The sequence below is a fragment of the Lagenorhynchus albirostris genome, chromosome 8, assembly GCF_949774975.1.
Source record: "Lagenorhynchus albirostris chromosome 8, mLagAlb1.1, whole genome shotgun sequence".
NCBI classification, from domain to species: Eukaryota; Metazoa; Chordata; class Mammalia; order Artiodactyla; family Delphinidae; genus Lagenorhynchus; species Lagenorhynchus albirostris.
In genome coordinates this window covers 89,350,548-89,494,726 of record NC_083102.1, presented here as the reverse complement: position 1 = coordinate 89,494,726, position 144,179 = coordinate 89,350,548, and the positions used below count along the sequence as shown (strand labels likewise).

The window sequence follows — 144,179 nt, the reverse complement described above, 5'->3', positions numbered from 1 at the left end:
TTATAGTCTTTGTTGCTGCTTCCAAAGTGGGTGACTCATGCCTATCTGAGTAGAACTGAGTGGAAGAAAATGGACCCTAGGGGTTCACATGAGTAGGTAAAAAGGTTAAAGAAACACACAGGAAATATACAGATTCATAGTCCAAGACAGTCCGCAACAGATTGGAAATTATTTGCTCTAAGACCTTTGAGAGCATAGCTCCATTGCTTTCCAGCACCCACTGTTACTAATAAGAAATCAGATGCTAGTTTGGCTTATTCTTTTGTGGCTGACTTGTTTTTACTTTCTGGAAGATTTGAAGATGTTCTCTTTATGCTTGGTGTTCTGAAATTTCATAGTAGCATGTTTGGGAATAAGTATTTTTAAATTCTTGAATTAGGTATTTAATAGATCTTTTCAACTGGAAGATTTGTGACCACATGGCTTTAAAAGATTTTCATTATTTCTTTGCTAATTTCGTCTTCTTCATGGTCTCTGTGCTCTCTTGAAAGTTGATTTGTTGAATACTAGACTTGCTGAATTAGTCGTCTCAACTTTTTTTAAATTTTTTATCGTGGCAAAATATACAAAACATCAACTTTTATCTCATTTTAAGATTTCTGTCTTTTTGTTCTAAGGTTTGAGCAATGTCCTTGAATTTTCCATTCTTCTATTACATTTTGAAAAATATTAGTAATTAATCATTTCTAATGGTTCATTCTGTTTTTTGATTGCTCCTTATTTATAGTATCTTCACCTTGGTTTAAGGATAGCTAATCTCTCTGAGGATTTTCATTAAAATTGCTTTGTTTCCTGAATTATTTCTGTTTTTCCAATTACTTATCTTGGTCTCACTTTCTTGTTGCTGGTTTTCTTCTTATGCCTGATAATCCTAAGTTGTCTGTTCATACAGAAGAAGGAGAGACTGAGTAGCTAGTGTGGCTTTCTTCTGCTGTAATGTAAGAAGGACTCTTCAAGGTGACACTCTGCATGGGGTGACACTGAGCAGGCAGGGCTGTGGCTCATAGTCTTTGCTCTCAGGTGAGCAGGGTAGGGGCTGCCCATCAGGCTGGGGATCCTCCCAAGCAGCTGAATGAAAAGGGTTTCACCCACAGACACCATCATCCACTCTAGAAACCATAGCTTCTGTCATTTAGTTCATGTGGAGCTAGACAGCTCAAATGGTTTAAGTTTGAAAATACAGTACAGATCTTCCTGGACTTATGAGGGGGTTACATCCTGATAAACCCATAGTAAGTTGAAACTATCAGAAGTCAAAAATGCATTTAATACCCCTAACCAACTAAACATCATAGCTTAGCGTAGCCTGAACATGCTCAAAGCACTTACATTAGCCTACAGTTGCACAAAATCATCTAACACAAAGCCTATTTTGTAATAAAGTGTTGAACATTTCATGTCATTTATTGAATAGTGTACTGAAATCGAAAAACTGAACAATTGTCTGGATAGAGTGGTTGTATCAGTTGTTTACCTTCATGACTGGGAGCTGTGTTCCTGCCCTCACCAGCATCATTAGAGAGTTTTGCACTGCATATTGCTAGCCCAGGAAAAGATCACAATTCGAAATTCAAAGTATGGTTCCTACTGAATGTGTATTGCTTTCACACCATTGTAAAGTAAAAAAATCCTAAATTGGGGACTGTCTTTGTAAACTGATGGAATTTTCCAGTGTAGATGCTTTGTTTTAAATTAGTGAGTTTTAAACCATTTTTATTCTTTTAATTGGACTGAAGACAGTTTTAAAATTTTGAATATGAATTTACTTGCAATAGGAAATATTGCAGAACTAGAGTGTGTAGATGTATGAATGGTTTTAATGCCATAACTGATTTCTTTACAGAAGGACTCACCTGTGTAATGGGCTACTACAGCTTTTCAAGTAGACATTTTCTTTTTTTTTTTTTCTTTTTTTTTTTTAACATCTTTATTGGGGTATAATTGCTTTACAATGGTGTGTTAGTTTCTGCTTTATAACAAAGTGAATCAGTTATACATGTACATATGTTCCCATATCTCTTCCCTCTTGCGAGTAGACATTTTCTTAGTAATTGAACTCAAATTCTGGAGTTCTTACCCCCTTTCACTTTTATTTGGATGTTGTTTCATGGTATATGCCTAGCTTTTTTATATCTCCAAATTAAAACATTACATATATATTTATACTATACATATATAGATATAGATATATACACACACACACATTTATATGTGTATATATATACTATCACCAATTAGTCAATGTAGACTTGGGTAGTTCCAATGGTTCTGCTTAAAAAAGAAATAAAACTCTGGTACCTCCAAATGAGAAAACATTTCCCAGTCTCTCCACTTTTCCTTTCCTCCTCCTTCCTTCCTACATAGAAGTTTAATAACGGTTCAGAAAATGTCTATTGAATCAACTCTTTTTAACATCCATTACAGGAATCCTGAATCCTATCCAACGTTATCTTGTTTCTAAATTGCAAAATTTAAGGCGCTAGGATCTTTGTGGCCTAAAATTGGTAAACTGTCCTTTTGCCTATCTATCTGGGTTGCCTCAACTTAAGTCCTAGGTTTTAACTTTGGGTAGATCCCGGGGCATATCTCATCTTTTCCTTCCCGGGGTTACTCTGGAACCTGAAGAGTAGCCCCCACTAGCTCCATAGAGGAACCTGTTGTTGTCTCCTTCGGGATCAGCCTGGACCAGCACGACTCTCAATACAGCGAGTGAAGTTAAACAACCTCAGACTCTTCCAGCAGAATCTTAAGACTCTCCTCGTTCAGGTGAGATCCCCAGTTTTCTGGAGATGGCAGAAACCCAGGCTGGGATTCTGCATGCCTTCAGATTGCTGCAGAGCCCCACAAATGCCCCACGAAGGCCACTCCAGGAGTCTGCTGTCTCTCCAGGGTGGAGGCTGAATGCTGAGCTCACACTTTCCATGCAGAAACCCTAACGGTGCCCCGGAAGCCAAGAGCTAGCGGCCTCTGCTTCAGCCCAGGAGACCCACAAGCTCGAAGTAGAGTTAAGGGTCCAAGGGCAGGGGAAGGTGATGCCTGGACCTCTCAAAGAGGCTCCCACCCCTTGATGCCCTCACCGCACACATCTCTTACGGAATCTACGCATTTGTCACCGGAAAAGCCCACTGGAGTCCCTGGGAAAAATAAAATGGAACCTAGGTGAGAAGGCCTAACCTCCTCTTTTGGGCTTCGTGTAGTTTCACTTGCCTTAGGGGTCCGCGTGCAGAGGCCTTGCATCTAACAAGGATTAGAGTTCCCAACGCAGAACCGCAGCGCCTGACACCTCGACTCCCACGGGCCGCGTGGAAAAGCGCTGCCTAGGCCACTGCTATGCAACACGGGCGGCGCGCCCTGCGCAGAGACCTGCACGGCGCACTTCCGTCTGGAGCCTGTGAGCAACACGCATGCTCTAGACCCAGGAGAACTCCGCCCCCTCCCCATCCCCCAAATGAGATCCTATAAAGCAGCCCCGCCCACGGCCTGTCCCAAACGGAGCTGGGTCTTCTACTGGCTGGAATGGCAGGGGGCAGCAGAAGGACCCTTGTAGGGGACAGGTTAGGGAGGGTCGGTAACAGGCTGCGTGGTCCTGTTTATCTGTTTTTTTGTTTTTTGGGGTTTTTTTACATTCTGTTTTGTTGCCCTGCCCTGATCCTTCCTTTCCGGATGGTAGTTTCATTCCAGGCTAAAGCTTTCAGAACTCGAGTCCCCAGCTCCTTTACCCTAGTAACCTAAAGAGGACAACCGGCCTCTAGGGGTTATATTAAGTGCTTGTTCCCTCTTTCCTGCCGTTTACTAGAATTTACCCAAATACCAGTAAGTTAGGTGCAAAATCAGGTACCTTCATGCAATAGATGTTCAGTTCAACAAATATAAACATTTTAATAGAACAAATTGAGATAAATTCTCTAACTGGTCTCTGTGCTGTGCCTCCAAAGAGTGGCCCGGTGGACCTATGTCCCCATCTGCATGTCCCTGCTCAGCCTCTGCTTTACCCTCCTAACCCCCCAGCTGCCCCTAGCCCTTCCTCTCAGTCTAGGATACAAGCATTCACCTAATGGGTGACTGGTGATGGACACATGGTAACCAGGGGAGAAGACAGACAAGGACAAGAAGGAGGGTGGCAACTCTAAAGCAACCGACGATACCCCTGTAATGACGTTTGAAAGTGGCTCAGCCCAGCTCACGATCAGAACCACGCCAAGGAAGAGATGGGTTGTGAATTTATTACTGTCTTCTCAAATACAAGCTGGGATAGCTTGAAAATCTGAAGAAATGTAAGTGTACTCGGATATGTTGCCCACCTATTGGGAGTGTCAGAGAGGTTGCTCTTAAGAAATTGAAATAAGGTAGCTGGCACAGAGTTAAACTATAAGATCAACACAGCACAGAATACAGAACCTGGAATATGCAAAGCCTTTCAAAAGACAATGCCTCCGCCACCCCCAGGCCCAGTCCACAGAGACAGTAACCTGACTGATGTTAAGCTGAATCAAAGAAATAATATGAAAATCAGGAACATGGTGATCAGCTTGGGAGCATAGGAAATTGAGTGACCAGGAACAGTTAGCAAGGGCCTCCAAAACATTGTCCAGGGCAGAGGGAATAATCCCCTCCCACTGGCCGGACCAATCACATCTTGTAGGTGGAAGCATCAGGCTATGTCAGCCTAATGCTTTTAAGCGCTGAAGAACTCTTTGTTCTGATTTCCTGCTCTCTAGGCGATCTCTGATTATTATCTGACTTCCTCTCTGGTTCTGCTTACAGAAATGAGTCTGTTATGAGGGATTTTAGTATCCTATTCCTTATAACGTTATTTATTTTTTCTGATTGTAAATGAACAAAACAGCATTTTGACCACTATATTATTTGGCTTACCCTGTGTTGACCAACCGGGGAAGAAAGGACTGGTTATACAATATATGTGTTCCTGTCCCTGTGAGAGGTACTTCTCATTGTCAGTGAACGATCTGACATTCCGTTTGGGGGGATTCATGGATGTGAGTCTGCCCCTGAGGAGATGAATGTACTCCAGGAGCATTTGGGTTTCGGAGCCTGGAAGGGGGAAGGCCTGATTCTGGAATGAGGAGAGTTCCCTTGGTGAGGACATAGCCACTGGAGCCTTGTTTCCTGTGTGATAGCATATGATAAACCCATATGCTTGTAGCTGCTGTCATTTTACCATTTTTAGGCAAAGATAAAATGTTCAATTCATAATGTAAGATACAGAGCTGACTGTGCATGGCATGCCCAACATTAACATCTGGTTTCTAGAACAAAAGTGTGGCATTGTTTCCCCTCATATTCATCCTTTTAAAATTTCTCCTTCACTCAGTGTAAAAATAAACAATGTTTTAAAATTTCAACTTAATTAAAATCCTGGTGCAGATGCATTTATAATTAGGCCTACCGATTAAGAAGGGAAAGGAGAAAGGCAAATGAATTATTTCAATCCTAAACTCACCCTCTCCTATTCCCCTACAAGCCAGAGGCAAGATGAGATTTGTGCCAAGACATGAGAAGAATTTCCATCCTGTTTGGATTATGCTGAGATGATTTTGGAAGATGCGTAAGAGAAGAAAACAGAGAGACAGGAAAGCACAATTCCCTATTTACTTCTTTTTTGGATACACATTTATAAACCCTCAGCACCATGCCCCAAGAAGGCAGGATTTCCAATCTGAAGCAAGCAGAAGCAGTAGCTTTTAAAATAGAACAGCGGGATTGCCTGGGAGGGCATCCTAGCTAGCGATAATGGCTGCCGTTTCCATGGCAATTGCAAGCACAAGTCAGATTCACCTGCAGCACCGTCGTCTCTGCTCCTTTTGTTCAGGGCAAACTACCGTTTAGCAGCAGACTGCACTGTTAGCAAGACAGACATTTAAGTGAATTGGATGCCACCTTTCTGTGTACAGATCCTTTGTCCTCTACTGAATCTGCAGCTCCTGTTCACATAGTAACAGGAGGGGGCTTAAAAAAATACTGTTCTGAAAATGTTTGTAGTCTCACCTGGGCCAAATTTTTCTAAGAGTTTGTCTTTAATTCTCAAGTCCCAAAGCCTACCATTTCTCAGAATCCCCTAAATCTGCAAAATGCAAATTCCCAGGTACCACCGCCCAGAAAATCTGATTTAGTAAGTCTGAGATGGGGCCCAGGACTCTGAATTCTTAATAGGTTCCCTAGCTGATTCAGATACAGATGGTCCCAACTCCACTTCTAAGAAGCCCTATTTCGGATATCTGAGGATACCGTTCCCTTCATGGAAAATCATGAGTTGAATCTCAGGGGGTTTTCTCCACAAGGAGTCTATTTTGAATGTATTCAGGCCACGTGGCTTTAGTCAGGCAGCAAAGTGGCTTTAGGGTAGTCCTGGGCTTTACACCATTTGCCTTGGGGGCTTGGTTCATTACAACTCGGTGGCAGGGCTCCCTCAGAGGGTACCCTATGCCTGCTGTTTCCATCCAGAGAAGAGACAAGGTGCACTCTTCTGCAGCACCTGGCCAGCCAGCTTCAGAGAACAGGCAGGGGGAACTGTTATTTGCAAGTTCAAGGCAAAGAGATGAAGTTCTAATCGCGTTCCGCCCTCCTCATAACAGTCAGTGTGGGCTTCATCTTTAGGAAGGCCACAGCTTCACAGCTTTACGAAGGGAGAAAGTGTCCCTTTGATTCCCCGTCCTTGCCGATGCTAGGTCCCCACACCTTGGAGAAGTCTTCCTGTAGCAACCTCTTCCTTTATCCTTCTAGTTTTCTAGCCTCTAGGCTTTAGATGTGCTGAGACAGTCTCTCCCCATTGCTTTCTTTCAGTATCTAGGTTGCCCTACATCCTTCTTTGAACCATATTCTGTTTGTTAAATAGATAAAGGATCTCCACAAGCACCCGCCTCCAGGGACAGCCTCGGAAAAGAGTCTGGCATCGCTGGGCAGCCTTTCTGCAGAGCCGGCACTGAAGGTAGACAGGAGTCACAGGCAGTGGCTCAGGTTGAAATTCAGACCATCCCAAGTGAAACTTTGCAGGGAGATGCTTCCCTTGCCCCAAGCCCGCAGTCCTCAGTTTCAGAAATAACTTCATGTGCACGTGCCGAAGCGCTGCAGGTGGTACTGTTGCTTTTATTCAAATGCAGTTTCTCTTTGAAGGAGAACAAAGTAGATGTGAATAAAAGTCCTGTTTTGGGAAAGGAGAAGTAAGGGATGCTCTGATAGAAGTGATGCAATGATAGATGCCTTGATGCACTGATAGATTTTTGGAATGTGAGAACTCTTTCCTAAGGCTTTATCCTCAAGGACTTAACTTTTCTTACAGCAGGAGGAGCCCAAATCACAGAGAGGACCTGGCGACCGCTTTGTCACTGACACTTTGTGGCTTTTCTCGTTTTCAGAAAATGGGAACAGCAGGACTGGTTTCCAATGCAATGAAAATTCAAAATAAAATGTCACGTAGGCAGTTGTTGACAACTACTTTATTTTTTAATCTACTAATTTTGTGAACTGGAACCTCCCTTGCCAATAAGTGCAGGGCCAGCTTTGTAGACAAGTCACAGTTGAGGTCAGAGCACGGGGTGCTGGGCTATTATCCTTGTCAAGGGAACTCCGTGGAGTTCTACTAAGAAGGTGACGGTAGCAGGAAGCAGTAAGATGTGGTGGTTAAGCCTGCAAAGCTTTGACACCAGGCTGCCTGAGTACTAATCCATACTCCCCACATACTCAACAGACTCCTTGTCTGTAAACTGGGAATCGTAAGAGCTACATCCTGTGATTATGGTGAGAGGCAGACAAGGGGATACATGTTAAGTCTCTAGCAGAGGGTGGGCACTTTGCCAAGTTTGCTATCCTGAATGTGGAGAATCAAATGTGTGCATTTGATATCACTTCATGGAATGCTTGAATGTATTTGGAAGATCAGGGAGACAGAGCTATCACCACTTAGACTGGAAGAGTTAGCTCTCTGGTTGCCATCTCTGTCTGTGGGATGGGGCCTGCAATTAGCCACCATGAATCCCTTAATCAAGCAAATAGGAGAGAGCATGTCAATAGCCTTGGACTTGGCTCTGATCATTCCTGTTTCCGGTGGCCCAGGACTCCTCTTGTATCCACACCCAACTTTCATTATCAGATTCTCTTTAGCAGATCTTGTGCCTCATCCCTTTAATATCCAAAAGTCCTATTTCTTCTCAAGGTCTGCTCACTGCGTCTGAGGTAGAAAGAGGGTACGCTATGCCTCAGTGGAGCCGTTTCCTCCTGTGCAGCTGAATGAGGTGGAGAGCTTTGAGTAGACAAGGACAAGTCCAGCTCTCCCTGATGCTTCAGCTCTTCATCTCTCTCCCTCTGCCTCAGGTTGCTTGAGTGCTGTCCTGCATGCTCAGTGCAACACGGTGGTGAGGAAGACAGGTACAGTCCCCGTCCTCGTGGAGCTTACAATCTAGAGGGAGAATGATCACAAACAGGTAAAGGACAAATAAATAATTTCATGTTGTTGAAAATAGTCCCATGAAACATACAATTACCTTCTGGCTCTAGAATTGCTCCTCATACTTTCTGGACTACAGAATAAATATGGGCTATTTTAAAATAGAACATTATCATTTCCTTATAGATAATCTATTTTTATTTCTCTAATTACCATGTAAATTACCATCTCTAAGACTTTGAGCTACACAAACGAATATGAAAGATTTAATAAACTCTCAACAGTTGAAAAAAGCTTAAAATATGTATCACAACAGAAAAGGAAAGTTATATTATCCAATAACAGATATACATTATTTAGCATAGGCAATCATTAAAGATACAGATGAAACTGTAATTTTTTTTTTTTTTTCTCTTGCGGTACACGGGCCTCTCACCGTTGTGGCCTCTCCCGTTGCGGAGCACAGGCTCCTGAGGCGCAGGCTCAGCGGCCATGGCTCACGGGCCCAGCCGCTCCGCGGCATGTGGGATCTTCCCGGCATGAACCCGCGTCCCCTGCATCGGCAGGCGGACTCTCAACCACTGCGCCACCAGGGAATCCCTGCAACTGTAATTTTAACCTTTTAAGTGGACAAGTGGAATCATTGTGTGATTGTCAACATCAGTTGCTACACTATTCAGCAGCAGCAAGGATAAAGTATTTTATCTCATTGCTAATGTTTATATTATTGCAGAAAAATGCTAAACATGATAATATTACAATTATCACTAAAGAAAAGAATTATTGCAACAAAAGATGAATATCTATTTAAATTAATATGTATATTAATTGTAAAATGTAGAGATATGGGGTAATTTTTAAATTATTATAAGACTAAAATATTCCATTAATATGTTTTAGTTAAAAATAATAATTCAGGGCTTCCCTGGTGGCGCAGTGGTTGGGAGTCCGCCTGCCGATGCGGGGGACACGGGTTCGTGCCCCGGTCAGGGAAGATCCCACATGCCGTGGGGCGGCTGGGCCCGTGAGACATGGCCGCTGAGCCTGCGCGTCCGGAGCCTGGGCTCCGCAGCGGGAGAGGCCGCAGCAGTGAGAGGCGCGCGTACCACACACACACAAAAAATAATAATAATAATTCATGTTGTAACCAGAGCTTCAAAGGAGAGGTATTGGGATCATGCAAAGACCTTGTTCCCTCTGTGGCTCTGAGCTCCCCTGAACCCTGGTCCATAGCAGCACCACTGGGCTCCCCCAACCTCCCAAAGGGTGGCTCAGGCCCACGGTGCCCGTCCTCTTTTACTCCTGTGGCGTCCTAACCCGGACACCAACTCCTTGGGGCAGAGGGCCTGCGTGAGATGTTAGGAGGAGAGCAGCTGGCCTGAGCTAAGGAGCATTGCTGCTGAGTTAGAGGACTGACTGAACTTGACCTTGGACAGAAGAAAAGCAGGCTAAGTCGGACAAACTTTGGCTTACGCTTTGCCTTTGCCACTTGTTAGCTGAGAGACCTTGTACAGGGGATTCTCAGGCTCCCCTGAAAGCCTCAGGGAACCCTAGGCACCTTTCAGATTTTGAAGCCCATCACCCTTGGATTCTTTTTTGTTTTTTTAGATATAATTCACATACCATGAAAAGTGTACAATTCAGGGGCTCTTAATAAATGTACTAGGTTGTGCAACCATCACCACTATCTAATTCCAGAACGTTTTTCTCACCCCCAAAAAGAGCCCCGTACCTATTAGCATTCACACAGCATTCCTCCCCACCCCACCCCTGGCCCCAGCCATAGCCCCCAGGAATCTACCTTCTGTCTCCACGGACTTGCCTATTGCAGACATTTCATATAAATGGCGTCCTACAATATGTGGTCCTTTCGGACTGGCTTTTTTCCCTTAGCATAATGTTTACAAGGGTCATCATGTTGTAACATGACTCAGTACTTCATTCTTTTTATGGAATAATATTCTCCCTTGGGTTGAGTTAGCACCAGGGGTTGGCGAATTTCTATAGCGCCTACTTCTCTGCACAGATTTGCTATTGACGAGCAGTCAATGCCCACCTTCCCCTGAACCTGAGGCCTGTGTACGAACGCTTTTGCTTTTAGTGACTCCTAGGTTCTAGAGATGTGTCTTTCTTGGGCTTCTGTCGAGATGTAAAACAGAGATCATAGTTATTATCTCACAGGTTATTGTTAGGATAATTGAAACAGGTGATAGGAGCATCTACCCTCTCCCTTTGTATTGCCTGTGCCGCATAGAGAACCCTCTGTTCCCACATTAAATAAGACCCATCTAGCCTCCCTGCTCCTGTGACCTGGTCTGGGCACGGGGCTCTCTGAGGTGGTGGGACTTATGATTAAGCTGCGTCCTAGGTTCTGGGGGTGCTTCTGACTCTGGTGATATATATATATATATATATAGATATATATATATAGTGCTACTTGCTGTAGCTCCAGGGAGGCAGTAAGCAGTGGGTGTCTGGGAGAAGCTTGGTTCAGACAGTTTGTTCGATAAATGCCTGAAAGGCAAGCTAGTGAGTGTAAGTGACTCTGTCTGGCCCCTCAGTCTCCACTGAAAGTGCTGAGTGGTAGCTGGTATCTCTGTGCAGACAGTTCCTCGTCTTATGCTGCGGGTCCTTGGCCAGCCAGTCACCCTTCTCCTTGGCACTCTTTTCCATCAGGGAGTGACACTTTGGAATTGTCTTTAGAATAGATGGGGGACACTTCTTGGGCACTGAGACTCCTGGCTGGGCATTGGGATTTGGCAGAAAGTTAGAGCCTTGAACAAACCAGCACTGCAGGACTCAGAAATTCAAGTTAAAAGGGAATGGTTTGGGGAAAGAGTAGAGAGGTGACAATTTTGGGGTACCCCTCTTCTGTGAGCCACCCTTCTCATCATCCCACTTATCAGCCTCACTCATTCTTATCACCTGGAGCAGCGATTCTACATCATCCCTGTGCAGCAGAATGACCTGGGGAGATTTAAATCACCTGGGGACCAGACAATCAGTAGGTCTAACAAGGCTTCCAGGTGGTTCTAGTGAGGCCCACGTTGAGAGGCACGGAGTTGGAGTTTCTCCTCACTCACGTCCAAGGAAGCCTCCTACAGGCTGCCATTCCACAGGCAGCAAGAAGCAGTCTCCTGTACATTTGGGAGAAAGCCAGCTCCAGGAGCAGAAGGGAACTCTGACCAAGCAGGCCTTCATCGGGGGCGTTCGTGGGACTCCATTCTCACTCTTTCGGTCCCTGTTACTGCTCACCCGGCTCTGCGGCTACGGGCAGCCTCTCCTGGGGCAGGAGAGCCTTTACCCCAGAGCTATCCTCGGTTCCAGTACTCGTGGAGGGCAAGTAGTCAGAAGCAGAGGACTTAGGATCCAGGACCATCTCTAATCAGCTCAGATGTTTGATGGGCAAGTTATGTGACCTTTGTGAGGTCCACATTTCTAATCTGAACAACCTCCCTTCTGTAGCTGTTGTGAGGCTCCAACAAAATAATGTAGTCACGAAAGGACATTGTAAACTGTGAAGTACAATAAAAGTTCATTCTTATCTCGGACCTCCAAGCCCCCTTCCCCTCTCAAGTGCTTCAACATCTCGCCAGTGGATCGAAACTCATCTCTGTCCCTGGAGTTGGGGGTTCAAACAACAAGGAGTTGGGAGCAAACCTGTTGGTGAGTAAACCTTGCTAAACAACGTACCGCCAAACTGGATGGTGGGCACAGAGGTTTTGTTGTTGTTTTTCTGACAAAGGGGAAAAGGAAAGAAAACACAGTGAGCTCTGTGTGACTGAATTTGTCAGAGTCCTCGGTTCCAATTTGGGTTGAAAAGATGGGAGAGCAGGAAACCAGGAAAAGGTGGAGACAGCAGGGGGGATGGGCCAGTGCATTGGGGCCCATGGAGGCAAGGGCCTGGGGAGGGCCCTTCCAGGGTTGGGCCGGGTGGCAGTGCGGTGCCGGGGGGCTGCAGCCTGAGTGCATGGAGAGGGAATGAAGCCAGGACCACAGCCTCCTCTGAGACCCTCCATAACCCCCCAGCTGCCTCAGTGCCCCTAAGGGAGCTCCAAGAGGGCCCCCAACATTCCCTCTGGGCCTGGGGTGCCGGTGTAGCCCATCACAGGAAATCCCCACTGCTCTCCCTTCACCCTCCTGGCCAAGGCAAACACGATTCCCACGCTGGCAGGAGAAAGGGGCATCTTTTGTTGCATCAAAGGTAGAGGCAATTGGAGGGTGCAGTGGACCCGGCAGGAGGCCTGGTCCTCGTGAGTAATGCCCTTGATGGGGAAGTGGGGAGATGAGGAATCCAAGCAGGGGGAAGTGGGTGGGGAGTGCGGGAGTCTGGAGGGCTTGTAGTTCGCTGTTGCTGGGCAGGGCTCTGAAGAAAGAGAGGAGGGAGAGAGAAGAGAGCCCCGGGCAGCATTACTGCAGCCTCCACGGCTGCTGCTGTGCCACAGCTCCAGCTTGCCCGAAAGCAAGTGGCAGTCCTCAGAATGAACATTGCTGAGGCCCCCAGAGAGCTTGTACGTAAGCTCGCGTGTGCGCAAGTCCCAGGGATGCGGCTCTGCGGAAATACCTGTATCCAACCCCACTCGTGTGTGATTCCTTCCCATTTACGAAATGCTTCCTCTTATAACTTTCCGATTCTCACAACAATCCTGGAAGGCCAGTGAAGCCACTTTTATCAACCCATTTTATAGAGGAGAAAACCGGGGTCCTGAAATGTGTAGTAAATTATCGCCGAGTCCGGATTTGGAAGTGGTAGAGCTGGGAATGCAGCACGCGTGTGCTGACCTGGAGTTGTTTGTCTCGTGCACTTTTTGGTTTTGCGTCTGCAGTGATTTGGAGGTGGCCTTACCGAGTGCGTGATGCTGCCAGGCCCTCTGGTGCGGCATCCCTTCATCCCGCCCTGCTGGGCAGGTGCTCCGCCCGACCACTTTTGTGTCTTGGCTGCTCTGGTGAGAGACTGTGGTTTGGCTGATGTGTGAACTTGAGCTCCTGCTTTTGCTCTAGGCATTGTGTGTATTTAATCATGTTTGACCGAATTTACTTTAGTCCAAGTTCAGGCCGTTCGCTTTCTTCCTCTCATTGTTGCTTTCATTTTTACTCACGCTCCGGGCCAGTGATTTGTCTTCTCTTAGACCTCAAGTACACACTTCCCTCCCCTTGTTACCGAGTCCAAGATTGAGCGCTGGCCTCACGACAGGCCGATAAATCGAGAGATGAGCTGTTGAGGCAAGGAATAGCGACTTTATTTGGAAAGCCAGCACACCGAGAAGATGGTGGACTAGTGTCCCAAAAAACCATTTTACCCAAGTTTGGACGCTAGTTTCTTTTCTAGAACAAAAAGGAGGAGGTGAGGACGTAAAGTAAAAAGGCAATAAGTGGTCGTAAATATTTTTGGGTTCCGGCCAGACTCTGTAGGGGCTGTGTTAATTTTTTCTTTCCTGCAGCCTTTCACAGGTGGGCCTGGTCAGGATGTTTCCCCTGTGCTAAACAAAGGGATTTTAGCTTAACACGCAGGCATGGGAGATGGGGTTCCTGGAGATGCGCTACTGTGCATACTTGAAGCTATAGGCACCATCCCTTTAGTGAATAACTTGCAGCAAAAGCAATAGAATACAAAAGTTAAAGAAAAAGAAACAGATCCAGTATGGAGTCAGATTTGTTCTTCCTGATTACACCCTCACCAACCCCGACAGCCAGAGAAGATGCTCTCCCTCTTCCCCTTGGAAGGGCCTTTGCTTGTACGACAGACTGTTGCCTTGGGAAAAGAAGCCAGAGTTCTCTTAGCTTCTTGACTCTTTTTCTTCTTTAACCTGAAATTTGTTTTACTCTTCCTTTCTCTGGCTCAGGTTTTCCAAGGTTCCCTCCTGGACTGTCTTGAGACTTCCCTGGTATAGACTGCCTGAAGTTTTCCTGCTGCCTCTGGACACTTTCCCATTTAATTATTTAAACTAAGAATTATCATAACTGCTTGTTCTGGGTAAAAAAGGAAACTAGGAGCTAACATTCATAACGTGCAGCTCCTTTCTGAGCTCAAGAGGTTGCCGGGGGCCGGACTGTGTGATGCTTGCATTTCCTGGTGCGTCCAGGTTTGCTGAGTGTTCGCATGATTGCCACACCAATGGTGTGAAGCTGGCAGAGAAGGAACTATCATACCTGTTTTACAGAGGAGGAGACAGAGGCTAACAGAGTCAAGTGTCATCTGACTTCATGTTTTGGCCTTAAACCTATGTATCTGAATTTTGCATAAGAAAACCCATTGTTTCAGAGTAGAGTATAAAAGTTCAAATATAAAAGTTCAAATATAGAGCCCAGGTTAATACTGGGTGTTGTCTCAGTCTGCTTGGGCTACCATAACAAAATAGCACAGACTGGGTGGCTTAAACAACAGAAATTCTAGGGAATAATTAAACTCAAGTTGTGGTCTTGAGAGCTCAAGGTATTAGGAGACTAAGGTGGTTTATGTATGGTCTTCTGCAAAGTGCTCCAGAAAGAAGTGGTGACACAAGTGACTGAGTTTGAGGTGAATGTGTAGTGAGGTCAGAGTCAAGAATGACAATGAGAGACTAAAGGCAGTATTAAAATTTGGAAGTGGAAATGGTAGGATTCTGCACACAAGCGGACCTTGAAAATACAGCACAGCTTCTACCCCAGATGACTGCAGAAAAGTGGGAGCCTCTGCGAGAGTGGAGAGCAGAGTTTCCTTCTCTGCAAGGATAGCAGAGGACCTAGAGTGTGGGGAATATCTTTGAATAATAAAAGTGTTTGTTTACCATCAAACAAGGAATGACAGCCAACAGTAGGTCTTAAGAAGGAGGCGAATAGTGGGAACTTGGGCTTGAGGAGGAGAGTGGGGAAAGGGATAGATGATTAGAGGGTTTTGCAATGCTGATAATATCCAAGGATGGTAGTGGGGTGGCTGGAACTCGGATGCAAGTTGGGTTAACGTTGGTGCCGCGAACCTGGCTGTTCTCCATGCATAGGGCCCTTTGCAGTTCTTTGTCCTTCTGTGGGCAAAAGTGAAGTCGACGGGGACACAGGGAACTCTGGGACTTTTGTTCCCTCCTAAGGGAGTAATTTTCCACTCTAATCTAAAGAAGCAACTCTCCTGATAGGAATATCCACTGAGGGATTAAGTGTTAATCTGAAATTTTAATGCCATAAATACTTTAAACATTAAGCATTTCTCAACTGTTTGCCTTTGCTACACTCTATAAACTGAGGTCAGATAAAAATGTGCATCTGTGAAAATGGTTTTCTGAAGAGTGTTTATCAATTATAATTTAAATTTATATAATGAAACTTTTCCCCTGAAAATATACATATTGTGGTTTTGTAACAAGGAGGAAGAATTCTGTCGGTGTGAATAGAGGGCCTATTTGGTCTAAGTTGGCAAAGCAGAAAGGAACATTCTTCTTTGCTAAAGGATTAGGGAAGACTTAAAATAGTCATCAAAATTGTCAGATCAGGAATGTTTTTTGTTTTTGTTTTGCTTTTTTTGCGATACACGGGCCCCTCACTGCCGTGGCCTCTCCCGCCGTGGAGCACAGGCTCCTGGACGCACAGGCCCAGCAGCCACGGCCCATGGGCCCAGCCGCTCCGCGGCATGCAGGGTCTTCCCGGACCGGGGCTCAAACCCGCATCCCCCGCATCAGTAATTGGACTCTCAACCACTGCGCCACCAGGGAAGCCCCTGATCAGCAATGTTTTTCTGCAATATACAAAACATTCATTAGCTTACTCACCATGATTTTGACATTGTCTTCTCTCTGTCATTCAGACCTACTCCTATATCACCAGGTGATGATGAGCAAGAAATTATTTGGGGAAAGCCCCAATTCTCTCACAACTGATAAGTGATTACTCTCCAGGGAAACAGAGCTGAGGGTTCTTGAGCTAATGATCAAACCCCTGAGTCCACATCTAGTTTGTTCATTCTGACCCCTGGGGGTCGGCTTCTGCAAATGCATCTACACGCTGGGACAGTATACACGTGACTACACTTCGGTCGGCACTGCCTTTAAAAAGAACTTTCATTGAACTGGAGCAAGAATATGGAGCCATTTATTACCAACCTGTAGAGAAAACAGGTATTAAAAGGCACCTAAATGCAAAAGTGAGCTCATTGAAAAAATAAAACCAAACAAAGGACTCTGGAATTTACTGGCAATTATGATTCCCCAGAAAAGGATGTATTAATTTATAGGGTGGTTAGGGAAGGCTCTATGATGAGGTGACTACATCTCAGCTTTTCAAAACAGAAAAAAATGATAACCCAATGGCCAGTAAGGTGTTACCTGATTGGCCTAAGATGTCACCTGTCACTAGAGTATTTTATTCAATACTTGACACAAAGTGCAGTGGGATAATCCATTTGCTCTCTACATGTGGCTGGAAAGCAGGCAGGGGGTGAATATGTGTGAGACGTAGAGGAGGATTCTTGGAGAAGACGGGCTTTGAGCTGAGCTTTAGGGAATGAGTAAGGTTTTGACAGAAAGACAAGGGAAAGAATGACATTCCAGGCTGAGGGAAAGACTTGAACAAAAGCCCAGAGGTACTGGAGTACTTACTGTGCTTATTGCAGTTAGGTACAACAGACTGTGTTAGTTTTTTATTACCGTGGGAAGAGGGAATAGGGCATCGTTCTCAGTCCGGAAAACACACAGCACCTGAGTTATCTCAAAAGGAGAAAATTTAATGCAGAAAATTGGTTCCATGGCCAATGGAAGAGCTAAGAAGTCCAACAGAGGTGGTGAGACAGCTCTAAGTTTATCAACAGCAGGAAGCTGCTACCTCCAATCGGGCTGGAGGGACAAAGAGTGATGTTATCAGACCCTGGGATCTGGTACCATCTTGTGGGAGCAGCAACCAGAGTAGACCTGCCTACAGATGCTAGGTCCATGGAAGACCATGTCCCACGGCAGCTGGCGATACAGTCAGATGATGATCTGAGCCGAGAGAGAGGGAGAGATACCCTGGCTTCTTCCCAGCTCCTGCCAGGACTCCTGCTGGCCAACTCAACCGGAAGCTGAAGGGCAAGGGAGCTTGGGAAATGTAGTTTCCTGTGACAGAGCAAAGGGAGAAGGGCAGGGAGTGGATCTGAGAGCGGACAGGCAAATTATCCCCAAGGGGTGAGGGGAGCAAAAGAGGAAGGGCAAGGCAGTTCTGATTATAGGAGATTATAGGCTGAAAGGGAGGGGCGGATAAGAAACAAATCATGGCAGCCTTTGGTGGGCTAAGGAGTTCGGGCTTTATTTTTTTCTCCAAAAGGAGCCACAGCAGGATTAAAAAAATGAATTTCTTTGAGTTTTTAAAATTATAAAAATAATATACATTCATTATAAAAATATTCTAACAGCACAGGAATGTGTAATATAAGAGTAAAACGTAAAGGTTCTTGAGTTCCTTTCTGAGTGCCTTGCTTCCCACCCACCACCCCACTCCCCAGAGGTTAGGAGTTGGGGATACTACACAGACACTCTTGGAGTGTATACAAATACTACCGCCACACACACACCACTACTACTAGTACTACTGCTACTTATAGATATAGGCATAATGTGCCTCATTCATGTATTTTAATATGTATGTATTTTATGTACATATGAATACATAAATGGAGCATATTTATATGCAATATTATAATGCATGTTTATATTGATATTGAAATGCTTAAATGGACTCATATTCAACATTCTCTTCTGTCATTTTGTTTTTTCCACTAAAAATAAATCTTGGGCATTTTCTGTGTCAGTAAAGGCAATATATACATCTACCCTTGGTTTTATTAATGACTGTATAGTATTCTACAGCATGGAATTTATTTAACCAGTGCCTTATTAACAGGCATTTAGACTGTTTCCAGTATTTTGTTCTTAACAACAATGTTGCAATGAACATCTTTATACATACTCTTGTATTTTTCTCCAAGTCTGTAGAAATACAATTGCTGGATAAAGGGGAAGGTACATTTCTAATTGAAAATATATGATCAAATTATCCCCACTAGCAGTGAATCAAAGAGTTTCTCCCACCTTCTCAATGCTGATTGTTATAAATGAAGTCTTAGCTGATCTGATAACTTATGTTGATATTTAATTTTGTTTAAAATTTATATTTATTGAATTATAAAGAAATTAAATACTTTCCCTATATTTATTAGTCATTTGAATGCCCTTAGTGCATTTTTCTATTGAAAGGTCAACTCCTTTCTTACTGATTTTTAAGAGCTTTTTGTATTTTATAGAAATTAGGCCTTAGACTTTCACTTGTGTTGCAAATATTTCTATTTGTCTGTTGACTTCATGATTTTTCCACCAAACATTTGCTTCTAACTTTCCCCACATTTGCTTTTAATTATAGTCAGTAGTTTTTTAATGCCGTCAGAATTTTTTTCATCCTAGAAAAGCGTCTCCCAGTACTGTAAAAATATTCATCCATATTTCTTTCTATTACTTTCATTTTTTATATTTAAATCGCTGACCTATCTAGAATCTATTTTGATATAAGGAGTGAGTTACAGATTTTATTTTACTTTTTTCCACATAGCTGCTGAATTGTTCTAAAAATAGTTATTAATAATAACATTTTTTCCTAACTAATTTGAAATGCCACCTTTATCATACACTAAATTTCCATATATATTTGGGTCAATTTCAGGAAAAATTTTTCTCTGCCTCTTTCTACATGAATCCCATATTTTACTTAAAGTAGCTTTATTTTTTTTAAATTTTCGTATCTGGTAGGGCTAGTCATCCCTCATTCCTTTCATTTTTTCAGCTTATTACACACGTATTGTTACATATGCGTTCTCATGCAAGGTTTTCTGAATAGAAGACAGCCACTCATGATGATGATGATGATGATGATGACAGTGCATTTATTGCATGCTTATTAAGTGCCAGGTCTTGTTCCAAGTGCTTTACTATTATTGATTAATCTCTGCTATGTTGTGAATACTAATATTATTATCATTTCCATTATGGACATGAGAAACCGAGAGGGTGAGGCCCTTATACCCTCCTCAGTATTTCTTAGTTTAAAAATTTCAAGACAAGGATTCATCTTCATCAACTTTCCGTGCCAGGATACCTCATGTGTCATTAGCCAAGCTATGGACTGGCTCATATTCAACCATCTTCGGGTGAGGTCACAGTCTCTTGGAGCAAAGCAGAGCTCCTTAGCTTGGACTGTGGTGGGACAGGCATCATGGCTGATATATTTGGTACATCCTCTGAATTACATCATTTGGGGAGTGCTTTCTCTTTTTGTTTGTTTGCTTGTTTTGATTTTATTTGTATTTTATTGTCTGCTCTTGGAAAAGAAATCCATGTCTACTTAGGGATTTTGAATATGAGCAAATAAACTTCAATAAAACTTCTTGGGGGCAGAATCAACCTGCCTTATAGGAGACATAGGTGAATTCATATGGGATCAGGGTGTTTTGCCATGGCACAACTATTTAACAGGTTCACTAGAACTGCTGGGCAGTCAAACTTATTAGCGAGCTTTATCTGGTTGGCCTATCCAAGACTAAACTCTCAGGTTTAATAGTGGATATGATATTAGGTTGCAGCATTAGTAGTTGAAGCATTAGAGGAAAATGAGAAAATATAATGGATATGACACATGCTACAAATAGATGGCATTCACACGCAGAGTATTAAGAGCCTTTATAACCGTCGTCTAAAAGAAAAGGTTTTTCTATAATTCTGCCAGAGAGAAACCTCACTGTTTGCTTTGAGAGAACATTCCATTAATTCTGTGGTGCATAAAGGGAGTTGGAGTTTTGCGTTTGTGAAAGTCTCAAATATTTATGCATGACATTGGTGGATATTAAGGTGTTAGTATTACCTGTGTTTTTACAGAAGCTATCTAAAGAACGATCCAAGTGTTGAGGGAATCTAAAAACACCTGGATCTTTTAAGCTCACAGAGAGTTAAACAGTTTTCTACTAGAGTCTCTGGCTTACTTTTGAAAGCTTCCTCTGCTCTTCTGACTTATCGTGGTTTGTTCTTTTAGAGGATGCAAATCTCCCCATGAAAAGAGATCAAAGTGCTGGAGTACCAGAGGGCTTGAGTGTTGTTTTTAACCAGGACAGCAAACTGGAGAAAATGATGTATAATAGTGTGTAGAAGATCTCATATTGGGATGATTGTTTAATATTTGCATTTTATTCAAATTCTTAGCAGCTGCGGGAATTAAACACGGAAGGAAAGCTGTAGGAAAATCATCAACTGAATACCCATGCTGATGGCTGACACTTGTCATGCTCTGCCTTGTGTCCAAGTTATTTGTGCCCTTTATCCCCTCATTAGACTCTAAAAAGATCCTCGAGAGTTGTATCTAAGTCATCTTCTTAACCCCCCCAGCGACATAATGTATTCACTAATCATTGTGCCGAAATGGAATTTCATTTAAAGACAAAAGTTTCACAATTTTAAGGAAACTAGGATTCCATGAGCATAAGCATCTGAAAAAAAGCACAAATTAAGGACAACATTATCTGGAGAAAGGGCTATCTTTTTTTCATGTGGGATCTTCCCGGACCGGGGCACGAACCCGCGTTCCCTGCATCGGCAGGCAGACTCTCAACCACTGCACCACCAGGGAAGCCTGAGAAATGGCTATCTTAGTGTGGCAAGCTCTTACTGCATTAAAATGAATTATAGTTATTCCATGATGAAACTTTTCTAGATGAGGAATGCCTCAGCCAAAACACTCTAGGACAGCTTTGGAGACAATGAATATGAAGTATAACCTGAGGGCAGGCTACCATCTAAATATGCTGGGTAGAAGGAAAACTGATGGAACCTCAAATTAAAAGTCTCATATTGCTTTTTATCCGCCACTCTTCTCTTTCTCTTTTCTAAATTCTTAGAGAACTCGCCTCCCGCAGGAAAAGTTATTTTTTCAGCCCCTTTCCTCACACTCGCCAGTCACTGGTTTCAGATTTTCGGAAGACTGTGGTGTCTTAAAACCTGCTGATACTAAAGGCATCTGGCAAAGAGAAGTTAATAACGTTAAATTAAGGCACTTAAAAGCACCCATGGAAAGAAGAAAAGGACCTTTTGAGTTTGGCAAAGCTGTAAAATAGTAATCAATATATCATTTTTTAAGATGACGCTGTTTCTAGTAGGTGATAATTTTCCTTTTGTTTGCAGTTCGTTTGCCACAGTATCCCTTGAAATTGATAGGGTCAGATCATCTCGTTTTAGAAATAACAGGGAGAAGTGAAAGCAGAGAGCAAGTAACTCATTTGTACAGCATCACTCTTGTCCTAAATTATCAATAAGATGTGAGGCTTTTGCTCAGACTTTGCAGTAAAGAACCAAGCCCAAGATGAGACCAACAGAACAGAAGCATAATATGTTAGTACCAGAGTCGTCGTTCTAGAATAGAAAGAGATTAATGTTAGTCTAAAATCTAATGTGAGGTTGGCCTTAGGGAAGACTCTGTTGGTTCCTGGAGTTGCTGTCAGAACTGGAGTGGTTTATTGAGGCACCTTGTGTGTGCTTTTTTTCTTAAGGGCCAGTAAACAGAACAGATTTTCATCTAGTGTCATTACACAGAGGTCACACCTGAAAACAAGATAGGTAAGCTGACTTAGTAAATTGTTGACTCTTCTGATCTTAAGTTTCAATGATAGGAGCATTGATTTTCCTGGTATTATCTCCAATTTGCATTTATCTATCTATCTATCTATTTTTATTGAAGTATAGTTGATTTCCAATGTTGTACCGTCTCTGCTGTACAGCAAAGTGTCTCAGTTATACACATACAAACATTCTCTTTGATTTACCATTTTTAAATATAAAAGTTTTATTGAGATATAATTTACATACCATACAATTCACCCATTTAAAGTATAGCAACAGAGTTGTGTAACCATCATTGCAACCAATTTTAGTACATTTTCATCGCCTCAAAAAGAAACCCCATAACCACAGATAGTCACTCCCCTACCACGCCCTGCCCCAGGCCTGGGTAACCACCAATCTACTTTCTGTCTATAGATTTGCCAAATCTGGACATTTAACATAAACGAAATCATACAATATGTGCCTTTTGTGACTGGCTTGTTTCACATAAACTTGGTATGATGTTTTCAAGGTTCATCCATGCTGTAGCATAAGAGTACTTTATTCTTTTCGTTGCTGAATAGTATTCAGTTGTACACCACGTTTTAATCCATTCATCAAGTGGTGAATTCTGTGTTTCTAATTTTTGCCTGTTATGAATAATGCTGTTATGAACATTTTGTACTAGTTTTTATGTGGACATAGTTTTCATTCCTCTTGATATATAACTAAGAGTGGAATTGCTGGGTCATATAGGAACTTGATGTTTAATCTTTTGAGGAACCATCAGACTGTTTTGCAAAGCAGCTGTGCCATTTTACATTCCCACCAGTAGTGTATGAGGGTTTCAATTCCTCCACATCCTCAGCAACGCTCATTATTCTCTCTTTTTGTTTTTTTTGCGGTACGCAGGCCTCTCACTGTTGTGGCCTCTCCCGTTGCGGAGCACAGGCTCCGGACGCGCAGGCTCAGCGGCCATGGCTCACGGGCCCCGCCGCTCCGCGGCATGTGGGATCTTCCCGGACCGGGGCACGAACCGTGTCCCCTGCATCGGCAGGCGGACTCCCAACCACTGCGCCACCAGGGAAGCCCTCATTATTTTCTTTTTGATTAACTGTCCTAGTGGGTAGGAAATGGTATTTCATTGAGTGTTTGATTTACATTTCCCTGATGGCTAATGATGTTGAGCATCTTTTCATGTGCTTATTGACTATTTCATATTTTCTTTAGAGAACTATCTATTCATATCCTTTGCTCATTCTTAAATTGGACTCTTAATTCTAGTCCGTTGATCTATGTGACTATTCTTATGTCAGTATCACATGGTATTGATTACCGTACCTCTGTAGTTAAGTTTTGAAATTGAGAAATGTTAAGTCTTCCAGCCTTGTTTTTCTCTTTTGGAATTGTTTTAGCTATTCTGAATCCCTTGCATTTCCATAATTAGAATTAGCTTGTCAATTTCTACAACAGAGCCAGCTGGGATTTTCCTGAACATTGTCTTGATTCTGTAGAACAGTTTGGGGAGTATTGCCACCTTAACAATGTTATCTTCTGATCCATGAGTGTGGATGCTTCTCCATTTATTTAGGTATTCTTTAATTTCTTTTAATAATTTTTTTTTTTTTTTTTTTTTTTTTTTTGCGGTACACGGGCCTCTCACTGTTGTGGCCTCTCCCGTTGCGGAGCACAGGCGCCGGACGCACAGGCTCAGTGGCCGTGGCTCACGGACCCAGCCGCTCCACGGCATGTGGGATCCTCCCGGACCGGGGCACGAACCCATGTCCCCTGCATCGGCAGGCGGACTCTCAATCACTACGCCACCAGGGAAGCCCTTAATAATGTTTTTATAGTTTTCAGAGTATAAGTTTTGCACTCCTTGTTAAATTTATTCCTAAGTGCTTTATTCCTTTGGATGTTATTATAAATCAAATTTTTTCTTTATTTCTTTTTCAGGTTGTTTATTGCAAATGTATAGAAATACATTTGAATTTTGTACATTTAATTTACTTTTGCTGTAAGGTAAACTTATGCTGGTAGCACAAATAGCTGCAAGATTTATTTTTTGTTCTAAGTAGACTGTGCTAATGAAATAACACATTATAGCCCAAGCAGTGTCTTTGTTTTATCCTAACGACTGAAATATGTCATCAAAAAGCAGATGCACAATGCAGTCATTTAAACATATCGTATTCATCCCATAGATGGTTTCTGACGCTCAAGTACCCCTGGAATAGGTGAATGGCATCATCTATTTCTACAGGTACTTAATTTTCTCCAGCAACAGCTGATAATTAACTAAGGGCTGGCGTCCTAATTCTCTTACTTCAAGTCTTGACTCTGATGTTAATTCCCCACAAGGCCCTTCCTGACCCATCTATATATGGTTGTCCTGCTGCATTTACTTGGTAACAAATCACCTTGTTTATTTCCTTAATGACACATTACAATCTGTAATTACCTCATTCGTTTACTTTTTATCTCTACCATACCATGCAGGTCCATGAGAACAGGGACTTGCCCTGTATTTGTTCACTGCAGAATCCCCAATGACTAACTCATACTAATTTTTGTTGCACACGTGAATAAATGGACTTTAAAAGCATAACACAGACAACTGTAAATGGACTGTAAAAGCATAACACAGACAACTACTAAACACACAAAGCAACAAACAAGTGACGCTACATCACACTTGTATACGCTTTTGATGGACACCCAAAAGGATTGTAGAGATGTGGATGTGATGGGTCAGAAAGACTCGCTCATGAGCTGAATGCCTCGCCTCCTTATATGAGCCTCACAGCTTGGGTTCAAAGTTGCTTTCCTACAAAAAAAAGAAATCAGTTAATACATACCATAGATCTTTAGAGTTACCCATCAGTAATTGAACTCATGGATGTTAGATCTGCTGGTGTCTGTGATGTATTTTGTGGTTGTCTAAGGAAAGTTCATGAGATAATTTTTTAAAATCTGAATACATTTAGATCCTAGTAATTCTAGTTGTCACAATATCAGCCGTTTGATTATTTAGTCCAATTAATTAGACATTCTGAAATCTTTGATTCTGTTCTGCAGTTTTTCTATCCAAAACTGTGTAAATTCAAAGTATTCTCGAGTCAATTGACATACTTGGTAAAGGCAAAATATTCCAAAAATTCAAAATATGCCCTACATATTTCACTGAGATAAATATAAAATTTTAAGAGAGTTCCAGGAAATCTGAGAAAAAGGGAATGCAGCTTTTAGTTATGAATCAATAGCATATTTCACTTGTGATTCGCAGAAACAGAGGATTGAACTTAGAGGGCAGGGCTGCTAAGAAAATGATGAGCCTTTATTGAATTTTGCAGGTGAGCTGATGGTGGCTCTTGCTTGCACAAATCCTATGTTAATTTGGGTTGCTGGCTCTATTTTCCTTCTAAGAAGAGCAAAGGCTGGGAAGGGTAACAATCATTCATCAGTGATAAACATTTGAAGAACTTGAGCTCTTGTGTTTTAGAATATTTGAAAAGCCAAGTTGCTGCAAGAAAGTTTTTCCTACATACTACTTTATCCAGATTCATTAGGTGATGTGATTTTTTTCCTAGATGTGAGCCAGGAAAAGATACAGGCAGGAGACCTAATTACTCTGTCTCTGAAGGAATTGTCTGTTATTAATTCTGAATTCCGAAGATTTTCCATGGATCCTGGCACATACGTGTTTGATAATCACGTTGAAAGAGAAAAGGACATTATCGTGAAAGTCAATTGGATACATTCAGCCTTAACCTCATGGCATCCTGAGTGGTGAGGATGACTTCAGGTGGAAATGGGGCTATTGTTTTCGAGGCCTTGCTTAATAAGGGGTCTGGAGTAAGTGCTGTTCTGGCTAACAATTCTTCCTCTTGTCTCTCCACAACTAGTCACTGTTATAGTTGTACTCCTGACCTATTAGAGTCATGCAGTCTCTTCCATATCTTAGAATGATACCCTCTTTCCCTGTGTGATTTGCTTGCTTTTCATTTGTTCTGTTGATGTTGGACATGGGGGAGGACCCTGAAACCAAGATACTGAGCTGATGCCTTAAGATGTCAAAAGTTCCCAAAGAAGAAATAACATGGACCTCCCAAGATAAGCATCCCTAAATTAGAGGAAAAGGTTAAAGAGGCAGGCTGATTTCTTCCAGATAACAGCCCTGGTTGTTATGAAGGTGGGAAGGGGAGGAAACAGGAAGAGGACGGTGAAGTGCTACAGTGGGAGGACTTACTTATGTAAGTCTCCTGGTTCACATTATATCCCTTCGAGCCAAGTAGGAATCGTCCTCAACCTTGCTCCTGTGGCACTTTGGGAATCAACGTATCAATAATTTCCTAAAATTATGCAAGATCTGATAGGTTGGGTTTGTTTGTCTTTGTAACTCTACCCAAGAGCTCTATAAGATCATAGCTATTGAAAAAGGTCCTGGAACTGACACCAAATATGCATGGCTCTTTTCCAGGCCATTTTTATCTAATCTGAACATGAGAGCATTGGGAATTTGAATTCAAATAACTAATGATAATCAGTGAGCTATCTCCTCCTGTTGCCTGAGGAATCCCCACCGCCCATTCTGATATACACTATAGGACTTCTTCCACTTCCCTTTGGTAAGCCAGAACTGGCAAATGCTTCAAAAGATGCCGAAAGCTACCTGGGAGAATCTTTCTCATAGAACCAGCCGGTAAAGAAAGTCTTGATACTACATAACCTTAAGCAAATAAGCCCAGTCACTGCTCCTAGAGCTACAGCTGAGAAGCCCTGGACTTGACCCTTTAATAGATGGCGTGGGCAAGGGGTCAGGGGGAGAATTCCCAGGCTGCAGCACCTGCTTCTTGAGAAGGTGCATGTGCAAGTTTATTTAGAAAAGGTTTCCAGGGAAACAATATAACTTCCATTCTTTTTTTCTTAAATATACTGAGCACTAAACGTGCTTGCTGGTGCTTGGAGTTCTCGTTTGAAGTCAGAAGCTGCCGAAGAAGAGTGTTTGCATGAAACACACCCACATAGTCAGAAATCGTTCTTTATGCTTCCTTCACTAAATGTCAGCTGCATACTTAGCTGGAGAGAAGTAAATGACCTGGGTTCATCTGTGCGGTGAAAGATAAAGAAGATTAACTTGACTTGGTTGAATTGCCTTTCTTCCCTGTTATTGTGATGGCTACTAATTAATGATAGTGATGTTTGCATTCAGCAGTTGTGTCCTACCAGTTAGATCCTATATTAGGCTATGTAGAAAATGTGAATACAATAGAATGTCTTTATGTATGTTTTTTAATATGCAAAGATATATTCAAGCAAGAAAATCAGAAAACTTGACCAAAATGTTTCTATACCTACATATCTCCATTCATGGCCAAAGACTTTCAGAAACTTAGCCTGTTACCCTGCCCTTGTTTCCAGTGTAGTAGGGATAAATCTTGGCATCCACGTTTTCACCATGTCACCCCCACATCCCTAATCATAACTGATTGGCCCTGAGGTGGACACCTGACCAAAGCTGAGCCAGTCGCAACGTTTTTGTTTTTGTTTTTGTTTTTTGCGGTACGCGGGCCTCTCACTGTTGTGGCCTCTCCCGTTGCGGAGCACAGGTTCCAGATGCGCAGGCCCCGCGGCCATGGGTCACAGGCCCAGCCGCTCCACGGCATGTGGGATCCTCCTGGACCGGGGCACGAACCCGTGTCCCCTGCATCGGCAGGCGGACTCAACCACTGCACCACCAGGGAAGCCCCAGTCGTAACCTTTAATGCAATTTAATTGGACCTCAAAGATGCTGGAGGTTTAAACTAGACCATCAAACCAGAGGAGAGCTGAGAGGCAGCCCTGCTTAGTTACTGCTCAACCAACCGGAGGAAAGCTGGTTTGCAGGGAGAGAGAGTTTTGTGGGTTTTTTTGGCTCTAGAGTGAACTTCAAAATCGGTCCAGAAAGTGAGCCTTCCTAAATTATATTTTATTAGGCAATATAGATAAATCTCAAAAGCATTATGCTATGTGGAAGAAGCCAGGCACAGAAGACCACATACTCTATGTTTCCATTTATATGAAATTCTAGAAAGACGAAACTAGTGATAGAAACATTTCAGTGGAGAGATGGGAGGGTATTGACTACGAAGAAGCATGAGAGAACATTCGAATGATGGAACGGTTCTGTATTTTGATTGTGGTGGTAGATACATGGGTATATACATTTGTCAAAACTCATCAAATTGCACATTTAACGTGGTAAATTTTATTTTATGTAAATTAATCTTCAATAAAGCTGGTGGAAAAAGGTAAATAGGAATTAGTAGCCTTGCCAGTTGATTCCAGTTGGTCTGACTCGCTTTAGGCTCAGAAGAACCCAGGGACTAAGTTCCATTGATTAGAATAACTCATCAGAGAAAGATGCTATTTAGATTTCCTTGGTATCTGATGTTGGCATAGAATAGAAATTATTTCTCCTTTGAAGTCCTACTCGGAAGACACCATACTTAGAAAGTTGTTAAGATTTCCATCACTGTAAATACTCCTGAGGAGTATTTACTCCAAGGATGATGCCAATTGAACTTTTCATTTCGATTTCTCAAGATTCTTCAGCCTTCCTTGAAAAGGAGCAGAGAAAGGGCAGCTTTCATTTATTGAGCAATAACAATAATGTAGAGCCAGACACTCTACTTAATGCTTCACTTTCATTATTTCATTTCATCTGCACAGTAATCCTGCAAATGAGGTACTGCTGTCCTCCCAGTTTACAGAGGAGAGGGCTGACATTTAGAGAGATTAGACAGTTTTTTCAAGTGACAATCAGTGCTTGAATTTGGAATGGTCTAATGCCAAAGCCACTTAACTACTCTCTTTACTGCCGCACCTACTCCAGACTTCTCCTGCAACATGTGGCACAGACTCTCGAAAGGATTACCGCCAAGGTACTGGCTAATCGTCCAGCATTTCCACTAGGAGCTCTCAAGGCTCAGACTCCTTTCAGTCTCCATAGATTAAAGGAGTCAAAAACATCTACCCAACGAAACCTGCAGAATATTCTCTGTCACCGTGAAGAATGATTGCCTAGGGCTTCCCTGGTGGCGCAGTGGTTGGTAGTCGGCCTGCCAGTGCAGGGGACACGTGCCCCGGTCCGGGAGGATCCCACATGCCGCGGAGCAGCTGGGCTTGTGGGCCATGGCCGCTGAGTCTGCGCGTCCGGAGCCTGTGCTCCGCAACGGGAGAGGCCACGACGGTGAGAGGCCCACGTACCGCAAAAAAAAAAAAAAAAAAAAAAAAAGAATGATTGTCTAAGCAAGGAGGTGCTTCCAATAATTATCTTCTCTGGTTTCCAGAACTATGAGTTGGAGAGAGGTCAGGGGTTTGGCAGTGGTTTGTGGACATGGGATTTCCCCAGTGGAAGCCCTCAGTAGCCACAGGCCGGTTGTTCTGTAGCACAGGTGCTTGGTGATGATGCAAAGGCAAGCTGCTGGGTGGGAGGCCCGACTGGTCCCTAACAGCTGGTGTTATACATCTGGCAATGGGAGGTGCTGTTCAGCCACAGACCTTGCACGTGGCTGGAAACGGTGGAGGTAATGGTGGGTGCATCTCTGCAGACAGTAGGGACCTATTTTACCTCTTCAGTGTAATCAAAAGAATTCTGAGTTTCATTCTCTGAGTATAAAACTTCTCTGATGACTGGCCATCTGCTGTGAAACACAGAGGAGTGCTTCTGAGGTGCTGCAAGGGGATTTTATGTTCCTTGGCAGGTCCCCATCCCCATTACATCCTCCAAGTTAGATCAACCTGTGCATGATGAACTCAGACTCAGAGCCCAGCTCCCAGAAGAGAAAATTCTTACCAAAGCAGCAGGTAGTGAGATTTAAGCTGCACTAATAAGCAAACATGTAGGAAAAAAAAATCTGACATTCATGAGAAGTGAAAATGAGGCAGTTTGCACCTCCAAGGGGAGCCTTAACCATGAGCTAGAGAGCTCAGCATGGCCACACGGGCTGCACAGGTTTGAAGAGCTGAGAAGAACTGAGCCGGGCAAAGCATTGCTTAATGATTGAAGAGAGCAGCGCTGGAGGCCCCCCTCCAAAAGTACTGACACTTTAGGGGAAGGATGGGGCCAGCCTTAGCGTAAACAGATCACAATCAGGCAGGGTCCTGTAAGACAGGAGACTTCGCCATTGTCGTCTTGATGCCAAGAAATTCCAACAACAGCTTTGATGTCAGTGCTTGATAATTATTGACTTTACGTGATTATTTTCCCTCTGAGAAACAAAATTTTCTGAGCTTTTAATGAGGCTCCATGAAAGCTAAAGGATAAGATTATCATGCAGACTGCATTTTTCCCAAAACTGAAAGACTTAATTTTTTATCCCTTGTTAAGAAATTCAACTAATAGAAAGTCAAATTCCCCAAAATCCAAGAGAAAAAATGAATGCAAGGTAAAAAAAAAAAATCTATACTAACCGTTTGGTGTGAGTATATCCCCCAGCCTTTAATGCATGTGCAAACCTACATGTTAGCTTGAACGTAACTTTGATGTAACACTGTCCTGTAACCACCTTGTTTCACTCCTCAGCAGGTCATAGATGTACCTGGATGTCAATAGATTTTGATCTGCCTTTTCAAGGGCTTCATTGCAGTCCAGCATATGGATATGATTTAATCAGTCTGCTATTGAGGAGGGGCTTTTCAGTTGTTTCCAATTTTTGGTTATTACAAAGAGTGCAGGCAACTGTTTTTATCCATAAGTCTTTGCGTACTTGTCCAAGAATTTCTGAAGGATAAATTCTTGGATGTGGACTTGCTGGCTCAGAGAATAGATACCTTCTTCATTTTCTAAATTTTGACAAAATACCAGGCATGAATTTACCAACATACTCTGCTTTCAACAGTGTGATAGACTGCTCTTTCAAAGTATCACGAACTCTGGGCATTACCAATATTTGCTTATCTAATGGGGAAGAGGAACTTAGGTTTTAATTTGCATTTGTTTAATCAACAGTGATTTGGGGTCTGCTGTCATACGCTTAATGGCCACAATGCATTTTCTGTGTGTGAATTGAATATTTTCCAATGAGGTATTTATCTTTTACTTACTGAATTATTATAAATTTTTAATATATTAAGAATATTAGCACTCTGTTATGTATTTTGCTCACAATTCAATCTTGTTGGTAACAGCAGAAAATATCAAACAGTTTTACTTACCTAAACTGTGTGATCCCCTAACCCCCAAAAAACCCCCACAAAAATTTTCATTATTGACACTGTATTAGTTTTCTAGGGATACCATAACAAAGAATCACCAACTGAGTGGCTTAAAACAATAGATATGTATTCTCTCACAGCTCTGGAGGCTAGAAAGTTTGAAACCAAGGCATTGGCAGGGCCATGCTCCCTTGGAAGCTTCTAGGGGAGGAGGCTTCCTTTCCTATTCTACCTTCTGGTAGCCCCAGGAGTTCCTGGGGCTTGTAGACACATGATTATAATCTCTACCTCCGTCACAAGGCATTCTTCCTTCCCTTCTGTTAAGTATACCACTCATAATAGATTAGGGCCCACCTCATCTTTTTTTTATTTTCTTTGCAGTACACGGGCCTCTCACTGCTGTGGCCTCTGCCGTTGCGGAGCACAGGCTCCGGACGCGCAGGCTCAGCGGCCATGGCTCACGGGCCCAGCCACTCTGCGGCATGTGGAATCTTCCTGAACTGGGGCACGAACCTGTGTCCCCTGCCTCGGCAGGCGGACTCACAACGACTGTGCCACCAGGGAAGCCCCCACCTCATCTTTTTTATTTTTATTTAAAAAATTTTTACATTCTTTTTTTTATATTCTTTTCCATTATGGTTTATCACAGGATACTGAATATAGTTCCCTGTGCTATACAGTAGGACCTTGTTGTTTATCCATTCTATATATAATAGTTTGCATCTGCTAATCCCAAATTTCCAGTCCACCCCTCCCCTGCCCCCCTCCCCCTTGGCAACCACAAGTCTGTTCTCTATGTCTGTGAGTCTTTTTCATAGGTAAGTTCATTTGTGTCATGTTTTAGGTCCCACATATAAGTGATATAATACAGTATTTGTCTTTCTCTGTCTGACTTACTTCGCTTAGTATGAGAATCTCTAGTTGCAGCCATGTTGCTGCAAATGGCCTTATCTTTTTTTGTGGCTGAGTAGTATTCCATTGTATACATGTGCCATATCTTTTTTATCCATTCATCTGTCGATGGACATTTAGGTTGTTTCCATGTTTTGGCTATTGTAAACAGTGCTGATATGGACATAGGGGTTCATGTATCTTTTTGAATTACAGTTTTGTCCAGGTATATGTAAGGCCCACTTCATCTTAATTTGATTACATCTGTAGACCTTATTTCCAAACAAGGTCACATTCACAGATACCAGGGGTTAGGACTTCAACATATGTTTTGGGGGGATGCAATGTAACCCACAGCAACCCCCATCATGAAGTGTCTACTCTCACCAGCAAATTATAAACTTTTTAAGGACTGGGACTGGGTTGGTCTAGTATTGGATATCGTTGGTCATATCCAATACATCACACAGTGTCTAGTAAGTAGTGGGCACTCAGTAAAGATTCCTTGAAAGAAAATTTGAATTTTAGGAATATCTGAACCTTCAGACATTGAAAAATGTATGCAGAGAACACACAATATCAGATTCCTTCTTTTATTTAAATTTACATTTAACAATTTGCAATGAAAATATAAATGCAAGTGGGGAGGATGAGACTGTCCGGAAGAGGGAGTGGCTAGCTCTCTGGGCTCACTTAAGCTAAGATGTGTGCTTTAGTTCCCCAGCATCTGTCCTGAAGATGAGTTTTTGGCAAATGCAGACAAGCACCCAGACTAGAACCAGATTTCATGACCGGAATTATTCGGTTGGATTAAACAGAAAATAACACAGCAGAAACTTTAAAAATCCAAATTTCTTTTTTCTTTACATAGTAAAATATAATTGACAATTTATTTCACAAGTCAAAGAGAGCCTCACTTACCACATAAAGGCCAGGATTTGCTGCAGAAACTTACTTTCTAAATTATATTTCAGACTCATTTCCAAAAATAACTAATTTCCATTTATATAGCACTAACAGCCTCCAAATTGTGCAGAATTCCGACATCTAACCTTTCTTTAAAAAATAATTCGACTCTTGTAAACGATATATTTAACAAAGTTAATTTTTTAAAATTAAGAGTTTGCTCTAGGAGTTGATATATTTTATTGCAGTTTCCACTTCCCCCTACTCTCACCAAAGAATCACCAAAGCCAGTCAAAGGCAGTCATGTGGGACTAGGGCTACAGTATCCCCTTTGCTTTCCTTTAGTGGCCATAGTTCCAGTTCCAAAGCCATGGGCCTGTGTTTTAGGACTTCACATACAGCCGTAGAGATGAGGTATTTCAATTAGAGCAGAAGCAACATTTTGATCTGGAACGTTAACCTGCACTCACACAGGCGTGGTCTAAATGTAAGCTGAGCACCAAAGCCATCGTTCACACGTGTCCAGTGTCAGCTCCATGGGCTTGTGAGCTGGGTAGTGACGCACGCTCAGAAGGTTTAGTGCTCTGCTGTTGCTGTCTTGAATTTTGTAATGATTTGTGAACCACGGCCCCTGTGTTTTCATTTTGCCCTGGGTTTGCAAATTATGTAACCCATCCTGGATACACATATAAGCTGCTTTGACCTGAACCATCTGACTTGTGATCTCTGTTTTCATCTGGCACTGAAGATAGAGTAGGCGCAGTTCCCCAACATCTCCTCCCGATAGCAAGATGACCCAGGTTCTAGCACATTTTCAAAGATACAGAAGTTGTGGGTCATTGGGGATGATGAAGGAAGCACACAAAGGGGATTTTTGTTTATTTGTATGTCTACAGAGTTAAAATTGTACCTTCACTGGAATAGGGAAGAATCAACCCCAATGTGACACATATATATACAAAACAGCGTAACAAAATAACTTGTTCTTTGGAAGAGCAAATTTGTACACACATGCACCAATAGGTTAAATATAAATACAATCTTCTGTCATTCTTCTGTCATTGAGATGATTTCTTGAGCAACTCAAATAACAAGTGGAATTCGTGCAAGGTCTGAGCTTGACTGTGCTATATAAGAACAAAGAAACATCCTCTTCTGAATGAGAAAGCATCATTCCTTTTGTTCTTCAAAAGAATGGTGGGGGGCTTCCCTGGTGGCACAGTGGTTGAGAGTCTGCCTGCCGATGCAGGGGACACGGGTTCGTGCCCCAGTCCGGGAAGATCCCATATGCCGTGGAGCGGCTGGGCCCGTGAGCCATGGCCGCTGAGCCTGCGCGTCCGGAGCCTGTGCTCCGCAACGGGAGAGGCCACAGCAGTGAGAGGCCCAGTGTACCGCAAAAAAAAAAAAAAAAAAAAAAAAAAAAAAAAAAGAATGGTGGGGAATAGTTGGTTTAAAAATGCTACAAAATGTCTATTCTCCATTAACACAGAGGAATAAATATTTCATTACAGGCATGGTCCTCTGTACAGAGTGATAAGTGTGATTTTAAAAGGATGAGTTGTCAAGGAAGAGGAGCTTTTTCTGGATACCTTAGGAGCTGGGAAAAGGATCAGTAGAAAAGGAAGCAGTGTCACCTGCACCTTCAAGGGTCGTGCAGGGCTTTTGAACCCTGCTTGCATATTAGAATCGCCTGGAGTACTTAGGCAAACACTGATGTCTGGGCCTCATCCCAAACTAATGGATTACAAGCCGAGGTGGGTGCTCAGGCAGGGTACATTTTTAAAGTAACCCTGGTGATTCTGATTTGCAGCCAGAGTTAAGAACCACTGGGCTTTTGCATACTCAAAAGGCAAGGTTTGGGCTACACCAAAGTCCAACAGGTATCTATTTAGAAAACTTAAAAATTAAATACGTATTTATATCTCATTAAACTTAAAACATAGACACCATTAACAGAGTTATTTCTAGGTCAAGTATGAACTATAGGTCATTTTAAGATATTTTATAAATAATTTAATGATCTTTCTCTGTTAACACTTCCAATAAATAGAAAATATTTAAGAGATGAAAATAGATTTTAAAGAAGACATTTGAATTATTTTTAGAAAATGTGAAGAATGTGTTGGAGTGTAGAAGTCCTTTAAACTGCAAGATGCTTAGGGCAAGTAGTGTTCTTCCTAACTTGGAGAACTGTTTTAGGTATTAAATATCTTCTTCCATTAAAAAAGAAAGAAAAAACTGCTGAGACCAAAATTTGAAATGAAGGCATTTGGAAACATCCATAATTTCAGGAATGTCTCCTTTAATAATGTACTTTTTAAAAACTCCAGCAAACATCTTTACAAATAAGTACCTAAAATTCTAGTATCCCTAGAGGAGAAATTCTTTTCAACTAATTTTGAGTTCTAGGGTAAAGGTATTCTTGAAGCTTTCACAACTCTGCATAAAGAGCTGTGAGAATGTGGAAAGTGAAGAAGAAGAGAGGCGGTGTGGGGGGGGAAATATAAAGGCCCCAAATGAGTCCCTTTAGTTATTTCCTGTTTCTATGCTAAGAAGGCTATCATAATTGCACTTGAAAGTTTGCTCTGTGGGCAGAGTTGAGACAAATTTTGCTCTTCTTAACCCTGGAACCAGACCAGCGGAGAAGGGCCAGGGCACAAAGGTTCAGATGTTCCATTTTGTGTTTGTGAGTCTCAGTGGTAAGAGAACCTAACTACAAAAGACCCTGAAGAGACTAGCTCGCTTTGCTTACTTTTAGCACATCGCTAACATTTGCAGCCATGGAGGGGCTGTTCGGAAGTGTCATTTACGGAATGAGACAAAGGTTACAATGATCATATTTTTTTCTTCTGAAAAGAGTTTGAGAAACACAAGGATAACCCAAATTGAGAAGAAGCCCAGATGAAAAGAGATGTTACCAATTACTCTAAAGAATTTCCAGAAGTACTCAATAGTATGATAGTCAAAACATCAGCCACAATGAGGGAGGAATTAGGCTGTTTAAACTTAGAATGTTCTCCAACATCATGGAGACAAATGAGAAAAAAACAAACCTGCAAATAAGGCTGAAATTGAACATCACCTAAACAGTCAGACGTGCCAATATTTTTCTCCAGTGAAGAGTTCAGCTAGAGAAAGAGCTATATTTCTCAAGTGGCAGCTTTCATAATGTCCTAGGACATTTTAAATCAAGTTTGATGACCGCCGTACAGATCTAAAGCTTTTAAATTCTAGCCCAAAGTATTAGGCAGAATGTTTCTCCCCTTGTTTGATGCCAAGAACAAGATGTAGGAACCAGTTAAACTGCACAGTCCATCCTTTGTCTCTGCAAACTTCAATCTGATCTAGAAAATACTTTTTAGCATCCTCCTCGCTCTTCCCCACTGTCAGGGCGTCCCGAATGTATTCGATATCTTCTTTGCTGGTTAACTGGGGCATTCCTGTCATCAACATCATGGAGAAGAGGATGATGAGTAGGTTTGTGTGATGACGAAGGGCTAGGTAAGCCTTGACGCAGACATCCTGGATAAAGGGAAAGAAAACGCTGTTAACTGTTGTTATGGCATCGAAGTAGGCTGAAGACCAGCAGGCTGTTTTGCAATTTACATGACATTATCCTGTCCCTGCGAGGAAATCATCACAAGCAAGGCAGGTCCCCTGCCTCAGATGAAAAACTTGAGAACACAGACTGCTTTTATAATCTCTGAAGAAATGTAGTTTGGTTGCATACACCCAGGGTGTGCTCAAGGAAAACTAACTGATACAGTAAGTTTCATCTTATTTCTTACTCTTTTTACTTCCATCTCTTTTCTAGGCAAATGAGGGTGGAAATTTCTGTAGTCCCTGAAGAGGAATGAGTCAGTTTTTGAACACCAGCCAGGCATCACATAACTTTATGTAAGCATAAATAATGTTTGCCAAGAGCTAACGGAATCCAAAGAAGGGATGGAAATGTGGTGTTTGAGATTTAGGTAGTTTTCATCTTTATTTTCCAATGTGTCCTATACTAAGAAAACAGATGAATTAGTTTTTCATTGTCTGACTCTCAAAATTGTTGAATGACCTTTGGGAATTTAAAATAAATTCTGAATAGTGAGTGAGAGAGGGCTTTCAACAATGCTATGGCTGGTGCCTTCTCTAAAAGCCTTGGAGTAGGTGACAGGTGAGTTAAGCCCACTTCTGAAGCAACAGGCATGCTCATGCCAATTAAATTGTTCCAACATGAAGAAAAAGTTGCAAGGTTCCCAATTTTACAAAATCAGAATAGTCCAACCTTAATATCATAATTTGGCAAAGATGGCATATTAAAGAAAACTGAAATGAATGATTACAGGTTTAAATATTTCAAATAAAATACTGAGTAAAATGTTAAGAGAATAACACTCCATAGGCAACTAGGGTTTATCAGAAACTTGCAAGAGTAGCTCATCATAAGGTACTGGATAAAAACACACTTTTGATTTTTATAAAAGTAACATGTAGTTTAACATGTGACAAAAATGAAATGACGTGAAGAATGATCTGAAATTACCAGTCACAATCATTCTGAATAATGAGTCTGGGAAAAAGAAATGTATAAGATCAGAAAAGTGAAGGTAAAATCATTAGTATTTACAAATAACCATTGTCTTCTAGGAACACTGAAGGGGAAGAAAATTAAAATACTATTGTAACTAGTTTTTATTAAACTAGCTTTTTATAAAATTAATAAATAGAATGCTATAAGTAGGAGCCACCAGTTAGAAAGTAAAAAGAAGGATGCTGTGAATAACGGTAACAAAACCCCCATGATTCCTGAGATAAACACCTGAGATACATAAATTCCTGAGATACACAAAACATGCAGAACCCATTTTTTAAAAACTGTAAACATTTACTGAAGTAAGTAAAAGAAAACTTGAACATGTTGAGTGACATGGCATGTTCCTCAGTGATAAAACTATTATAAAGATAAAAATTTTTCTCAGATTAATCTATAAATATAATGAAATTGAATAAAAATTCCTATTGGATATTTAAACCCAGATATGTTTTTAAGTTCATCTGGGATAAGTAGGGCCTGAGAGAACATTCTGAAAAAATATAGTAACGAAAAACAGTGCTTGCCATCCTAGATATTAAAGCACATTATAAAACTATAATATTTAAAACTGTGTGATATAGTACCTATTCTTCTCCAAAAAAGATAAGAAATTTTGTGGAACACAATGGAAAGTTCAGAGACATATCTAAGTACATATTAAATATATAATAAAGATGACTCAGATTAGTGGGGGAAAAGATTATTTGATCACCAGGGGTGGTACAACTGGCTCATAATTTGGGCGGAAAATAAAGTTTCTCCCATGTGATATACCAAAATAAATTCCAAAAGAATTAAACATTTAAATGGAAGAAGGGAAAATATTTAAATAATCATGGAATGAGAAAGGAAGGACTTTCTGAAGCTGATTTCCAAGGTGGAATCCATAAGGAAAAGATAGATTACGGAAACTTCAAATTTTTGAGAAAAAAAAGCTATAAACAATATTAAAAGAGGCAAATGACAACAGAAAACATTTGCAACATGACAGATCACTTCTTCATCCCTAGCCCCCGATAGCTCTTACAAAGCAATAAGAGATAAACAGTGGGCTAGAAATGTAGGCCAAAGATATAGTATATCATACTATAAGACATAAAACCAGATAGCAAACATATGAAAAAATATGCAACCTCATTAGTAATCAAATAAATGTAACTGAACATGAGATGGAAACATTCACATACCAAATTGGAAAATCTTTTTTTTTTTTTAAATGTTTAAGGATAATCTCTAATGTTCACCTTTCATAGCCTGGTGGTAGATGGGACTAGATGGTAGATGGTATACTTTTCCTAGCAGACGACTGACAACATGCATCAAGAGCTTTAAAATACTTATAAATGTTATATAACTTAATTGTGGTGGTGGTTACATAACTTTGTCAAAATTCAAAGCACTGCACACCTGAAAAGGCTGAATTCCGTTCTCTCTGAATTATGCTTCAATAAACTTGACTTAAAAAATGTCAGAATCCTTTTACCCAGCAATTTCCAGGCTAGGGATTTACCTTTAAAAAATTTAGATAATTTTGCAGTGATTTATCTACAAGAATGTTCATTAGAACATTGTTAAACGTTGTGGAACCTTGAAAGCAACTTGAATATCCTACACTCGGAGATCGATAAAAAGGGTTTATGAAAGTACCTACATAGCTCTGTAACTACTAGAATTATCCTGTAGAAGAGTATTTAATAAGCATGTAAAAGCGAGTTTTAAAAAGCAGGTATGAGACACCACATGCAGTACAATCCCATTTTGGTAAATGGACACAAAATACTTACATAGGAATAAAGAATATAAGTTTACCGGTCAAAAATTTAATAGTGATTTTGCTTTCAGATGATCTTGTCTGTGTCACCTGCACGTGGCAGGGTAACCCCAATGATAGTGGGGGTCAGGCCTGTGTCATTCTGTATGTCAAGACTGGATTGTGTACGCATCACCCTGTCCAGGTACAAAAACCCATGAACTATTCTGGCATTTTTTAAGTCAGAGAATATATATAAAATGCTCAACATAGAGGGTGGTACATAAGGAGCATTCAGTAAATGTTAGTCCTCTCCCTTCCCTACCTGGAGGGGAGATGAACTCTGCATCTCCTCCCTGCTTACTTACCACAGAGCAGGAGACTCAGCACTATTTGGGCTGTTCCTGCCTTGGTCCAGGCAACTCTTGCGCCCTGGAAGCGGCTGTGGTGCATTAGCGCCCTTGCATTCTTCATGATTCCACTTACGTCCGGAAATCATTTTCTTTTGCTCATCCCTAGGACCCACTGAGGTCTCTCTCATTTCTTGGCAATTACACAGGCTAGGGGCAGACTTCACCCCAGGCAACAGTCTCATTAATTGGCCAACTCGCACAATTTTCACAAGGGAAGATATGGGGATGCCTTTCGATTTTGAATTAGAGGACATTCTGATTTCTAATTATTATCTAGCCTTCTGTACACTGGGGGCTCTGGGCAGATCCCCTGCTGTCTGAGCCCACTGTGTGGTCAAACTCTTTAACAAGAACATTTTGAGGAGGAAAATGAATCTGGGGTCAAGTCATTATAACACCAATCCATGAGTGCTCAGTAAATATTTAAGTGGCAATGCCCCGATTCACCAATCGCTGTAGCCACAGAGAGACATATGAAAGGGAAGAAACTGTCCTGTTGTTCTCCAAGGCCACCTCTCCTAGATAAAGAATTTCTGCTGGCTTGAATTTATTCGGTTAATTCTAATTTTCACACCCAAGGGTCACTTCTGTGAGAACGAAATTTCACCTCCAAATTTAACCATACGCACCATACTGGTCAGACACACTGTGTAAATTCTGTTCGGTGGTGCAGACTTAGAGACGTGGTACAGACTTAATTATCTTTTGCTTGAAGGTGTGTGGAGCAGGGGTTAAAAGCACACAGTCACACCTCACTGCCTGGACTCAACTCGTGGCTTTATTATCGACAAGCTGGTTGTCATCAGAGAAGTTACTTAACCTCTCTGGACCTTGGTTTCCTCATCTTAGAATCAGAATAATAATAGCAGCAGTACCCGTGTCACGGGATTGTGGTGAGATTCAAGGGCTATGTAAAGGGTTGGCTATTATTATTGACAGTGTAAGAAGTCACACACTTCTCATCACTGAGGAGGTCACCTTGCCATCTAGACCACCTGTCCAAAAAGTCCCCTCAGACAGCAGAGACCTAGGGGTGGGCTGGGCCAGGGCAGGACGGAGATGAGCCCCACTCCCACCAGAGTCAATGGAGGGGGTGTCTTGACGCTGGCCCCAGGAGGTGAGGGGGATGGTGGAAGCATATAGCACACTGGCTACATAGCAGATGGTTCTCTCGCTAGGAGGGGCCCAGGTGGGCCCTTGCTCTGCCTGCTCAAGCCCCAGGGGTTTCATTTCTGCCCTTGGACTCAGCCATAGGGTCTGTCTGAGCTTCCTGACTGTGCTGCCTCAGCAGAGGCCTGTGGTTTGAGGGGCTGTGGGGATATGGCTTGGGGAGCTCGGGGGGAAGCACAGAACACAGAAGTTACTGGCTGTAGCAACAGAATTTTCCCTTTTGCCGGGGCTGCCGGCCACTGACCACATGCAACCTCATCCTGTCCTTCTCAGCTGCCGGTTGAGGCTCTGTACTATGGAGCAGAGAAGAAGGGGGAAAGGAAGAACCTGATGTCCAGGACTTGGTTTAAGATACTTGTTAACTAGTGTGAATGCAGGGAACAGTGTAACATGGTTACTGTCATTGGCTGGACCACTACCCATTAGTAGCTAATAAGTAGATTGAGCCTATATAGTAGGCAATCTGCTCTTTATTTCAGAGTTGATTCAAATGCCTTAATTACAGCAACCAGTACCAAAGGAAAGGTTGCTTTTTACAGAGCTACCCCTCTCCTAAGTCTTAAGAACAAAGGAAACTATTACCATTTCAGGGTCAACATTTTGACTTGATTCGTTCACTGTCCCAACTTATCAGTTTACTATACTGAAAACAAAGTCCTCTCTATGCATAGTCTATTAATTTTTTAACCACCAATGAACTGTGGCTGCTTTAGACAGTCCAAGGTCCTGTGGAATAGTCCTACTTTTTCTTAAAACCAAACGCCTCCATTCTCATCTAGAAACAAAGTGGAAGTGAAATATTACTGTACACAGCTACAAAAATGAGGAAGTAACCTCAGGGCCATAAAAGAGAAACTCCAGAAAAAGAATCCAGGCTGAGAGGAGGGAGAGACAACACTCACATATACTCATCAATGAGAAGAAATGTCCTCACCCACCTACTTTTCCTAAATAATAATGCAGCCTCTGTCTGCCACATTACTATTACTATTAGTTTTTCTCCCCTGTCTCCTTCCTCAGAGACAGGGGAGAAAAAAATAAGATTTATCAAAGAGAATTTCATTTTTTTAATAAAAATCAATGAGTTGGCTAAGCAATGCCTTTAGAAGTTATTTTGGCAAAACAGAGAAGGTCAATGGTTAGGACCTAGTAATGCTGGAATCTGGTAAATCTGAAAGAAGAGTGTGTCCGACGCTTGGACGTGCATTTGTGGAGTTTGACTTAGGATTGCCATCTTTAAGGACTTAGAAATGATTCCCAGACTAGCTCTGTCTACCAGGGGGAAGGGCTGTACTGCCATCTTCTCAAGTATTTAGCTAGAAGCTCATTAGAAACCTAAGGGTACAATTAAACGGTTCTACTTTAGTCAACTGTTCTAAACAGACTGTATGTATGTGTGTGTGTTTATTTGTGCCTTGTTCCAAAAAGGGTTGAAGGTGCAATATTTGGATACACAAAAGTCACAGTAACAGGGCTTCCCTGGTGGCGCAGTGGTTGAGAGTCCGCCTGCCGATGCGGGGGACACGGATTCGTGCCCCAGTCCGGGAAGATCCTATATGCCACGGAGCGGCTGGGCCCGTGAGCCATGGCCGCTGAGCCTGTGCGTCTGGAGCCTGTGCTCCGCAACGGGAGAGGCCACAACAGTGAGAGGCCCGCGTACCGGGAAAAAAAAAAAAAAAAAAAAAGTCACAGGAACATTAATTAGAAGTGGGTAGAAAAAGCAAAGGGATCCACAATGGGTTCGGAAAAGAGACTAAAGCTATACATCACAAATCCTATATTCTTGCTAAGGGTGGCCTTCAAATGTATCTTCAACCAAAAGGGAAATCGAATCAGTTACTTCATCCAATGTTCAGAAGATTTAAAAAATCTATTTGTTTAGGAGAAGCACAACTTTTCTAAGACCTGATAGAACTTTTGCAAGAGGATCTTTATAAAAAGTACACTTTGTAACGTGGTGAATAATGTCCTCGATAATATTCTGTTACAAGACAAAACAATTCTCTAAGAGAAACTAAACACTGTGAGAAGGATGCCAGTTAGAAGGTTAATCTCGATAAATGTTTAAAAGTAACAGGGGTCTAATCTTAGGAACCGAGTGACACCGCATGCTGGTGGATTAAGGCACAAATCCAGTCCAAGGCCACGTTTCCAGTCTTGTGCTCATATGTTTTCCAGAAAAGTGATAAAATTTGGCAAGCTTATCTAAGTCCTAACAATTCTACAAGCCCACGCAAGTCTGCCTCTGGCAGAGAAATCACGCTGACATATGCAGGCTTCTACCCATGGCTGATGCGGACACTTCTCTGAAGGCATCTTCTGATGGAGAGTGTGGAGAGAGGAGGAAGTATTGGAGCCTTCAGTACTGGAATACGGGAGGCTGAGCTCGACCTCGTTAGTGGGCCAGGATGTAAATCCCAAGAGGATGCAAATCCTTTAACAACTCAATATATTAGGAACAATTCAACAAACTCATCTCCCTGTTGACTTATAATAGGCCTTCATTACATTAATTTGTGATTAATCATTTGAGCTCCAAGTGACTTTTTTGCTTGGCTCTCTACCCCCTAATGCAGCCCATGCACTGCTTCAAATTGGATCCAAATTTCCCTTCTCGCCTCAAATTCCACTCCACACGCCCACGTATACCTAGGTTCCATCCATTCTGGACGACTGTACTCTTTGTTCCTAAAATACTGATACTAAATCCTAACGTCATGCCCTCGCTCATGTTCTTCTTTCTGACTTCCTGCATCTGCCAGGAAAAATGAAGATGAACTCGGACCTTAAGGTCCCCGATAAAAACATTCCCTTCACTCCACGGCCCTCTTCTACCTTCCAGGACAGGAATCACTGCTCCCTCTGCAAACCGTTGGTGAAATCCGCACTACAGAGCTATGTGCGCATCTCTTTGGCTGAGCTCTGGGGCCACGCCCCTGCTCGCGTCACCTGGGCCCAGCCGTGTGCCTGCCACACCGTAGATAATCCGCAAATGCAGGACGAATGAATGCTTCATGTGCCGAAGTCAAGGTCAATGTGGGGCAAGATTCATTGCTTTAAAATCGGTGAAGGGCTTCCGTGGTGGTGCAGTGGTTAGGAGTCCGCCTGCCGATGCAGGGAACACGGGTTTGTGCCCTGGTCTGGGAAGATCCCACATGCTGCGGAGCGGCTGGGCCCGTGAGCCATGGCCACTGAGCCTATGCAACCGGAGCCTGTGCTCCTCAGCGGGAGAGGCCACAGCAGTGAGAGGCCCGCGTGCCTCAAGGAAAAAAAAAAAATCAGGGTGAATTAGGGAACAGTCATATCTGAAGGGAATTCAACTGTAAAGACATGAGCCTTCCCTGGGCTCATGTCGACTACCTCTGAGGTAGTCGTGTGTTGAATTGGGTGTGCCGTGTTGGATAGGGACAAACAGGGTCTGGTGACTCAAACAGGATGGGGCAGGAGGCTGAGAAAGCCCAGCCAGGCAGGCGCCAGGTACAGGCGGTTGGAGGTATATACACGTGCAGGCGAGTAAGGGCAGTCAGAGCCTAGGACTGGGGAGTACCCCAGAAGAGTGTCAGAGGTAAAGTCTCCGTGGCCCCCCGGTCCCTGTGTCTGGGTTAGGGAGAGCACGGGAGTCTCCAGCAAGGCGAACGGCAGGAGGCAGCAGGGCCTCAGGCCTAGGGGCAGGTTAACAGGCAGGGTTAATAGGTTAATGGGAGGAACTGAGGCAGAAGTAATTACCACAGCCTGGCATCTGAGGTGAGAGCGAGACCACTGCAGAGATGGACTCTGAATGTAGGTTCGTTGGAACCCGAGCCAGGACTCTGTGTAGAGACTGGGGGCAGGGCTGAGCCTGCTGGATGAGGGGCCTGGGGACATCCTGGCTTGGGGACAACCCTGCCCATGGTGGTGACCCGGCTGGGGCTGATGAAACTGGCCTCCTAGATTAAAGCAACACCGTGTAGGGGCTCCAGACTTCTATCAAACCCTCCTTAAGAGTGACATCACTGATGAACATAGATGCAAAAATCCTCAACAAAATACTAGCAAACAGAATCCAACAGCACATTAAAAGGATCACACACCATGATCAAGTGGAGTTCATTCCAGGAATGCAAGGATTCTTCAATACACGCAAATCAATCAATGTGATAAACCATATTAACAAATTGAAGGAGAAAAATCATATGATCATCTCAATAGATGCAGAGAAAGCTTTCGACAAAATTCAACACCCATTTATGATAAAAACCCTGCAAAAGTAGGCATAGAGGGAACTTTCCTCAACATAATAAAGGCCATATATGACAAACCCACAGCCAACGTCGTCCTCAGTGGTGAAAAACTGAAAGCATTTCCACGAAGATCAGGAACAAGACAAGGTTGCCCACTCTCACCGCTCTTATTCAACATAGTTTTGGAAGTTTTAACCACAGCAATCAGAGAAGAAAAGGAAATAAAAGGAATCCAAATCGGAAAAGAAGAAGTAAAGCTGTCACTGTTTGCAGATGACATGATACCATACATAGAGAATCCTAAAGATGCTACCAGAAAACTACTAGAGCTAATCAATGAATTTGATAAAGTAGCAGGATACAAAATTAATGCACAGAAATCTCTGGCATTCCTATACACTAATGATGAAAAATCTGAAAGTGAAATCAAGAAAACACTCCCATTTACCATTGCAATGAAAAGTATAAAATATCTAGGAATAAACCTACCTAAGGAGACAAAAGACCTGTATGCAGAAAATTATAAGACACTGATGAAAGAAATTAAAGATGATACAAATAGATGGAGAGATATACCATGTTCTTGGATTGGAAGAATCAACATTGTGAAAATGACTCTACTACCCAATCTACAGATTCAATGCAATCCCTATCAAATTACCACTGGCATTTTTCACAGAACTAGAACAAAAAATTTCACAATTTGTATGGAAACACAAAAGACCCCGAATAGCCAAAGCAATCTTGAGAACGAAAAACGGAGCTGGAGGAATCAGGCTCCCTGACTTCAGACTATACTACAAAGCTACAGTAATCAAGACAGTACGGTACTGGCACAAAAACAGAAAGATAGATCAATGGAACAGGATAGAAAGCCCAGAGATAAACCCATGCACATATGGTCACCTTATCTTTGATAAAGGAGGCAGGAATGTACAGTGGAGAAAGGACAACCTCTTCAGTAAGTGGTGCTGGGAAAACTGGACAGCTACATGTAAAAGTATGAGATTAGAACTCTCCCTAACACCATACACAAAAATAAACTCAAAATGGATTAAAGACCTAAATGTAAGGCCAGAAACTATCAAACTCTTAGAGGAAAACATAGGCAGAACACTCTATGACATAAATCACAGCAAGATCCTTTTTGACCCACCTCCTAGAGAAATGGAAATAAAAACAAAAATAAACAAATGAGACATAATGAAACTTCAAAGCTTTTGCACAGCAAAGGAAACCAAAAGGCCAAAAGACAGCCCTCAGAACGGGAGAAAATATTTGCAAATGAAACAACTGACAAAGGATTAATCTCCAAAATTTATAAGCAGCTCATGCAGCTTAATAACAAAAAAACAAACAACCCAATCCAAAAATGGGCAGAAGACCTAAATAGACATTTCTCCAAAGAAGATATACAGACTGCCAACAAACACATGAAGAAATGCTCAACATCATTAATCATTAGAGAAATGCAAATCAAAACTACAATGAGATATCATCTCACACCCGTCAGAATGGCCATCAGCAAAAAATCTAGAAACAATAAATGCTGGAGAGGGTGTGGAGAAAAGGGAGCACTCTTGCACTGCTGGTGGGAATGTGAATTGGTACAGCCACTATGGAGAAGAGTATGGAGGTTCCTTAAAAAACTAAAAATAGAACTACCACATGACCCAGCAATCCCACTACTGGGCATATACCCTGAGAAAACCATAATTCAAAAAGCGTCATGTACCAAAATGTTCATTGCAGCTCTATTTACAATAGCCAGGAGATGGAAGCCACCTAAGTGTCCATCAACAGATAAATGGATAAAGAAGATGTGGCACATATATACAATGGAATATTACTGAGCCATAAAAAGAAACGAAATTGAGCTATTTTTAATGAGGTGGATAGACCTAGAGTCTGTCATACAGAGTGAAGTAAGTCAGAAGGAGAAAGACAAATACTGTATGCTAACACATATATATGGAATTTAAGAAAAAAAATGTCATGAAGAACCTTGGGGTAAGACAGGAATAAAGACAGAGACCTACTAGAGAATGGACTTGAGGATATGCGGAGGGGGAAATGTAAGCTGTGACAAAGCGAGAGAGAGGCATGGACATATATACGCTACCAAACGTAAGGTAGATAGCTAGTGGGAAGCAGCCGCATAGCACAGGGAGATCAGCTCGGTGCTTTGTGACCACCTAGAGGGGTGAGATAGGGAGGGTGGAGGGGAGGGAGACCCAAGCGGGAAGAGATATGGGAACATATGTATATGTATAGCTGATTCATTTTGTTGTGAAGCAGAAACTAACGCACCATTGTAAAGCAATTATACTCCAATAAAGATGTAAAAAAAAATTAATAAAAACCCAAAAAACTGAAAGACTACCAAAAAAAAAAAAAAAGAGTGACATCTAGGGGCAAGTGACTTTTAAATACGCTCATCGCCGCCTACTGTGCAGAGCTGTGCATGCGAAGAGGTTACTTGCCTCCCCTGATTTCTTCAGCTCCATCCGACAACACACATTTGCTTAGTTCCTACTGTGTGCAAAGAACATCTTCAAAATGCTTGCTTGCTTCTACAAGGCCAAATTTCACACTCCTTGCAAGCTGTCCTATGTTGAATGTACACTATAGGTTTATCCTGAATGTCCCATCGGCATGACTACTGCTCTGACTGGGGAAAAACAAGTAATGTTTATGTCACTAAGGAAATCGCCACACAAATATGACTAGGCACCAGGTGACACAGGTCGGTATTATTTACCAAAACATTAGATTTCATAATTAGACTTACTTCCTCTCTGGATGTGTGGCATTTAACCGCATCTTGAAGGCTTATTAACTAACAGCCATGCAATGGCAGCTTGTCAATCTGTGTGTGAGTTACCACTTCATAAACTCACAGAATACGATGTATTGTGGGGAAGGAAGAAACCAGAGGGGCTCTCTAGTCTCATTCATCTCCTCCCCGGGGCAGGAATTGCTCCTCTACCGACTGGTACCTACTGAGGGCATCCTAGGTCTCAGGACCCATGTGCGGGATGCAGGTCAGACATGGCCCTGCTGCCCAGAGCTGCCTCTGGGAAGGGAGAGACAAGCGGCAGATGGTGCCGAGAACTACCTGCTGTGACGGGTGCTCTGAAGGCAACACGCGGCGCGCTGTGGCCAGGATAACATGAGGGGCCTCATCTAGAAGAGGGCTCTGAGGAATGACATTTGGGCAGAGGGCAGTGAAGGGCGTTCCAGGGAGGAGGCCCGGACTGGGGGCAGGTGCAGAGGAAGGCCGCCCTGACCCAGTGAGAGAAGGAAGGCTGGTGCCATGGGGAGAGGCTAGAGGGGGCAGGGGCTTGTAGGGTGAGCTTAGATGTTCAGATATGATTCAAAACGAGATGAGAAGCCACTAAATGGTTTAAAGTAAGGGAGTAACATTGTGTCTGCTGTTTAAGTTCAGTTTTTAACCAAATTCTGATTAATTTGGTCTTTAAGGTGATAGTGGTTGAAATGGGATTAGAAGTCAGATTCAAACTCAAATTCAGAGTTTTTCCAATTATGATGTCCCCTCTTCATTCCTTTCCTAATCAAAACAACAAGTGAGAAGTACAGAGTTTGAACATTTAAAGCTACAGTGATACCACTGATGAAAGAGCTTATTTAGGTAAAAGACCAGATATTTACAGAATGAAGGAAAACCACTAAAATGTTGACCGTGTTATTTTTGGAAGTTGGGATAGTGGGTATTTTATATCCTGATAGTTTTAATGTTTTGCTGGCTTTGTTTTTTAAAGGAAGCATTTGCTACTTTTAAAATTGAGGGAAAAAAACCCCCACGTTCTTACATAAAAGTAAATGAGAAGCCAAATTTCATTTGCCAATGATATCAATGTATTTGCATGTGAGTGTGTTCTATAATTGGTCAGGGACATTTCAAATAAAGTGGTTCTAAAATACATGACCAGTGGGAAAACCATTGTTCAATTTTTTCTCTCTTTAGTAAGGGAGAGATTTTTTTTCTATAGAGAATTGATTTATCAAAATCATCATCATTGCGATATGTCTGTTTAGCACCCTGTGTGCGGGATGCTGTTCCAAAGGCAAACAGATAATCTTGGGTTCAAATAGTAGGCTTTGCTTTTATGTCTTGTTGTCTTATCATGGCTTGTTTGTGAACTCTGCCCTCTTTAGAAATAGCTCATGAATCTGGTCCTAGGCTAACCGAGCTACCTTGGAAAGAAGAGGGAGGCGGGACAGAGTCACACTTTCCTGTTTCAGTTCCCCTGACGCTATCCTCTTACCACGAGCTGGGTAGGTTTTTAAGTCTTTGTGGAGAAGGCTCCCCTCATGCTCAACAAAAAGTGGGCTGTCTCTTCTCCACCCTTCCCAACAGGTGATTCAAATATGCTGCGTGCATTCATGAACCTTATCAATGCAAAATTAGCGTTGCTGGAAACGAGGATACCTTTCATTCAAACAACATCTTCCAGCCTACCTAGAAATGGCAGCTTTGTTATACAAGATACTGGGATGCTATTTAGGGAGTTGAGAGACGCGCTCCCTGACCTTGAAGGACTTCATCTCAAAAAGAGAGCACAAGACGAAGAAACAGAATCTTCTGGAAGCCTTAGTAGTATGTAAAAAAAAACACAAAAAACAAAAAACTGTCAGCAGATCTGAGTCAAAAGATGAAAAAACTCGCTGCTCATCTTTGTCAAGCTAGAAACTTTAGAAATTCTGCAGATGTAGCATTGTACACATATATGTATATGTGTTCAGCCTTTTTCCTGATGTGACTGAGGAGGGTGGGAAAGGCTTGGAGACCAGCAGATAAGGGGGCAGGTGGGGGAGAAAGAGCCTGAACCCCTCACTTGCTCTTCCACGGGAACAATGCTACTTCGTTGTGTTTTATGTATTACAGACCTGCTTGAGGTCTCATTTCATAGAGGGCTTCTCAACCTAAAGGTTTTCAAAGTCTGAGGACCCCCTGTGATGGATATGACGATGGAAGCTCCGTTGATAGAGTTCCTGCTGTGGACTAGGCACTAGGCCAAGCTTTCTACATATTTCACATAAAAAATCCCTAAAAAAAACCCCACATGTGGTGGGCCTTAGAATTCCCACTGCACAGATGAGGAAACCAAGGTTCTGAAAGGATAAGCAATTTGCATCACATCCATAGCGATTAAGCAGCAGAGCCAGGATTCAAGCTCAAGCTGATCTGCTCTGAAGCCCATCCTTTCAACTACAGTGCCGGGCTGATCTGTGTTTAAGGCTGAAGTCCGTACATTCAATCAAAGAGTATGCCAACACTGCAAAGCATAGACATATATAAGTACAATAAAATTTACCAAGGTGTGTTTTTGGCAGTACACATGCTGCCTAGATGTTGCTTTAGTGAAAGAGGTTCTAAATGCTAAAGAAACAAGCTTCGGTCACAAAAAGGATGGAGAAATGCTCCCAGACGGAGAGCACAGACTCCCTGCAAAGAGTTGTTGCTTTGGACGGAAGCTGCCCAGATGGGGAGGCAACCTCTGGGGGGCCTCCCCAAACCCCAATCTTTTCATTAAAGAATATTTTGAAACTTAATATGACAACAAAAAAGACTACAGGAGAAGTACTGCTGGGATTTTAGGAGTGACACGGGTACTATAGGGTCTATGGGAATGTTGTCAACAACAGGACAGATGGGCAGTCGTTCTGGAGAAAACCACTGGCCAAAAAGACCTCGTGTCTGCCTGAATGTTCAAATGGCACTACTGCTGCTGTGTTTGTTCAAAGGAGATGAACCCCACCTCCACGAGAGGAGAATTTAGTATTTCCCACCTCCCTTTTAAATGGTAAAACTCTTCCAGGTTTGTGTGTGTGTGTGTGTGTGTGTGTGTGTGTGTGTATGTAACCAGTTTTCTCTTCCAGGAAATTGTCACAATGTGTGACTTTTAACCTTAAAGAAACACAGGACTGAAACGTGTCAAATCCCTGGAAATAGTCTGAAACCCAGTTGAGTTTACGCAGAAAAACACACTAAAAATCCTAAGACCATCTGGCCACAGAGATCTCAGTTTCTCTGACAACCACCCCTGGAGCTGTGAGAGGGGAAGTGTGGTAACCACCACAACGAAAATCAGCCAGGAGAACAAACAAGCACAGATAGGTTTCAAAACAATACATCCCAGTTCCTGTTCCACTGAAGGTCAAGGCGCATGTCATCTCTCAAGGTTAACATGGTCCTCAAGTAGACACGCAGGAGGAAGAGTCAGTCCTGAAATGCTGGTACAAATCAAACCATGTTTCAGAGGCACTAAGGGAGGGGGCTATTTAAAGGGAGCCCGAGACCAATGTGCACATAAAGTAATCACTTGTTGCCTCGACTGATCTGTTTTGTGTTCATATGGCTCTAAAATAGGTATATTGCGGTAGCAATGACAACTTTTCTGAGTTACGTTCATTCACAGTTATTAAATTTGCAAGAGTGAACATTTTACTCCTTGGGTATTTGAAATACCATTTGATAGTCAAAAGTGAACGCAGACCAGGAAGGAATAGGAAGAGAAAGCCGAATGTGGACGCCCCCCACCCAGGGAGCTGGGAGACCAGTGGACGAGCTGGTGGACAGGTGAGATGGGACAAGCCAGGGCTCTCAGGACAACCTGTAGTTGAGCTGACGAGGTTTCAAATGAGACAAGGGACCCTCCTCTACAAAAAGAGACAAGCAAGCATTTCCTGTGTCAGTAACTGATAAATACACACCTGGAGCAAAAATCAAGAAGCTCACCATCATTGGCGAGTCCTGAAAAATATACGTACAATTTGCATCTTCTAGGCAACGTCTTGATTAGGTAAATATTCAAAGGCTAAACCTGCCTGCCAGGAGCTCTTCCTTAAAGCCCTGTCCTTCAGGGCTGTGTCATCCTGCCGTTCTATATTTGCCAGTCTCACTGATTATGGAATTCTTCTATTTGCTGTCTGGTTTTAGGAGAGGGGCTTACCGAGAAGCATCATTTTGCACTTGGGGAAGGAACAGAGGCGACTGGGGGGAGGGGGTGGGTCACACCCGAAGCGGGTGGGCAGAGTTGAGGGCTGCAGGCACCATCTGGTTGATGTTCCCAGTAGGTGGTCGTGAGGGAGGCCAATTACCTGAAATTTCTGGAAGTGTCGACTCGTCTTCTTTCCAGAAGTCCCCATCACAAACAGGAAGTCTGGAGTTAGCACAAATGGTACTCTCTCTTTATTAATGCCCAGGAAACTTTTGTAATTCCCAAGAATGTGCCCAAAGTCGATATGAAACAGATTTCCTTAAGAGAAGAAAAGGTCTGACGTCATTATACTGGCCTCAGCACTTGCAAACAACACTCTGGTTTGTTCATTTCTTGAAATATTTTGAAGTTGCCTGAAAATGAGCTATCTTGGGTGGGAGAGCTATTTTTACTCTTTGCTTGTGATGTATTTTGTCTTAGCAGGTGTGTGTAGTAGTGGCCACAAAGCACTCTTCGAAACAAGCGTAGTTTTGATATCCTTCTGGTGTTCTTTCAATGACAGCCAAACACCATTAAAAAAATTCTTGTCTCAGAATTATTCTTACAAATATAAACCAAAACTCTCTGGCTTATATGTCATCATTATGCCCAAGACTCTCTTAGGCTCTTTCTGTAACTCAGGAGAGACTGATGTTTCGCTCTGTTTGGGGGAGGGGCAGTCACCTTTTATTTTTGAGTAGCAGGCTAGAAATACATCATTTTGAATCTCCTTTGGGTCAATTTCTACCACTGTCACCATCACCACCACAATTCCCTTCCTCTCTTCTCATTTACAGAGCTCTCTATCGTATGAATGTTCCATAAATGCATTATCTCTTGATTCCCACAGAGAGTTAGCGATTTACCCCGATATGGTGTTTTTTCCAGACTCTACTCTTAAATTGGTCCAGATTTCTTAGAGGAAAATGTCATGGTATGCAGCCAGTACTGACCACTGTCAGAATGGACAGTGACCCAGTGAGGAGCAGTAGGTGAGGAAGGCACGGCATTTCAGATTGGAGGGTATCAAGAAAAGGTGACTCTGTTTGTTGCTTCTCTGCACCCTCTGGCACTGTTGATCACGCCCACCTTCCTAGCTTTCTAGCTCCTGTCTGGCTTGTCCTTCTTAATTCTCCTTTGCTGCATCTTCTTCTGTTACTCACTCCTGGGTCCTCCGTAGGGTGGTCACAGCCTCTGTGTCCCTATACAATAATGACCTCTAGATCTTTGCTCCAACCTTGAGCTCCATTTAAAAATTACTCTGTGCTGGGGAAGGCAGGGATGGGGGGTTAGTGTTTAGTGGGTACAGAGGTCCCATTGGGGAAGATGAAAAAGTTCTGAAGATGGATGGTGGTGACGGTTGTACAACAATGTGAGTGCAGTTAATGCCACTAGAGTACACACTTAAAACTGGTTAAAATGGTAACTTTTATGTTATGCATATCTTACCACAATCAAAAAACATTACTCTATAAAAAACAAACTCACCTGTCTCTGAGATCATAATATTGTCATTGTGTCTGTCACCTATTCCAAGAACAAAGGTTGCCACACAGTAGCCAGCACAGGAATAAACGAATCTCTCCACCGCTGCCTGAAACTAGTTAAAATGCAACCAAATATTAGTTGTGTCCCAACTACAAAGAGCAGCATGAATCTGTTACAAAGGACTCCCAAAAAGACACTGTTCTGGGAATCATTTTCAGAGAGCAAGTTAGTGGTACCTCATATCATTAATGTTCTATCTATTAGGAGCCAACTTTCTCATTGCTCTACTTACATGTTAGGTGAAGATACAGTGAATCACAGTAGCATGAGGAGGAAACGACAGTCAAAGGACAACAGTACTTTAATCAAAGGGTTCACTGCCTTTCCATGCATCATTTGCCAACGCCAATACAGAACCTGTAATGATTCCTCCTTCCTTGGTGAACATATGTTTTGCTTGTGACCACTTAAAAGTACGCACGGGTTCACAAATCCACATTTTAACAGACTAATAAATGTTACTAATTATATTTCCTCCCCGAAAGACTGCTACCCACGCAAATGAGAAGTGCTAATCCTCTACAACAGAATTTTAACCAGCAGCTGAACAGCTTGTGAAGGACTCAGCGGATGTACTTCCGAGGAATGGAAGTGACATTTTGAGCATCCGTAATTTACCATTTAAATTATATAAATTACTTTTTAGGGTCTGTAGTGTTTCCAGGTAGTAAAGAGTTTATCTGTGGTAACTAAATTTTTCTGCTGAACGACAGAAATAGATGGTCATAAAAAACGCTAACGAGTTATTTCCCAGAACCAAATTTTATGCAAAGCAGGCCTGATAATCAAAGGAGAAGCAAATGCTCAGCGAGGTCTGAGTGAGCACCTCTGTTTTGCACAGATCTGCTGTGTCACCAGGGGAAATTGCTTAAACCCCAAGGAGCTCAGGAGGAAGGTGCTTCACCAGTGAGTCAGGAGGCATGGCACTGGTAGACCCCTTAAAAACATGTCATTATTCAGCTGTATCATGATAACTTGTCAGGAGCCTTCAGAGTAGGGAGAAGCAGGAGCCCACCTTTTCTTCAATAGGGCATTTCTCTTTGAGCCAGTGATTCAGCACTTCATCTTTAAAGGCGCCCGTGTTGCCCACTGTGCTTTGCTGAATTTTGGCGATCGTCGTGGCGTCTTTCACGATCTCGATCATTCCTGCGGGAACATGCACAGAGTCTGATGTGAACTGGGGCTGAGTGCCTGACCCAGAGGAGGAATGGCTGTGTCTTTGTTGAGTGGAGGGCAGAGAGCTTTCTTAACCACAGGGTTATTTTCCACGTTTGTGCTGGTGGTTTTCTTAGGAGGAAGAGAAAGAAAAGGAGGCAGATAGGGAAGTTGTGTGGGACCTGCTTTCACTATCCCTGGATGAAAAGAGGAAAGGGTTGGTTTTGAATAAGCAAAAGCATTAATGTGCCAAACACATCCTTCTTCCCTTGGCAACCTTTGCCTTTTCCTTTTTTACATTTCAGGGTCAAATGGGAATGATGTTCTCTACTTCTCAAATTGGAAACTTGACTAAAAATCGGTTTGACTGAAATTAAAATGTGAAATGCACCTAAGAGGAGAGTATGTAATAGCTTTGATAATGTAAAGTCTGGGATGGTGAAACAAGTGACAGATCTTTCCATCTACTTTTAAATGTTATTTGTGAGAGAGAAGTTTACTGTGCAATGAAACGAGTGAAAATTTAGCGGTGGAGAAGTAAAGAGGAAGGAACAAGTTCTCACTAAAATCACCTCCATGTACAGTCAGTCACAAGGAGTTGAATCAGGCATTCATATATTTTCAACATGTCTGTATTAAACTGAGTCACATGCACCAGCCTTGGAACATCTTCTTCCTTTTTATATGTATTATGATTGTAAATTTTCTGTTATTAAATGCCAACACTGAAGGGATGATGGCCGCTTGGCATGCGGGATCTTAGTTCCTCAACCAGGGATCGAACCTGTGCCCCCTGCAGTGGAAGTGCAAAGTCTTAACCACTGGACTGCCAGGGAAGTCCCATGGGATGGCGGTCTTTTAAAATGAGACGAGCAGTATATTCATCTTCTGAGGTCCCCACGTACCTATTTTGTCGCCAGTTGAAATGCAACCATATGGCAGGAGGCACAGATCCAAAGATTCAGTCTCCCAAATGGACTCCATGATTCGTAGAATCTGGGCATCAAAACACAAAAACGTTTCCATTATAAATATGTATTATTCTTCTCTGTTAAAAACAACAACAGTCTTCTCTGGTAACACAAAATATTGAAGTGAACATAAAATATGTAAGTAACAAATGTACTTTTATTTATCAACCTGGTACTCTAATGTTTCCCTTCCTCGGGAGCCTGTTAATTTCGGTCCCTGAGAGGCACCTTGGGGAAGAGAATAGTTGGATTTCTCTGGGCGTAGGTTTTAGCCATGATTTATCTATTATTCAAATGTTCCTAGTTATGTGTATTTTACCACAATAGAAAAAGTTCCACTCTAACATCTTTACACATTTTTATCCATAAGGCACTCTTGGGCTACAACCAAGGCAACAGTAAGGGCGATGATAATGGTAGCTGACATTCACCGAGGACTGTTTTATGTTGATCCTTTTTATTAACCCCCTAGTGTGGGTATGATTACTTTTCCCATTCTTTTTCAGATTCTTTTCCATTATAGGTTATTACAAGATATTGAGTAGAATTCCCTGTGCTGTACAGTAGGTCCTTGTTGTTAATCTATTTTATATATAGTCGTGTGTATCTGTTAATCCCAAACTCCTCATTTATCCCCCCTACCCTTTCCCCTGTGGTAACCGTAAGTTTGTTCTCTATGTCTGTGAGTTTATCTCTGTTTTGTAAATAAGTTCATTTGTACCATATTTTAGATTCCATGGTTTGCCTATTTTAAATAAATCACATGAAATATTAGAAATGGTGTTACTTCAACAGTATTAAACTAGGGTATAGAGAATATTACTTTACAAATCTGCAAAGCTAAAGTTTATGTTAGATAATATGAAAATGATCAGCATTGATACCTTCACCATCCATCTTCTGTTCTAGTAATCTGTTCACTCTTGTTACGTAACTGCATAAATTCTGCAGTCACCTACGTGTTCACCTTCTCCCTCCTTCCTATCACATCATTCACTTCAGTTTGTGTATGTGGATGTGTACCAAAGGTGATGTATCTAAGGAGAGCATCTGAGAGTGTGTGGCTATGTCTGTGGATATGAATAAAGTGGATACTTGGGGGTAAAATAGGTTTCTATTCCATGTTGCCACACTAGGAATGCGTTGTATAAGAAAGAGGTTAGGGCAGGGAAGTGCATCTGGCTATTTGGGAATGCTGGGTATGCATCTCCTCAGGAATGGACAGAACTGTGAGGCTCACTAGATTTCGTATCTAATGGTCCACGGCTATATTCCCCCAGTGAAAACTCTATTATGTCACCTTTGATCACTGTTCCTCATACAAAATAGGAGAATGGAACAGGGTCAGTAGAAGGCACTTTTTTAGATCTAGTACAGAATTCTTGTTTCAGATAGCTGAAAAAAAAATTCCTTAACAGCAGCACACCTGTAAAATCAGCATGTCCTGGCGCAGATCGTCGCCGTGTTTAAAGATAATTCCAATTGTTTCATTTGACAGAGCTGTAGGGTCGGCACATTTAAACTCAAGCCACAGGGGCTTTTTCTTGGAGGCCATCACTTTACATTTTTCAATCTGTAAGAAGACAGCCACATGTTTCCCACACACAATTGAAGACACATTGTGGAAATGCACACCCTCTTGCAAAGCATCTCTGTAAACATCTAGGACAAAGTCCCAGTTGGAAAAGGATTTTCAATGATTTGGGTAAAAATGCAGAAGGCATTTTCACCAAATCCAAAAATGCTAGTGAGAGCAAGTTACAACACTTAAACCAGTGGTTCTCAAAGTGTGTTGCAAGGAACCCTAAGCATCTGTGGGGGTGCCTAAGAGGTGTGGCATATCCCATCCTCTGTATACCCCCCTCCCGTAGGACTCTTGTCCCCTCTAACAAAGAGCAATTGTGCTGTTATTTGTCTATCCATATCTGGCCTCCCTCTAAGAATTAGTTTGAAAGAAAAAGAGTTCTATTGCTACCATAGTGTCTAAAAATGGTTGTCAAAAATCAGATGCAGTCTAATTCCAGGCCAAATGTAACAAGATGAAATTTAACAGCAATAGATGAGACTCTAGCACTCCGGCACAATGCCTGTCCCCTCCCCTAAACCCCCATACGTCGAAATAAATTCAAGGTGGGAGAAAGGTGGTTTAGCAGCCACTCATTCAAAAAGAGAAAATCTTAGGAGTTTTAACCAAAAGTGAATTCACCAAGGATCAAAAATGTGACATGGTCTTTAAAAAAAACAATTTGAAGCTGTATTAATATATCATTATGCCTACCAATTTCTAACTTCAAAAGGACAGCGGATAGTGTGTGCTTTTGCTAGAGTGCGAGTTTACTGCTAATTGTATATAAAATTAAACATGGATCAAAGACTTAAATGTGAGATTAAAACTTCTAGGAAAAAATATTTGCTACATTGAATTAGGCAGTGTTTCTCAACTTTGGCACTGCTGACATTTGGGGCTGGATAATTGTTTGTTGCAGCGGGGACTGTCCTGTGTATCGTAGGATATTTAGCAGCACCCCTGGGCTCTACCCACTGGATGCTAGTAGCATTCTCCCAGTTGTAACAATCAAAAATGTCTCTCGGGCTTCCCTGGTGGCGCAGTGGTTGAGAGTCCGCCTGCCGATGCAGGGGACACGGGTTCGTGTCCCGGTCTGGGAGGATCCCACATGCCGCGGAGCGGCTGGGCCCGTGAGCCATGGCCGCTGAGCCTGTGTGTCCGGAGCCTGTGCTCCGCAACGGGAGAGGCCGCAACAGTGAGAGGCCCGCGTACCACAAAAAACAAAAACAAAAACAAAAAATGTCTCTGGATGTTACCAAATACTCCTTGGTGGAGGAGGTGGAGGTTCACCCCTGGTTACTGGATGAAGCAAATATTTCTTAGGCCATGAAATTCATGAAGCATAAAAGAAAAAGTGATAAATTGGACTTAATCAGAATTAAAACCTTCTGCCGCAGACTGGGAGAAAATATTTGTAAACTATATGCCTGATAAAGGATTTGTATCCAGAATATATAAATAACTCATAAATAAGAAGAAGGTGGTAACCTAAATTAAAAGTGAATGGAATATATGAATAGAAACTTCTCAAAAGAAGATGGAAACTTATCAAAAGCACATGAAAAGATGCTCAGCATCACTAGGGAAATGCAAATGAAAACAACAGTGAAGTACCACTTCATACCCATTTGAATGGCTAAAATTAAGAAGACTGATGATAAAAAGTGTTCTCTAGGATGTGGAACAATCAGAACTTGCACGCATTGTGGTGGGAATATAAAATGGCACGGTTGCCATTATAAAATGGAAAACCAGTTTGGCAGTATCTTATAAACACACACGTCCCATCTGACCCAACTATCTCACTGTTAAATATTTACTCAAAAGGTGAATGGAAAACAAATTGTGGTATAACCATATAAGGGAATATTACTCAGTCATAAAAAGGGACAGATCACCGAAACACACAGCAACATGGATGGATCTTCAGAGCATTATGCTAAGTAAAGGAATCCATATACAAAAACTACATACTGTATGATTCCACTTCATGACATTCTAGAAAGGGCAAAATTACACGATAGAAGACAGATCCGTCATCCAGGATGGAGGAGGGAAGGAGGAAAGGACTAACTGCAAAGGGATATGAAAGAATTTTTTCTATAAATTTCTATGGAAATATTCTATATCTTGATTGTGGTGATGGTTATATGGTTGTATATGTTTGGCAAAACTCCTTGAACTGTACACTTGCAATGGATACATTTTATTGTATACAAATGTTTTCTCAAGAAAGCTGATTTAAAACAAAATGGATGGAAGATTGCCTGGTGTTGAGGTTTTTAGTATCTAGCAATTAGGGAAGGGCTTGATGGAAGCCCATCTGGGGACTTTCCACCTTCCCTGTCTCTCTATAAACGTCAGCTTTTATCCAGTAGGCCCAGGAAAGCAGGCAGAGCCATCGTCAAGACATAAAGAACAGGGAGAGACATCAACGCGATACCTACCACCAGGGCTCCTGCTTTCAGTCCAGGGTCATATGGAACTCTGAAGCTTTGGGGGAGATTCAAATTCTGTAGGATTTCAAGCTTTTGCTTAAGTTGGGAAATAACTGTAATTGTCAAATGCACACAAGAGTTACATGAGTTCAATAAATCACCAATATCATCTCTAACATTTCCTGAGGCCGCAGGTATTGACAACATTCTATATATTTGGTAGGGTGAGGAACAGAAGAAAAGGGGGTAGGTTTCTGTCTTTGAGGAACTAACCATTGAGGGTGGCAGGGTAAGTCAGGCTTCCTGGGAGCAACATAGCCACGTACACACATTACAACAGGGGACAGAAATATCTGAATATATATGGGATACCCAGACAGTCAGAGGGAGAAGGATGCTTTATGGATAATGGTAAGGAATTACTGTAGTTTTCTTTCCAACGTGTGAAGCTTTAAACTGCCATCTGATTTGGGAAACAGGTATCGGAAGACCATATTAAATGGAATTCGGTTAGGGTTTGGGAAATTCTTTTCAGAAGAGGAAGTTAGGTTGTGTGGAGGCAATATGATAGTCTCAAAATTGTGAAGGCAAAATACATAAATTAAAAATTACTGCCTATTCCCAATAAAAATGTTAAAAAAAATAAAATTACTGCCTGGGTACCAGACAGACTGGAGGCTGGTACAAATGTTGCTCTTTCTTTCTTACAATAAAAATAAAAGCAAGATTATTATTACCATTATTATTTTTAGAAGAGACCATTATTGGTTTATTGGAAAAGATTCAAAGGCAAAAATGGCAAGTCAAAATATTCAGAAGTTTAAAATACTCGCTGAGTATGTTTGTGAGTGTCCATTATGAGCCATAGTGGTGGATCGAGATATACAAACGTGAATAAGAGATAATTCCTAGCTTCAAGGCTCATACAGTTTAACAGACCAGAAAGATGTGTTAATGACTTTAATTTAATGTAGTAACAGCCAAAACCTATGGGAATACAGATAAAGAGTGATTAACTTTCCTAAAGCAGGGGCTGAGGGACAGGATTTCTTAGGGATAAGAAGACAACATTGGAACACAGAGGAGGTGATATATATGTTTTTATAGAAAGTACATATATAAAAAAATATATATGTACATATAGCTATATATGATGTATATGTATACATATACACAAAAAATTTAAAATAACTTCTCAATAATTCATTACTTTAAAAGACTGAGGACTTGAAAATTAGATGCATGTATTGAAAGATGGGGAAGAAAGGATATTTGGAAATAACTAATCTTTTTTGTGTGTGTGCATAGTTGCTCTTAAAAAATACATCTGCATAATGCTGTTTTAAGTTTTCAAAGAGTTTAACATCTATTATCATACGTTCATCATTAAAATATATATGTAGTTTTAAAAAATATTAACTTGTAAAGGGGGAACTTTAAATTTGTTGACTCCGTGAAGACAGAAGATTAAAAAATGTATCCTTGGCTACCTTGAGGAAGGTGCGACTTGCGTTCCAGAAGGAAGAAGGATCACAGGAACGATGGCATTTGGAGACAAAGGCATTTGGAAAGAGAACCAAGAGAACAGAGCCACCGTACCTTGGGAACTGACGTCATACTTTTCTGCAGAGAGCGATTTAATATCCATGGTGACCTTTTGTAACATGTCAATTACTTGGACTTGCTGGGTGAAGTCGTGTAGCATGGCCGTGCCGCAGCCCCTCAGATAGGCTTCCAGGATCACTGCAAACCTCTGCTGATAGTGTCTGGACTGGGCGATCTCACTTCTCAAGAACCAAAATAAGAAGTGACCAATTCGTTTGTTCTGAGGATGAAACCAAGAAGGTTGCCATTATTACGACTAACGCTCTAGATCTATCAGCCAATTCTCTGTAACTTTTTAAACGTCACGCTCTTATCAAAATGGAAGTACTTACTCTTAAACCACGCTTCAGCAGAAATCTGGCAAGGGCACTGTCATGGTATGGTTCAAATTTCACAGCCTAAAGGAAGAACACATTGGCATTTGTGGGATTGCATTCTCCATTGATTAATCGGGAAACACGAAAGGGAGAAAAACTGGTGCTCTGCCTTAGTGGGTTTGTATAGATAGGGCGACGACAATTTGAGCAGTCACTTAAGTTCAATCCTTTCTTTTCAAGGACAGTTTGGGCCAGGGTGAACCACTTGCGGAAGGACCAGTATTAGAAGCCAGAACTCCTGACTCACAATCACGTGCTTTTGATGACTTCAGAGATGAAGAGGTGAGGGCTTTTGTTCCCATGAAGGCTTACCTGATTTGTTGGAAAGATAGAAGGGAAAGATGGAGATGGCTATAACACATCTATAAAGGTGGAAGGGAAGAAAGGTTGTTGGAAAGAAAATAGACAGTGGGGATATTGTACATGCAGGGAGAGAAATGTTTGTTAGATGTGGAGATCCTAAAAATCCTATAGCTTCTCTTCTCAAGTTGTGTGGTTGGCCTCTCACTGGCAAGTCACTGTGCTGCCTCCCAGGTTCTTACTGCAACTGGTCATTACTCCCTGCCATGACGCAGTGCATACAGGGCTATTGGTCTGAAAATCTCTTGTTTTATCTGGTTCCTCAGGTTCAGCAGTGTGTAGTAGTTTTCACATCACTTGGCTAATAACAGAGATAGTCACATAGGTGGCAGCTCTGTGACTGAGGAAAACGAACCAATGACAAGTGAAAAATAGGGGCTGGACCGAGAACAGGGCCCAGGTGGGTGGCTGTCCCCAGCTCGCCCCCCACCCCCACCCCCGCCCGCTGCAGCCTAGCCAATTAAAAATAAAACATAAAAAAGAATTAAATCCTGGTGGGTGCCTGGATATTTGTTACACCGTTCTCTACTTTTCTGCAAGTCTGCAATAGTTCATCTTTTTAAAAGCAGTAAGACTAACAAAAATTGATTTTTAGACATGCACATATAAAATTATAGGGTAGATGTCATGTATAAGCATAAAGAGAGGTTTAAAATTAAATATCTCAGAGTATCTCCTTTATAAATAGATACGGTCTATCCTGTTTTCCTAAGAAATAAGAGATATTCCCATTCCACTTTATGTTTTAGGGCCTGGGGGCGTTTGGGTATGATTTCCAATCCTTACTCTGGTTTTTCAGTTTGGAAATGATCAGAACAATCCTAACTGGATAATATTTCAGTTATCCCCATGCTTTCAAAGGTGAGGTGTGCCCTCATTGGTGCCACGGTAGCTGCAGCTAAGCTCTTCATTCTGAGCCTGTGGCTAGTTAGCCACCAGAGTCACTTCAGAAATGTTAAGTTTCTAACCCAAACGTGAGTCTTTCTGACATTCTTTGTGTTTCACTTCTGTAAAGATGATGAAGATCTCAACCAGGAGACCATTTTAATTAGGAATGAATGAGTCATTTGGCCATATCTGCAGTGTCTCAAATAGTTTTACAAATGACTACTTCTTCAAATTTAGGACCACAGATTCAATGTTAATATTACTTATTGACCTCTTTCATTTAAACATTTCCAAGAAGAACACTATTCATTTTCCAACTCTGCAAAGTGTACTTGTGAAAATGACAGTGGAAAATAATTCATGATCGCCTTGGGACTTGGAACAGATCTCGTGCAAATTTGTTTCATGTTCTTTTTGTCATGGAGAGCTAGAAAACTGAGGAGACTTTGATTTTTCTAAAATTTTCAGTAGCGTCTATGCCAGCCTCTGAACTCATGGAAGATAAAAATATCGGTTCTATTTGATAGATGAAAGCAAAGGCCAAATATAACGTTTCAAGTATCTGCCTAAGGGGAAGGTGAAGATTCAAAGTTGAGAGTATCCAAAATTCGCATCAGAAAACTTCAGAAACTTCCTATAAATATAGATAATGATTAGACAGTTTGGTGTCCACCAGTCAGCCTGGCTAATCCTAACCATCTCAGATCAAACATCACCTACTCAGAACTGTCCCTGGCTTCCTCAGTCTCAATCAAGTGTCCCCAGAACCCCTGACTCTTTTCTCATAACACTCTGTAGCTTTTCCCCAAAGTGTCTGTCACAACGTGTTACTCAATATCTGCCTGTATGTGTACTCATTTGGTGTCGGTCTTCATGCACCACAGGCTACACTAGGGCAGAGTCCAGCCCTGTTTTGATCACTGCTCTATATCCAGCAACCAGAACTGAGGAAGCATTCAGTCTGTGCTGTTGAATTCATGAATGAACACTTCTGCTCTCTAAAATTGAATTCCCTTCCAAGTCCTTTCCTTCCTCTTTCAAGCAGCACAATATGATTTGAGAATGGCTATCGTGAGCAAGAGAACTCTTCCTCCTCTCTTTAACGTCCTAAGGAAACCCTTGATTTAGTCGAGGGTTTAGCAAATGATTTAGTCTCTCTGGACCCCAGGGAAAGGCACGTGGAGAGCAGTGGACACACAGTACCAGACCTATCTAAAGAGAGGGGCTTTCAAGGTCCCATGCAGATATGAGATGTTACTCTATGAATTGTGATAAATACAATCAGAGAGTATGACGTTTTTCCTCTAGGACACACTATCCTGACACTGCTGGGTTGATGCCAGATACTGGGACGCAGTGAAAAGAGCAGGGCCAGGAGTCAGACCTCCTGGGTTTGAATCTGACTTTCAAAGTATGTGACCTTGGGCACATTACTTAGCCTCTCTGTGCCTCAGTTTCCTGATATATAAAATGCAAATATTAACTTGACCTCTATCATCGTTGTTGGGAGAGTTAAATGTGCTAATACACGAAAAGCATGTAGGTCGCCTGCAGCCTTGGCACAAGGGAGCATTCGATAAGTCAAGTCTATCATTGATACAGTAAATGAGAACAAAGTATTCCCACAGGAACGGTTCTCCTAAAAAGCAGAAATATTAATGTCATCAAAATGCTTGTCAACAAGCCCTCAAAGACAGTAAAAAAGTAAGGGGAGCAGCTTACTAATTTTGAGGTAGTTTCATTAGATCTCCTTTGACTGATCGTGACTCTCTAGACAAGGGGCATTGGAAGACAGCTGAATGGGGCACCTGTGCACATGCAGATAAACCCCTTGAGATGAGTGCATCCCCCTACCTGGACCAGCTGCAGCAGGTAATGTAGCACGTCATCGTCTTCCAAGCTCTCCAGTTTCTGAACTGCAATGGCTCTTACGTTTTCATCCGAAAAGTTGCAGTCCAGGAGTTGCATTGTTAATCCAACATCCAAAGCACTTTGATCCCAGACCTCCCTTCTGGCTAACAGTTGATATGTTTTGGCCACAATTTCTTGCTGTCCCCATTTCACTGAGCTAAAGAGCTTAGGATACGCTTTGGGGTCCTTCAGACTTTCATATCTGAAATGCCAGAGCAACTCTTTGTCTTCGGCTGTGAGAGGGTTAAGGGGATCAGTGGCTATGATCGCCTCTAGTTGCTTCCGAAGCTGATTGGGCATTTCTGCTCGAACCCGGTCCCCTTCTGGGTCAGGGGTGGGCCGATGCTTAGGCAAGGCTATGGGGTGACAGTAATTGTCCAGAAGAATGGAGATGGACATTGAGTTCTCCTTGTCCGGGTTGGTGGCAGACGTGAGCTTGTCAGCATTGATGCTGCCGTGGTCTTCCGCCTTCCCGGATAGCTGCCACATGTGGAGCACGTACTCCCCGTGGCGCAGGAGGAACCGGTGGTCTATGAGCAGCAGGTTCACGTAATACAGAAGCTGAGCTTTGCCTCTGGACTCGGGACTGGGAGTCTCCGCAGAGGCCTTACCAGACAGAGCTGGAGCTTTGCCGCAGTAGATCTGGAGGTTCAGCAGAGCCCCTTTGGGTAAGTCTTTGATCTTGATACTGAACTCAAGCCACACATTCCACAGCACCTCCTCCGTGAAGGGTTTGGGGCTGGTTCTCCTTTGGCAAAGGACTTGCTGCCCATACTGGATGTTTGCCTCCACAAAAACCGTGAGGTCCGCGTTCCGGGGCAGGACAGGGATATCAATGCCTCTGATTTTTACCCTGAACTTGCGGTCACAGTCCCACAGGGACACGGTGAACACGCTCTCGTGGTCCTTCCCGTGGATGGTCAGCTGCTCGTGGTAGCCGGTGACTCCCGTGCAGTCGTCCACCAGCGGCCACTCTTCCTTCCTCACCTCGTCCAGGGCTGGGTCCGGCGGAGTGTCAAGCACCAGGTGAATCTCTTCCCCGTTCTTGAGGCACTGCCTCACCCACTGGAAGTTTCTGATGGGCGTCTCACCCACCAGGTACTCATCCCGGCCACAGACGCGCAGCACAAAGTCCTGTTCGTTCTGGCTTTCAGGGATATCCATCAGGGACTTCTTCTTGGCCATCTTGGTAAAGAAGCTCTGGAGGATGGTGCCCGGGGTGTCATCGGCTGAGACCTTGATGGTCTGGCTGGTGGTGCTGCGATGAATGACAATGAAGATGTAGTTGTTGGTGATCTTCTTCAGCAGGTACTCGGGGAGGGGCTTGGACGTCACCCAGGGGTGCATGGCGTAGAGCTTGGTGTCGCGGCCGGCCACCTCGGCCATGCGCGGGCTCACCAGGCGGCGGCGTGTGAACTCCAGCTCGTCGTCGTGCACGTTGCTGACGTCGGTGACGTCGTAGCCAATGAGGGCCGTGAGCTGGCGCTGGAAGGCCAGTGTCTCCTCCGAGGGCGCGAGCCTCTGCACCACGTGGATCTGCCCGGGGCTCCGGTGCAGCACCTTCCAGTAGCGCAGGCAGTCCAGGGTCTGCACCACCTGGTACTTGTCGTAGATCTCGTACCACTGCCCCTTCTTCTGGTAGAGCAGGAGGAAGTGGTCGGGGCTGAGCCGGTGGTAGAAGTCGGCGGCCACGCTGGTCTCCAGCGCGCGCAGCCACACCTGGGCCTTCATCTGCTCCACGTTGCCGTGGCCAGCCACGTGCAGCAGCGCCGTTTCGGGGGTCTTGGTGTTGCGCTGGCTGGTGGGCAGCACAAACTCAATGGGGATGAGCTCCATGGAGGACAGGCTGGCCGCCGCGCTGCGTGGCTTCATCCTCCGGCGCCTGCGGCGGTTGTCCTCTCTCAGCACCACGTGCTGTTCATGGTTCTCCAGCTCCATGCCCTCTGCGACCTGGGAGCAGAGAAACAGAGGGCTCGGTCACAGGGCAGGCACTTGCCCTTTATGGTTTCCCGCGAGCTGGCAGAAGGAGAAGGTGTAGACGAATGACAAGGACGTGCGCACGAGGATACCGGGGCTTTGGAGTCGGGGCCCAGGAATCCTGGTCCCCAACACTTAGAATCTGGGGGATGAGCCCTTTAAATAATCTCTGAGCCTGTTTCCTGTCTGTCAAATGGGGTTAGCAGTGCCTCAGAGGGGTAAGTAAGGTGACAGTTAAATGAGGTAATATACTCGTTGAGTATGGGCCATGGGTCGATGGGGAGTCATTAATCATTCTCTCTGCTTTCATTTCGTTTGAAAATAGAATTTTAAAAGACAGAGGTAAAGCACTGATCTAGCGCTGTGTCTGACCTGCTGTAATAGTTCTCAGTGGTAATTGTTGTTAAGCATACTGAATTGCATGGATGAGTCAGATTATCCAGTTAAAGGATCATGTCCTGGTTTATAAGGTGCAACGTGAGGTGCTGAAAACCCCCCTCTGAAAAGAGGCCTTCGACTTATTTCCTCTTCGTTTAGTCTCATTTGTCTCCTAGGGGACCCAGACACCTTACCCAACTGGCCTCTCAGTCCCTTTTCAAACTTTCTGGATCAGGTATCTGCTCCCTAGTCAACTTCCTGTTTTTGTTTTCTTTTCATTTTTTTCTTTCTTGTTAGGAGAGGTAGTCATTTCATTGATAAAACTCAGATCAGAATTGGTGAAGTTGCGCTCGAGAACATTTGCAGATATTTAAAACTGTGAATCATGAAATGTGTAAGCATCGTGGCTGTCACTGCTCCGTTAGGGCAGTATCTTAGGGGAGTCCCCAGGGCTGTACTTTCCAAATATGAACATTCAGATAATTTTAACTTTGTAACCAGTTCATCCCATCTGCCTCTGGAGAAACCACAGGATGGAAGGAAGGACCTGCTTTTGGGCCCCAATCGATTATTTAACTTCTTTTTGCTCTAATATTTTCATCTCTATAACGAGAATTCACCAATTTATTCTCAACAATTTATCCACTGTACCTTCACAAAGCATTTAAGTATAAATGTGACTTATTGCAGTAAGAAACTCTTCAAATAATGATTGAAATGCTAAACATCTTAAAACTGACATATGAGTAAGGTATTTTGACTTTACTATTTAGTATCCTTTAATATTTTGTAAGATGTTCTAAATAAGAATCAACTAGTGAAACAAAAATTAATGTTTCAGAAAATATTATTTACTTCTTAAAGGACTAATGTTAGTGACACTCATATATACTTATTTCCTTAAGAAACAGTGGACCATTTGACACATACCAGAAAGGAGAGTTTGATTAAAGGGTAAGAAAGGCAGGTTTCATTAGATCCAGACTTCTGTACTTGGCTTAAACTTACTTTTAAAGTCAGTAGTCCCTCTCTTAAAATATTACGAAGTTACACTTAGTAAACACATGAAATCAACTGTCCCAAAGGACTGTCTCTTACAGCTTAAGACCTTCACTATTTGCTCTTTTGCTACTTTACATAATAACAAAGAAGAGAACTGTAAGTTATGTGAATATTGACACTAACTTGAAATAAAATAGGTCCAAATTTAGGCAACATGCAAATACACAGCAATCACTTCTGCCTCCATGACATCAAGTAGACTTACAAGATACGAGGTGCAGAAGAAAACTGGCTGACTCAATACTCACTGCTTTCCTTCATGGTTGAGGCTGTGAAGCTTTCTCCTTTTACGAGAAGATGTTAGAAACACTGTTCAGTACACTAATCGCGAAGAGTGCACTTGTAAGAACGTGAAGGCTGCTGACACAGCCCCCCGTGCCCTCCCTCTTCCTCCCAAACAAAAACAAAAAAGGACCGATGCACCTGCAAAGCTATTGCCGGAACCTTGTGGATATCCACACACAAGGGTTGGACTAGACAATGAAACAGACATTCAGTGGCAGTATCATCAGATGAACGACAACAGTTCCAGATACAAATCTTCTGGCTGAGAAGGAAGTGTCACTATGCCGAGTCAGACCCAACAAAGGGCAAAAAATAGAAGGAAGCAATACCTGATAAAGCAGCGGAGGTGATGATGTTGAAGGATCATTTGTTTAATTTCTGAAAACAAAACAAATTCAAACCTACCCAGTGTGCTTCTAAACTCTTCCGCTTTTCTGGGTCTCCCTTCATATCCAGATGCAGAGGAAGTGTTGCAGTTACCAGGAAGGAAGTTTTAACCAAGTTGATTATACGTGTGATTGCTCATTTAAAAAGTGTCAGAAATGCACTTCCTGTTGAAGCACACACAGCCCAGCACGAACGTGAGCTAAGTTGACTATATATTTTTTACTCTTTGAACTAATTTTGTAAAAAGTGTGAGAGTGGAAATGAATTAAAATGATGTAGAGCTAAATCAAAAATACATTCATGAGACACAAACACACAAAATGTCTTTCTGGCTGGTTCACAGTAGAAGGAAAGGCCTCATAGCCACAATATTAGAGAAACAACCCGGTGGGAAGATTTTTACTTATATTTTTATTTTTTTAAAACATCTTTATTGGAGTATAATTGCTTTACAATGTTGTGTTAGTCTCTGCTGTATAACAAAGTCAATCAGCTATATGCATACGTATATCCCCATATCCCCTCCCTCTTGCATCTCCTTCCCACCCTCCCTAACCCACGCCTCTAGGTGCTCACAAAGCACCGAGCTGATTCCCCGTGTGATGCAGCTGTTTCCCACTAGCTATCTATTTTACATTTGGTAGTGTACATATGTCCATGACACTCTCTCACTTCATCCCAGCTTACCCTTCCTCACCCCGTGACCTCAAGTCCATTCTCTATGTCTGCATCTTTGTTCCTGTCCTGCCCCAGGTTCATCAAAACCTTTTTTTTTTTTTTAACATTCCATATATGTGTTAGCGTACGGTATTTCTTTTTCTCTTTCTGACTTACTTCACTCTGTATGACAGACTCTAGGTCCATCCACCTCACCACAAATAACTCAATTTCGTTTCTTTTTATGGCTGAGTAATATTCCATTGTATATATGTGCCACATCTTCTTTATCCATTCGTCTGTCGATGGACACTTAGGTTGCTTCCATGCCCTGGCTATTGTAAATAGTGCTGCAATGAACACTGTGGTACATGACTCTTTTTGAATTATGGTTTTCTCAGGATATATGCCCAGTAGTGGGATTGCTGGGTCTTATTTTTAGTCTTTTAAGGAACCTCCATACTGTTCTCCATAGTGGCTGTATCAATTTACATTCCCACCAACAGTTCAAGAGGGTTCCCTTTTCCCCACACCCTCTCCAGCATTTATTGTTTCTAGATTTTTTAATGATGGCCATTCTGACTGGTGTGAGGTGATACCTCTTTGTAGTTTTGCTTTGCATTTCTCTAGTGATTAGTGATGTTGAGCATTCTTTCATGTGTTTGTTGGCAATCTGTATATCTTCTTTGGAGAAATGTCTATTTAGGTCTTCTGCCCAAACTTGTATTGGTTGGTTGGTTTGTTTGTTTGATATTGAGCTGCACGAGCTGCTTGTATATTTTGGAGATGAATCCTTTGTCAGTTGCTTCGTCTGCAACTGTTTTCTCCCATTCTGAGGGTTGTCTTTACGTCTTCTTTATGGTTTCCTTTGCTGTGCAAAAGCTTTTACATTTCATTAGGTCCCATTTGTTTGTTTTTATCTCCATTTCTGTAGGAGGTGGGTCAAAAAGGATCCTGCTGTGATGTATGTCATAGAGTGTTCTGCCTATGTTTTCCTCTAAGAGTTTTATAGTGTCTGGCCTTACTTTTAGGTCTCTAATCCATTTTGAGTTTATTTTTGCGTATAGTGTTAGGGAGTGTTCTCATTTCATTCTTTTACCTGTAGCTCTCCAGTTTTCCCAGCACCACTTATTGAAGAGGCTGTCTTTTCTCCATTGTATATTCTTGCCTCCTTTATCAAAGATAAGGTGACCTGACGCACGGCTCGGTGGGGCTCATCATGGTGGTGGAGAACCAGCACCCCAAGTCTTACCTGCACGTGCAATGCTACTGCTCAGACAGCTTCAACGTGGTGTCCACGCGTGGCAGCCTGTGCACCCAGGACAGTGTGCCGGCTTCTCCATCACCCACCGCCTGGTGCACTGCAAGGCGGCCCAGGTCTCCCTCAGTGACTGGACGGCCTCCGAGGGCAGCCACAGCCCCCCATTCACGCCCAAGGTCACTGGCCTCCATGGGCCCTGGCCGCTGTGACCACCCTGCCTGCCCCCATGCACACTTTACGAGGGAGACCCCAACACAGGATGCTTGAACCAGAATCTCAGGATCCCCACCCCGGGAGCACCAGCGGCATGGCGCAGCTTCTCCTGGGCCTTCCTTCTGGCCCTCCCTCCTACCCAGGGCCTCGTAGCCACCAAGCAGAATACCTCGAAGCGGCCTCTAGCTCGAGGGAGCTGTGTGCCACCTCCTCTGACCAGTCCACCTTGAGGTCTGGCCCAGACTGCCAGGGCCGAGGTAAGGCTGCCCCTTCCCATGGCCTGGGGCCTCCTGCCTGGGTGAGGCAGCCAAGAGCTCCATTCACAAAACCAAATCTGGGGGGTCAGAGGCCAGGACCCTGAGGTGAGCAGGGACCACCCCCGCACCTTGTGGGGTCAGACCAGGACCCCAGGTGAGAACAGGGACAATCCCTTTTTTGGGGGGTCAGAGGCCAGGACCCCAGGATGAGAGCAAGGACCACCCTCTTGGGAAGGTCAGAGGCCAGAACTCCAGGTGAGAACAGGGAACACCCCTTTTGTGGGGCATGAGGTCAGGAGCCTTTTCTCCCCAGTTTGCCCCTAGGTCCCATCTCCCCCCAAGCCCTCATGAGGCAAGCAGGGGTTCCTGGAGTCCCCGCAGTGTCCCAGGAGGCAGGTGCCTGGTGACCGTGGGCTCAAGCAGGGGTGGGGAGGGACACTCTGCTATTCCTGGAGCGCCAGCCAGGATGGAAGCCATGCCCCAGGCTGGGGTTGTGGCAGCGGGTCAGGTGGACCTGAGCCTGGGCCCAGCCCTGTGCTTGGTGAGGGGGTTTGTCCTCAGCATCACCTGACCTCTGCTGGGAGGAACAGAGTCCAGGAGAACTCCTTGGCCAGCCCTGTCCAGGCACATGCAGGGTGTAGCCCCTCCCAGCCCCGCCCCACCTCAGAAGCCCAGCGTCCTCCCTGTGGCTGCTCAGCCCTGAGTTCTGTGTCTGCCCCAGGATGACTGAGGCCGGCTTCCTGGGCCACCTGGCCTCACTGCCCTGCAGCCCCTAGGCAGCAGGTGGCCAAGTCTATGGCCTCTTGCTTCCCATGGGGCTTGCGGGGGGGTGGGTTTACACCTGGAGAAGCACCCAAGAGCACTAGACTCCCCTTTGGGCCTCCTTCATATTCCTCCTTCTACTCTGAGCTGTGGGTATTTTTAACCCTGTACATACGGCAGCTCTTCTGACACAGAGGCTATTTTATCAGTTGTCAGTACCATCCCTGTAGGATGATTCTCCATGGGTGTTTCCAGACTCAGGCTCCAATGGACCAGATAAAAATGTTTTGTTTTGTTTAAAAAAAAAAAAAAAAGGTGACCGAATGTGCGTGGGTTTATCTCTTCGCTCTCTATCTTGTTCCATTGACTGTATTTCTGTTTTTGTGCCAGTACCATACTGTCTTGATTACTGTAGCTTTGTAGTATAGTCTGAAGTCAGGGAGCCTGATTCCTCCAGCTCCATTTTTCTTTCTCAAGATTGCTTTGGCTATTTGGGATCTTTTGTGTTTCTATAAAAATTGTGAAATTTTTTGTTCTAGTTCTGTGAAAAATGCCAGTGGTAGTTTGATAGGGATTGCATTGAATCTGTAGATTGCTTTAGGTAGTATAGTCATTTTCATAATGTTGATTCTTCCAATCCAAGAACATGGTATATCTCTCCATCTGTTTGTATCATCTTTAATTTCTTTCATCAGTGTCTTACAGTTTTCTGCATACAGATCGTTTGTCTCCTTAGGTAGGTTTATTCCTAGGTATTTTATTCGTTTAGTTGCAGTGGTAAATGGGAGTGTTTCCTTAACTTCTCTTTCAGATTTTTCATCGTTAGTGTTTAGGAATGCAAGAGATTTCTGTGAATTAGTTTTGTATCCTGCTACTTTACCAAATTCATTGATTAGTCCTAGTAGTTTTCTGGTAGCCTCTTTAGGCTTCTCTGCGTATAGTATCATGTCATCTGCAAACAGTGACAGTTTTACTTCTTCTTTTCCGATCTGGATTCCTTTTATGTCCTTTTCTTCTCTGATTGCGGTGACTAAAACTTCCAAAACTATGTTGAATAATAGTTCTGAGAGTGGAGAACCTTGTCTTGTTCCTGATCTTAGAGGAAATGGTTTCAGTTTTTCACCATTGAGAACGATGTTGGCTGTAGGTTTGTCATATATGGCCTTTATTATGTTGAGGAAATTTCCCTCTATGCCTACTTTCTGGAGGGTTTTTATCATAAATGGGTGTTGAATTTTGTCGAAAGCTTTCTCTGCATCTATTGAGATGATCATATGGTTTTTCTCCTTCAGTTTGTTAATATGGTGTATCACATTGATTGATTTGCCTGTATTGAAGAATCCTTGTATTCCTGGGATAAACCCCACTTGATCATGGTGTATGATCCTTTTAATGTGCTCTTAGATTCTGTTTGCTGCTGTTTTGTTGAGGATTTTTGCATCTATGTTCATCAGTGATATTGGCCTGTAGTTCTCTTTCTTTGTGACATCTTTGTCTGGTTTTGGTATCAGGGTGATGGTGGCCTCTTAGAATAAGTTTGGGAGTGTTCCTCCTTCTGCTGTATTTTGGAAGAGTTTGAGAAGGATAGCTGTTAGCTCTTCTCTAAATGTTTGATAGAGTTCACCTGTGAAGCTATCTGGTCCTTGGCTTTTGTTTGTTGGAAGATTTTTAATCAAAGTCTCGACGTCAGTGCTTGTGATTGGTCTGTTCCTATTTTCTCTTTCTTCCTGGTTCAGTCTCAGAAGGTTGTGCTTTTCTAAGAATTTGTCCATTTCTTCCAGGTTGTCCATTTTATTGGCATATAGTTGCTTGTAGTAATCTCTCATGATGCCTTGTATTTCTGCAGTGTCAGTTGTTACTTCTCCTTTTTCATTTCTAATTCTGGTGATTTGAGTCTTCTCCCTTTTTTTCTTGATGAGTCAAGAAAATCAATTTTGTTTATCTTCTCAGAGAACCAGCTTTTATTTTTATTGATCTTTGCTCTTGTTTCCTTCATTTTGTTTTCATTTATTTCTGATCTCATCTTTATGATTTCTTTCCTTCTGCTAACATTGGGGTTTTTTTTTGTTGTTGTTGTTCTTTCTCTAATTGCTTTAGGGGTAAGGTTAGGTTGTTTGAGAGTTTTCTTGTTTCTTGAGGTAGGATTGTATTGCTGTAAACTTCCCTCTTAGAACTGTTTTTGCTGCATCCCATAGGTTTTGGGTCATTGTGTTTTCTTTGTCATTTGTTTCTAGGTATTTTTTTATTTCCTCTTTGATTTCTTCAGTGATCTCTTGGTTATTAAGTAGTGTATTGTTTAGCCTCCATGTGTTTGTATTTTTTACAGTTTTTTTTTTCCTGTAATTGATATCTAGTCTCATAGAGTTGTAGTTGGAAAAGATACTTGATACGACTTCAATATTCTTAAATTTACTGAGGCTTGATTTGTGACCCAAGATATGATCTACTCTGGAGAATGTTCCTTGAGCACTTGAGAAGAAAGTGTATTCTGTTGTTTTTGGATGGAATGTCCTATAAATATCAGTTAAGTCCATCTTGTTTAATTTGTCATTTAAAGCTTGTGTTTCCTTATTTATTTTCATTTTGTATGATCTGTCCATTGGCAAAAGTGGGGTGTTAAAGTCCCTTACTATTATTGTGTTTCTGTCGATTTGCCATTTTATGGCTGTTAGCATTTGCCTTATATATTGAAGTGCTCGTATGTTGGGTGCATAAATATTTACCATTGTTATATCTTCTTCTTGGATTGATCCCTTGATCATTATGTAGTGTCCTCCTTTGTCTCTTGTAACAATCTTTGTTTTAAAGTCTATTTTGTCTGATATGAGAATTGCTACTCCAGCTTTCTTTTGATTTCCATTTTCATGGACTATCTTTTTCCATCCCCTCACTTTCAGTCTGTATGTGTCCCTACGTCTGAAGTGGGTCTCTTGTAGACAGCGTATATATGGGTCTTGGTTTGTATCCATTGAGCCAGTCTATGTCTTTTGGATGGAGCATTTAATCCATTTACATTTAAGGTAGTTATTGATATATCGTTCCTATTGCCATTCTCTTTATTGTTTGAGGTTTGTTTTTGTAGGTCTTTTCCTTCTCTTGTTTCCTGCCTAGAGAAGTTCCTTTAGCATTTGTTGTAAAACTGGTTTGGTGGTGCTGAATTCTCTTCACTTTTGCTTGTCTGTAAAGATTTTAATTTCTCCATTGAATCTGAATGAGATCCTTGCTGGGTACGGTGATCTTGGTTGTAGGTTTTTTCCTTTCATCAGTTTAAATATGTCATGCCACTCCCTTCTGGCTTGCAGAGTTTTTGCTGAAAGATCAGCTGTTATCCTTATGGGGAGGGTGTGGGAAGATTTTTAAAGAGCCAAATTAAACCCATTAGTCCTGCAAAGCCCATCAATTAATTTTCCCTCATGGGAGTGCACGTGACTCCTTATTCATCCCTGTAACAGAGGGATAAGGGAAGAGAAACATAGTGATCCAGGGGATTGAGTTATGAAGCTGAACGTTTTCAAATACAAAGTCTGGAAGTTCACTTCCTTAGGCTGGTGAGACAGTTCTCTATTTTTTCAAAGCATTTGGTCTCCAAAATATCACTGGCTCAGACTGAAAGTACAGTGTGCATGTGTTTGTGTGTCTGCCAGGGGTGGAGACTTACTGAGAGCAATGATTGACTGCAGACAAAATAGAAGGAGGTTTCTTGGTGTCCCGGGGATTGGGGGCTGAGCACTGCCCCACTGTCAGCCAGAGGGTCACTGGGAGATGGGATCCTGATTCCTAGGCGAGTAGAGAATCCATAGAAAAACCATCCTCCATCACTTTTACAGCAGCTCTGTATCTCCCAGGTGACCTCTGTTCCTTCTGGATCCTGAACCAGTATCCCCTCTCCTCCATCCCAGGATTTCCTATACTAGAGTTCATCCTCCAACCTAGGCTCTTATGAACTCCGGCTGAGGCCCAGGGACAACAGGGAGAATGGCCTTGGCCTCACTGGTTTCTTGGAGATGGATAATTAAGAGTTCCTCTCAGTTATTCTGACATCAAGATAAATGATTGTCTCATCTGATCTATTTCCTTTCACAGTAGTCCTCTTGGATTTTAGCCTTCTACAAACAGTGCTGTAATAGTTGACATCAGCAGGCAAACTATTTAACTCAAAGGCTGCCTCCCTCCCAAATATTTAGAGCGATCTTACCAGTTTCCCAAAGTATATAGGAATACACGCTCAGGAAACTGGCGGCTTTAGAAGCCTCAGAGTTGGCATTCTTGGTTGATTCAAGGGAGGGACTAGGGAGCCACACCTTAGAAGTTTGCCAAGCTGTACTTCACCCAGAATGGGAGGGATAGGTGGGCTGGGTGGGAGTTTGGGGCTGGTAGGGCTGACCACAGGACCATGAGCTTGGCCAGCTCTGTTCCACAGATCATTCAACAGATTCCTTCCCTGCCCTGGCTCTGTCACACCCAGGAGGCCAAGTCCCAACCAGACACCACATACACACACACACTAATTATTTCAGAAATGCTAGACTCCAGCTCTTGGGTCTCCTTGCCTCTGTAGGAACTACTTAGCTAAGTCCAATTATGCAAAGATTGTCTGTTCTATGACTAAGCTTGCAGATACTTCATGCTTTTTTGGTGGTTTGAGATTAAGTACCCTGCTCTTCCCCAAATCCTAATATAGCCACTAAAATTTGACTATATGTAGTAAATGTTTCAGGGGAGAAATAATGGCCAGATTCTCATTCCTGTATGTGGATGTTTCCTCCATGCAGAAGAATTCTTTACTAGTTGGGGCCTCTTGTATCCCCAGATTTTTCAGGTTAGAAAACCCCTCAGCCTTATCACTATCTTGTTTTATTACTGTGTTTTTCTCTTTTCTTCTTTTTTTCTCTTCTGGGAATCTCCATACATCCAGCACCATGTTTTCCATGTAGTAGACATACACAACATTTTGACTGAAAATAATGCAATCAAATAGCCTGACCATCTTTATCACATCCAACCATCATGGGAACAATGAGATCAAACAGATTAGAAAATAAGAACAGAGTAAGAGGTGACAACAGTCTAGAAACAGATGAAGAATGAATTATTTGCTATGAGGAAGTCTGCTTTGTGACAGCCTTCAGAGAAAGTATTTGTGGTCTAGTTAGAGAGACAACATATGCAGATGAAAACAATAATGTACAATGTGATAGTATGTATAGGCCTAGTGGTTTTGAAAGTGTATTATGTAACGGTCCTTACATAATACAATAGTTTACTGGAGGAGGTCACTTGGGGTGGGATTTCAAGCATTTTAAATATGCAAGGGGAGGTCCAGGATTTAAGGCAAGAGGAATCAGCGGGGAAAGTCTTCAAGCCAAAAAGTATTTGCGGGACAGTGAACTGATCAGTTCCCTGAACTGGAGGGTTTTTGAAAGACAGCATTGGGAGATATGGGAAAGACATAGGAAGGCAGGCCTGTGTTCTCAAACTTATTTCATGTCTTGGCACATGTAAATAGTAACAACATTTGTGTGGTACACTGGGTGCAGTGGATTAAATGTTTGTGTCCCCCCAACTCCCAATTTGTATGCTGAAATCCTAACCCCGCAATGTGGTGCTATTAGGAGGGGGGGGCCTTTGGGAGGTGATTAGGTCATGAGGGTTGTGCCCTTATAAAAGGGTCCCCAAAGAGCTCTCTTGCTGTGTTTCTGCCCTGTGAGGACACAAGGAGAATATAGCAGTCTGCAACCCAGAAGAGGACCCTCACTAGAACCCAGCCATTTTGGTGCCCTCATCTCAGATTCTTAGCCTTCAGGACTGTGAGAAATAAATTTGTTGTTTATAGCCACTCAGTCTATGGGACTTTGTTATAGCAGCCAGAACTGACTGTGACACTGGGATAAAGTGAAGAGGTTTCTCAAAGCATGAGACAATGCCTGTATCTCCAAGGGCCTGGGTTGCCTTTGAGGCACACTTGTTGGGAAGCTGTTATTGGTTATTGTTCCTGGGTAGAGTAGCTATCTGACTCAGACATGTGGGTATCTCGCAGCTTGACAAAGGATTGGAATCCATCTTTTCATATTTTTTAGTTCAGCCTCAGATGGTTGAAATGAAGGAAATGATAGCAAAGATCAATAAAACTAAAAGATGATTCTTTGAGAAGATAAACAAAACTGATAAACCGTTAGCCAGGCTCATCAAGAAAAAAAGGGGGAAGACAAATCAACAGAATTAGAAATGAAAAAGGAGAAGTAACAACTGACACTGCAGAAATACAAAGGATCCTGAGAGATTACTACAAGCAACTATATGCCAATAAAATGGACAACCTGGAAGAAATGGACAAATTCTTAGAAAAGCACAACCTTCTGAGACTGAACCAGGAAGAAAGAGAAAATAGGAACAGACCAATCACAAGCACTGAAATTGAGACTGTGATTAAAAATCATAGTAAAAGTTTAGAGAAAAGAAGCCACAGGAAATCAGTCACAGTCAGTGCAACCCCAGGGATCTACAGTCAGATCCCGGTGCTTGTGGGGACATTCCATTCTTACTATCAGAAATCGACCACTGAGGGCACTTTTCTCGGTTTCCTTGTTCAGCTCAACTTGGCTGATAAAGTTTAGTAAGCGCTTGACAAATTTCCAGAAAAGATTTTTCTGTAAATTGATTTTTAGAAGCCCACATTCCTTGGCGTGATGCATCAGACCCTTTATGATCCATCCCTTAGAGTCTATCGACTGTTCTACGCCATTTTCTCTAAGGGACTTGAGCATCCCTGGAGTGCGGTATCTGCTGGGGTCCTGGAACCAGTGCCCTGAGGATACCGACAGACCACTGTATGCAGTTTGCATAACCTCCCCTGGGAGGGCTTTCTAGATTAGGGTTAGGAAAGCTTTCCTCCATTTGTGGTCACCACAGAAGTAACAGTAACATCAACACTACCAAGAACAAACTCTTCCGTAGCTCTTTCCATGTGTCTTATATTATTCTAAGCACTTTAATATTAATTCATTTAATTCTCACAACATTCCAAGGAAAAGGGCATTACTATGACGCCCACGGGCAGATGTTGAAAGTAAGGCACAGGGGAGTTCAGTGGCTTGCCCCAGGTCCCACAGCTGCTAAGAGGTCATTGTCATAGCGCTTCTCCGGGGTGACAGCTGTTTACCAGGCTGCCTCCTCCACGAGGTTGTGAGTTCTTGGGGGCTGTGAGCGCTCTGTTCACCACGGAATTCCCCAGGCCTAACATAGTGCTTGGCACATGCAAAGTGATGGCCTCAGTAATTATTTGTGGATTAGATAATCTGCACAGAATATCTCTTCTTGGAAAGTCAGTGGATTCCCTTGAATTTACAGGAAGAAACAGGGATATTGGATGATACCCCTGAAGCCTCCCAGATCAGCAGAAACCCAGGCATCCCCTCCCTCCCATGGAAACTCCTAACCCAAAGCCCTGTAATCTACCTGCTCTTAAAACCTCAGCACAGAAAACTTGCGAGGATAATGGTGTGTAGAGTATGGAACTTGGGAAGGACCCCAGTTTGACTAATGTTAATTATAAGGAACTGTTCAATACAATGCTTGAGAAATATTCCCTTTATAGCCCCTTTGCCTGATCCAGTTTATTAGTTCTCTTTGTTGTTCCCTTATTAATTGTGACAGAAATATAAGACTGAAAACTGCCTGTACCACATCCTTGTGAGCAAGAAATCCTCCCATATAATGGATACCCAGACCCATCCCTGGGACTCTGCCTTCTGAATTACCAGCAGACTGTCTATAATTTTAATCTGTCTGCCTACACACCTGTCCAATCACCTACCTCTTCTCTATCTACCTCTTAGACACGTCCCATGATCCTGACAGAGACAAAGCTGTTTGCAATAAACAGGGAGTGAAGTTTCTAAGCCAGGGACGGTTCCTTCATTCCTGGGATTTTTCCTGTTCAAGGGCAGAGCACAGAGTCCTAGGAGAGGGGAAGACTTAGTAGACCGGCTTGGATGGAGCCTGCTCTCAAAGCCCTGGTCCTGAGGCTCCAGAGGTGACCAACTATCAATAGAAGCTGCTTCTCTGGACATTATACAGGATGTTGTTCCTTCCAAAGACCTGGATCCTGGCATAGAGTCTGGCAGGGGTCACATCCTGCTGGAAGGAAGCACAGAGGGTGCCCTGCCTCTCCAGGTTTAGAGAAAGGGTGCAGGGGCACGGACTGGGGGTGGGAAGGGTTTGGGGGCGTGGGTCCCGAGCCAGCTTCTTCCTGGCTAGGGACACGGTGGCACGCGTTCTGTTGCTCTGTACCTGGGAGGAATCCTCTTCCTTCCAAAGCTCAGCCAGCTTTTGCTGCAGTTACCCATGTTGTGGGTATGTTTAATGCCACGACAGTTTTCAGCAGATTGGGAGAAGCCCTGATGGGTGTATTTCAGTAAGGCCGTGAGTCCCCCCGCCCCCCCCCCCGCCCCCCGCCCCGAGCGTCCCCTAGGCTCCCCGCCTGCCCGCCGCAGCATTTCTCCTTTTATTTTAAAGTGGATGCCTGGCCACCCCTCCCCTCTCTCCTTCCTTCCTTCCTTTTCTTTTAAAATAGTATTTACTGACTCGAGGGGGAGGGGCTTCTGTGCTGCTGATAATGGTCTGTTTCTTGATGAGGTGCTGGATGCATGGTGTGACCAATTTGTGAACTGTCCCCAAGCTGGTCACTTCTCTGTATGTGTGTTATACATCAGTAAAAGTTCAAAAATTAGTACTTACCCAAATTATTTTTACTTAAAAATGTATAAAGTTTAAGTGACTTCTCCTGTTTTCTTAATTACTGGGGGTTTATTTCCTTCTTTTTTCTCCACATTCTTGCAGACTCCTCTCTATCTGAATCTTGATATTTCAGCTGGACCATCGTGTCTGCCTCTCAAAGCAGTGACCTCTGCCCAAACACTCCATCTTTTTATATAGTGGAGGGCCCTCGGGCGGGGCAGAATGTCATAAAGGAAACATGGTCCCATGTGGACTCATTTGGAGGGAAAGGGGTCTCTGATCCAAGCTGCTGTGTGGAATTCCACTTAATTATTCATTGACTTGTGCGTTCATTGCCATTTGTTCATGCGTTCATTCAACATTTATTATCGAATGTTAACCAAATGCTGGCACATGGATTTCTGTCTGCAAGGAGCTTGCAACCTAGCAGGCAGACAGGATGTCCACCTGTCATCATCCTGCAGCGGGGAACATGAGCTGGACCCTCAGAGCTGCACAGGAAAAGGGTAATAGCAGTTGGCAGCAGGAGCCTGTCTTTTCCAACCAAGCCTTCCAAAGGGAAGGCCTCTTCGGGGTGGTAGGCAGAATGGGTAGAGCTCACAGGCAGAGGTGGGGGGTGAGAGCCGTCCGGCAGAAGGAATAATATATGGCGGTCAAAGCTCAGAAGAATGACATTTCTTCAAGTAGTCCAGAATGGGAGAAGAGGCCAAGAGAGGGTGAGTTGTGGCCAAGTCATGGTACTCTTGCCCTGGCCCTGGCAAGAAACATTCTGGAGAAGGTATTAAAACAATTGGGAAGAGCCATATTTAACAGGGTCGGGGGAGGGGCAGGGTTAGAGTACATCTTTAGGGGCCCCTGGTCTTTCTTCTTTCGATTAACAGCTTTATTGAGGATTACTTGATTACACAGCATCCCGTTCAGTTTTAACCTTTCCCATGTTCTCTGATGCAAATGCAGCAGTCCTGATGTATCCATGTGGGTATGATAACTGTGCTAGTCGCTATAACAAAATCTCAGTGGTTTCTTTCTTTCTCACATCATAGCCCCAAGCTGGCTGGGTGGGGCAGGTGCTATTCTAAGTATTCGTTCAGGACCCAGCTCCTTCCAGCTCATGGCTGTGCTCTCGCCTTGGGTCTTGAGTCCTCCACTGGGTTTGAGAATGGCCCGCATCTCTTGTGCCCACGTTCCATGGCCCAGCACTCTGTCATGTGAGCCACCTAACATGAAGGGTGGCTGGGACATACAGCCTATCCGTGTGCCCAGGGGGAAAGAAAGTAGGTTTGGCCAAGCCCTAGCACTATGTTTGCCACAATATATTAGAGATGATAGGGCTTTGATGAGCATGATAAAATTTAAGTGCTATCGTATATCTAATTTCATGCATTATGAATGATTTCTATCATGAGACACTTAGGATATGACCCATCAGCCTTAGGCAGTCATTGATGTTGTGATTATATCTTGTTTCTATGTTGAGTGGTTAGTGATAACTAAAGGCTTTTACAGAACCAGAAACTGGCAGTTCTCTCTCTTGCTGTCTCCAAATTCCTCTATAATAATTCAGTTCCTTCTTCACTCGCTGGGAAATTCTCTTCTAATCAGACAGGGCAGTAATCCAGAGGATACACAGAGGTGACTGGGGAGAGATTAGTAGAAAGCTAAGGAATTATATTAGCTGACTTTGTCATTGTCAAGGCCAACCAAAAAATTCACATTTTTGGAGTAGCGTTTTGTCCATTTATCCTACTACCCCATCACTATTAGAGTTTACTTCTCATAATAAAAGTTCATTTTCATAAACTTGAAAAAGAAAACTATTTTTAATAAAAAGTTTATATGTATCATCAACAGGGTGAGTGATTGGTGGAAGGTCTGGGTCGTGTAGTCATTTGAAGACCAGGCTGAAGGCTCTGCCATCTCCAACATGGGGCTTTCTAGGTTGCCTCAAGCATCAACATCCAGCCAGAAGATGAGAGCAGTGGATGGGGCATGTTTATGGGTTGGACCTGAAAGTGGTAAATGGCATTTCCATCTCCATTTCATTGGTCAGAACTCAGTCATGTAACCCCACCTATTGCAAGGGTCTGAGAAATACAGGCCCTGTTGCAACTCAGCAGCTCTATCCTATGTGGTGGAGGGAGGGTCATCAGTCTTTGGTGAACAAGTCACCTCTGCCACAGTGGGGCTACCAGCTTCTCTTTCTTTAAACTTACACGCAGCACCCTTGCCCTGACAAAATGAGCTGTACTAAGGATGGTGGTTTCAAGAAACAACAGAGACCTTGCTTGAATACTGTGGTTCTAAAAGAATGAAATGCTCTGTTGTCATTGGATTGACAATATAAATTTGTTGGATTGATAATATGGGTCCCAAACAGGGGGATAGATAGTGTAGATTGTTATGCGGCACAAAGGTCCAAAGGAGGTAAAAGGCAAAAGCAGATGTGATAGTCAGTCGGGCTGGTGACAAACGCTCCAGTCTCCTAGGAGGCGGCCGGTAAGATGATATTCCCCACCCCCTTTGAAGTTAGGATGATCACTGATTTGCTTTGACCAATGGAATGTGGGCAGAAGTGTGTCACAGGTTGCCATGTTTCCTTCCCTGTGCTGTGGAGAACTTGGAAGCACATGTCGAGATGGAACCTTGTCAACCCGGCCCCTGAAAGACTGGGATCGGCAGAACTCTCCAGTTCACTCGTGGTGAGTCAAGCTGCTGAAATCTCGGAGTGGTTTGTAACTGTAGTCCAACCTAGTATGTTCTGACTGTTACATCAGGTAAAGGCTCTTCTTGAAAAAATAGGCTGACATAAGATTTTGCATCAGATTTTAAAAGGTTAAACATCACCCTATGGGGTTTGAAATCTAAACTTGCTTTGGGTGGAAGACTTTGTTGATATCAACATTAAGTGGTATGAACCAGTCCTATTTGTTCATTAAAATACAATATTTAATTTTAAAATGCTTCAAAAGTGATGCTATAAACTTCATTTTTTAGCTTTGATTTATTTATTTTCCTTATTTTTTTGGCTGTGTTGGGTCTTAGTTGCGGCACACGGGATCTTCTTTGAGGCATGCAGAATCTTTTGTTATGGCACACGGGCTTCAGAGCGCGTGGGCTCTGTATTTTGCGGCACGTGTGGGCTGTCTCGTTGAGGCACACGAGCTCGATAGTTGTGGAGCAGGGGCTTAGCTGCCCCGCGGCATGTGGGATCTTAGTTCCCCGACCAGGGATCGAACCCACGTGCCCTACATTGGAAGGCGATTCTTTACCACTGCACCACCAGGGAAGTCCCCAAACTTTTTTTTTTTTAATTAACTAATTTATTTATTTTTGGCTGCATTGGGTCCTTGTTGCTGCACATGGGCTTTCTCTAATTGCAGCGAGCGAGGGCTACTCTTTGTTGCAGTGCACGGGCTTCTCAGTGAAGTGGCTTTTCTTGTTGCGGGGCGTGGGCTCTAGGTGTGCAGGCTTCAGCAGTTGTGGCACGCGGACTCAGTAGTTGTGGGTCACAGGCTCTAGAGCGTGGGCTCAGTAGTTGTGGGACACGGGCTTAGTTGCTCCGCAGCATGTGGGATCTTCCCGGACCAGGGCTCGAACCCGTGTCCCCTGCATTGGCAGGAGGATTCTTAACCACTGCGCCACCAGGGAGGTCCCCCTAAACTTCTTTATTATATAAAATATCAGAGAAAGAGCAAACATTTTATCTAATGTTTAAGCTACACAGTTATAGACAAAAAGTAGCTGATTTCTATTTCTAGCTGTTTTAAAATAAGATATAATCATCAGAGGTTTCAATGTAGATTTTAGTAAAAGTAGATTTCATATAATTCTGTCTTTTTTTAAGCTACTGTTCCTCTTTCTCCTCAGAGATTTTGTGTGGCTTTTCTTAGAACCTCCTCCTTCTTAATGGTATTGAAATAACTGGAATTCATACCAGAGGCTCTTCTTCTTCTTTTGTTTCCTCAATTCTACTTTAAAAATTCTATGATTACCATATTTAAATTGCAATATCAGTCTATTAGCCACCAGTGCCAAGATTCACCATGGATGCCTTATATCCTCTGCTCCAAAATGCCTCACGATAGCAGAGATGATGACAATACTAAACCATTTGCATCCACCTTAGTGTGAGGCAGTAGGTTATGAGACCTTCCTATTTTACAGGACAGCAGGAAGTTCAAAACTTGGCAGGAAACAGGGCTATGCTAGTGTTTTCCAAGGGTCAGAAAACATCAGAACCCTCTGGGAGACTTGTTCAAAATGTGGGTTCTTAGTTTCACTCCAGTCTCCGTGAACCAAAACTTCCAGAGAAAGGACCTGGGAATGTGCATTTCTAACAATCTCTCCAGTTGATTCTGGTGGACAGCTGGGTCCATCTCAGCAAAGGCCAGAGGGGACCCCAGAGGCCAGCACAGGGCAGCATGCCCTCCCTGCCCTTCCTCTGTGGTGAGGATAAGGGCACTTCCATGTGCCCATAAACCATTTGGGATGTGAGAGATGGTGAGACTCTTCAAGAGGAGAGACTCTCTGATAGGGAGTTTGAGCTTCGAGTTAACTAAATATTTACCCAAAGGAGACTTTTTACAATTGATAAGACTGAGGGACTTTAATTGGCAAGTTAGTTTTTCCCTGTTGGTGGAAGTAGACGCTCAAAGGCAAAATAATTCAGTTATAGGAACGAGATACCTTTTTTTCTTTGCACAACAGAATCATGGTCTATAAATATATTCCCGTACCTTGTAAACAACCCAGAATTTCCAAAATATATTTGACATTAAAATGTTTTTTCAAGTAAAATTTATTAAAATTCTGCAGAAACTACTGTTCTCGGCAGTACATTTTGGGAAATGTTGCCCCACATTATTTTGCATCTTCCTGTTGTTGACTCAAACTTGGGTCCACTTGCCCACGCACAATAAAGCCAACTACTGATACCAGGTTGGGATGAAGGAAGGTACAGCATTTATTGCAAGGCGTCCAAACTGGGGCCAAAAGGAGAACGGGCAGCTTATGCTCAAAGGAGCAGAACTCTCTGATGGCTTTCAGGGAAGAGTTTTCAACACAGTGTGAGGGAGAGGGTCACAGGGTGCCTGATCAGCTCGTGGACATTCCTCTGATTGATTGGTATGAGGTAACAGGGTGATGTTTAGCAAATCTCAATTATCAGTTTTCTGGCTCAAACCAGTCTGGGGTCTACATGCTTGTGGGCAGCATACAGTTAACTTCTTCCACCTGGTGGGGGCTTCAGTACCTGCCAAACAGCTCAAAGAACGTGGCTCAGAATATTATCTATAGTCCTTGAGGAGGAACTAAAGGTCCTTGACTTTTTTGCTTTTTTTTTTTTTTGCGATACGCGGGCCTCTCACTGTTGTGGCCTCTCCCGTTGCGGAGCACAGGCTCCGGACGGGCAGGCTCAGCGGCCACGGCTCACGGGCCCCGCCGCTCCGCGGCATGTGGGATCTTCCCGGACCGGGGCACAAACCGTGTCCCCTGCATCAGCAGGCGGACTCTCAACCACTGTGCCACCAGGGAAGCCCTTGACTTTTTTTTTATGGCTAAATTATTATTATTTTGTCCTGCTTATTTTCCTTTGTTTCCGCATTTTCTTACTTCTCTGATAACATACTTTTAGAAATCAGGGAAGAAAAGCTTTAGGAGGCTAAAGCTTTTCAACAGACAAGAGGCAGGGGACACAGGGGTTTGTCCCAGGGAAGGCCCCGCGGGTCCTGCTTGGTTTCAACCTCTGTGTGTGTGCACCATGTGTAGTTTTATAATCTTACAAAACAAGAGAAGGAAAAGACCTACAATAACAAACCCAAAACAATCAAGATGGCGGAAGAGTAAGACACGGAGATTACCTTCCTCCCCACAGATACACCAGAAATACATCTACATGTGGAACAACTCCTACAGAACACCTACTGAACGCTGGCAGAAGACCTCAGACCTCCCAAAAGGCAAGAAACTTCCCACGTAGCTTGGTGGGGCAAAAGAAAAAAGAATAAACAGAGCCAAAGAATAGGGACGGGACCTGCACAAGTGGGAGGGAGCCGTGAAGGAGGAAAGGTTTTCACACACTAGAAGCCCCTTCGCGGGCGGAGACCGGGGGTGGGTGGGGGGAAGCTTCAGAGCCGCGGAGGTGAGCACAGCCACAGGGGTGCGGAAGCCAAAGCGGAGAGATTCCCGTACAGGGGATCAGGGCTGACCGGCACTCACCAGCCCGAGAGGCTTGTCTGCTCACCCGCCGGGGCGGGCGGGGCTGGGAACTGAGGCTCGGGCTTCCGTCGGCCGGCCGGAGCGCTGGGAGAGGACTGGGGTTGGCGGCGTGAACACAGCCTGCAGGGGAATAGCGCACCACGGCTAGCCGGGAGGGAGTCCGGGGAAAAGTCTGGACCTGCCGAAGAGGCAACAGACTTTTTCTTGCCTCTTTGTTTCCTGGTGCGTGAGGAGAGGGGATTAAGAGCGCTGCTTAAAGGAGCTCCAGAGACGGGCGCGAGCCGCGGCTAACAGCGCGGACCCCAGAGACGGGCATGAGACGCTAAGGCTGCCGCTGCCGCCACCAAGAAGCCTGTGTGCGAGCACAGGTCACTCTCCACACGCCCCTTCCGGGGAGCCTGTGCAGCCCGCCACTGCCGTGGTCCCGGAATCCAGGGACAACTTCCCCGGGAGAACACACGGCGCACCTCAGGCTGGTTCAACGTCACGCCGGCCTCTGCCGCCGCAGGCTCGCCCCGCACTCCTACCCCTCCCTCCCCGCGGCCTGAGTGAGCCAGAGCCCCCGAATCAGCGGCTTCTTTAACCCCATCCTGTCTGAGCGAAGAACAGACGCCCTCCGGTGACCTACACGCAGAGGCGGGGCCAAATCCAAAGCTGAACCCCGGGAGCTGTGCGAACAAAGAAGAGAAAGGGAAATCTCTCCCAGCAGCCTCAGGAGCAGCGGATTAAAGCTCCACAATCAACTTGATGTACCCTGCATCAGTGGAATACCTGAACAGACAACGAATTATCCCAAATCGAGGAGGTGGACTTTGGGAGCAACGATATACATATTGTTTTCCCTTTTTGTGAGTGTGTATGTGTATGTTTCTGTGTGTGATTTCGTCTGTATAGCTCTGCTTTTACCATTTGTCCTAGGGATGTCTGTCCTTTTTTTTTTATTTAGTATAGTTTTTAGCACTTGTTATCATTGGTGGATTTGTCTTTTGGTTTGGTTGCTCTTTCTTTCTTTTTTATTATTTAAAACTTTTTTTAATAATTATTTTTTATTTTAATAACATTTTAATTTAATTTAATTTAATTTTATCTTCTTTCTTTCTTTTTCGCCCTTTTATTCTGAGCCGTGTGGATAACAGGCTCTTGGTGCTCCAGCCAGGCATCAGGGCTGTGCCTCTGAGGTGGGAGAGCCGAGTTCAGGACACTGGTCCACCAGAGACCTCCTGGCTCCACATAATATCAAATGGTGAAAATCTCCCAGAGATCTCCATCTCAACACCAGCACCCAGCTTCACTCAACGACCAGCAAGCTACAGTGCTGGACAACCTATGCCAAAAACTAGCAAGACAGGAACACAACCCCACCCATTAGCAGAGAGGCTGCCTAAAATCATAATAAGGCCACAGACACCCCAAAACACACACCAGACGTGGACCTGGCCACCAGAAAGACAAGATCCAGCCTCATCCACCAGAACACAGGCACCAGTCCCCTCCACCAAAAACAACAGGAACTATGAACATGCAGCCTGCAAAAAGGAGACCCCAAACACAGTAAGTTAAGCAAAATGAGAAAACAGAGAAACATGCAGCAGATGAAGGAGCAAGTTAAAAACGCACCAGACCTAACAAATGAAGAGGAAATAGGCATCTACCTGAAAAAGAATTCAGAGTAATGATAGTAAAGATGATCCAAAATCTTGGAAATAGATGCAGAAAATACAAGAAACGTTTAACAAGGAACTTGAAGAACTAAAGAACGAACAAGCAGTGATGAACAACACAATAAATGAAATTAAAAATTCTCTAGAAGTGATCAATAGCAGAATAACTGAGGCAGAAGAACGGATAAGTGACCTGGAAGATAAAATAGTGGAAATAACTTCTGCAGAGCAGAATAAAGAAAAAAGAATGAAAAGAATTTAAGACAGTCTCAGAGACCTCTGGGACAACATTTAATGCACCAACATTGGAATTATAGGGGTCCCAGAAGAAGAAGAGAAAAAGAAAGGGACTGAGAAAATATTTGAAGAGATTACAGTTGAAAACTTCCCTAATATGGGAAAGGAAATAGTTAATCAAGTCCAGGAAGGACAGAGAGTCCCATACAGGAAAAATCCAAGGAGAAACACGCCAAGACACATACTAATCACACTATCAAAAATTAAATACAAGGAAAAAATATTACAAGCAGCAGGGAAAAACAACAAATAACATACAAGGGAATCCCCATAAGGTTAACAGGTGATCTTTCAGCAGAAACTCTGCAAGCCAGAAGGGAGTGGCAGGATATATTTTAAATGATGAAGGGGAAAAACCTACAACCAAGATTACCCAGCAGGGATCTCATTCAGATTTGACGGAGAAATTAAAACCTTTACAGACAAGCAAAAGCTAGGAGAATTCAGCACCACCAAATCAGCTTTACAACAAGTGCTAAAGGAACTTCTCTAGGCAGGAAACACAAGAGAAGGAAAAGACCTACAATAACAAACCCAAAACAATTAAGTAAATGGTAATAGGAACATACATGTCGATAATTACCTTAAATGTAAATGGATTAAGTGCTCCAACCAAAAGACATAGACTGGTTGAATGGATACAAACACAAGACCTGTGTATATGCTGTCTGCAAGAGACCCACTTCAGACCTAGGGACACATACAGACTGAAAGTGAGGGGATGGAAAAAGATAGTCCATGAAAATGGAAATCAAAAGAAAGCTGGAGTAGCAATTCTCATATCAGACAAAATAGACTTTAAAATAAAGACTATTACAAGAGACAAAGGAGGACACTACATAATGATCAAGGGATCAATCCAAGAAGAAGATATAGCAATTATGAATATTTATGCACCCAACATAGGAGCACCTCAATATATAAGTCAAGTACTAACAACTATAAAAGGGGAAATCGACAGTAACACAATCATAGTAGGGGACTTTAACACCCCACTTTCACCAATGGACAGATCATACAAAATAAAAATAAATAAGGAAACACAAGCTTTAAATAATACATTAAACAAGATGGACTTAATTAATATTTATAGGACATTCCATCCACAAAGAACAGAATACACTTTCTTCTCAAGTGCTCATGGAACATTCTCCAGTATAGATCATATCTTGGGTCACAAATCAAGCCTTGGTAAATTTAAGAAAATTGAAATTGTATCAAGTACCTTTTCCGACCACAATGCTATAAGACTAGATATCAATTACAGGAAAAAATCTGTAAAAAATACAAACACATGTAGGCTAAACAATACACTACTTAATAACCAAGAGATTGCTGAAGAAATCAAAGAGGAAATCAAAAAATACATAGAAACAAATGACAGTGAAAACACGATGACCCAAAACTATGGGATGCAGCAAAAGCAGTTCTAAGAGGGAAGTTTATAGCAATACAATCCTACCTCAAGAAACAAGAAACATCTCAAATAAACAACTTAACCTTACACCTAAAGCAATTAGAGAAAGAAGAACAAAAGAAACCCACAGTTAGCAGAAGGAAAGCAATCATAAAGATCAGATCAGAAATAAATGAAAAAGAAATGAAGGAAACAATAGCAAAGATCAATCAAACTAAAAGCTGGTTCTTTGAGAAGATAAACAAAATTGATAAACCATTAGCCAAACTCATCAAGAAAAAAAGGGAGAAGACTCAAATCAATAGAATTAGAAATGAAAAAGAAGTAACAACTAACATTGCAGAAATACAAAGCATCATGAGAGATTAATACAAGCAACTATATGCCAATAAAATGGACAACCTGGAAGAAATGGACAAATTCTTAGAAAAGCACAACCTTCAGAGACTGAGCCAGGAAGAAATAGAAAACATGAACAGATCAATAACAAGCAGTTGAAATTGAAACTGTGATTAAAAATCTTCCAACAAACAAAAGCCCAGGACCAGATGTCTTCACAGGTGAATTCTATCAAACATTTAGAGAAGAGCTAACACCTATCCTTCTCAAACTCTTCCAAAATATAGCAGAGGGAGGAACACTCCCAAACTTATTCTAAGAGGAAACCATCACCCTGATACCAAAACCAGACAAAGATGTCACAAAGAAAGAAAACTACAGGCCACTATCACTGATGAACATAGAGGCAAAAATCCTCAACAAAATACTAGCAAACAGAATCCAACAGCACGTTAAAAGTATCATACACCATGACCAAGTGGGGTTTATCCCAGGAATGCAAGGATTCTTCAATATATGCAAATCAATCAATGTGATACACCGTATTAACAAATTGAAGGAGAAAAACCATATGATCATCTCAATAGATGCAGAGAAAGCATTTGACAAAATTCAACTCCCATTTATGACAGAAACCCTCCAGAAAGTAGGCATAGAGGCAACTTACCTCAGCATAATAAAGGCATGTATGTCATATATGACAAACCCACAGCTAACATCGTCCTCGATGGTGAAAAACTGAAACCATTTCCACTAAGATCAGGAAGAAGACAAGGTTGCCCACTCTCACCACTAATATTCAACATAGATGTGGAAGTTTTAGCCACAGCAATCAGAGAAGAAAAAGAAATAAAAGGAATCCAGATCGGAAAAGAAGAAGTGAAAGTGTCACTGTTTGCAGATGACATGATACTATACATAGAGAATCCTAAAGCTGCCACGAGAAAACTACTAGGACTAATCAATGAATCTGGTAAAGTAGCAGGATACAAAATTAATGCACAGAAATCTCTTGCATTCCTATACACTAATGATGAAAAATATGAAAGAGAAATTAAGAAAACACTCCCATTTACCATTGCAACAAAAAGAATAAAATACCTAGGAATCAACCTACCTAAGGAGACAAAAGACCTGTATGCAGAAAATTATAAGACACTGATGAAAGAAATTAAAGGTGATACAAACAGACGGAAACGTATATCATGTTCTTGGATTGGAAGAATCAACATTATGAAAATGACTCTACTACCCAAAGCAATCTACAGATTCAATGCAATCCCTATCAAACTACCAATGGCATTTTTCACAGAACTAGAACAAAAAATTTCACAATTTGTATTGAAACACGGAAGACCCCAAATAGCCAAAGCAGTATTGAGAAAGAAGAACGGAGCTGGAGGAAGCAGACTCCCTGACTTCAGACTATACAACAAAGGTACAGTAATCAAGACAGTATGGTACTGGCACAAAAACAGAAATATACATCAATGGAACAGTATAGAAAGCCCAGAAGGAATCCCACGCACATATGGTCACCTTATCTTTGATAAAGGAGGCAAGAATATACAGTGGAGAAAAGACAGCCTCTTCAATAAGTGGTGCTAGGAAAACTGGACAGCTACATGTGAAAGAATGAAATTAGAACACTCCCTAACACCATACACAAAAATAAACTCAAAATGGATTAAAGACCTAAATGTAAGGCCAGACACTGTCAAAGTCTTAGAGGAAAACATAGGCAGAACACTCTATGACATAAATCACAGCAAGATCCTTTTTGACCCACCTCCTAGAGAAATGGAAATAAAAACAAAAATAAACAAATGGGACCTAATGAAACCTAAAAGCTTTTGCACAGCAAAGGAAACCATTAACAAGACCAAAAGACAACCCTCAGAATGCGAGAAAATATTTGCAAATGAAGCAACTGACAAAGGATTAATCCCCAAAATTCATAAGCAGCTCATGCAGCTCAATATCAAAAAAAACCAAACAACCCAATCCAAAAATGGGCAGAAGACCTAAATAGACATTTCTCCTAAGAAGATATACAGATTGCCAACAAACACATGAAAGAATGCTCAACATCATTAATCATTAGAGAAATGCAAATGAAAACCACAATGAGATATCATCTCACACTGGTCAGAATGGCCATCATCAAAAAATCTACAAACAGGAAATGCTGGAGAAGGTGTTGAGAAAAGGGAACCCTCTTGCACTGTTGGTGGGAATGTAAATTGATACAGCCACTATGGAGAACAGTATGGAGGTTTCTTAAAAAACTAAAAATAGAACTACCATACAACCCAGAAATCCCACTACTGGGCATATACCATGAGAAAACCATAATTCAAAAAGAGTTGTGTACCACAATGTTCATTGCAGCTCTATTTACAGTAGCCAGGAGATGGAAGCCACCTAAGTGTCCATCAGCAGATGAATGGATAAAGAATATGTGGCACATATATACAATGGAATATTACTCAGCCATAAAAAGAGACGCATTTGAGTTATTTGTAGTGAGATGGATGGACCTAGAGTCTGTCATACAGAGTGAAGTAAGTGAGAAAGTAAAACAAATACTGTATGCTAACACATGTATATGGAATCTAAAAAACAAACAAAATGGGCATGAAGAACCTAGGGGCAAGACGGGGATAAAGACGCAGACCTACTAGAGAATGGACTTGAGGATATGGGGGGGGGAAGGGTAATCTGGGACGAAGTGAGAGAGTGGCATGGACATATATACACTACCAAACATAAAATAGATAGCTAGTGGGAAGCAGCTGCATAGCACAGGGAGATCAGCTCGAGTGCTTTGTGACCTCCTAGAGGAGTGGGAAAAGGAGAGTGGTAGGGAGGGAGATGCCAGAGGGAAGAGATATGGGGATATAAGTATATGTATAACTGATTCACTTTGTTATAAAGCAGAAACTAACACACCATTGTAAAGCAGTTATACTCTAATGAAAATGTTAAAAAACAAAACAAAAAACCCACAAAGCATTGTCATGCACAATTGTTGGCTTCCCCAAGTGGGAGACTCAAAGGATTGACTATTAGACGGCTGCTATGGGGAGTATGATGCCATGTTGATTTGAAGATTGCAGCCTTAGAAACTGAGATAATGGAGTGAAGAAACTTGGAATGGAAGGTTCAATATCTTAACTTATGTTCCTCCAAAACTGAGACAAAGATTTGGGTGCAAATAGTTTATTTGGAAGATGATCCCAGGAAGCACGGTGAAAGAACGAGATGGGCAGGCAGAGTAGGGGGGGAAATCAGTAAGCGCTGTACTGATGACCACCGTGGGCATGGGGGCTCAAACCCTCTGGGCTTCTCCAAGAAAATGTGTAGAACATGCCCCCCCGCCATCCTACTGACGGAGGAGGAAGTTGTTTATTTATCCCTCATTGGTTGAGGGTTGCTCCTGGCCACATAAATTCTTTGGCATTTCTGGCCTATGCCATGCTTGGGGTGAGCATGTCTTTGGGCAGAGAGAGACAGGTACCTGCGGTTGGAAGCTGTTGGTGTTGGGGAACTGTTTCCTGAAGACCTCGGGGGTGGACCAAGGGCATACGAGTGGGTCATTGACAGTGTCTGCTATATCCAAGTTAACTCCCATCTTTTAAGGTCATTGTTTCTGCTCTTATTGGCAAAAAGTTACCTCTTGTTCTGGGGTTATGTTACCAGCTGGAACTGCCTATTTTGATCCCGACTGTATGATCAGTAGTGATGCATTTTGAAAGGCTTGCTCACAGATTAATTCTAAAGACATCTGTTCATCTTGCTTTGCAGGAAACAGTCATGTTCAAAAAAATCTGAGCTGTGAGTGATTTAAAGTCTACATATAGGATGAAGCATAGAGAGGACATTTGGTGGCCAAGTCAGTCCTTGTGATTAGAACGTATCACTAGTGACCAGTAAAATGGTCTCAGTCAAATCTACTCCCTCACGCTTGTACAGCGTGACAGGCCATCATGGTAATGAAATGCAAATGAACTGAAAAGTAGTTGATTCATTTAAATAAACATTTAATGCGTCCTTATTGTGGCTTATAATAAAGAGCACACTGAAGGTGATATTAGAATCATAGTGTTTTAGAGCTGCTGGGAATTATGCAATATGTATTATGAGTCTGTTTCGTGTTAGGAGCATGGACTTAGGAACCAGACTGCTTGTGTCTAAATCCCAGTTCCAGTGCTTGCAAGTCTGCCTTGGGCAAGTTACCTCCTACTTTTGAGTCTTAGTTTATTCTATATAATTGTACCTACCTCATAAAATTTTCAGGGTTAAGTGAATGAATATATGTTAAGCTCATAGAACAGTGCCAGGCACATGGTAAGCAGTAAGTAAATTTTAGCCATTAACTAGCTCTTTCCTGTTTTACAGATGAAGGAAATCCAGCCTAGAGATGCTCGGTGACCTTCCCAAAGAGATGAGACTGGAACTCATGTCTCCTAATTTCCACAGTGACTTGTTTTAAGTTCAAGCTGCAGAATGATGGCAGACAGCCTCTAAAGGTGAGATCTTTATTATTATTTGAAAGACAAGGTGGGTAACATTTTGAGAGCAATTTAAAAAATCATAAATCTAACATAACATAGTATGTCCTATTTATGAACATTAAATGTAGACGGAATTAAAAGTAACGCGTGGAGATCACCATGGCATCAAATTACCATAGAAGCTTCCTGAAAGAGAAGAGCCTTGAGCCTAGTGCCTTTAAAAAGCATTGCATTTGGTTGGGAAGATAAAATGGGAAGAAAGGCCTGGTGGGAAAAGGGCACAATAGTAACAACGACCGGCTGTGTGTGAAGCAGTGGCTCCCGAGGAGATGGGCTGTGTCGTAGGAAACTGAGTTACATGGCGGTGGCTTGCCAGTAGGGTTCATGCGTATGTTTTCTTTGGCCTATAGAGTTTGACAAAAATTTGAGTCAGTTACTCTATCTGACAAGGTTCTTCAGAGAAACTGAACCAAGAATATGTATATACTACAGATTCTATTTCACTTCTAGTGATTGGTCTGCTCAAATTATCGGTTTCTTCTTGATTCAGTTTTGGTAGCCTGTATGTTTCTAGAAAGTTGCCCATGTCTTCCAGATTGTCAAATTTGTTGGCATATAATCGTTCATAGTATTCTCTTATTTTTTTTCTATTTCTGCAGTATCGGTTGACATTTCTCCTTTTTCATTTCTTATTTTGTTTATTTAACAATATGTGTGTGTGTTTGTGTGTGTGTATACATGTGTGTGTATATAAAGAGACTGACTGATTTTTAAGAATTGGCTCATGTGATTGTGGGGATGGTATCTGAAATCCGTAGGGCAGGCCAGCTGACTGGAAATTCAGATGGGATTTCCATGTTACGTTTTTGAGGCAGAATTTCTCATTCTTTCTTCTCCAGGAAACTGAAGATTTTTGCTCTCAATGCCTTCCACTGATTGCATGAAGCCCGCTCACATTATTGAGAGTAATCTCTTTGCTTAAAGTCAACAGACTGAAAATGTTAATCACATCCACAAAATACCATCATAACAACACCTAGACTAGTGTTTGACTAAACAATGTGGTACCATAGCCTAGCCGAGCTGACGCATAAATTAACCATCACAGCTACCAACATCAAAAAAACCCTCTAGATTTTAAAAGGAAGAGCCAGATTTCTAGCTTCTTTGGAAAAATGGAAAGAAGTTCTTTGGATGAGGTTGGACTTCTGAGTTGTCTGAATCTCCACCCTGTCCACGGACAGTTTGGGCTTGTGTCCTGAACGCTGAGGGGGATGGAGGAACCTGAGTTTGGTAAGGGAAGACAAGACCTTGTGATAGAGGACATTGAATCTAAGTTCAGGAGAGAATCCTAGAGCATTACAACAGCAAGAAAGGAACTTAGAGATCTTCCCGATCAGTGATTTTTCTGTGGAGGCTGCTGGGCAGGGGGAAAAAGCAGTGGTGGCAGTGGTAGGATTTTGTTCCTTTGTGTGCTTTAGTCTAAGCAGCTCTCCTTTCTTTCTTTCTTTTTTTTAAATTGGGGTATAGTTGCTTTACAATGTTGTGTTAGTTTCTGCTGTACAATGAAATGAATCAGCTGTATGTATACCTATATCCCCTCCCTCTTGCCCCTACCTCCCCAACCCCCCAGCCGTCTAGGTCATCACAGAGCACTGAGCTGAGCTCCCTGTGTTAGACCACAGGTTCCCACTAGCTATCTGTTTTACACATGGTGGTATATATATGTCAATCCTAATCTCCTAAATTCATCCCACTTTTAATCTGGTTTATGTTTTGGGCTGCTCAAAAGTTTGAAAACCACTCCTCAAGACCAACATGGCCATTTGACAATTGAAGAAACCATAGCCTGGATTCTCAGTGTGGGTTTCATATGACAGGCAATAGAAAGCCTCTGATTGCTCTTCTTTTAAAAATTGAAGCATAGTTGATTTACAATGTTGTGTTAGTTTCAGGTGTACAGCAAAGTGATTCAGTTATTTATATATATATAATTTTTCAGTTTCTTTTCTATTTTAAGTTACAAGATATTGACTGTAGTTCCCTATGCTATACAGCAGGATCTTGTTGCTTACCTATTTTATGTATAGCAGTTTGTATCTCTTAATCTCAAACTCCTAATTTATTCCCACATCCCCTTTCGTAACCATAAATTTGTTATCTATGTCTGTGAATCTGTTTCTGTTTTGTAAATAAGTTCACTTGTGTCATATTTTAGATTCCACATATAAGTGATATCATATGGTATTTGTCTTTCTCCTTCCGACTTCTTTCATGTAGAATGATAATCTCTAAGTCCATCCATGTTGCTGCTACTGGCATTATTTCTTTCCTAAGTATATTCCTAATATACTTGGCTAAGTAGTATTCCATTGTGTATGTTTTATGGCTAAGTAGTATTCCATTGTGTATGTATACCACATCTTCTTTATGCATTAGTCTGTTGATGGGCGCTTGGGTTGCTTCCATGTCCTGGCTATTGTACATAGTGCTGCTATGAACATTGGGGTGCATGTATCCTATTGAATTAGAGTTTTCTCCGGATATATGCCCAGGAGTGGGATTGCTGGGTCATACTGTAGGAAAGCCTTTGATGACTCTTAAACGTGGGGAGTTATGCGATCCTATGAGAGATTCACCAGGCAAGAAATAACTGAAGCAGTGGGAGACTGGGAGCAGGAGGGCTATGAAGAAGCCGTTTCACTCTCCACGTTGAAGTACACAGTCTAGATCAGGTAGTGGCTCGGAAAATAAAGAAAGAGCAGGAGTGGTAATTGGAGACAAGCCGGAGATAAGCAACAAAGGCGTGAGCAGAGGCAAAGGAATCTCCAGGGTGTCAAGCCTGAGAACCAGTCAAATCATGATACTTTGCGCAGAAATTGAAAAGTTGGAAAAGGATTCAATTGAAGGGCCAACTTCTTTCACCTCACTTACTGTATTTGGGCTTCAAGTTTATTTTTAACTGGGCTCAACTGACTTCATCCATTCCTTGAAACAAATAAATGTTTCACTTTGTCTCTAGGGATTGGTTGACAGCATGTGCCGGGATCAACTTAGTATTTGATAGGAAGGATGGAAAATTTGGTAATATTATCAATGTATAATGTATACTTATACTTTAGATTCTAAAAGATTTATTGAAAGACTTAAGAATCTTAATGCTTGCGGCAAACGATAAACTTTAAATACATAGCAAAATAAGCCTATGCAGTATTAAACAAATTAAATTCTTATTAAAGAAAATGTGTGTAATAAATAATGTACCTTTAACCTCTGTGATGAATTCTATTGTAGAAATGCTTTAATTAACTTCAATGTGACTGTCTTTTTTATATATGTCCATTAGCACCTACCATAGTGCCCCCAAATTAGCGATTTAGTCCTAATAAAATTTAATTTTAGTATAATATAATTATAATAGAATATAAGTGTTTTCTTAATTGAACTAGTCTAGTCCTCAGTCTGAGTTAAACTCTGCCCAATCTCATCTTTAGATAATCCTCAGATAGCCTCTCTCAAGATGCTTTGTCTATCTATATCCTAGGTCAGAATATCCTCTTTAATTCCAATATAAAGGGATTCTCTAAACTGACCATTGACTTCAACAGGCAGCGTCCTTACCAATACATTGTGTATAATATATTGAATAACTATATGTGCTAATGTTCTGTATAACTACATCTTTCAAAGAATATATAAACTATAAGACCAGGGAGAAAACTGTAGAAGAGAGAAGCAGAGGAGACAAGGATGAGTTTAGGAAAAGAATTGAAGATCGAAGACAGGATTTTAGGAAACAACTACAATTAGGGGCAGAAGAAGAAGGAAAATCCAGCCATTCACAGAAATAAAGAAGAAATATATAGAGAAACAGGAGAACCTGGTATCAGAGAAACCAAAGGAGGAGAGCATTCTAGGAGAGGGTAGAGGTAGATGGTGGCCAAGCAGGTGAGAAGCAGACAATGAAAACTTCGAAGGGATCTTTGAATTCGGTCAGAAGTGTTTGGTCCTGATGTGGAGAGAACAGTTTCAGGGGGTGATAGATGTCACATCGAGGTGACAGTGGTTAGGAGAGGATGAAGGAGAGGGAATAAAAACATTGGCTGAAATTCCGAGAAAATTTTGAGCATCTTTAACCAAGAGTTCACTGCTGGCTCCCTTGAAATGCCTCATTTACTTCAATCAACTCATCTGTTAGTGTCAATTACAGACACTAATAGATTGAAGTCAATCTATTAGCGTCTGTAATTCATACTCAAAACAAAGACTCCATTTTTTTGGTTAATTACCCAAGACAGGATTTTATTAGCCAGTGAGCGTGCAGCCTAATAATCAGCTGAGGTAGTCTGTAGTTGTGGTATTATTAAAATGGCTTGGATTAATATCCCCTTTACCATGGATTTATCTGTTCATAGAGACCACAGAGGCTGTCAACTATAGAAATAGAATTTTGGTCTCTAGATCTGTGGATCTAATTACTCTAAGGCTGGCAGAAAACAAGGACTCAAGCCATAGAAATTACAGCAAATTCTCTGAATTGTAAACACTGCTAAACATGTCACAATGGGAACATTTTAGAAACTCCTTGGGGCATCCCCTCACTAGTCCTCCTATCACAAGCCTTCTGCTGTATCTGCATGTGTTGGCCATTCTCTCTCTTGAAAATATCCTCCCTTGGTTCATCTGACACAAGCTCTTCTCTGGTTCCCTTCTTCTCTGACTGTCCCCTAAGTCTCCTTGATTCCTTTTTCTCTGGCAGCCCTTTAAAGGGCGCTTCCTCCTCCTGGCTACAGTCACCAGCTCTCTTCTTTCTCGACGCCTTTTTGTGCAAGGTCTTGTATCCTCTCATGGCATCCCCTGTCTCCTGTGCTCAGGTGATCTCAAATCCACCTGCCCTGTTCCTTTCCCCTAAACTTCATTTTCATTCAATATATTCCCAGCTGCCTATTGAACAGCTCCTCGGAGGGGCTTCCGAGGAAGCTTGAACTCAATATGTCCAAAATCAAACTTGCATCTCTTCCCCCAATGCCTCATTCCCCTCCAAACCTGGTCTTCTCCCCTTGGTTAATGGCTGCAGCATCTACCCAGCCACCTGAGCTAGAAAACTTGGAGTGATCCCCGGTGCTTTCCTCTGCCCACCTCCCACATCTAATTTGTCTCTGAATTGTGGCTACTGTGCCCTTTGACATTTTTCTATTCATTCGTTCATTTGTTCAGTCAACACATGAGTCTATTGTGTGCCAGGTACTGGGGTCACAGCAATGAACAAAACAGATAAAGCCCAAGTTCTTAGAACTTCTGTATAATAGGGGGAAATAGGCGGTGGACAAATAACTATAGCTGGTATTAAGTGCTAGGAAGAAAAGGGAAGCAGGGTAAGGGGACAAAAACTCATAGAAGGGAGCTGCCAGTTTAGATACAGTGATTAGCGAAGGCTTCTCTGATGAGGTCACAAATGAACGGACGTCTGAGCAGGTAAGGAAGTGATCCCTGTGAGTGTCTGGACATAGCCCTGCTTCTGCATTCTTAGCGGCCCTGCCTGGGTCCAGGCTTCATCACTGCTCTCCTGAAAGTTTTTGGGTTCCATGTTTCAAATTTCATATTTCTGGGTCTCATGTGACCTCTCATTCCTTCCTGGCCCTGGGATGTCCACCACATGGTCCAGTACATGGAACTCTTTCTAATGCTCTGAACATACCACGCTTTTCACTTCCTTAGACATGTTTTATGTGTGTTCTTCCTTTAGCCTGGAATGCCCCCTTCCCAACACCTCTGCTGTCCTCTCCACATCCTTAGAAACAGCCTTAAATCCTTCCTCAAGCAAGGCAAATAAGAATAAATCATTGACTAAAAATCAGTTTAAATTTTGCCTTTTTGGTGTGACATCTTTGAGATTCCCACAAAAGTTTAATTTTCCTCTCCTCAATACTGCCAAAGCATTTTGTACTAGAATCTGCTGCAAGGGTTACCACATTTTTTTCTCTAAAGGACCAGAAAGTAAATATTTTAGGCTTTGTGGGCCATATGGTGTCTGTCATAATGACTCAGCTTTGCCATTGTAGCATGAGAGCAGCTGTAGACGATCCGTAAATGAATAAGAAAGGCTGTGTGTCAATAAAAGTTTATTTACAAAAACAGGCAGTGAGTTGCAGTTTGCTGGCCTCAATCTATTGTCATCTTGTGTCATATTACAAGTATTAATTGATTTTTCTGCTTGCACAACTAAATCATGAGTAATTTGAGGATAAGGACCCAGCAACTCTGTGTTATCCATTTTTGTGTCCTAGCCTGTGGTACATTGTGTTTTCCAAAGATGGGCCACAGTGACGTCTCCCATCCCATCTTCTCTTCTGCAGTGTGACCTGCCACCAGCCTTCTAGAGGTGGGGTCTAATTTCCCTCCCTTGGATCTGGGACAGCTTGTGACTCGCTTGTCATTGTAGAACATTGTGGAAGCGAGGCTGTGCAATATCTGAGCCTCTTGTAGCACTCACTTTGGGGAAGCTCCCTCTGGGAGTCTAGCTGCCATTCCATCAGAAACCCAGAACACATGGTGAGGCCACGTATGGCTGCTCATCTCGGCAGTTCCAGCTGAGTCCATATTTAAGTCATCCAAGTCCAGGTGCCAAACAGGTGAGTCCAGGAGCCTTCCTGGGATTTCAGCACCCCTCCCCCTTCATTATTTCTGGTTCCTCAGCTGAGGCCCCAGATGTCCTATTGCAGAGGGGAATTGCAGCTCCCAACTAGCCATGCCCAAACTGTAGATTTGTGAACAAAAGAATTGATTGTTATTTTACTCTTCAAGTTGTTTTAAACAGATATAATCGACACATAATATTGTGTAAGTTTGAGGTGTACAGTGTTGAATGGATACACTTACCTATTGCAAAGTGATGATGACCATAGCTTAGCTAACACATAAATCAGGTCACATAATTACCATTTCTTTTTGTGGTGAGAACATTTAAGATCTGCTCTCTTAGCACCTTTCAAGTATACAATATGGTATTATTAATTATAATCACCATGCTGTACATGAGAGTCCATTAAGTTTTGAGATGGTCTGTCATATAGCAAAAGATAACTGGAACACAGCCCATGCTCTGATGTTTTGGGTTTATTTTTAACATCAAAGCAATAACAAAATTAAGAACCAGAATGTCATATTGTCTTTGTGTGATTTTTACTTTAAAATGTTTCAGTTTGTGATTATATATAGGTTTAAGTTAACATTAACCTAAATCTTAGGGGCCTTAAACTAACATTTGGAGATGCTTTAACTAAAAATACACCTTCCAGGCAAGGTTGGTTAATTAGTCCTCACAGCCCACTAACTAGGAGTCCATATTTCAAGGAGGTTCCCACTAGTGTTATATATATAGGCATCTAAGCCGCACCATGGAACTTGTTAATTAGCATAGGGGATGTTAGGAATAATATTTCATTGGTGCCATCAACAGTTTAAAAAATATGTGGTTAGTAAGAAAGATTTAATGGAACCCTATCTCCCTTGAATAAGTAAACCACAAGAATCATCAGGACCAGCAGGAAAACATCTTTGGAGTTAGAACACAAGACCTAGAACACCATTTGTCCTGGTCTCTGCTTAATGGATGCCACCTGATAGCCCTAGAAGGTTTGCTGATTTTTTTCTTGGGTTATCATTGCCTCCACCTCAGAGGGCACCCTTCTTGCAGGGTGCTTGTTGGAGTACATTATTCAGGACAGAGAACAGGGACTTTCTTAGAGTTATCAGGTTTTGCTCCACTGGGCATTATTTGGTCTGAGCTTTCTATTATAACGTCCAGCTGATAGTGAGTTTGCAGAGGTGAGAACCTTATTTCCTTCTAATCTGACAGTTGTTGATTGATCAAATTAACTTAGGTTGGTTTGCAACACTGAAATATTGATATCCCTGCCCTAGAAAGGTGATCAAAATATTTTCCGGCTTATATTCGTTTCAAATTTCAGGAGAAAAGGAGGTTCTTTTTGTCAGGCAGTGTATCAAATGGGGACAAATGCTGTTGATGATGTGATAGACGATATACTGCAATGAGTTTATTAATCAGCACCATTTCTGATTGTGTCTGTGATTTCCCCTGGAAGGTGACACAGCGCTGCCTAGCCCAGGGTTGAGAATTGTGGTTAATGAGCAATGATGGAGATGCATGAATAGCGTCACTTAGCATGGAAGAATCACTTATGCACCTTTGAGTGCCATTTTGTTTCACTCTACATGTTACCAAAGTTTTGATTTTCAGATGGATAGGAAATTGGCATTGATCTTTCCAGATGTGCTATTTGTTTGAGAGCAGTGTAAATAAAGAGGACTGCAGAGTGTGTTAACGGGCAACAGCCATTCAAGGAGATGCATGCCTCCACTCTAGTGTACATAATTACCAATCAGTCGACCCGTATGTTTTTAAAAATTTATTGAAGTATAGTTGATTTACAATGTGTTAATTTCTGCTGTACGGCAAAGTGATTCAGTTATACATATATATACATTCTTTTTCGTATTCTTTTCCATTATGGTTTCTCACAGGATATTGAATATAGTCCCCTGTGCTATAATGGTAGGACCTTGTTTATCCATTCTCTGTATAATAGTTTGCATCTGCTAATCCCAAACTCCCAATCCTTCCCTCCCCCTGCCCCTTGGCAACCACAAGTCTGTTCTCTATGTCTGTGAGTCTGTTTCCGTTTCTTAGATAAGTTCATTTGTGTCATATTTTAGATTCCACATATAAGTGATATCATATGATATTTGCCTTTCTCTGTCTGACTTACTTTACTTAGTATGATAATCTCTAGGTCCATACATGTTGCTGCAGATGGCATTATTTCATTCTTTTTTTATGGCTGAGTAGTATTCCATTGTGTGTGTGTGTGTGTGTGTGTGTGTGTGTGTGTATCACATCTTCTTTATCCATTCATCTGCTGATCGACATTTAGGTTGTTTCCATACCTTGGCTATTGTGAATAGTGCTGCTATGAACATAGGGAAGCATGTATCTTTATTTTATCTTATATTTTATGTTAGAGTATAGTTGATTAACAATGTTGTGCTAGTTTCAGGTGTGCAGCAAAGTGATTCAGTTATACATATACATATATCTATTGTTTTTCAAATTCTTCTCCCATTAGGTTATTACACAATATTGAGCAGAGTTCCCTGTGCTATACAGTAGGTTCTTGTTGGCTATGTATTTTAAATATAGTAGTGTGTATATGTCCATCCCAAATTCCCAATTTATCCCTCCTCCCCACCTTTCCCCTTTGGTAGCTGTAAGTTTGTTTTCTAAGCCTGTGAATCTGTTTCTGTTTTGTAAATAAGTTCATTTGTATCATTTTTTTAGATTCCGCATATAGGCAATATCATATATTATTTGTCTTTCTCTGTATGACTTACTTCATCTAGTATGATAATCTCCAGGTCTATCCATGTCACTGCAAATGGCATTATTTCATTTTTTTAATGGCTGAGTAATATTCCATTGTATATATGTATCTTTATCTTCTTTATCTTCTTTATCCATTCATCTGTCAGTGGACACTTAAGCTGCTTCCATGTCTTGGCTATTGTAAATAGTGCTGTGATGAACATTGGGATGTATGTATCCTTTCGAACCATGGTTTTCTCCGGATATGTGCCCAGGAGTGGGATAGTCAGTATGTCTTTAAGAGGCCTCCCTGGCTGCAGAGAACAGAGGGCTGCATAGTTTGTCACTCCTGGTACAGCTGGCCGCTTCTTCCTCTGATTTGCAGCTGTGTCCTCGAAGTCTGCTGAGATGTCCCACGGGCATCTCAAAACCAATGGTCCAGAGCTAAACACGTCATTCCTCATGTGCAAACCTCCTCTTCTTCCTGTGTTCCCTATGTCAGTAAACGACCCTGCCATCTTCGCAGATGCATAAGCCAGAAACCTGGGGCTGCTCTTTGACCCTTCCTGCTTCTCACAAGCTGCACCCAACCAACCTCAGGTTCTGTTGATTCGAATGCCAAAATAACTTTCAGAATACATCTACTTCATTCTGCCACACAGCCACACCCCAGTCCAGGGTGCCACCATGTCATGTCTGGATGACCTAATACTACCTAATTTCCTGCATCCTCTTGCAGTAGGATATCATTTGGGTTAAAAACATATATTTATTTTATTCCTGTATTTTTCCTTTTCCCTTTTCCCAATTTAAGTATGTACAGTAATATATACACTAAGTATCTACCATAAAGAATTGGGAAAACCAGGATCTAAAAAATTCAATAGAGGGGGACCATCAAGATGGCAGAGGAGTAAGACGTGGAGATCACCTTCCTCCCCACAAATACATCAAAAATACATCTATGGACTTCCCTAGTGGCACAGTGGTCAAGAATCTGCCTGAAGGTGCAGGGGACTTGAGTTCAATCCCTGGTCTGGGAAGATCCCACATGCCACAGAGCAACTAAGCCCATGTGCCACAGCTACTGAGCCTGTGCTCTAGAGCCCACAAGCCACAACTACTGAAGCCTGCATGGCTAGAGCCCATGCTCCACATCAAGAAAAGCCACTGCATTGAGAAGCCCACACACCGCAACGAAGAGTAGCCCCCGCTCGCCACAACTAGAGAAAGCCCGTGTGCAGCAATGAAGACTCAGCACAGCCAAAAAAAAAAAGAAAAATACATCTACATGTGGAACGACTCCTACAGAACACCTACTGAATGCTGGCAGAAGACCTCAGAATTCCCAAAAGGCAAGAAACTCCCCATGTACCTGGGTAGGGCAAAAGAAAAAAGAAAAAACAGAGACAAAAGAATGGGGATGGGACCTGCACCTCTGGGAGGCAGCTGTGAAGGGGGAAAAGTTTCCATACACTAGGAAGCACCTTCACTGGCGGAGAACAAACAAAAGCCCAGGACCAGATGGCTTCACAGTCAAATTCTATCAAACATTTACAGAAGAGCTAACACCTATCCTTCTTAAACTCTTCCAAAATTTAGCAGAGGGATGAACACTCCCAAACTCATTCTAAGAGGCCACCATCACCCTGATACCAAAATCAGACAAAGATGTCACAAAGAAAGAAAACTACAGGCCAATATCACTGATGAACATAGATGCAAAAATCCTCAGCAAAATAGTAGCAAATAGAATCTAACAGCACATTAAAAGGATCATACACCATGATTATGTGGGCTTTATTGCAGGAATGCAAGGATTCTTCAATATATGCAAATCAATCAATGTGATAAACCATATTAACAAACTGATGGATAAAAACCATATGATAATCTCAATAGATGCAGAAAAAGCTTTTGACAAATTTCAACACCCATTAATGATAAAAGCTCTCCAGCAAGTGGGCTTGGAGGGAACCTACCTTAACATAATAAAGGCCATATATGACAAACCCACAGCTCAGTGGTGAAAAACTGAAAGCATTTCCTCTAAGATCAGGAACAAGACAAGGTTGCCCACTCTCACTGCTATTATTCAACATAGTTTTTGAAGTTTTAGCCACGACAATCAGAGAAGAAAGAGAAATAAAAGGAATCCATATTGGAAAAGAAGTAAAACTGTCACTGTTTGCAGATGACATGATACTATACATAGAGAATCCTAAAGATGCTACCAGAAAACTACTGGAGCTAATCAATGAATTTGGTAAAGTAGCAGGATACAAAACTAATTCACAGAAATCTCTTGCATTCCTATACACTAACGATGGAAAATCTGAAAGGGAATTTAAGTAAACACTTCCATTTACCATTGCAACAAAAAGAATAAAATACCTAGGAATAAACCTATGTAAGGAGACAAACGCTCTGTATGCAGAAAACTATAAGACACTGATGAAAGAAATTAAAGATGATACAAACAGTTGAAGAGATACACCGTCTTCTTGGATTGGAAGAATCAACATTGTGAAAATGACTATACCACCCAAAGCAATCTACAGATTCAGTGCAATCCTTATCAAGCTACCAATGGCATTTTTCATAGAACTAGATCAAAAAATTTCACAATTTGTATGGAAACACAAAAGACACCGAATAGCCAAAGCAATCCTAGGAAAGAAAAATGGAGCTGGAGGAATCAGGGCTCCCTGACTTCAGACTATACTACAAAACTACAATAATCAAGACAGTATGGTACTGGCACAAAAATAGAAATATAGATCAATGGAACAGTATAGAAAGCCCAGAGAGAATCCCATGCACATACGGTCACCTTATCTTTCATAAAGGAGGCAGGAATATACAATGGAGAAATGAGAGCCTCTTCAGTAGGTGGTGCTTGGAAAACTGGACAGGTACATGTAAAACAGTGAAATTAGAACACTCCCTAACACTATACACAAAAATAAACTCAAAATGGATTAAAGACCTAAATGTAAGGCCAGACACTATAAAACTCTTAGAGGAAAACATAGGCAGAACACTCTATGACATAAATCACAGCAAGATCCTTTTTGACCCACCTCCTAGAGAAATGGAAATAAAAACAAACAAATGGGACCTAATGAAACTTCAAAGCTTTTGCACAGCAAGGGAAACCATAAACAAGATGGTTTTCTCCCTTAGAATGGGAGAAAATAGTTGCAGACGAAGCAACTGACAAAGGATTAATCTCCAAAGTATACAAGCAGGTCATGCAGCTCAATGTTAAACAAACAAACAAACCAATCCAAAAATGGGCAGAAGATCTAAATAGACATTTCTCTAAGAAGATATACAGATAGCCAACAAACACATGAAAGAATGCTCAACATCACTAATCATTAGAGAAATGCAAATCAAAACTACAAAGAGGTATCACCTCACACCAATCAGAATGGCCATCATTAAAAAATCTAGAAACAATAAATGCTACAGAGGGTGTGGAGAAAAGGGAACCCTCTTGCACTGTTGGTGGGAATGTAAATTGATACAGCCACTATGGAGAACAGTATGGAGGTTCCTTAAAAGACTAAAAATACGACCCAGCAATCCCACTACTGGGCATATATCCTGAGAAAACCATAATTCAAAAAGAGTCATGTACTACAATGTTCATTGCAGCACTATTTAAAGTAGCCAGGACATGGAAGCAACCCAAGTGTCCATCAGCAGATGAATGGATAAAGAGGATGTGGCACATACATACAATGGAATATTACTCAGCCATAAAAAGAAACGAAATTGACTTACTTGTAGTGAGGTGGATGGACCTAGAGTCTGTCATACAGAGTGAAGTAAGTCAGAAAGAGAAAAACAAATACCATATGCTAACACATATATATTGAATCTAAAAGAATAAAAATGGTTCTGATGAACCTAGGGGTAGAACAGGAATAAAGGCACAGATGTAGAGAATGGACTTGAGGACACGGGGGCCGGGGGGAAGGGTAAGCTGGGATGAAGTGAGAGAGTGGCATGGACATATATACACTACCAAATGTAAAATAGATAGCTAGTGGGAAACAGCTGCATCGCATGGGGAATCAGCTCGGTGGTTTGTGACCACCTAGAGGTGTGGGATAGTGAGTGTGGGAGGGAAGTGCAAGAGGGAGGGGATATGGGGATATATGTATACATATAGCTGATTGACTTTGTTATACAGCAGAAAGTAGCACAACATTGTAAAGCAATTATACTCTGAGAAAAATGTTAAAAGAAATAAAAATTTAAAAATTCAGTAACTTCAACTGTGGAGTTAAGGTTTTTCATGAGTAGTGAAAAACCTGCGGTGAGTCCAGGGAGCTAGCTGGCCAGGAGTTCCGGGGTCTGCCAGGACCATCTTGGTGGTAGTGGTTCATGATAGCTTACACATCTATGGGGAGCATTCTGTGTCCTGTGCCCAGCTAGCACTTCCAGGACTCTGTCAGTGATTGTAGAAATTTACAGGTTTGTTGGCAGAAATCTACCCTCCTCCTCCCAGCTCTCCGATCTGGGGTTGCCTGCCCTCTTCTCATCCAGCCCTGCTTGCTCTTCCTAGCATATCATTCCCCCACCCCTCCTAGGAATTTATTATGATCAACCTATCTTTGTTGGAGGATGGGAGCTGGATGGAGGACTAGAGTTTTTGGTAGGCATGTTATAGCTGAATTAGGACATCAGAGGGCGTGGGTGAGGACTGCTCCCAGGAAGCCCCAGCAGTCGGTGATCAGTCTTTGGACTGATATCTTCATTGTTTGGATTTATATGATGTTAGGGAAATTTATCGATATTGACATTTACGAACAGTGTTTAATTGCACATACATACACAGTAAAACGAAGAAAAAACTGTAAAGCTTGGTTTGGTCAAACTAATCAGCAACTTATAAAAACTGCTTACCATTTGTGCATAATTACTATGCAGCCAAATATTAAATAGACACATTCAGCAAGGTGCCGGGTTAGCTTTTCTGCACAGTTTTGATAACACTAAACTCAGGTCACATGTGTACACAGTTACCAAAGTTTTTTGCATGGGTCACGTGGTTGTCTGCATAAAATAAATTACAGGTTGCACTCTCTGTGACTATGTTAAGTTCCTACCATTTATTATTATTTTTTTAATTTTTTTAAAAATTAATTAATTTATTATTTTTGGCTGCATTGGGTCTTCGTTGTTCCACGCGGGCTTTCTTTACTTGTGGTGAGCAGGGGCTACTCTTTGTTGCGGTGCACGGGCTTCTCACTGCGGTGGCTTCTCTTGTTGTGGAGCACGGGCTCTAGGCACGCAGGCTTCAGTAGTTGTGCATGTGGGCTCAGTAGCTGTGGCTCGCAGGCTCTAGAGCACAGGCTCAGTAGTTGTGGCACACGGGCTTAGCTGCTCCGCGGCATGTGGGATCTTGCTGGACCAAGGCTCAAACCTGTGTCCCCTGCATTGGCTGGTGGATTCCCAACCAATGCATCACCAGGGAAGCCCTCCTAGCATTTATTTATCTTCGTAAGTATTTTGCCACAGAAATTTTGATGAGATGGTTGAGAATGGATGCTCAGCTGTGGACCAAACACGTAATGCCCTGGAAGTCCAACTGGGGCCCCTTAAATGTGGAGGAAGAGCTGGGGTGAAGCCAATGGGTGGGCCCAGGGCTTCTGTAGAAGAGTAAGAATCACCCCTATTGTCTTGGGTGCCAAAAGTGGCCATGGTGAGCATGGGTCCACGCTAAGCCCACAGAAGGAAAGATCATGAAGAGTTTACAACTCTTGAGTTGTAAACCCTAAGATCAGTTAATCAGAACTCACACCAGAGAGAGCAATCCCGTGAAGATGCAGTAGTATCGTTACAGCCAGGACTATGCAGGATTTGAGAAGTGCATACCCAGTAAAATGAGACACTGTGGATTTTTTGATGATCTTGATTAATATACTTTTGGTGTCAGGAGTGACACAAAGATTTTGCTAAAGTAACAGGGAGATGACTGGAGCTGTGGAGACTACACATAGGAAAACAGAAAGTGTAAAAATGGAGGCATTCTGATTTTCTTCCTAATGCCAACTACTGCTTACAAAAACTGTCATCTTTTATTTCCTTAAGTGTTAGTCATTATCCTAAAAGCGTTACTGGAAAATGCCCACTGCCTGCATAGCTGCAGGATCCGTAGGGCAGGAAAATAGAAACGTAAGTGGTTGTCCTTTTTATTAGAATTGATTTCAGAAAATTGTATTAACCTCTACTCCAAAATGTGGCCATTATCTATTTCTAAATCTGCCAGTTATGGTTGGGGTTTGACCTTGACGTGGTGTCCTTTTTTACCACGTGAGTCCAGGAAAATGGATTGTGGGAGACATGCAGTCTAAGTACAGGACTTTTGAAGAAGCAAACCTGGCATTTAGATATTTAGATGAGACACAATTTAATCAAAATTAGTCATGCATATATGCTATCACTTTTGCTAATGATATTCTGAAGAATGCAGAGTAAACTTATTTTACCCATATCTCGACTGAGAAGTGAAGGCATTAGCAGGAAGTTACGAGAAGCAGGCAGCATTAAAAGCAAATGAATTTTTGATTTTTCTTTGTTATAGTTCTGTTGTTTTTAAAAGAGCAGTGCTTTTCAAATCATCATAATTAATCCAAAGAAGTGTAATTCTGCCTGGTTAATGGGGACTGACTCAGCCATTTCTCATTTCCAGTGCTTATAGTTATTGTTTGTGAAATTACTTTTGAAGCTGAGCCCTTGCTAAAATGCCCCATGTAATTCATTGTACCATAGATTCAGGTGGTAAATATCCATCCATTACTGTTTTGAGTAGAACCAAGTGAAATGTGGTCGACTTTTTTGTTACTTCGAGCATTTTAAGGAATGATTTAGTTTGTATTAGATCTTATAACGCGTGTGTTCAACCACTCAGAGTCTTGGGTTTGGCTCCTTAGAAACAGATACTGAGCTGAGGACTCGTGGGCAAGTGAGCTGGGCTCCCATCCTCCCGTATCAGTCAGTCATTGGCTGTGGGCTGCCCAGGGGAGATGTAAATGCCCAGGCACTCAGGTCCTCTGCATGAGGTGGCAGCTCTGGTAGCCCCAGAGCAGTGCTCTGAGTATTAGTTAGAGGCGTGGGGCTACTGGAATCAAAAGCACAGAAAGGGATGCCCAGAAACAATACAGGAGTAAAAAGGATATGATCAGCAAGGAGCAGCAGCAGTGTCCACTGCACTCAACTCATATTTATTGAGCACCTGCTTTGTGCTAATACTGTTCAAAGCTCTGAGGATTCAGTGGAGTATAAGACCATGGGGCTTCTGCGCCAGCTGGGGAGACAGATAATATAAGTAGGTAATAATGTGGATAATATAATAGTAACCACATGATTCATGTTCTGAAAAATATAAAGCAGGGCAAGGGACTAGACAATGATTAGGGGTGCTAGATTAGATATGGTAGTCAGGGTAAATTAAATAAACACATTATATACAAAATGTACTTGAGTTTCCATGGGGCTACGCTTCGGGAAGTACTGGCATTGTGTATTGTTTCTAGCTAGCCCTGGGAACTTCTTTCACACGGAGCTGAGAGAAGGGAAGTGAGCCTCCTATTTGAATAAAACTATCACAATAGGTATTCTTGACATGGGAACAGTAAACAAAAAAGAACTTTAAATTTTTTCTCCTTTACATTTATTTCTAAATTCTGAAGTCAAATATTTGGGAAAACAAAGCCAGTTTACTTTTTCCTTTGCATGTTAAGAATTCTGATAATGTACATTGGTAAGCATCTCAATTCTGATTAAGAGCTTAAAAAAAAATCTAAGTTGTTTGGGGGAGAATGAGTGAAAAAGGAGGAAAACACAGTCATTTGGCTTAGAACATAAAACGACCTGATGTTTAAAATGGAAGACCCTGGACAATCTAAATGACACAGTAGACTTTTGAAAGAAAGATATGTGAAGAGGTCACAGTGTTGCAGAGTTGACAATCAAAGTCAAATACTGGATCTTCTGTTTCAGAGGTGACTGGACTCTTGGTCACTGACTCAAATTAAAACTCACAAGTGACTGCCAAGCTGTTAATGTCTGGGGTTATGTCTGTGGGAGATCTCACTGGGGAGTGCCATTTTAGAAATTCTTTCCCCTGATTGTTTCATCTGAGGCAACTTCTGGTAACCTCATTTTACTGTCTCACCACCCCCCTAATTTTTCTTTGGTCTTTTGGGCCAAAGGGATAGGCAAGAGGTGATGGTGGAAGGGGCCAAATAGGAATTTGCTAGAAGAAACAGGATAGTTTTCTTTCTTACTTATTCTCCATGATAAATATTTCAGGGCTCTTCTAGTAGGAAATAGAAAAGATAGGACATAAATTATAATGGCCATACGGTATAATTTTTAGTAGGTAAAGCTTCCCAGCTTTGTTTTTTTAGGAAAATCATATACGATGTTAAGAAATTAAACAAATGTGGATTTTAGAGCTTCATCAATGAGTATTAGTATTATTATTAAAATGCCAAACTTTATTATAATTTAAAAATTAAATAGCAATTAATTTAAATAATTTAATGTAACAATATTGAAACGAGTTATATGACAACGCCCTTCAGGCACCTATTTTAAAAGCAAAAAAAGTACTATTAATGGACAATAATGTATATTACATCAAAGGGGATCAGATACTTCCCTCCTTTGGTTATCCTAATTATAAAGCAAATCGCCTGGGGACTGTGACACTGGAATATATCAAGAGCCATTTATCGCTCGACAGTATTTATTGATCACCTACTGATCTAGGTGCTGGAGATACAACGGTGAAGACCACAGATGAATCCTGCCCTCGTGAAGCTGCCATTCCAAAGGCAGGATACACACACACACACACGTATACACACATTATGACAAGCGTTGTCGAGAAAATAAATGGAGCAATGGGATAGAGTAAGGGTTGGCAAACTTCTGTAAAAGGCCAGATAATAAATATTTTAGGCTTGTAGGTTATACGATCTCTGTCTCAACTACTCAACTCTGCAGTTGTGGTAGGAAAGCAACCACATATAATATGTGAATGAATGGGCATGGCTGTGTTCCAATAAAACTTTATTTACAAAAACAGCAACAGATGAACAGGTGGTGGACCAGATTTGGCCTGAGGGATGTAGTTTAATGACTCCTGGGGCAGAGCGGCCCTGGGAGTGGGGAACGGTGACTTTAGACCAGGGAGGTTCGGGAAGACTCCTCTGAGGAGAAGCATTTGCGATGACAGTAGGATGATGAGCAGCCAGCCAGGTGAAGCTTGGGGGAAGGGCATCCCAAGCAGAGGGAATAGCTAGGTCGAAAGTCTGTGGCAGGAACAGGCGTGGTCCCCTTGATGTGGGTGTCTGTCTCATTTTTGCTGTGTGATTTTGGACAAGCCACTGAATTCCTCCAGCCCTTTTCTCATGAATAGAAATGAAGATAATAATACTCTGCTTGTAGGCTTCTTGTGAAGTAGTGTGTGTGCGTGAAAGCATTTTCTGGGCAAATATTAGGTAATATTGTTAATAACTGGGATTTAGAAAAATAGGTGTGAATAAACTTTATATATGTTTAACACATAGTTGTTGAATTACTTTTTGTTTGTAACTCAGAAGCAGAACAATATTGTGAGACTCACAGACCTCAGAGTTTTTATTTTATTTTATTTTTGGCTTCGTGGCTTACGGGATCTTAGTTGCCTGACCAGGGATTGAATCCTTGCCCTTGGCAGTGAGAGCGTGGAGTCTTAACCGCTGGACTGCCAGGGAATTCCCTCAAAGTTTTCTTTTTCTCTTTCTTTAACATCTTTATTGGAGTATAATTGCTTTACAATGGTGTGTTAGTTACTGCTTTATAACAAAGTGAATCAGCTATACATATACATATGTTCCCATATCTCCTCCCTCTTGCGTCTCCCTCCCTCCCACCCTCCCTATCCCACCCCTCTAGGCGGTCACAAAGCACCGAGCTGAGCTCCCTGTGCTATGCGGCTGCTTCCCACTAGCTATCTGTTTGACATTTGGTAGTGTATACATGTCCATGCCACTCTCTCACTTCGTCCCAGCTTACCCTTCCCCCTCCCCAAAGTTTTATTTCTGTGAAAGCCTCCTGGGCAGCTGATGAGCCAGCAATCTCACAAAACCAGGCCTCAGAATTCCTTCCCCATGCTGCCCAAGGACTTGGGAGCACCGTGGCCTGTAAGTCCCTTCACGACCTGCTCTGTCGTTACAGTTTGTCTCCCCATATTTTATCCCAGGTGTGTGTCGCCACACTCCTCTGGTGTCGCCATGCTGTGAACCCTTCTCTGCCCCACCCCGATCCTTTAAGCGTGTGGGGAGACCAGTGGGAGGAGGGAAAAGGGTACCTGGGGAAGAATATTGTCCAGCACTTAGCATCATCAATGTAGGAAGTAGCCGAAGAGACCACTGCCTCGCTTTGCACGAGGTAAGAGCTGAGCAGAATGAGAGCAATCCCACAACAAAGGCTTGTCTCAAAGCTTCTCTTTTTTTTAATTTTATTGAAGTATAGTTGACTTACAATGTTGTGTTAATTTCTGCTGTAGAGCAAAGTGATTCAGTTATACATACGTATATTCTTTTTCATATTCTTTTCCATTATGGCTTATTACAGGATATTGAATATAGTTCCCTGTGCTGTACAGTAGGACTTTGTTGTTTATCCATTCTATATATAATAGTTTGCATTTGTTCATCCCAAACTTCCAATCCTTCCCTCCCCTTGCCCCTTGACAACTGCAAATCTATTGTCTATATCTGTGAGTCTGTTTCTTCTGTTTTTTTGTTTTGTTTTGTTTTCTTTTTTGCGGTATGCGGGCCTCTCACTGCTGTGGCCTCTCCCGTCGTGGAGCACAGCCTCTGGACGCACAGGCTCAGTGGCCATGGCTCACAGGCCCAGCCGCTCTGCGGCAGGTGGGATCTTCCCAGACCAGGGCACGAACCCGTGTCCCCTGCATCGGCAGGTGGACTCTCAACCACTGCGCCACCAGGGAAGCCCTATTTCTTCTGTTTTGTAGATAGGCTCATTTGGGTCTTATTTTAGATTCCACATATAAGTGATATCATATGGTATTTGTCTTTCAATTCTGACTTACTTCACTTAGTGTAATAATCTCTAGGTCTATCCATGTTGCTGCAAATGGTATTATTTCATTCTTTTTTATGACTGATTGGAGTTCTATTGTATATATGTACCACATCTTCTTTATCCACTCATCTGTTGATGGACATTTAGGTTGCTTTCGCGTCTTGGCTGTTGTAAATAGTGCTGCTATGAACTTTGCGTGTATCTCAGAGCTTTTCTTTTTAACTAGGGAAGTGTCCATCAAGAATGTGGAGTGAGAAAGAAACTAGTTTGTCTTCTGTGTAGTAATGTGACTTCCTGACTCTGTGGAAGGAAAAATGATTAGTAAATATTTTCTTCCTCATTGTGGGTTTAGGCTGTTCATGAGAAATCATGCTTGTCCCTGGAGGATGTATGGATGGACGTGGTGTAATGGGTCCATCTTTGAACTAGTAGGTGTTAGTAAACAGGCGAGTGCCCTCGGCTCACCCTTGTGGGGAGCCCTCAAAAGGAGAGTGAGTGGGAAGACTGTGCTCACCCCGGACACCCCTCCCCTTCCAATCCCTGGTCGTCTAGAGGAATGTGGAGACGTCAGTGTCTAATTGTAGATGGTCTTACTGAAGACCCTGCTGAAAGGCCCGGATGTCGGATGTGCTCTAGTAGGGGGAGGGGGTTGGATTCTGGGGTGAAAATGAATCCCTCTAAGTGAGGGGCATAATTTTCCAGAAGGGGTGATTTTCCTTCTGAAAACTAGAGGCAAGAGTCTCTTTGAGGGAGATGCTTAGACATGAGGGCATTGGATTCAAGACGTGATCAGATTGGGCCTGAGCCCAAGCAGAACCCTGTTGTGAAGAGTTAACATCTTATGTTCCCATTGCCTTTGGACTCTGAAGAAAATCAAATCTAGCCCTGAGCTTAAACTTTCCCCGCCTACACTCCCTTTAAAATTACCTTGACCCTTCAGTAAAGAAGTTGTCCCAAACAGGCTGGTGTAGGCGCACTGGGGCAGCTGGATTTCACGGTCAAGGCAGAAAAGGGAGGGTCTGCGGGACCATGAGTGGGGTCTTCAGCGGAGAGAGGGGCTCAAAGGTCATCAGCCCAAAGAGGAAATTCTTTGTCTCAGGAGCTTCCCAACTCTTTGCCCTTCTGTCAAAATGTTGCGGGAGCTCGGAAGGTAGGATGGGAAAATTTCAAGTGTAAAGTATAATTTATTGATAACAAGATTACTTGATTTTTTTCTTTTTTTTGGCTGTACCGTGTGGCATGTGGAGTCTTAGTTTCCTGACCAGGGATTGAACCCCCGCCCCCTGCATTGGCAGCCTGGAGTCTTAACTACTGAATCACCAAGGAAGTCCCAAGATTACTTGAATTTTAATTTATGATTAATACCTTAAGCTGGAAGACTATAATTCTGGTGACATTCAGACATTAGCCAAGATGTTAGGCAAAAAAGGTTGTATACAGGGGTAAGAAACTTGATTGCACTATTGGAGTCATATCCCCTGGGCCATTATTCACTGCATCTATAATGAGGCCAGTGTTGGCGGAGGGCAATGGCAGAATTTACTACCTGAAACCCAGAAAGACAAGGATGGCTGCATCATTGGCCCACGTGGTGGATAGCCAGAGAATGTGCACGTGGTGAATAGTGTATTTCTGTCTGTGCCCCCCAAGGAGGGCCTTTGCCTTGGAGTAGATCTCCAAAGAGCACATGAATACATTTAACAGGATAAGATGCAATCAGAGATGATTAGAAGCGTCGGTGATGCAGATTACTAGACAGATCAACAAAAAGAAAGTATTTTCTCTAAAATACGTGGATGTTTCTACCTTGACAGCCACGGTGTCTATTTCAGTCTGCTAATGGATTTGATATTCAGTCCACACACTATACAGCCTTATTTTGAAAACAACAGTCGCTGCAGTCAATCATTACAAACACTCCCTTGCATACGTCTTCCACTTCATGCTACCTGCTTGGCAAAACCACAGTCCTGAATCCATCCAACTCTGCCCTGCACCTGTGCAGCTAAATGTGGGAGCTGAATAACGCACCATCACCTGGATGTTAATTGAATTAATGACCATTAACCTCAAGTGGGCCTTTAATGCCACACTTCTCCATCTATTCTTCCCCTCTCCTGGGTGAGTTTTCTCCTCTCCCTGTCCCACCACCCCTCCCATCCTTGTCTTCCTCTTCTTTCTTCTCCTTCTTGTTAAATTGAGGGATAATTTAGGCTCAGTGAAATGCACAGATTACAAGTTTGATGATTTTGACAAACGCATGCAGTGTGTAACCCACATACCCATCAAGATATAGAATACTACCATCACCCCCAGAAGTTTCCCTTAAGTCCCTTCCCAGTCCATTCCTGTACCACCACCCCCAGCGGCAGCCACAGTTCTGAGTAACTATTTCACACTTTTCCTTTTTGAGTAACTATTTCACACTTTTCCTTTCTCCTCAAATATCCAACTCTTCTTCCCCATTTTTACTCTCAGCTGATGATCTTGTTTCCTACTTCATAGAGAAATGAAAGCAACAAAAAGAGAATTTTAATATGCCCGCCTCCACTTCTTCCCATCCACAAGCATTGCATCTGCATCCTTCCTCTCTCTGCCTGGATGGACCATCTCTGCTCCTGTCGAAAGCGAAGCCCTCCCATCCTGTCTCAGGTAGTCAAGAATAGCACTGCAGCAATTCTTTCCTCTTTCTCTTATCTAACTTCTGACATACTCCTGGATCCATTCCCACCAGCATTTATTTCTGTGCTATCATATGTCCCATCCTAAAAGGGAAATAAAAGAACCCCCTTTGACCCCATCACCCCTACTATCCCCTGTTTCTTTGCTCATATTAGCAAAAATCAAAGTGTAGTTTATACTCTGGCTTTAATTCTTCCCAATTCTCTCACAGATACTTTCTATTCAGACTTCACTCCTGCCACCCCATGGAAACTGCTCTTCTCAAGGTCACCAAAGGCCCTCCACACTGTAAAATCCAATAGTAAAATTCTCAGTCTTTGATAGGAGTTGACAAGATTGGCCCATCTTTTCTCCTTTGATAAAATGTCTTCATCTGGTCTTGCAACACTTCTTTGGGTTTCCTCACTGCTCAGTTTTTCTCAGGCTCAGTTTGTTCTGCTGGTTCCTTGTCTTCTTCCTTAACTCTTGATGTTGGCATGCCTTTGGCTCAGCCCTGTTGATGTACTCTTAGTGATTGCGTTGGACTTGTGACTTTAAGTACCACCATATGACGACGTTTTCCAAATTTTTCCCTCTGGTCCAGATGTCTGACCTGAAATCCACACCTGTGTTATCCAACCTCCCACTTGACGCCTCTACTTGGGTGTCTGATGGAGAGCTCGCCCCAAACTGAACTCCTGACCTTCTACTATAAACCACTTTCCTTGTAGCTTTGCCATTTGGGTTGATGGCTGTCCATCATTGTGGTTGCTCAGACCAATATCTTCAAATCATTCTTGACACTTTTCTTCCACTCGCACCCCACATCCAATCCAGCAGGAAATTCTGTTGGCTCTCTATGCCCAATAGTATTACTTTTCACCCGATAATCCAGTTTCCCTTTTGGCTGTGCCCCTCCTTGCAGGATTAAATATCTCCACTTTGATGAGTTTAGGAGTGGCCGTATGACTTGCTTTAACCCAATAAGTGTGGGTAGAATCGACGGATATCATTTCCAGAGGGTGCTCTAAGACCTAGCAGGTGATGGCCCACAATGGTCCAGACAGAGGCAGCTCTGCCAGACTGGCCCCAGAGCCAAGTCACAGGGAGTAGAGCCACAGCCGACTCACACTGGCAATCAGGTGTTGTAAGCTGCTGATTTGGGGGTGTCTTGTTAATGCAGCATAACTACTTCTTCTGAGCAATATACTCTCCCTTCTGTTCCTGGTGAATCTGAGGTTCTTGATGTCTTGTCGCAGAAGGAATTCAGTGAGAGACAAAGTGATAGGTAAGATGTGGATTTATTTAGAGAGCAACACGTTCCACAGATGGCGGGCCATCTCAGTAGGCGAGAGGCCTTGGGAGAAACACGCTCCACAGACAGAGCATGGGCCAGCTCAGAAGGTGAGAGGCCCCCAAATATGGTCTGGTAAGTTTTTATGGGCTGTGTAATTTCATACGCTAATGAGTGGGAGGATTATTCCAATTATTTTGGGCAAGGGGCGGGGATTTTCAGGAATTGGGCCACTGCCCACTTTTTGACCTTTTCTGCTTAGCCTCAGAACTGTCGTGGCACTGGTGGGCGTGTCACTTAGCATGCTAATGTATTACAGTGAATGTATAATGAGGCTCGAGGTCCACTGGAAGTCAAATCTTCTGCCCTCTTGGACCTAGCTGGTTCTAACCGGTTTTCGTCATGTCCTATGGCTATGTCATTCTTTTAAAGGTTGTGCCCTGCTCCATTCCCTCCTGTTTCATTTCCACAAGCATCCTGACTGATCACTTCTACTACTAGGCTGGTTCAAGCCATCGTCATCTCATGCCTGGGTTACTACAATGGCCTCTTAACTGGTCTCCCTGCTTCTTTCCTCAGCCTCCTGTGGACAATTCTCAATAAAGCAGCCAGGGAGAGCCTGTTAAAACCTGATTCACTTCTCTGTTCAAAGCACTGCAATGGCTCTTCGTTCCACTTAGAGTAAGAGCCAGTCCATGAGGTCTAAGCCACCCAGCAGGATTGGCAGGCCTTACCTCCCTCCTTATCCCCACATGCTCCCTTGGTTCCAATCCCACTGGCCTCCTCTCTGTTCCTCAGCTCCGCAGGCAACTTCCCACCTTAGGGTTTCTCTACGAGCTCTTCCCTCTGTCAAGAATGCTCTTCCGCAGATATCTTCACACCTAACTTCCTTGCCTCCTTCACGTTTTTGCTCAAATACCACCCTCTCAGTGTGGCCTGCCCTGACCCCCCTATCAACAGTTGTACCCCTTTCCTCTGCCACCTTGGCATCTTTGACTCCCTGCTCTGTTTCCCCATAGCACTTACCACCTTTTAACATACTATATTATTTACTTTTTACACCGTATTCTAATTTCTTGCTGGCCTTCCCCATTTGAATGTAAATTTCACGAGGGCAGATCTTTGTCTGTGGCATTCACTGATTGTACTAGTTGACTATTTCAGTGATAGCACATGAAAGCATTGAATACTTAGGCAAATTAGAGAAAATATTCACTGTAGAAGGCAGTGAAGCTAGAAGGAGGAGATGGCTATGCAAATCAGCACCGTGGGACCAGGGCCCATTCTCGCACAGCTCAGAGTGCCAGGAGGTGGGGTGCTGGATGGGTAATCGGCTGTGCCATTGGTTTTATTTATGGCTCTTCTTGTTGGGAGCAAAACAAAGAATGCTTGCTTTACCACCCACATAGGTCTTGGGTTTCTTATACTTCAGATATCCCATTTTTGGTCACATAGGATGCTGGTTTTAGAGCCAGACTTGCTTATTATATAGCAGCTTCTCATGTATGAACACACAACCCATCCCCACTTTTCCTTTCCATCCATGGCCACGGATCCATAGAGGCTGAGTCCTCCCATGATGGGTAAACAACACAGCTCACCCATCTTTTGGGCCAAGAACCTAGAATAATGCCTGGTACGTAGTAGTTGCTCAATAAATTTGTTGACTAAAGGAATTCAGGAGAACAGCCAAGTCCAGGGATAAATGAAGCATTTTCTTCAAGTAAGGCCTGTCTCTTCAAGCAGGCTGCATGCTAGCTCTGTCAGACAGGACTGGGCCATGATGATTGGGAGTGGAACCACTGTCTGACTGAGGCTTGACTGCAGGCTCATCTCCCAAGAAAACAGTCTAGAATGTTTGGGACCTTGGACAGAAGTTCAAGTGCAGTGTTACTTAAGGTCTTTAAATGACTAAAATGTTATAATTGTTGGCACACAAGTTAACTTGCAGTTAGCGGTTAAGAACATGGACTCTGGAGCCTGATTAGGTTCAAATTCCAATTCTGCCACTTAGTAGCTGTGTGATCTTGGGCAAGTTACTTAACCTCTCTGTGACTCATTTTCCTCATTTGTGAAGTGGTGGCAGTAATAATTCCTATCTCATAGGGCTGTTGTGAAGTTAAAGTGAATGCATGTTTATGCCAGTCCCCAGCACATAGGAAGTAATACATGTTTGCTATTTTATTGTCAGTATTATGTATGTTATCCTACCTTCTCTTACTCATCCACCTGTTGTGCTAAGTGGATTCTGAAAGCCAGCAAGAAGACACTGAGACCCCTAAAATGCTGTTGCCCAAACATCTGTCCTCTCCTCAGTGTGCTTGGTCAAAGTTGTCCTATTAGTTTTATATTTGTTTAATTTTTGATAGGTGGGGCTAAATTGCAGAACAAGTTTTGTTCATTTAAAACAGTCTTTAGATTCCCTGCTCCCCTCAAGTCCCCCTTCTCAATCTGTGATAATACGCCAGCCTTCTCAGGAAAGAGGGGGAGGTCCAAAGGAAAAGGAACGCTGTTGACATAGCCCCCAGAAAGCGGGATCTTTTCAGGCGTGTGAAAAAGTGCATTGACGAGGAAATGGGGATTACAGAGAAGTTTGCTTCTTAATGCTTTTATTTTCTAAAATATGCCCAATGAACATGTATATTTTAAAAGTTAGAATAAAATATCATCTTTTATAAAATAAAGAATTTTTTAAAATCCTGCCAAAATCTCTCATTAAACAGCTGAAAGATCTACTAAAAGAGGAGCGGATCGCATGGGATGAAGGGCGGAGCTCAGTGGCTTAGGTAGGTCTTGGAACGTGAGGGAGCCCAGGAGGGAAATAGGGGCGCAGCAGGAGTGAGAGGTAGGCTTTCCTACAAACCTCAAATCATTTGGAAGAATAAAAAAAAGAGAACCAGGACACCGAAAAGACTCTTAGATGGCCAACCAACAATGTTTGAGCACCCACCGTATGCAAACTGCTACCCTAGAGACTGTAGGAGAGATTCCAATGGATACGGCAGGGTTTCTATCTCCTGTTGCATCTAAACATGCACTTTAGAGGAGGAAAAGAGGATGCATAGCACGTGCATCCTCCTCTTCTTTTGGAGGGAAGAAATCTCTTAAAATAATGATGCCAGTTCTTCTCAAAGTACCCTCTGCAGACCAAGCTCATCAGGGATATCAGGGCTGATTATGAAAATGCAGACTCTCAGGCCTCTCCATCCCTGATGAATCAGCATGTCTGGAGCCCGAGCCAAGGGATCTGGCTCTTAATCAGGCACTTGGAGTGATTCTTATGCACAGTTTAAAATGTTAGAACTCCCGCTGCTTTGTGGTAGCTACCAAATGAATTAAAAGAGAAATTACTTTTGAAGGAGGATGGGAATGGATGGTTTGATGGAGGAGAATTTTTTTTTTTAATTTACTTATTTATTTATTTATTTTTGATTGCATTGGGTCTTTGGTGCTGCGCGCAGGCTTTCTCTAGTTGCAAAGAGCAGGGGCTACTCTTCGTTGCGGTGCTGTGGGCTTCTCATTGTGGTGGCTTCTCTTGTTGTGGAGCACAGGCTCTAGGCACGTGGGCTTCAGTAGTTGTGGCACGTGGGCTCAGTGGATGTGGCTCTTGGGCTCTACAGTGCAGGCCCAGTAGTTGTGGCGCATGGGCTTTGTTGCTCCGCGGCATGTGGGATCTTCCCAGACCAGGGCTCGAACCTGTGTCCCCTGCATTGGCAGGCGGATTCTTAACCACTGTGCCACCAGGGAAGTCCTGATGGAGGAGAATTTGAACCGAGGCATTGGCTAGGTTTTGCTGACTGAGGCCAAAGGGAGGTGCTGTTCCAGGGTGAGGAATGGCTCGTCCAAGGCAATGACGTGACTGTAGCACAGGGAGGAGATGACGGTGCTGAGGTTTCTGGCAGTCACAGGCCCACCAGGCAACGTGTTTCCTGTTCTGCAATCTCACCGCCTCTCTTCCACGCACAACTAGGATGACGGAGCAGAAGGATTCACTGCGGAAAGCTGGCTTGGCTTGGTGCTCATCTGCCCCTGAGTGAGCTAAGCTCATCTGCTTTTTGCCTTCTGTCAAGTCAGCTCTTCTCTGAATTCAAGTAGAAGTATGAGAATTTCTTGCCACCTCGGGCTGGAAGTTTGCCGTTATCACCGCTTGAGATACCACAGGCAGACTGTATTTCCAAACGGAAAGCAGCCCTCTCAACGCCTGCCTCGCCAGGGCGGGGCAGACAGGCGCTGGGGACACCCGGGGGGTTTGCCATCTCAGGTGGCGTCTGCGGAGAGTGAGTGCGAAGCAGCAGGAGCTCAGATGTCGCCACGTAGCTGAAGTGCCTGGATCAGCTGCTGGGTCTGCACGTGTGTTGATACATCCCTTCCTAGGCCACCTGGACGTTGTCAATCAACAACAAGCATTTGATGACCGACCCTACTGTGGAGTCAGCACTGTCAGCCTCTACCCCTTTCTCGTTTTCTAGCTGATGCTATTTGAGGCAGATATAAGGGGTGAGAGCCTGGTGCCCATTTCCCTGGGGGGCCTGGGACCTGAGCTCACCACTCTGCACCCCAACGATGACAACTCCATCAAAGTCGACTGCCTCCCTTCGGGACCCCACCACCGTGGTGGAGCAGAAGATACATGATTCGCTGCAGTAAGATACAGACACAGTGCGCAGGACGTGGAGATGTGCTGCCCAGACGGCCCCTCCGGGGAGGAGTGTGGACGGCAGACTGTTGTCAGCTGTTAGCCCTTCCAGGTCTGCCTCAGCTGCAGAGAGCTGCCCCCCACCGCCAAGGCCATGTCCACATCCAGTGACTGACTGAGGCAGGTGTATAAAGGCCTGGCTATCTGGCCCAGGGCCCGACAACTCAGATGGGCCTCCCAGTCTTTTGGTCTCTTTGTTCTCTTCTTTTCAGAGGTGCTAATCCTAAAGGCCTTCCCCAATAAACACCCACAGCCTTAATTCTGTTTCAGAGTCTGCTTCCTAGAGAACCCCACTTGCAACACATGAGTTTGAATTTCAGCTGGACTAATTAGGAGGTCTGTGACCTGGGGGAGGCAAGAACTTATTATCGGTAAGACATCATTTCCTTATCTGCAAAATGGGAATCATAGTAACTTCTTCATACAGTTATTGTGAGTGCATTCACATACGTGGTGCAGAGTAATCACTCATAAAATTACATATCATAATCTTGGGCAAGTTATATAACTTCAGTGAGCCTTGGATCCTTTATCTAAAAATAGGACAATACACCTCAGGATTTCTTTTTAAATTGAAGTATAGTTGATTTACAATATTGTGTTAGGTTCGGGTGTACAGCATAGTGATTCAGTGTATCTCAGGATTTTGGTAAGGATTGTGTGACATCCTGTGTGTGTTAGGTACTCAAGAGATATGCCCTTTCCCCTTATTTTTTTCTCTGAAGTATCAGTAGTACCTTTATATTGTGAATTTGAAAAATAATTCCTCTTTATTTTCTTTCTCTTTATTGCTTACCCATTATCAGAGTGTAGTACATTTGTATTTGGAGGAGAAAAACAATGTAGAGCAGAAAGGTGGGGCTAAGGCAGAGCCCTGGTTTTGTGGCTCTCTTCTCTTCCATCACAGGTCAAAGGCCACCTCCTCCAGGAAGCTCACCCTGACTGACTCAACACATTCTGCAAACCACTCATACGACCTTTGATTCCCCTCTCTTTTTCTTTGGTTCATGTTTTTTAAGACTTTACTGAATTTGTTACAATAGTGCTTCCATTTTTATGTTTTGGGTTTTTGGCCACGAGGCATGTGGGATCTTAGCTCCCTGACAAGGATCGAACCCGAGCCCCCTGCATTGGAAGGCGAAGTCTTAACTACTGGACTGTCAGGGAATTCCCTTCCTTGGTTCATTTTTGTAATCCTTATAATGATATATTTCTGTGGATTACAATATTTCTATTTTTACATTGTAAAAGCAGGGAAGGTATCTATCTTTTAAAGAGGCAGGGAAGGTATCTATTTTTTAAAGAGGGTCCATCTACCTGAACATTGCTGTCTATGTTCCCTGGGAATGTTTATTGGTTCCTATACTAGTTAACAGTGACCACCTCTTACGGAAGTGCTGAGTCTTGCTGGACGCACGGGGGGATGCTCCAGGAATTCCTGCTGACTTGACAAGGAATATGAGAGCCAGATAGGGTCTTCCCCTCGTCCAACTCTGTCATCTCACCCATGAGGAAACTTTGTTTAGGTCAGCTCTATTTTCAAATAATGTCATTTAAAGGCTCCTGTGGGATGTCTGTAGCCCCATCTTTATTATGTCTTCTCTATTTTATAACTTGACAGTAACTTTTTTTTTTTTTCTGATTTAAAGCTTGGTCAGTTCTAGGAACACTGTCTTATACTGACACCTACTGGGCAGGTGGGAAAATAACTGATACCTAGAACACTGGCGTTTGTTAGGACTAGAAGCAGAGGAATTATGTCTTCCCCATTACATTCATTTTTAATAAGCATCTTCCTTACAACTATTCTTGTTTTAAGCTTTCATTTCCATATTCTCCTGCTAAATCTGATGGTCCATATTAGATTTTAGATTTCTTAGGTGTGATGATTCCAATTAAGATGCTAAAAGCCCATAGTACCTTTAAGCAATGTCGTTCTGTAGATATACTTAATGTTTAATGATGAACAAGAATCACAGTCATTAACTGTGACCTTAATTCTGCAAGCACTGCGGCTCTGAACAGCTGGCATGTCAAGTGGGTCCTGTGAAAATTATGGGGCCATTATTAATCCTAGATCCACCTGTTGGTGGGAACGGCAAGAGGCCACCTGATCTGGATCAAAACCTCTCACTGATAGTAGTAAGAACCATCCAGGATGAAGGACGTAAATTCTTTCCTTGAAGGTTTCTCCAGAGCTCACAACCCTAGTGAAAATGCATTCAAGTGCTTCACTATCCTAATGTGACTTGGTTATAAAACCACCTCTCTCCTGCTTTTATATAAAGTTTCTTTGTTCTCCTAAGGTCTGGCAATGATTAAGCAAATCCTACTCATAAAAACCTTACAGGGCTTCCCTGGTGGCGCAGTGGTTAAGAATCCGCCTGCCAACGTAGGGGACACGGGTTCGAGCCCTGGTCCGGGAAGATCCCACATGCCGCGGAGCAACTAAGCCTGTGCGCCACAACTACTGAGCCTGCGCTCTAGATCCCGCAAGCCACGCCTGCTGAAGCCTGTGTGCCACAACTACTGAAGCCCTTGCGCCTAGAGCCTGAGCTCCGCAGCAAAAGAAGCCACTGCAATGAGAAGCCCAAGCACCGCAACGAAGAGTAGCTCTCGCTCACTGCAACTAGAGAAAGCCTGCGTGCAGCAACGAAGACCCAACGCAGCCAAAAATAAATAAATTTTAAAAAATAATTTAATCTTTTAAAGTACTTTCTACTGGGTGCCATACTTTTTTTTCTTGTGGTAGATATATACAATCAAATATTATTCAGCCATTAAAAAGAAGGAAATCCTACTATTTACCATGACAACATGGATTAACTTGGAGGGCAAGGTGCTAAGTGAAATAAGCCAGACAGAGAGACAAATGTTGCATGGAATCACTTATCTATGGGATCTAAAAAAGAAAGTCAAACTCATAGAAACAGAAAGTAGAATGGCGGTTGGCAGGAGCTTAGGGTGGGGGAAATGGAGAGATATTGATTAAAGAGTACAAACGTTCAGTTATAAGATGAGTAAGTTCTGAGGATCTAACGTACAGCGTGGAGACTGTAGTTAATGATGCTGTATCACATGCTTGAAATTTGAAGTCTGACTCCATCACTTATCTGTTGTGGATCTCAGGCTCCTCTTTGCCTCAGTTTCTTCATCTGTACATGGGGACAGTAAGATCATTCCGTATGGTGATTATGATAAATTAATGACACAGGGCTTGACACACAGTAGGTACCAAGTTATTTCTATCCCCTGTTTCAAAGCCGTGCGGTTTACTTATGTCTGGCTCTGTATGCCGTCTGAATACCCCCCCCCGTTACCAGTTCTTTCATGTGATAGATGCCACTTCTGGAGATCCTTAGGGCTGAAGCCTTCTTCTCTTCAAGTTTTCCAGTTGCCGCAAATCATCTCTGCTTCCCTCTCAAACTTCTCAGACATCCTTTGGCCCTTGAATTGTCTGTTTTCAGACTTTAAAAAATGGCCCCAGGGATTTGCTTATTTAACAAACTTTTTCTGAGCTCCTGTAAAGTAGCAGCAGCATTGGTAGAATGGTGAATGAAACATACAAAAATCCCTATCCTCACAGAGCTTTTATTCCAGAAGAGGAGGACAGAAAAGCTAGTAAAGCATATGATTTGTTAGACGATCATAAATGCTAAGTTAAAAAATAAGGCAAGACGGGTGATAGGGATTGTGTGTGTATGAGTGTGCATGTATTTGGGGTGATGGTTGCCTCGCTGCTTTTAGAGCTGTTTGGGGGACAAGGGCTGCCCTGGGAGCCCTAGGCTTCTTGTGGTGACATAAACAGGGTTAAAGTATGCTGAGGTTGGTCCTGATGGTCTCAAGGAAGATAGTGGTGTGGAGTGTAGAAGCATGAACGGTCCCCTCTTCATTTCTGCCAAAGGGGAGGTGGAAGAAACATGGGGAGGGCTTCCCTGCTCTTATTTGTAGCAAGAGGAATCAGTGGGATTCCCTTTGATTCCCTCCTTCATTCAGGCAGGGGAACTTCGTAAATGTTGACTTCTTGAGACTCTGACCCTGACAGGCATTAAAACAACAAAAAAAAAGGAGGAAGCTCAGATGTTGTTTTCTTCAAGGAGCCCATCCCAGTGCTCTGGAATGCAAGAGAGTCACAGAGGACCTGAGCTAGCCCATCAGGGAATGAGCCCTCTTTCTTGAGTGGCTATCATAAGATGTGATACCAAGAAACATCGCTAAGACAATGTTTAGCAAATGTGGCAGAATGGTGGGGGGGCATCGGCTGGGAGTGGAAAGTCTGCTTTCCCCTTTTGACTGACTCTTGGCTTGCTGCACTTACCCCTCCAAGTCTGTTTCTTCTTCTTCTCTTAGACGAGGAGGCTGGCCTCTAACATCTATTTCTGATACAAAATTCCATGACTTTAAGAAGTTAGAATTTTATCTGTCAGAGTTTTGAAAAGGAAATAGAGGACTTTAGAGCATAGATAGAGTTTCCATTTCATTTCATTTCGTTTCGTTTCATTTCATTTCATTTATTTTTTCGTTCCAGTTGATTTTGGAAGTAACGGATGTAGGGAAGGCAGAATTGGCTTTTGTTGTTGGTTTAGAGAAGCAGATTAGATTTCCTGGATAATAGCCTAACATACCAGAGTGGATCTTTCAAAGACTGGGAAGAATTTGTTTGGCAGGAGAATTGCTGATTTGTTCAAGAGGGCTTTTCCACTCAATCTTCTGGACGAGGGAGAAAAAAATCCTGGTAAATCAACTTAAATGCCCCCATTATGAAGATGCCTGGTCCCTCTAGGCTGAATTAGTTGCTCCCTCCTCTGTTTCCACAGAAAGGCAAAGAGCAAGCTGGAGCCATGGGATAGACAAAGGCAGATGGCCCCGTGCAGCAGCAGTGCATATAAGATGAATACTTAATAAGTGTGTGATGAATGAATAAATAAATGGAAGATTGTCAGGAAGTAAGACCAACCAATAGGTAGGGGAACTGGGGAAATCAGAGCAGGTGACTTCAGATTTTCATTAATCCCAGATCAAATTCAAGAATTACTAAATGTGGTTTATGAGCACATACAAAAGGAATCATCACCCAGACCCATCGTGGTCTCATCAAGGACTGGTTTTGCTAGTAATCTCACTGGTAGAGTTTCTAGACTTGTAGGTTGGGGAAGCCTGTGAACATAGTCTATCTTAATTTCAGGAAAGCAATTAAACTTCCCCCTGATCTTTTTTGGTTAAGATGGTGAAATGAAGACTTGCTGATCATACTGTTAGAGTTACAGCTGATAGAAATATCTTTATTCAAATGGTGTTGATTACAGCATTTTTGTAACTGGAATGGGATATCTAGTGGAGTGCCTCAGGGTTAAGGTCTTGGTCTTAACTGTCCAACTTTAAAAAAATTAATTACTTTGAAGTGATTATATGTTCACAGGAAATTGTAACAAAGAACGTGTAGGGAGCTTGTATGTATGCTTTAGTCCATTTCCCCCAAAGACAACACCTTGCATAACTATAGTATGATATCAAAACCAGAAAATTGGTATTGGGACAATTGTGTGTGTGTGTGTGTGTGTGTGTGTGTGTGTATCTTTGTGGGTATCTCTATCTCTGTGTAACTTTATTACATGTGTAAATTCATGTAACATCACCATAATCAAGGTAACACTTGACAACCACTAATCTGTTCTCCATCTCTGGAATTTTGTTATTTCAAAAATGTCATATAAACAAAATCATACAGCATGTAATCTCTTGAGATTGGCTTTTTTCACTCTTACTAATTCTCTTGAGATCCATCCAGGTTACTGTATATATAACTTGTGTTGCTTTTTTATTTCTGAGTAGTATGGAAATTGTATGGAAATTTTGTATGGAAATTGTATGGAAATTTCCATTGTATGGAAATACCACAGTTTGTTTAACCATTTACCTGCTGGAGGATAGTTAGGTTGTTTTCAGTTTTTGGCTATTATGAATAAAGCTGTTATGAGCATTTTTATACAGGTTTTTGAACACAAGTTTTCATTTCTTTAGGATAAACACCCAAGAGTGCATTTGCTGGGTTACATGGTAATTATATGTTTAATTTCATAACACTTCAGCAAATTATTACCCAAAGTAGCTCTACTGTTTTACGTTCCCATCAGAAATATGAGTGATTCAGTTTCTCTGCATACATGCCAGCATTTGATGTTTTCACTATTTTTAATTTTAGTCATTCTGATATGTATATAGTAATACCTCATTGAGGTTTTAATTTGCATTTCCCTAATGGCTAAGATGTTGAACATCTTTTCATGTCTGTATTTGCCCTCTGTATATCCTCTTCAATGAAATGTCTGTTCGTATCTTTTGTGCATTTTCTAATTGGAGTGAATTGGATTATTTGTTTCTTCCTGTTGAGGTTTGAGAGCTCTTTATATTGTATATTCCAGATACAAGTCCTTTACTGAATGTAAGATTTGCAAATACTTTCTCCTGGTCTGTAATTTATCTTTATATTCCCTTAACAGGGTCCTTTGCAGAGCAAAAGTTTTACACTTTGATGAGGTCCAATTTATCAAAGTTTTCCTTAAGGGATCATGATTTTTGGTGTCGTCTAAAAACTCTTCATCTAATCCTAAAGATGTCCTACTGGTTTTATTTTCTGAAAGTTTTATCATTTTATATTTTATGTTTAAGTTCATAATTCATTATAAGTTAATTTGTTTAACTTTTAAAGTCAAAGATATGGTAGGCATGTAGGTGACGCAAGCAGCTGGAATACAATGATGAAACAAATAAGATAGAATTTATAAGCATGCAATATCAGAGACAGTTTAGTGTGGGGATTGAGAAAGTGGGCTCTGAAGCCAGACTGCTTAGGTTCAAATGCCTGAGCTGCCCGGAAGGCCTTGGGGAAGTCCCATAACCTCTCTTGTGTCTTAGTTTCTGCATCTGCAAAATGGGATTAATGTAGAGTACTTACCTTATATGGTTGTTATGCGAGCTTAATGAGAAAATACAGAGCACTTAGATCAGTACTCCAAGAAATGCCACCTATTATTATCACTGCAACTTGACATTGGTTTAAACATTGGGCAGTTACAGGGGAGACATGACCAAATAGGGAGTTTGTATGAAAAAATCCATTATATGCAAAGAAGTAGAGAGGTGAACTTAACATAGTTGAAAATTTTAACTTAAATGTCTGCCCAATTTTTGTCCAGTAGTAGGTGTTTATAAATATGTATCTTCATCCAGAAATGGCAAGATTTATGCAGGATCAAAATGACAAGGCATTTAAATCCATTCAGTGGAAACCAGAGTCCACTTAGGACTGTATAGATACTCAAATGCATTTTTTCATATTCTTGTTGAGACTGTACAAAGCAAAGTCATTGTTTTAGATTATCAGATACTAGAAAATGGCCAGTCATTATTTCTGTGCAAGTGTAATAAACCATCAGTAGGAACAAAAGGGCACTGACAGAGTTCATTGTCGTAGTTTGATGTGGGATCATGTAAATTCTCAGCTTCTTGCAGTGGGGACTTCTGGGTCCCCAGCCCTTGGTACCACTAACAGAATGCTGGGGCACGGATTTTAATTGTGGTCTCTACCTTTGATGAAAATGAGGAATGAGGGAGATGTAGACCTAGGGGGATTGACTAGATGGAGAAGGGGTTATGGGAAGTGACAGGAAGAAGCCATTACAAATATTAGACATTAGAAGGGTGGGGCAGAGGAAGCAGAGAGTGTCTCAGATTACTAGAAAGAAGTGGGACCCCCTTGGACTGGGGTCTGTCTGGTCATTACTGTGCCAGGAAGCAGCTGAGGGCCACTGGGCAATTCACCCAGTCTCTTCAGTGCCTGGGTTTCCTTTTCTGCCACATAATAAAAATGGTATCTGCTCCACAAACTCCACGGGCTGTTATGAAGAATACATTTGCATGAAAATTTCTTTAAGCAAAACATGAAAATATGACATTGTTATTGTTTCATAGTAGATCTTTGTTCATTATTTTTATGGAATATACTCTTTTTAAAAAAATTTTGTTGGAGTATAATTGATTTACAATGTTAGTTTCTGCTGTACAGCAAAGTGAATCAGTTATACGTATACATATATCAACTCTTTTTTTAGCTTATTTCTCCATATAGGTCATTATAGAGTATTGAGTAGAGTTCCCTGTACTATATAGTAGGTCCTTATTAGTTATCTATTTTATATACAGTAGTGTGTATATGTCAATCCCAATCTCCCAATTTATCCCTTCCTCCCCTCACTCCCTGGTAACCATAAGTTTGCTTTCTACATCTGTGACTCTATTTCTGTTTTCTAGATAAGTTCATTTGCACCTTTTTTTTTTTTACATGGAATATACTCTTAAGAGCTACTCCAATCTCTCTCTCCTTCTCTTTGCTTACTAAATTCCTTAGATTTGGGGGTTCCCCACTCTACCTCATTTAGCAGTGTCTCAGCAGTGTAGTGTAACTGGCTTTACCTGAGATGCTGTTTTGTCTCAGTGACTGCTGTATGATGTTTGTAATCTAGATCATTAAGCTGACTCTCCTCTCCTAAATCTCTAATGTAGGGAACTGACCTGCCTTTTTCACTCTATGCCTTGCCACTTCTCACATGTTTATATGCCTGAAAAAACATGGATCCCAACTCTACCCAAGAAAACAGGCTTTAATTTGTCTTAAACAATAAGTAGCTGAGGTTAGCAGATGTAAGCTTTTATATATAGAATGGATAAACAAGGTCCTACTATATAGCACAGAGAACTATATTCAATATCCTATGATAAATGATAATGGAAAAGAATATTAAACAAAGAATGTATATATATGTATAATTGAATCTCTTTGCTATACAGCAGAAATTAATACAACATTGTAAATCAACTATACTTCAATAAAAAAAGAGTAAGTAGCTAAATGTTAGTTCAGGCTCCATTATGAAATACTCAAAGTTACACTGAAAATTGTGTGTGTACACGTGTGAAATAGGTTGAAGAAGAGACTATTTTTTTTTTAAGTTACCATAAATTTGTCTATTTCTTTGCAGAAAGCAGTATTCTTTAGGGTTTACTATTATGGTCATCATTACCTTCAATTTTTAACTATGTGGTTAATCAATAAAGGGATTTTTAGATTCATTCACAGGTTTAGACCACAAACTGAGAATTAAAGAATTAATCCTTTGGGAGAGTATTTTGGGGGAAAAAAATCCAGTGACCACAAAGTCCCTTAATTATGAAAACATGAGGAGAGGATTGCCAACAGTGGGCAAAATAAAGACCTTGGAATAATATAAAGTTTTCTTAATTTGAATGCTTATTTGTTATTCATATTTGATTTCCCCATTGAAACCTCATTAAAATAGAGTAATATGTGTATAAAGAGAAGAGAAATATGTTTATTTATTTAATGATTTGAGGAAGTACTGGGAAGACTGTTTTGTTGAAAATATTTCTCAAAGTTCTGCCACATGGAGAACAGTATGGAGGTTCCTTAAAAAACTAAAAATAGAACTACCATATGACCCAGAAATCCCACTACTGGGCATATACCCTGAGAAAACCATAATTCAAAAAGAGTCATGTACCACAATGTTCATTGCAGCTCTATTTACAATAGCCAGGACATGGAAGCAACCTAAGTGTCCATCGACAGACAAATGGATAAAGAAGATGTGGCACATATATACAATGGAATATTACTCAGCCATAAAAAGAAACGAAACTGAGTTATGTGTAGTGAGGTGGATGGACCTAGAGTCTGTCATACAGAGTGAAGTAAGTCAGAAAGAGAAAAACAAATACCGTATGCTAACACATATATATGGAATCTAAAAAAAATGGTTCTGAAGAACCTAGGGGCAGGACAGGAATAAAGACACAAATGTAGAGAATGGACTTGAGGACATGGGGAGGGGGAAGGGTAAGCTGGGACGAAGTGAGAGAGTGGCATGGACACATATACACTACCAAATGTAAAATAGCTAGTGGGAAGCAGCCGCATAGCACAGGGAGATCAGCTCGGTGCTTTGTGACCGCCTAGAGGGGTGGGATAGGGAGGGTGGGAGGGAGATGCAAGAGGGAGGGGATATGCGGATATATGTATATGTATAGCTGATGCACTTTGTTATAAAGCAGAAACTAACACACCATTGTAAAGCAATTATACTCCAATAGAGATGTTAAAAAAAAACAACAGCTCTGCTACATAGTTCTGAAAATCCACCGTTAGAGAATCATTCTTTGGGGAGTACCAGTTATCTAGGAGGGATACTTATTAAGCTGTTGTCAATCAAGAACACATATACAAGGCCACATAAGATTATCACAAAGTACAGGCTCTGGAGTCAGATGGACCTAGGATTGAATTTGGCTTTGGCACTTACCAGCTGTGAGATTCTGGGCAAATTACTTATCTTCTCTGAGTCCCAATTTCTTCATCTGTAAAATGGGGTTAATAATGGCTCTCACCTGATGGACACAATTTAAATGAGTTGATCTATTTGAAGAACCTAATATAATACTTACTTTAAAGTAGGCTCTTAGTACATTGCAATGAAAATTATTAGCAGTAGTAGGAATATTTCATTTGAATTGGGGTTTGCATAGCTTTGGAGGTGCATGAAGCAATTCCAAGAGGTATACAGATTCAGATAATTTCAAGGGAATCAATTTCCAAATTCTCTCTCTCTCCTCTCTCTCTCTCTCTCTCTATATATATATATATATATTTTTTTTTTCTGTATTCATCTGCTTACAAATGCACCTGCATCAGGCTGCTTCTCCTTTTCTGTCTTGCCTTCCACAATTTCCCTTCTGCCTTACAGAAGAGGTCTCATCCAACCCAAACCGTGCTATGGTACTTTGTCTTGGCTATAGAAACCTCTGGGGCACTGAGCAGAGGCAACTCAAACTACAGGTATTTGAGAGCCCTCTTTAAGCAAAATGGCACCATGAACTAAAGGTAATAGGGTATCATGTCTTTCCGTGTCTTATGCTTATCTCTGTTAAGGCAAAGCATAACTCTTATGGAATGAACGTGTCCCCACAAAATTCGTATGTTGAAATCTTCACTGCCAATGTGATGGTATTTGGAGGCTGGGCTTTTGTAAAGTAATTAGGTCCTGAGGGCAGTGCCCTGATGAATACAATTGATGCCTTTATAAGAAGAAACACTGGAGCCCACTCTCTCTCTCAGTCATATGGGGTTACAATGAGAAGACAGCCATCTACAAACTGGGAAGAGGAGCCTCATCAGACACCAGATCTTCTGGCCTCTTGATCTTGGACTTCCTGGGCTCCCGAACTGTGAGAAATAAGAGTTTCTTGTTTAAGCCACACAGTCTATGGTAATTTGTTATAGCAGCCTGGACAGATTGAGACAATACCTTAAACAGATAAGCTGATGTATGTTTGGATGTTTTTGATTTCAAGTCTGTAATGGAATTATGTAGTGGAGGGGAGAGGTGATGGTTTTTTGTTTGTTTGTTTTTGGTCTTCATTACTGGCAAAGAAGGTATTGTTCCTGAGGAAAGAAATCATTGAGAACAGAGTAAAAAGAACATTTCTTGGAAATATGGAAGATGGCAGTGCGTTATTCGCCCAGGTGACAAACTCATGACGGGTTTCTGTACTTAGCTAGCTAGCTGTTTTGAAATATTCAAGATTTGAAAGCAGCATGCTGGGAAATACCAGTCTGCTATGAAGCACCCTTTCTCTGCAGTTTCACCATCTCAGTAAAGAAGATGAGTTCAGTGAATATGCTCATTTATCTGCATTTTAGTCTAGTCTTACTGGTATAATTTGCATGATATCAAGGTGAAAAGACCCACATGTTCTTCTAACATGTCAATGTTTTATTTTCTAATAAGAAACATATATTAGAGGTAAGTTAGTGTTTTGTGTTCTCTTGAATATTTATTCAAATTCATAGGAGAAACATTTTCATTAACTTTTGGTAAAAGTTAGCAAAATATGAAATCCATACTCATGTTTTATGAAAGTTAAAATGTCCTGCTCACTGTCACTCATCAACCACTTTTCTGCTCATTTATTAAATCCTACCATGTACATATTAGGTATCTTAGCTTGGGCTGCCATAACAAAATACCATAGACTGAGGGGCTTCAATGACAGAAATAGACTTTCTCATAGTTCTCGAGACGGAAGTCTGAGATCAGGGTGGCAGTATGGTCCAGTTCTAATGAGGACCCTCTTCCTGGCTCGCAGGTGGCCACCTTGTCCCTGTGTCCTCACATAGGGGAGAGAGATCTGGTGTTTCAGCCCTGTTGGATTAGGGACCTACTCTAATGACCTTATTTAACCTTTCTAACTTCTTCACAGGCCCTTTCTCCAAGTACAGACACACTGTGGGCAGGGGGTGGGGAGTGGTTAGGTCTTCAACCTAGGAATGTTGGGGGGACACAATTCGGTCCAAAGCATTAGGTTTAAGCAATTTAACAGGAATATGTTGCAGAATATACTTTAAATAATATTCTCAACAATACTTAATGTACATTTTGTAAGCATGTACTTATTTGCAACCGAGTTCTTTTCTCTTGCAATTTGCGTAAAATATTTAAACTATACTCCTAAAAGTAGAACATCTATTTAGTTTCAAAAGCAAATAAAAAATTTCCCCAAGTGCAAATCTAGTATAAAATGACCTAAGCAAAATATGTTACACATTTAGAAAACCAGCTTGATTTAATTATTATTAATATTTCCCTCTCAAATGTTAATATACTGATTCCAATTCTGTGAAATGTGTAATTACCTAAACATAATTGACTTCAACCTATTTTGGGAAGAAATCACTTATATACAAATAAATATCCTCCATCGTCTGTCTGTATTTCTGTCATATCTTTAGTACGCATTTTGAGATGTCCTTACAAAATGAAATATAACATTAATATATGCCTTTGCTTACAGTCAGAAAGAAAAGTTCTGGGCTTCCCTGGTGGCGTAGTGGTTAAGAATCCACCTGCCAATGCAGGGGACCCGGGTTTGAGCCCTGGTCTGGGAAGATCCCACATGCCACAGAGCAGCTAAGCCCGTGCGCCACAACTACTGAGCCTGTGCTCTAGAGCCCGTGAGCCACAACTACTGAGACCGCGTGCTGCAGCTACTGAAGCCTGCGTGCCTAGGGCCTGTGCTACACAACAAGAGAAGCCACAGCAATGAGAAGCCCGCGCACCGCAACGAAGACCCAACCCAGCCAAAAATGAATAAATTAAATAAATTTAAAAAAAAAAAGAAAAGTTCTAAAATACACAATTTCAATTTTGCTTTTAACCCCAGTTTCATCTATTTTAGCTCCATAAGCAAAAGGCCTCTGAGAAAAAGTTGAACAGTATAATCAGTAGCATGTGATAAGCTTTTTGGGTCATATTTCCTAGAAAGTGAAGAACTCTAATGACTGGGTAAAAAAAAATTTTTTTTGGTAAATTAGGTCATTTTCAATTCTTTGCTTTCAACAAAATAAAAGAAGGACCTAACCAAGTTGTCAATAGGTAGATAATTAGAAATATTTTGGGGAGCTTCCCTGGTGGCAGAGTGGTTGAGAATCTGCCTGCTAATGCAGGGGACACGGGTTCGAGCTCTGGTCTGGGAGGAGCCCACATGCCGTGGAGCAACTAGGCCCGTGAGCCACAACTACTGAGCCTGCGCGTCTGGAGCCTGTGCTCCGCAACAAGAGAGGCCGCGACAGTGAGAGGCCTGCGCACCGCGATGAAGAGTGGCCCCGGCTTGCCACAACTAGAGAAAGCCCTCACACAGAAACGAAGACCCAACACAGCAAAAATAAATAAATTAATTAATAAACTCCTACCCCCAACATCTTCTTTAAAAATATATATATATATATTTTTTTGATAATAGATCACTGCTCTTTTTGACTTATAATTAAGAAGGCATTCAAATAGCACAGTGGCATTTCCATAGGAAAATGCCTAGAACTGAGCTGTCAGGGGAAGCAGCTGGACCTAGTTGAGCAGAGAGGACCCGTGGCTGAACACTTTAAAGTAGAAAGTAAATGTATGGTTTGCCTGACTTATCTTGAAAACCGCATGTACCTGAAATGTGAATATGTCTGCTGCTTTCAGTGCTTCGATTCACTGCAGAAGGAGCCTGATGGGGAGGGTTTATTGTGCCCCAACTGCTCTGTGGTCTCAAAAAGAATGACCTCAGGTGTGCTCTCAAGCTCTGAGCTCTGGTTTCAAAGGTTAAGGAGTCAGGGCCCCAGCTGAGAGCTGTCCTCCAGATGAACCCAAGGATGCGGAAGTTCCAAGTGGATGTGACCTTGGATGTTGACATAGCCAACAAGTACCTCATCCGTTCTGAGGACCTGAAAACTGTCTGTTGTGGGTTTTTCAAGCAGAAGAAAAGGTCCTGACCTGAGAGATTCAACCATACAACTTGTGTCCTGGGATTCCCTCTGTTCACCTCTGGCTGCCATTACTGGGAGGTGGACGTGGGGTCCAGCAAGAATGGGATGTGGGCATTTGGAAAGAATCTGTGCATCGACAAGGGAAGACTCAACTGACTCCAGATCTTGGCTTCTGGACTGTGAGCTTGAGAAATGGAGATGTCTTCTCTGCCCACACTGTGCCTTCTGCTATCCTCAAAGAATGGTTCTTTCTGGCAATAACTGCCCAGAACACAAGGACAGGCTGATGGTCCAATGAGAGACTCAAGGAGAGAGATCCGTGTGTGTCTTAGAACAAATTATGATCTCCTTACAGAGTCATGTGGACACAACAGAGACCTGAGGATTTTGAGGAAGGAAACACTGGCTTCAAAGGAGGTATTTTCCAGATTAAACAGACCTGAGACCATAAATATCAAGGGTTGTGGAACTTAATCTCAGGGGAAAGTCCAGCCTTTGGATGGTGTGCTAATGATCAGGGTGAAGAGACTTTGGAACAGTTTGGAAAAGTGAGACCATGAAGGAAAACGCCCAACGGGAAACACAGTGAAGGGAGCCCCTGGTGCACTTTGAGTGTCCCCTCCCCCCAGTTATGACTTTCGTTCTAAACCTGGATTCTCCAACTGGGAGCATAAAATACTTTCTGTGCCCTCTGCTCAGCTGCTCATGTAGATCTTCTCAATAATTGCCAGGAGTTGTCGCTAATCCAGACATGGATGAGGGTGATTTGCACTGGGGATAAGATTTGCTCCTCATTGGAGATGCCCCAGACTCTCCATGCAGACAGTGTCACCTATACTACAGATGATGTGATAATGGCACCTCTGTGGGGAGATGAGGTCCAGGGACCCTGTCCCTATAACTGTGGCCCATCCTGATCGACACTTCCCTGTACAAAGCTCTGGAGCCAAGTCCAGGCAGGTGAATTCTTCCTTTTGTTCAACCTCAGGGCAGAAAACAGGAGAGAAGGGCTCCCCAGCAGGAGAGGAACTCAGAGCTGTGTTAGCACCATTAGGCAGGACAGGTACTCACCCTGCCTTGTCCTGAGCTGCCCCATTCATGCCCTGGCTGGACAGGTAGAAGGTGGGAATGTTCTGGGCTGTGTATCTGAGTGGGACCAGACCCATGAGGTTCACTGCAAATCCCTGTGCCCTGGAGTCTCTGACAAAGATGGAAAGAGGGATGGGGTCACTGTGGAATCTGTGATGACCCTTTTATGGCCAGAGTCACTGAGCTTCTCAATCATGTAAAAAAAGGTCTACTGATTTTTTAGGACCTAACATATTAGGGTTGGGTGTACAATTTCTGCCAAGATATTCTGTCACCATTCTGGGTGTTCTTAAGTGGTGTGTGTAGGTGTTGCTCATATTTTTATCTAATTGAATGGGGAAATGCCTCATTGTCCTACTTTAACCTGGAGCAAGAGGAGGAAGAGAAAAGAGTTTGTAGTGAGATGAAATCCAGTTAATTGTCTAGTCTGCCAAAATGGTGTGAATGTTGGAAAATAACCAGTGTATGACCTATTTTAAAAACTGGAAATAGGATTAGAATAATGCTGTCTGTGGTAATTCAACACTGCATTTTATATTTTGAAGTACAGTGGAATGTACCTTGGGCCATGGTATTGTCTGAATGTTTCTTTCCCCCCAGATTAGTATATTGATATGTAACCCCCAAAGATGACAGTATTAGGATGTGGACTTTTGGGAGGTGATTAGGTCATGAGGGTGGAGACCTCATGAACTGTATAAGTGTCCTTATAAAAGAGTCCTCAGAGAGCTCCATAGCCCTTTCCATCATGTAAAGACACAGTGAGAAGGCGCCAGCCACAAATCAGGAAGGGAACTCTCTCCAGAAGGGGACAATGCTGGTGCCTTGATTTGGACTGCCAGCCTCCAGAACTGTGAGCAATAAATTTCTGTTGTTTATAACCCACCCAGTGGGTGATATTTTGTTCTAGCAGCTCAGACAGACTAAGGCCAGTATTGAAAAGGACTCCAGGTGGTCGTCACGGCTAAGACAGAGAGGCAATGTCTGAGAAAATGTTTAGAGATTCTTTCCTGGAAGCAACGTGTCCCCACCCTCCCCAACTCTCCCTGTGTCCTTCTATCCAGGGCCGTGTGCCTGACTCCTTTTTCCATTGTCCTGGGCACACAATGAGCTCTCTTAGAAGGATGTTCTCATTCTCTTAGGAGGTCTCCATAAACCAGCTCTGATTTCTGTGCTGACCTGGGATGAGATGAGTTACACACTCCTCTGCTGACTCAGCATCACATGAATTCCTACTCCTTCCACTGTATTGTGTGCATTTTTAGTCACAGCAGATATAAAACCCAGAAAGTATGAGGAAGCTAGTGGGGCAAGAAGTGCTCAGGCACCAGAGAGAGAAACAACTCCTTAAATTTTGTTTCAGTGAAAACAGTGCTGTGTCATCAGAAATGTTGTTGGAAAATAGGGCTTCTGAGTCACTCCTTTTGTCTTTTTCGAATGCTTTGCATCTGCTTGTCTTATCACCTGGAAACTGACCTGCCCACACTGATCCTCCCACATCTGTGGGTGAAGAGAGGCTCAGGAGGCGGCAGGCACTGGGATGTGTGTTCCTGTCACAGCACAAGGGCACCTTCTGTGGCTTCGTTTGTGACTGGCTGTGGTGGTGCCTCGTGTGTGGCTGTGTGAGGCTGGGGGTCCTGGATTGTGTGGGGACAGGTGTGTCCTTTTGCGTTCTGGGTCATGATTGATGGTGTCAGGGAGGCATCTCCTCTGTGGGGTTGGTCTCTGTGTGTCCCGGGAAATGTACAGCCAGGAGGTTTGACCACATCACTCACCCCAGTAAACTCTCAGCCCCATAGGAAGGAGGTCATGGGCCGTGTTTGTGGGAGGAGAGATGCAAGGGAATGAGGGGACCTGCATGCACTTAGGAGTCACTGGGAGGTGTGATGTAGGGAGAAATGAATGGGGTTTCAGGGGGTTATACGAGGATTTACTGGGCATGAGATTCAAGTCAGATCTTTTGCCAACAAACAGTGTTTGGTTGGATTCGTTGAGACTAAAGTTTTAACAAACTATAGAAATATGGAATTGTACAAGTAATTGTTACTCAAAGGAGATTTCTGTAAAATTAAAGTTAAATTAGAGTCTTGTATAGTACAGGTTTATCAAAGAAACTGCAGGGAAGGGATTGCTCTGTGGTGATGAATCAAGGGTAGAGTGGGATTATATATAAGGATACATTAAAAATATATATATATATCAATTAAAAAAAAGGAAAGAAAATGCCTAAAATTCTCATTACTTATTTAATTTAACAAGTTTTTCAGGACATATGTCTATAAAAATGAAAAATAGGAGTAGAATGGATGCTGAATCCTGTGTCACTCTATCAGTAACAGCCAAAGATACGGGAACTTGTTAAAAAGAGCCATCTATTCATTTAGAACAATTGTCCAATAAAGCCTTACCTGCTATGCTTTGTAATTCTCAAAATATGTTATACATTCATACTTCTTTGGTCAATTTTATACTAAAAATCATTGTAAAGATAGCTCAATCCAGAAGACTTTACAAATACAAAATTACAATGTTTAAACTTCCACCTATGGACAATTATTTCTGTTATTGTAGAGAAGTTAATAGAGTGATCATATAAAATCTTTCAAATATAAAAATATATTACATTAGTAAGATTCTTTTGGGAAAATATGAGATCAAGGAGAAAAAGGTATGATACAAAATTTCCAGTTGTCAAAAAACAGCTTCTCTGTGAATTTTTTTTTTTTTTTTTTTGTCTGTGAACTTTTAAGTGAGTGAGGATGGTTATCAAATTGCTTTGGCCTTTAGGGTCTATTGGATACAAGGTATGACACAAGTTTTACTTAAAATTCAATATTTACAATATGCTAGAAAGTACATTTTTTGAAGCTGTTCAAATTGTTTTAGATTTTTTTTGAAGTATAGTTGATTTACAATGTTGAGTTAATTTCTTCTGTACAGCAAAGCAACTCAGTTATTCACACATATATACATATTCTTTTTAATATTCTTTTCCATTATGAAGCTGTTCAAATTTATGGTGAAATATTTTAGGTGTCTACTTGAAAATATAGGGGATACATAGCTTTTCAAAATTCTTTTAGGGAGTATGAGAGAAAAAAGTTTGAAGACGAAAAATTTAATGTGTCAAATCTTTACAGTTTTTTTTTTGCATTTTATTTTTTTTAAACATCTTTATTGGGGTATAATTGCTTTACAATGGTGTGTTAGTTTCTGCTTTAACAGTTGTTGATGATGGACTTAATGGGGAAAAAAGTGGACAGGAAAATTTAGAGCATAGAGAAGGGCAGACGTGGGTGTGCTGTTGATATGAGCTCTTGTGACCGAAAAGCAGAGCAGGAGAAATAGTAACAAAAAAGAACAAAATTGTACACAGTTCTCAAAATTCTCAATTTTTGGCCAGCGCCTGAGACATGGCCTCATCTGTTATTTATGAACGTTACAAAGCAGATTTATGTTGAAGTTGGTTCTCTCTTCGGATGGGTTTAATTATGTTGGAGACCAAGACTCCATTATCATTCCTATGATTACTATGTTCCTGGAACTGTGCTGAGATGCAAAGATGAACATGCAAACAAGATTCCCTCAAGGAGTTTACAGCACAGAATAAAGCTAGAGCTTAATATAATCTTAAATCGAAAGTCAGTGATCATCTCCTCTGAGTATTTTTCATCTATATCCCATGTTTCTCTGCACAAAAATTAGAAGTAGATGTCATTTGAATTATTTTTAAAGAAGGTGGTGATGGATTTGTGATAATTGTAACAATTCCTTAGTGTATATAGTATTTTAGAGTTTCTAAGGTGATTTCACACAAAGTAGCTCATTTGGTCTTAATAACAACCATTTGTGGTGGGCAAGACATGTGTGATTACTGTGACTTAGAGATGAGAACGCTATGGCCTAGAAGGATTAGGTTTTGACCACATCATATGGCCACTAAATGGCAGAATGGATAGAGCCCAGGTCCTTCAGGCTCCTAGTTTGGAACTTTGCCCATACTACCATGGTGTGTCCTGAGTCACTAGGTTTCCTCTCCTGTATGTTGGGAAAGACCGTTCTCTTTGGGCCTCTTCTATTCCTACACATCATGCTGGCTATATCAAGTCTGCAAGGCCCTGACCACTCTTTTACCTGGACCATTTCTCAGGGTTGTGTATGCAGCTGGTAACTTTGAGAGACCAGGTAAAAAGCCCCCAAGCAGTAAG

At 42.3% G+C, this 144,179-nt stretch overlaps 1 protein-coding gene and 2 pseudogenes across 1 annotated transcript; 2 read left to right on the top strand and 1 right to left on the bottom strand.

Moving 5' to 3' along the window:
- LOC132524353 (large ribosomal subunit protein uL22m-like) overlaps nucleotides 1–8,417 on the top strand; it is a 20,747-nt pseudogene extending 12,330 nt beyond the window's left edge.
- A 27,796-nt stretch (nucleotides 8,418–36,213) lies between these two features.
- PIK3CG (phosphatidylinositol-4,5-bisphosphate 3-kinase catalytic subunit gamma) lies at nucleotides 36,214–66,879 on the bottom strand. Its single transcript, XM_060156205.1, has 10 exons — nucleotides 64,873–66,879; nucleotides 61,726–61,791; nucleotides 61,388–61,613; nucleotides 59,798–59,901; nucleotides 57,210–57,356; nucleotides 55,718–55,808; nucleotides 54,673–54,803; nucleotides 53,598–53,709; nucleotides 52,231–52,388; nucleotides 36,214–36,492 (listed from the first exon to the last, which is right to left on the bottom strand). Exons 1-10 carry the CDS (start codon nucleotides 66,865–66,867, stop codon nucleotides 36,214–36,216), a joined length of 3,309 nt encoding a protein of 1,102 aa, XP_060012188.1. The 5' UTR covers nucleotides 66,868–66,879.
- Nucleotides 66,880–71,243: 4,364 nt separating this feature from the next.
- Nucleotides 71,244–139,169, top strand: LOC132524352 (ret finger protein-like 4A-like protein 1; annotated as a pseudogene).
- The last annotated feature ends 5,010 nt before the right edge of the window (nucleotides 139,170–144,179 follow it).

Excerpts from the sequence above, each read along its gene's own strand:
- PIK3CG (XM_060156205.1), bottom strand. The coding sequence starts at position 66,867 with ATGGAGCTGGAGAACCATGAACAGCACGTGGTGCTGAGAGAGGACAAC. Across the intron at positions 57,357-59,797 it reads TGAAAGCAGGAGCCCTGGTG|ATTGAAAAATGTAAAGTGAT; the intron begins GTAGGTATCGCG and ends GTCTTCTTACAG. Across the intron at positions 52,389-53,597 it reads TATTATGATCTCAGAGACAG|GAAATCTGTTTCATATCGAC; the intron begins GTGAGTTTGTTT and ends TCTTCTCTTAAG.